The 131,075-nt window shown below is 51.5% G+C and overlaps 3 protein-coding genes and 2 long non-coding RNA genes across 8 annotated transcripts; 2 read left to right on the plus strand and 3 right to left on the minus strand.

Annotated features, from left to right (window-relative positions):
• Positions 1–18,874: 18,874 nt before the first annotated feature.
• LOC115505164 lies at positions 18,875–22,787 on the minus strand. The gene is made up of 3 exons (XR_003965932.1): positions 22,638–22,787; positions 19,721–19,893; positions 18,875–19,230 (listed from the first exon to the last, which is right to left on the minus strand). It is a non-coding gene; the product is annotated as an uncharacterized LOC115505164 (long non-coding RNA).
• MFSD4A (major facilitator superfamily domain containing 4A) lies at positions 22,555–51,363 on the plus strand. Its single transcript, XM_030302598.1, has 10 exons — positions 22,555–22,808; positions 33,567–33,765; positions 34,443–34,703; positions 37,755–37,923; positions 38,344–38,459; positions 39,514–39,687; positions 45,015–45,162; positions 48,692–48,762; positions 49,957–50,077; positions 51,232–51,363. The coding sequence occupies exons 1-10, from the start codon at positions 22,579–22,581 to the stop codon at positions 51,285–51,287; spliced, it is 1,545 nt and encodes a 514-aa protein (XP_030158458.1). The 5' UTR covers positions 22,555–22,578; the 3' UTR covers positions 51,288–51,363.
• Positions 51,364–57,036: 5,673 nt separating this feature from the next.
• Positions 57,037–77,363, minus strand: ELK4 (ETS transcription factor ELK4). Of its 2 annotated transcripts, XM_030301814.2 has the most exons (6): positions 77,256–77,323; positions 73,752–74,080; positions 70,436–70,651; positions 68,469–69,341; positions 67,591–67,707; positions 57,037–65,437 (listed from the first exon to the last, which is right to left on the minus strand). In XM_030301814.2, the coding sequence occupies exons 3-6, from the start codon at positions 70,640–70,642 to the stop codon at positions 65,339–65,341; spliced, it is 1,296 nt and encodes a 431-aa protein (XP_030157674.1). In that variant the 5' UTR covers positions 70,643–70,651; positions 73,752–74,080; positions 77,256–77,323; the 3' UTR covers positions 57,037–65,338. The 2 variants fall into 2 exon arrangements, with proteins under 2 accessions (XP_030157674.1, XP_030157673.1); XM_030301813.2 differs by lacking the exon at positions 73,752–74,080 and having other exon boundaries at positions 77,256–77,363.
• On the plus strand, positions 76,686–84,806 carry LOC115504725. 3 transcript variants are annotated; one of them, XR_003965772.1, is made up of 6 exons: positions 76,686–76,886; positions 81,180–81,357; positions 81,732–81,892; positions 82,966–83,052; positions 84,340–84,452; positions 84,579–84,806. It is a non-coding gene; the product is annotated as an uncharacterized LOC115504725 (long non-coding RNA). The 3 variants fall into 3 exon arrangements; XR_003965770.1 differs by lacking the exon at positions 81,180–81,357; XR_003965771.1 differs by lacking the exon at positions 76,686–76,886 and having other exon boundaries at positions 77,969–81,357.
• Positions 84,807–95,458: 10,652 nt separating this feature from the next.
• On the minus strand, positions 95,459–115,303 carry SLC45A3 (solute carrier family 45 member 3). The gene is made up of 5 exons (XM_030302849.1): positions 115,215–115,303; positions 101,999–102,396; positions 100,346–101,131; positions 99,376–99,641; positions 95,459–97,266 (listed from the first exon to the last, which is right to left on the minus strand). The coding sequence occupies exons 2-5, from the start codon at positions 102,168–102,170 to the stop codon at positions 96,829–96,831; spliced, it is 1,662 nt and encodes a 553-aa protein (XP_030158709.1). The 5' UTR covers positions 102,171–102,396; positions 115,215–115,303; the 3' UTR covers positions 95,459–96,828.
• Positions 115,304–131,075: the final 15,772 nt, after the last annotated feature.

A 131,075-nucleotide genomic window follows, 5' to 3' on the forward strand; every position in this document is an offset into this window, starting at 1 on the left:
GAGCTTCTGCCCTGTTCTATTTCCTGACCCCTCCCCCCTCCCCTCTGCCTCCTCCTTCCCCTCTCCCTCCTCCCTCCCTGCCTCCTTCCCTCATTCATTATTCATCTGAGGGCTCCTGACAATGTGCCAGGCTCTGTTTCCAGTACCACCCGGATACAAACTTGACCCTGACTTAGACCCTACTTGGGGGAGCTCAGAGTCGGAGTCAGTTAGGATGTGGTCTTGGCTTCCTCTCATGAGATCTCAGTTACTTGAGGGAAGGAGAGTTGTCTTTTAAAATTTACCAAGTTCTTTTCTTTTCTTTTCTTTTCTTTTCTTTTCTTTTCTTTTTTCCTTTCCTTTTCTTTTCTTTTTTCTTTCTTTTCTTTTCTTTCTTTTCTTCCTTTTCTTTTGTTTCTTTCTTTTCTGTTTTCTTTTCTTTCTTTTCGTTCTTTTCTGTCTTTTCTTTTCCTTTCTTTTCTTTTTGTTCTTTTCTTCTTTAACATTTCAAACACAACAAAACCTTTTTGTGCCATCCAGGTTTTCCCTGGAGGAGGGGTCAGCTGGGTCCTGGGTTCCTGAGACGGAGTCTTACACATCCAGGGCTCCAAAATACACAGGCCTGGATTCAAATCCCATCTCTGCTGCTTGCAAGCTGGGCCACCTTGGGCATGTTACACCCCTCTGTGCCTCAGTTTCCTTCTCTGCGGCATCACCCTTTTTCGCAGGATTGTGAGGGTTCATGAGAACCCTGGGGCTGGCACCCAGTGCTCGGTAAACGGTGGCATGGGTACGCTGCGCATGCCCACCCTGGTCCCCAGCAGCAGGGATTCCAGCCCCCTCCTTCCCCCCGGGATCCCAATCCTGGCATTAGAATTGGACGCTTTTTCGTTTCTTGCTTTCTTCACCCTTGATAAGATCTGTTATTTTCAACAATGTATTAGGCACCTTCCATCTCAAGGATTTTGCAAGCCTTTAAGATGACCTCAGCCCAGAGTATTGTCTCCACAGAGCTGGGGAAGGAAGCATGGAAAAGTTTACAATAAAAGCATTGGGTCAAGGTGTCACTCAAAGTGGGTCGGCTGCTTTCTGAGGTAGCCAGTGCTCTGTCCCTAGAAGCACTGTGGCAGGGGCTGGGGGAGCACCTGTTGGGAGCTCTGGGGGCGTGCACTGCCTCTCCTAAGTCCTGCTGGCTTGCAGAGGAAGGGGCCATCTGGGTCGGCCGGATCCGTACCTGGTCTGACACTACTCTTTGGGTCTCCACTTTGCCAAGCGGGGGAGCAAGGTCTGGCCCACAGGTGAGAAGCATTGCTCAGAGTGGCCGAGAAAAATGTAGTAAACCGTGGCTGTGGGTTGCAAACCTTCTTCCCCCTGGACTCCAGGAGGCTTGGGCCACCCTCCCAATCAGGTCACTCGCTTTAAGACCAGACTCCCTTGGCTTTTCAAGAGCTGGGACTGACTCTGGGGTGTGGGAATGAACAAACCTGGGGTTCCAGAAGCTGGAGCTGTTGAGGGTGGGAAGGCTGCCTTGGGGAAGAGGGGATGGGGCCAGGGGTTAGAGAGGTGATCCTCAGCCACCTGTGACTGTATGCCTCTGGCCGAGAGTTCCACCTGGTAATGGAAAGGACGGCCCAGCTTCACCATACAAGGTAGCGGGGAAGGTCAGGATTCACAAGCAGGGCAGAGGTCGAGAGCAGAGCTCTCTCTAGTGCCTGGCTGCCTCGACTTGAATCCTGTTCCACCACTTCCTGGTTGTGGGACCACATAACATGGCTTCTCCGTGCCTCAGTTTCCCCATCTGTAAAATAGGGTGAGCGTAGGATTAATGTGGAGATTAAACGAGTTAATACATAGGGGTGCCTGGGTGGCTCGGTTGGTTAAGCATCCGACTTCGGCCTAGGTCATTATCTCGCCGTTCCCAAGTTCGAGCCCCACGTCGGGCTCTGTGCGGACACCTCGGAGCCTGAACCTGCTTCGGATTCTGTGTCTCCCTCTCTCTCTCTCTCTGCCCCTCCTCCACTTGTGCTCTCTCTCTCTCTCTCTCTCTCTCTCGGGAATGAATAAACATCAAAAAAAATTTTAACGAGTTCATACACGGAAAGCACTCAGAATTTATTGGCCACATAGAAAGCACCACATTAAGTGTTAGCGTTGTTACCTGTCTCCCAGGATAGAAGCAGACATCACTCACCCTCTGTTTTCCCAGTGAGTGCCGTGAGGGAGCACTAGAGGGAGGAAGTACTGTGGGGGGGGGGGGTAGTCCAGGGATGAATAAAACCCCTTCTGTCCTAGGGGAGCCACTCTTCCTCCCGAACTGCCATCAGAGCTGGAGAATTCCGACGTCCCTTATCCTAACACATCTATGTTCCAGGCAGAGTGCTGTGAATTTAACAAATTGACTAAATTAAAAAAAATGTCCTTTGTTTACTTCAACAGACATTTATTAAACATCTCCTTGGCCCAAGCAACCCTGTGAAACACTAAAGATTTAGAAATAAGTAAACAGTGCTCTCTCCTCAAGGAACTCAACGTCTGGTCAGGGAGAGATAAGCCGATTGCAGGAATAATAATAATGGCTTCGAAGTGGGTTTCGTTTATCTGCTCCTCACAGATGCCCGGGTGATAATCCCAGAGGGTGGGAGCGCCCTGCCCGCCGTGAGCCTCCCTCCCCTCCCCTTCCTCAGCCCCCGCAGTACCTGTGAGTGTTACAAGCCTCATAAAGTGAGTTGCACCTTTACACTCTAGGTTCGGGTCAGGGTCGTGAAGAAACACGAATTAATATAAAAATGAAACGTCTGATCCATCAGGAATCTTCCCATTGATGGTCCTACCGGCATCTTTGCAAGGTTCCCAAGCCCTATGTTCCCCAGCCTCTGAGCCTCTTTCTCCACCTGTGTCTGACCATCCACTCTGTAGTGTGACCATCTACACTCGTGCCGATGGGCCAAGGACCCACCCTTCCCGGAAGGGGCTTCCTCTCTCAAGCCTCTGCACCTCCAGAGTCCATCTGTCCGTGTTCCCTCTGCCTGGACTTCTCCTTCCACCTCCCTCAGCAGCTCCGGCTCAGACTCATTGGGCCTTGGACAGGTGCTTCCCCTTGCTGGGAGTTCAGCGCCCCTGTCCCTAGAGTGAAGGGGGGCCCCAGATGCCCTAGAGTGTCCCCTCTGCTCCAGATTTTACACCAACCTGTTTCCACTTCAGTGTTTTGTATGAATCATTTCCCTCCCTCCTCCTTTCAAGCACGTCTCAAACTCCCCTCCTCCAGGAAGTCTTCCGTGATCCACCCCATGAATATTTTCTGTGTGCCCAGTTCTGCCGGCACCAAAGTGCTGACACTAGGGCTTCAGGGGGTCTCAGCCTCTCATAACCCCCATCACCCAAACGTCACCCAAATACACACAACCTGAGTAAAACCAGAGCTTGATAGGGTAATGTGACCTCGAGGTAAGTCATCCAACACCCTCCACCTCCAACCAGTCGTACCCCCAAGCCTCACTATCTAGAAATTCTAACAGCCTGCGTTCTGTACTCGGGTTTCAGTGTCTTCCTAGGGTTCAGATTGTAAACTGTCTGGGCGGTCTTCACTGCCACCCCAACCCTAACTGCTTTGTTAGGCGAACAACACCAGGTGGTGAGTTTGTTTGCAATGACTGAGGCACTCTCATGCACACTAGCCCATTTTGCTCTGAAAACATCCTGTGGGGTAGACAGGGGCAGGCACGATTGCCCCATTTCACGGATGTGGAAACTGAGGCCCTGGGAGTTTTAACACCTTGCACACGGTTAGTTAAGTGACAAAGCAAAGTCTCCCATCAGGTACACCTATTTGCCTCACTGAACTAGTTTTTTGCCAGCTCCGATTTTAATCCGTTCCAGTATGGAGCTGTTGAGCCCTTGGCCCCTAGAGCTGGCAGGGGAGCCAGAATTTTGGCTCCTAATTTGACTTCTAATCTGACTTGCCCAGCTGGTTCGAAAGACAGCCACTCTTCACCTTGCCTCTTCCACAGCTGCTCCGGGCCCCTCTCTGCACCCCTCCTTCTCCCCCCACCCTTTCCCACTAGCTCTGGGAGCCTTGGGATGGGCGTGGGGTGGGCTCCCAGGAGGATGTGAGCCTAAGGACAGGCGGGATGTTTTTCCAACTCCACATTGTTCTGCCCGTGCCCATTGTGTGGGCTGAGAGCTGGACGTCACCGAGTCGCCTGGCAGGCTTTCAGCAGAGCTGGGGAACATTTCCGGAGGGAACTGACCCGTTATGAATGATGGAAGCTTCTCACAAGTGTTGGCATTTCTTTGGATGGGCCAGACTCGGGGAGCCAAGGCAAGGAAGACTCCCAGACTCCCCGCTCCTGGCAGCCGGCTACCAGACTAAAGATCCCAGGGACCTTGGCTGACCTGTGGTTTGCAGAGAGGGCCTAGTCCCACAGCGAGAGGGGTTTGGGAATGTAAAGTGGAGGGGAAAGGGGTTGGGGGCGAGGGTGGGATGGAGGACTTGCCTAGGAGGGGCCAAATTGAACGGTTATTCTGTTTACATCACCTGACTCCAACTTGGGACGGCTCACACCTGAGGACGGGAACCGGATCTGGTCACCTTGGAAAGCTCATGGAGCTCATCCTACAGGAAACGCGGGTCAGAAATGTGTTAAAACAGATCGGCGTTTGCCATGGATGAGTAATGCTGGGTGTACGCCCAGCTCTTCCCTCCCAGGGAAGGCATTTAATTTGTGCACCCCCCCCCTTTACCACGTGGCTGGGTGTGCCCCCGGAGAGGTTCCCCGATGTCGGGTGTTGTGTATCGATTTTCCCACAGTTTGATTTAATCCTCAAGAGGCCGGCATAGTAACCCGCTTCTTATAGATGAGGAAACCGTCTCACAAAGGTTAAGGAATTAGTTCCAGACCACACACACACAGCTATCTCGTGGCAGAGCTGAGCTTTGAACCCAGGTCTGTGACGCTGCAAAATCCACGTTCTACAGCAGGATTTCTCAACCGTTCGCGTCCATAAGAATTGGTTGGGGTGTTAGCTAAGAATGCAGAGTTCTGGGCCCTGTCCCCCACCCCACCCCTCAACAGAACAAGGTTAGGTGACTGGAATCTGCATTTTTTGCCAGACAACACAGGTGACTCTGAAGTTGCTGGGGCACAATCAGAGAAACACTGCCTTGGGGTCTGGACTGCCTTCTGTGACTTTAGCCAAAGAGAGCACCAACCTGGTCTGAAAATGTGGGTGCAGCCCAATGCCCCTGCCACGACCTCATGGTGGCCTCACCTCACGCACATGTCCCTTGCCTGAGGAGTGAAACCCAGGAGAAGCAGCCTGGAGCCTACGAGGACGACCAATCTGCAGCCTAGAAAAGTCTCCCGTCGCCCTTTACAACATGTTAAGCCCACAAGAGAAACCTGAGTGACAAAATCAGGGATAAAGGGGTCCTCGTTCATCCCTTGGATGTTTATGGACCTCTGCCATGGGAAAGGGTTTGGGACAGACAGCTGAGATCCTGAGCTGGCAAATAGTACAGGTTTCTCAGAGCTGGGTGCCTCCAGGAACCTCCTGCTTTAGAATTATTTGCTGTGTGCTGCGAATTCAGAACCCTGGGCCCCCACCCAGACTCCACAGTCAGAATCTCGGGGCCGGGTGAACTCTGGAAATCTGCATCTTAAATACCCTCCCCGGGCAATTCTGAAGCAAACAGAGGTTTGGGAAGCAGTGCGCAAAGGGTCTGGAAGGCAAGGAACTCCTGAGGGGATCCCAGGAAGGCCCCACAGCTACAGCATTGGCTGGGAGCCCCGGGGGGCAGCTGTGGGTTAGTGGAAGGAGCGTCACGGTCGGTGTGTGCAATTCTGGGTTTGAATCCTGAGCGAGTGGCAACCTCCCTGAGCGCAGTGCTCACAGGCTAGATGAGGATAGTCTGGGCCACCTCCTCGCATCACCATGAAGACCAGGGGGCATGCTGTAGGCCCTGAATGGTCCACGGCACGGGTGTGGTGGCACAAGTTTATTCTAGGTTTTTAGGCAATTCCAACAGAAGGCTCCTGGCAGCATCTGGCCTCCAGCTGGCACAGACACACTTCATGCCCCTGGGGAGCCAAGAGCTGGGCTGGGTGTGGGGGGTTCAAATTCAGAATCATGACTCTGGACTCTGATGGAGTGGCCCGGGGCATCCTTGGAGGGTCAGGGCTCAGGCTATGGCCCGCAGGACACTGACACCCAGATCAGCCCTCGAGGGCTGTTGCCACCCCTCCACTGCCCTGTCTGTCTGTCCACTCCCCTGTCCATCTGCCTCCAAGCCCCTTTGCTCCTCTCCAGGAGGTCACATATTGGCTCTGAGGGGCCAGCTCAGGCCCTTCTTCACTCTACCCTCACTGTTCCTCCTCTTGTCTCCCTGCTGTTGTCCCTACCGAGCTGGGGGACCTAACCGTTCCCCCTCTCCGCCACCCTCAGCGGCTCTGAGGACCCTGCCCACTCTTCCTTGACCCGCATGCCCTCTTTTGAGGCTCCATTCCCCACCCACCCCGCGAGAAGCCCAGGGTTATCCTTAGGCCCGCAGCCAACTCCTTCCGGCGGGGAAGGACCTGCTAAACTAATTCACACTCAGGAGGTGGACGAGGCGTCCCTGGGCCCTCGCCGGGAACGTGTGCGCTTTACAAGAAGCTGCAGGAAGGAGGCAGAGCAGGGCTGGCAGACGGCCTCTCCCCTGGCAGCTTGGCCTTGCAGTTAAGGGCACAGGCTCTGGAGCCAAAGGGTTCAGATCCTGGCTAGACCATTCACCTTGGGTCACCTGCTTTACCTCTCTGTGCCTCAGTTTCCTTGTATGCAAAACAGAGATGTGGTCAACGAATCCATTTCCTTAACGCAGGAGAGCACTCAGAACATGTCTGGGACGTACCAGGTCCTCGGTAAATATCAGCCATTAGCACTTATTAATGGAAGGGTTTCAGACACGGGAGACCGTTAATGGCCTGGGCTCCATCAGTAACTGCCCATGTCCACCCAGGGCCATGTGCGCCCCGCCTCCAGCCTTCGTGGCGCTCTCATCCGAGGGCGATGCTGCAAAGGGAGCCAGTGTCCAGACTCTCAGGCCGAGACTCAGCCTCTTGGGAAATCTGGGGAAGAAGGGTGAGAACAACAGTGGCCAGATTAGGGGCAAGGTCTCAAATAGCATCCCTGAAGCCAGGGCAAAAATGGACGGGAGAGGAACTTGACATCTTCTCCGCTGTCATTTCCTTTAGGTTCAGCTCCCCTGTGAACTGGGGGCAGGGCTTGGTGAGAGATGGGGGGCACAGGGGCGGGGGTGCAGTTTATGAACCACTGGGTCTCTGGACTCTGGGAAACCGGGAAGGAGTGGGATTCTCTGGCAGCAACTTTCTTCTGCAAAACGGAAAGAAAATTCAGGTCCTCCAGGCAGGGAGACGGGCAGGAGGGCCCTGTCCCAGTCACCCCTCCGGCTCCCACCCCGTCCCTTCTGGCCAGCATCCCTCCAGATAGGGGCGGGCAGGAAGACTGGAAGGCTCCTGGAGGGCTGGGGGGGGGGGGGTCCGTGGACAAGTCTCTGCCACAAATGTCACCTCATCTCCCAGCCCCGTGTTCTCCAGGGACATGAAGAAGGGGACTCCTCTACTTCCTCAGACGAGCCACCCCGGGAGAGCCCTGTCTCCTCACACCGGACCACTGGGAGGGGGTCCAGCACCCCTTGTTGGTTTGGAAGATGCATCCCCGTTTGAAGAATACCACTTAGGTAGGGGGCCCCGCTAGGAGGGGAACAAGGACTGCGGCCAGGTCAGGCAGAACACCAAGTTCACACCCTAGAAACTCTGACACGCAGAAAGGAGACACCAAAGCAGAGACTGTGGCCAATAGTAATTCTCTCAGTGCCTCCATCTTGCAGAAGGTGGAAGAAGCCATGAGGGAACAGCCATTAGGCCCACACTTTCCTGGCACTCGGGGTGAGTCAGGGCCTGCGCTGCACCGGGAAGCACGGTGACTCATAAGACAAGGGCTACACACATGAGGAATCCGGTGCAGAGGGGGACGGTGGGTTACCCGGCCACAAAGGAGGGCGCCCCTGATTCTATCTGGGAGGGGGGATATTTGAGCTGGACAGACTGGGTCGCATTACTGCAGGACAGGGGAGAACAGCCAAGGGGCCGTGTTCACGGGTCATAAACCCTTCCAGGGGTGCAGGGTGGGGGGGAGGGACGGGGAACCACAGAGGAGGATGCAAACGCAACAGGGGCCTCGACGTGCACATTGAAGGGATTCCTGCAAACAGTGGGGAGGGGGAACATACATGGCTTTCTCCTGATCATTAGAAGCAATATATCTTTATCATTAAAAATTGGGGGAGGGGCCCCTGGGTGGCTCAGTTAAGTGCCCGATTCTTGGTTTCAGCGCAGGTCATGATCTCAAGGTTCTTGAGATTGAGCCCTGCGTCGGGCTCAGCACTGGCAGCACGGAGCCTGCTTGGGATTCTCTCTCTCTCTCTCTCTCTCTCTCTCTGCCCTTCCCCCACTCTTGCTGTCTCTGTCTCTCTCAAAAATAAATTAATTAAAAAAAAATTTTTATGTTTATTTTTGAGAGAGACAGAGACAGAATAGAAGTGGGTTAAGGGGAGAGAGAGAGGGAGACACAGAATCCGAAGCAGGATCCAGGCTCTGAGCCGTCAGCACAGATCCCGACGCGGGTCTCGAACCCACGAGCTGGGAGATCGTGACCTGAGCCGAAGTAGGATGCTCAACCGACTGAGCCACCCAGGCACCCCTCAAAATAAATAAATTTTTAAAAATTTTAAATAAGTGAGGGGAGAAACAGAAAAAGAAGAGAGAAAAAAATTAAAATCACTCATCTGCCAGCTACCCAGAAATAACCACTGTTAACATGTTGATGTTTTCCCTTCAGATTCTTTTTTCATAAAGAGAACTTTAAAAAGAGGATAAGTATGATAAATACAATATGTAATATACAGGCATATTATATAGCAAAATACATATTTCATATTAAAGGGTTATGTTATATTAGAACATAATCTGAATTCAGAGAATATAGATTAACAAACAATTATTTTATAATAATTTAGTATGCATGCTTTTTAAAAAACTAAATTGAGATGGTACAAAGGGGAGTTTTAAATTTAATTTATTTATATTTAATAGACAACACATCTGTGTGCTCCATAATTTAAAAGGTCCAAGAGCATTTATAGTGAAAGTGTCCCCTGGGCGGCTCAGTCGGCTGAGTGTCCGATTTCAGCTCAGGTCATGATCTCACGGTTCATGGGTTCGAGCCCTGTGTCAGATTCTGTGTTTGCCTCCCTCTCTGCCCCTCCCTCACTCATGCTCTGTCTCTGTCTCTGTCTCTCAAAAATAAATATGCATTAATAATAATAATAATAATTTTAAAAAGAAAGTGTCCCTTTCACCCCATCTCCCAGCAGCTAGTTCCCCTCCTTGGAGATGTGATTGTTGCTGTAAACCTCAAGGGACTTTATTCATAGACAACACAAACACATCTTATTTTTTCCCCTTTACACAAATGTCACAAGAGTGTTAACCACTTATTCTGCATCCCCCAGTTTTTACTAAATATATCTTAGATACCATTTCCTATCAATACATAAAGTGTTCTCATGTTTGTGACTACATGATATTCCATTATATGGCTGTCTCTAATTTATGTCTCTACTCAGTCATTTGGGCTTTCCACCATGTTTTGCCTAAGTAAACAGTGCTGCGATAAATAACTTTGCACATATGTCATTTTGCATAAGAACACCTCTCTAGGGGCACCTGGTGGCTCAATCGGTTAAGTATCTGACTTTGGCTCAGGTCACGATCTCGAGGTTCGTGAGTTCGAGCCCTGCGTCGGGCTCTGTGCTGACAGCTTGGAGACTGGAGTCTGCTTCAGATTCTGTGTCTTCCTCTCTCTCTCTCTCTGCCCCTCCACCACTCATTCTCTCTCTCTCTCTCTCTCTCTCTCAAGAATAAATAAACATTTTTAAAAAATTTTTTTAAAAAAGACAGAGTGACCCTCAGTCTGAAAACCATAAAACAGACACATTAAGAGAGAATTGAAGGGGCGCCTGGCTGGTTCAGTTGGTGGAGCATGTGACTCTTGATCTCAGGGTCATGAGTTCAAGCCCCACATTGCGGGTAGGAGTTTACTTTAAAAAAATAAATAAGCAAAAAGGGAAAAAGAGGGAATTGAAGATTTCTGTTTAAAGACAGACTACTGGCCACACATGTGTGTTGTCCCTCCTGTGACCCCCCCCCCACCACCAAAATGACAATAAAGCAGTGACGAAAAGCACATTCTCCTAATGAGGAAGAGAACAGGAGGAAGGCCAGCACAGGCGAACATTCTCAGGGGGTGTATGGGAGCGGACTGGGAGACGAGTGGTTGCTGATGAAGGCGAGGAAGGGAGCCCAGAGTGGGAGGCGGCTGAGAAGGCCCCACATCGTCCCAGCAGGACGACAGGGGAGTTCAGGCCTCAGAGAGGCCGTGGGGTTGGACGGCCCAGGGGAGTCAGGAGACCCAGCCATGGCTGAAAAGAGAAGGATTGGTCAACAGTCTAGGAAGACCCGATTCCTAAGCAACACATAGGGCAGCAGGGTTCCATCCCCAACTGGAAGGTTCAGTGACTGCAAAGGAGGGCCTTCCACTTCTGCTACTTGGAATCCCCCCGTGTGACCCAGGCTCCCTTCCCAAAGGAAAGGAAACCTGCCAACTGGCCAGCCGAGCCTCACTCTTAAATACAGAAGGACAAAGATCATCAGACATTCGACAAAAGGCTCAGATATGAAAAGGAAACAAAAGTAAATAATTAGGGGCAGGGAGGATGCTCCATAAGAAAGAGAAGTAACTTGGGAAACAGAAACCAAGAAAGCTTTCAATAACTGACAGGTATTTTCAAGTGGATTTGAGGACCTGTTGGGTCACTAAACAAGGACAAGATGCTATGAAAGAAGCAACCAGAAAATAAACGTGAGCTACTAGAAATTAAAGATAGGATTATGGAGGGGTGTCTGGGTGGCTCAGTCGGTTAAGCATCTGACTTCTGACTTCAGCTCAGGTCATGATCTTGAGGTTCGTGAGTTTGAGCCCCTCATTGGGCTTTGCTCTGACAGTGAAGAGCCTGCTTGGGATTCTCTCTCTCCCTCTCTCTCTGCCCCTCCCCTGCTCACGTTCTCCCCTCCCCCTCAAAATAAAGAAATAAACATTAAAAAAATAAAAATAGGATTATGGAAATAAATATTTCAGTAAAAGGTGTTGGAAGGTAGAAAATTAGAGAATTACTCTTATATCTGGATAAAAGTCTATTCAGAAAAAAAGTACAAAGAAGATGGAAAGGAAAAAAATTCTCAAATAAGAAAACAAAACAGGGTGCTTGGTTGGCTCAGTCGGTAGAGTATCCAACTTTTTATTTAATGTTTATTTATTTTTTGGGACAGAGAGAGACAGAGCATTAGTGGGGGAGGGGTAGAAACAGCGAGAGACACGGAATCTGAAGCAGGCTCCAGGCTCCGAGCTGTCAGCACAGAGCCCAACGTAGGGCTCAAACCCACGAACTGTGAGATCATGATCTGAGCCAAATCGGACACTTAACCAACTGAGCCACCCAGGCACCCCTAGAGTATCTAACTCTTGATCTCAGGGTCATGAGTTCAAGCCCCACATTGGGCAAGGAGCCTACTTAGAAAAAAAAGAAAAAAAAAACAAAGTAATTCCCCAAAACCAAAGAATTTTCAAATGTAAAGGGGACACCAAGAATCACAAATGAATAAGAGATCCACATATCTGTCATGGTGAAATTTTAAAATAGCAATGACAAACACAAGATCCTAAAAGTTCCCCTAGAGGGGGAAAAAGTTTGTCTCTAAAAATACAAGAATTAAGGGTGCCTGGCTGGCTCATAGGTAGAGCATGTGACTCTTGATCTCGGGGTTGTAAGTTCGAGTCTCACATTGGGTATAGAAAGTACTTAAAAATAAATCTATTTTTTTAAATATTTATTTATTTTTGAGAGAGAGAGAGAGAGAGAGACAGTGTGTGAGTAGGGGAGGACAGAGAGAGGGAGATACAGAATCCGAAGCAGGCTCCAGGCTCTGAGCTGTCAGAACAGAGGCAGACACGGGACTCGAACTCACGAGCCACGTCCTAAGCCAAAGTCAGATGTTTAACTGACTGAGCCACCCAAGCAGCCCTTAAAAATAAATGTTGAAAAAAAAGAATCAGACTAGCTTCAGGATTCCCATTAACTAAGGCTACAACAATGCCCTCAACATCGTGTGAAAAAACAATTCTTTTTTTTTAGTTTATTTATTTTGAGGGGAGGCAGAGAGAGGAAGTGAGAGACTCCCAAGCAGGTTCTTCACTGTCAGCACAGAGTCCCATCTAAGGGCTTGATCCCATGAACAGTGAGATCATGACCTGAGTCAAAACCAAGAGTCTGGCGCTCAACTGACTGAGCCACTCAGGTGCCTGAAAAAAGCAATTCTTAATGCAGAAGTCTATATCAATCCAAATTACCATTCAAGTGTGAGGGCGGAGCCAGGCTACTTGTAGAAATGAGGGACTCAGAAAATCACCCCTTCTTAAGAAATGACTTGAAGGTGGGGTACGGGAAAATGATAGTGTAAACAAGAAAAAAAGAGAAGGAGGGAAGGAGGAAGGGAGAGAGAGAGAAGAGGAGGCAAGAGAGGGAAGGTGGAAGGGAGGGGAAACCAGTAGGACCAGGCCAGGGCATCGGTGAAGGGAAGGAGTCCCAGGGAAGAGACAGACAGCTGTGTGACGGAGAAGCAATTCACCCAGGGGCGCTTGGCTGTCTCTTTAGAAGAGCAAATGACTCGTGATCTCAGAGTTGTAAAACAAACTCAAGAAAATGATATTGTTGAGTGAAGAGAAGAAGAGAAGGGCAATGAGAAGAAGAAGGAAGTCAATATGAGACTCTAGGATAAACTAAAACAAATAAAGGGAAATGCAATTACAAGGCATTGCTGGCCCTTGCCTCGGACAATATTTACATGGTCACAAATGCACACATCATTGACTGGATTCAAACCATTAAAACCAACCTATAGGCAAAGCAGGAAGACCTGATTATGGCTAGAAAGTTAGAATATCCTGTCAGCAACATTTGAGCATTTCAAGTAAATGCTCAGAAGACAGAAGGTGGGAAGGAGAGCCACAGGGGAAACATAGGAGAGACGTATCCGTATCCCACAAAATAGTGAGTCCAAACTGGCAATAGCCGACGGCATGAGAAATAAATGTGTTACTTGAAGCAGCAAAGGTAGTCGACAGATTTATTTTCATTTTATTTAGAGGAGCTGAATAAAAACAGCTGTCTAGCCATGTTGGGAGGAGGCAGGGAAGAGGGTTGTATGGGTGATATATGTGAACTACCTCCCTATCCTTCCTAGTTACAGATCAATAGAGGATATCTCAAATGGAGAAATCCAGAAACAGCAGCATAGGCGTATTATTTAGAGACATGGAAATCACTCCCAGAACAGCAGAGGTAGAAGTGGTCGCCTCTGGGGGGCGAAGTTAGGGGGGAGGAGGGATGAGGTAAGGCTGTGCACCGTAGGCTCCTCTGTTCAACTGTGTTTTCAACCCTACGCATGAAGTACTTGGATATAAAAATTTAATTGCATCACAGGATAAATGAGAAGGCAGGCACTGAGAGCTTGTGTGCCAGCACATGAGTGCCGGAGGCCAGATTCAAGGGAATTAGACACCTGCGTCATGAAGTACCTTGCAGGTAAGACTGAAAAATGACCAGGATAAACGTCGACGACGTTGGAGATGAGAAAGCGTTCTGCTTTTCACAAAGAGCCAGAAGGTATTTCTGGAAACCATAGACCAAACGGCTCAGTATAGAATCCTGGCAGAATTCTAGCACAGATTATTAAACAGATGGCTTGGGAGTGCTTTGGGATTTATTTATTTATTTGTACTCTGCCTCGTTCCAAAAGGGAGGATTTGTAGAGGCTTACAGAGACGTATACAGTACAACAAGATTAAAAAAAAAAATTATGTGAGAAAAGATTCTCAAGTAGTTAACCAGAGCGTTGTTACGTGAGCCCAGCAAATGCACTGGTAGGTAGACGCCCGAGAGAACCGAAGAAGGATCACATAGAAACTTCTACCTGAATGTTCGTAGCGGCATTATCCATGATACCCCAAAAGTGGAAACCCAAATGTCCATCAACTGATGAACGGAAAAGCAAAATGTGGTGTATCCGTACAATGGAATACTGCTCAGCCACAAAAAGGGCTGGGTACTGAGGCACGTCACAGCATGGAAGAGCCTGGAACACACGCTAAATGAACGAAGCTAGACATAAAGGCCACACATTATATGATTTCATTTATACGAATTGTCCAGAAGAAGTAAGTCTATAAGGAAAGAAGGTAGACAGTGGTTGCCAAAGGCTGAGAACAGGGGGAAGGGAGAGTGACTGCTAACGGGGATAGAGTTTCTTTCTGAGATAATGAAAACATTCTGGAATTAGGTAGTGGTGTAGGTCACACAGTCTTGTGAATATACTAAAAACCACGGACTCGTATGCTTTAAGAGTGAATTTTATGGTATGGGAATTTTATCTCAACTAAAAAAAAAAAACATGGAAAAAATGGGGAAAGGAGAATAAAAGGACGGACAATAAAAAGGAACCAGGTCAGTACGCAATACATATACTATAAAATTCTGTATAGGTGACCAGGGTGGACCATGCCCTTGGCCATGAGCTTTCCAGCAGCTACTACCAGCTTAGAACTAGTGTTAATTAAATGACTCCCAGCATCCGTACGATAAAAAAGAACTGAATGTTCGGGTGAATCACAGCTTTTCTTGGTGCTGACGCCCAGCAGAACTCTCTCCTGTGCATCTGCATCTAGGGCTCCGTCGGCAACAACATCCCTACCAAACATAACTCCGTTAACATATCCTGAGGGCCCTCAAGCGAGGCATAAAGCCCAAACACAATTCAATGAGGCCACTTTAATGAGGGGCCTAAAAGGTGTGCCAGGATATGCAGACAAACCTCTGGTGGTAAAATGTAGATTCTCTGGAGAGCAGTGGTTTCCGACCTTGGCTGCACCTTAGAAAGCCCTGGGGAGCTTTTGCAAAATACCAACCCGGGACTCCACCCGCAAGAGAATCCGACTTTCTTCAGCTTCCAGGTGATTCCAATATATAGACAAGTCTGAGAATTGTTAATTAAGTAGATGAATGGTACATCCCTCATGAAATCCCCCAGGAACGTGATCGCTTGCCTCAGAGTTTATTCATAAAGTCAAGCTTATCGTAAACTTTAAATTCGTGTACTGGCATTTTCTGAATGTCTACTGTGTACCAGGCAGGTGCTGTGCTGTGCCCCTGAGAACAGAAGGGTTCATGTGTGACCCAGCCTCCTCCTCGGGGAGCTGACAGTTGATCCGCGTTAAGGACATCCCAGCTGGTGATCACAGGAAGGGTGGTAAGTGGAGACGGAGAGAACACAGGCCCCCGGGGTAGCAGTGGGTGGGTGGGAAGCTCCCCGCGGGATAAGCAGCTCGCCTGAGCTCCGAAACGAAAGGTGAATTAGCGGGGCGGGGCGCGGTCAGCGTTCAGTATGTCTCTCAGTGATTTGGATGACAATTAGTAACCACACTTTATGAATGAATGCGAGGTGTCATCCTTACCCCGGAACAGCTGGAGGGATTGCCCTTCCGATGAATGACTGAGTTGGGATCCAAAGCGTGCCCGCAGGGAAGAGGAACCCACACTGAAAGTAAATGAGACTCAGGGTAGAGGAAGGCAACCGGGAGGTGTAGACAGCGCCGGCCTCGGTGATCTACCAGAGGCCCGGATGTGTTCTCATGTCGTTCCGCCACAACCCAGCAAGAACGTGATATGTTACAGTTGAAGAAAATCAGGCTTATAATGTCGAGCCCTGAGCCGACACCGTCAAGGGCAGGGCCAGAACCCAGTGCAGGTCTGTCCTGCTCCCACGTTCCCATTATTCCATGTGTCCTGTACTGTATAGGACTTCAGTAAACCAGCCACACATAGGGGTGCCTGGGGGGCTCAGTCAGTTAAGCGTCTGACTTCGGCTCAGGTCATGATCTCGTAGCCCGTGGACTGAGCCCCGCGTCAGGCTCTGTGCTGCCAGCTCAGGGCCTGGAGCCTGCTTTGGATTCTGTCTCCCTCTCTCTTTGTCTGCCCCCCTCCCCTGCTCACACTCTCTCTCAAAAATAAACATTAAAAAAAATTTTTTTTAAAGAAAGAACAATAATGAACTTAGGCTCTCACAGACACAATATTGAGCAAGCAAGCTATTGTTTCTGGGGTGAGTGCTGGAAATATTCTATATCTCGATCTGGGTAGTGGTCACCAAAGTATGTACACATATAAAAATTCACTCTGTTCACTTAAGGCTTGTGCATTTTAGGGGTGCCTGGGTGACTCAGTCAGTTAAGCCTGTGACTCTTGATTTTGGCTCTGGTCACGATGTCACAGTTGATCTCATGTCTGATCACACGATCTCACGTCTGAGCACACGATCTCACGTCTGAGCTGACAGCACGGAGACTGCTTGGGATTCTCTCTCTCTCTCCCTCTCTCTCTCGGCCCCTCTCCTCCCTCAAAATAAATAAACTTTAAAAAAAAGACTTGTGCATTTTAATGTACGTAAGTTTAACCTCAATAAAAAAAAAAAAAGTAAACAAGGGGTGCCTGGCTGGCTCAGTGGGTACAGCACGGGACTCTGATCTCAGAGCCATGAGTTTGAGCCCCACTTTGGGCCTAGAGCCTACTTTAAAAAGAGTAAACAACAAGTTATTATATGTCACGTGCTTGGCACAGAGTGGGCACTCAATATATTGCTGTCAAAGTTTCTAGAGAGGAGGAGGCGGCAAACCCGTCGTGCTGTGTGCAGCTGAGACCACGCGGGAGCCCTGAGTGTAGTGCAACGAGCCCCCATTTTTATGAGGGTCACTAACAATCAGAGCATGGCATGATGGGAGAGAAGCCTGGCGAGGGGTCTGGAATACATGGCCGATGACCGATGGCTGAAGGAAGTTGAGAGGATGTTGCTGGGGACACTGAAACTTAGGAAGAACGTGAAGGATGTCTTCAATACTGAATGGCTCGCCGTAGAATGGGAATTAGACTCTTCCTCTGTGACTCGAGAGCACTAATTCTCAGACTGTAGCCACATCTGAATACCCTGGGGGGGGGGGAGTTATTAAAACAGATGACTGAGCCGCACCCCCAGACTTTCTGATCCAGTCTGGAGCAGGAGTGAGAATCTGCCTTTCCGTTTCTTTAAGATTTTGCTCTTAAGTCATCTCGCACCCCAACGGGGAGCTCAAACAACCCCGAGATCAAGAGTCACATGCTCTGCCAACTGGGTCAGCCAGGCGCCCCTAGAGAATTTTCGCGTCTAGCAGCTTCCCAGGACATACTGATGCTGCTGGTCATATTTTGCTAGCCACTGTATTCGTGTAAAAAACCATAGAGCAGTTTGTGCTGTTGCAGTGAGGAAGGAGGAGGAGGAGAACTTATTGAGAATCTGGTATACCAGATTCTTAATATCTACACCTCCTGTGTTGCACTCCGTCTACATTTTCTCACAGTAAGGGAGACACGATTCTTCCTGCTTTATTTATTTATTTTTTTAAAGTAATCTCTACACCCAACACGGGGCTTGAACACACAGCTCTGAGGTCAAGAGTCCCATGCTCTACCGGCCGAGCCAGCCGGGTGCCCCTGTTCTCCCCATTTTAGAGAGGAGGAAACCAAGGCTCAGTTTTCACACACATCTCACACTCGACCCCAAGCCTGGACGTGCTAAAGCTTAGGCTGAGCAATGCCATGAATAGAATTCCATTTCTGAGTGGAAGGATAATTTCAGAGGTCTTTCCAACCCTCAAAGCGAGACTGGCTTAACGAGCCCTTTTAAGCACTAACATGCATTCAGCAGCAGCTAACTGCTATGCTATATTCTCTCCAGGATGCATGCGGCCACCGGTCTAACTCTTAAGATGCCTCTGGGCCATCTTACTGGCTCCCACCTCTTCTATCCTTCTTGGAACCTGCAGTCACCACCCCCCCCACTTCTCCACGCAGGCTGAGAACTCGGTTCACCCAGGTATTTGGCAAAGGAGGCTTTTTGTACACATACCCATCTCTGCTGTCAGCATTTATGTGGGGTAGGGGGGCTGGGGCATCTGGGTACAGTCCTTGGCACCAAGTTGTCTGCCACCCACCCCATGCCAACCCCAGACAGAGCTTGCCAATCCGCTCTCCACACTGTGACCGGCAAAGCAATGACGCCAGGGCTGTGAGGATAAAATCCGGACGTGGGGGAGGGGCGGCCTCATTCCCTAGAATGGCCAAAGGAACTGCAGATGTGCTTAATGACCTTGAACCAGAGACTTCACTCTACTGCACCCGCCTTGCCTCCTCAGGGTCTGGGAAGCAGAGACCAGAGGGTCCTGGGGACCGAGAGCAGGCCCACGGTCACTTAGCGGATTCCGCCCAACATGAAATCAGGCCCAAGTCTAAGTGACCTCCTCTAGGCTGTGATGATCAAAACTTTTCTCTTTGCACATGTTTTAATATTCAAGGTTTTCAATTCTTTTTAAAAAATGTTTACTTATTTATTTTGAGAGAGAGAGAGAGAGCACGTGAGTGGAGCAGAGAGAGGGAGGGAGAGAGAGAGAGAATCCCAAGCAGGCTGGCTGCACACTTCCAGAGCAGAGTCCAGTTCGGGGCTTGATCCCACAAACATGAGATCATGACCTGAGCCGAGATCAAGAGTCGCACGCTTAACCAACCGAGGCACCCAGGCGCCCCTAAGGTTTTCAATCCTAACGGAAACAGTAACAAAGACAAAATACAATCGCGATTCTGTGCACTAAGGAATTTGGGCAGCTCCCACGTACGTGAAAGGTTGGTAGTGAGAGTACGTGGCTTTTATTTCACTCTCTGTTATATCATCTTGTTTGCTTTCTCCCTGAATGTTTCCCGGATGTAGATCACTGTTGATGGTCCAAAATATACAATTGATTTATTGTTTATCAACTTCAAGGACTAAGTGGGAGTCACTGTAGGGCAAACATCTCTCACCACAGAGCCAGTCCTGGGAACTCAGTGACGAACAAACCCCGTGGCCCTTGCCTTGGAGGAGAGGCGGTAGACAGGTGATGAGCAATGATGTAGTTTGGGGCCCTAGGAAGGTCAGGGAAAGCTTTCCAGAGGAGGCGACCCTTGAGGCAAAGAAATAGGTTTCAGTCAGCAAGAGCCTGAGGACCCTTCACTCCTACAGATCTTTTCTGCCAATGCAGTCAGTGTTTCCGTTTTTTAGCGTCTCAAACTGCTTTCCAGAGCTAGTGAGGGACAGGGATAATTCCCTTCCAATTTACAAGGAGGGAAATCAGACAGTGGCTAAGGGACCATCCAAGGTTTTTCTGTAAAATTTAAGAGTGACCACAGGGTGCCCAGCTAGGGTTAGATACTTGAATACTCGACACGGGAAATACAGGACAGCCTCTGCCCTTGGGGAACTTGTTATCGCTGGGAGATAAGATATGTAAATGAAAAGCCAAAAATAATTGTTAAAGGCAACGTGCAAATAACTCAGTTCCCCAGCTGTTTATCCAGGACTCGCTATCTGAAAGGCATTCAGTGAGGCACCTGGGTGGAGGTGGGGAGAGTCAAAAATATAGGTAAATATGTCCCAGGCCCTTAAGAACTCACCGTTTCACTGGCTGCAAGGGAGGCTGGGTGACAGGAAGAGGCACCTAGCAATCCATGGATACAGCTGTGAAGATTGTAGGGGCAAGAAGTCAATCAGGGGCTGGCTAGAATTTTGGGGTTGGATAGAATTTGTCCAGAAAAGGTTCCTGAAGGAGGTGGACAGCGTGATGATACTGGAAAACAGGAGACAGAGAAGAAAAAGAAGAGAGAAGAAGAAAAATCTTTTCACACACCCATCCTTCCACATTTAGTTCAGTAATGAAGCCCTCCCTGGGCAAAATGGGATACTGCCCCAGGCTCTCGAAGCATCCCCGTTACAGAGCCGCGTTGCTTCACCTGTTTCCCTGCCTGCTAGTCCCAGCTCCAGGGCTCTGCCCGCAAGAAAGAAAGAGAGGGACGCCCGGGGGGCTCAGCCGGTGAAGTGTCAGATTCTTGGTTTCAGCTCAGGTCACGATCTCACAGTGCATTTTGTGGAATGATGCTGAGCCCCAAGTTGGCACAGAGCCTGCTTGGGATTCCCTCTCTTCCTCTCTATCTGCTTCTCCCCTGTGTGCTCTCTCTCTCTCTCTCTCCCTCAAAATAAATAATAAACTTTAAAAAATTAAAAAAAAGAAAGAAAGGGCGAAATAAAGGAAGGAAGGAAGGCTTGACTCTAAGGGGGTTGGGTATTCACAGTAAAGTGCCTCACTTTGCATTTGTTGACTTATTTTTACTTTCCACTATTTTGTCCAACTGTAACTTACAGTAAAAGACACAAATCATAAGCATGCGTATGTTTGTACAAGAATGAATATTTACATATGTTTATAGCTGTGTAACCACCACCCGGATCAAGCTATAGAATGCCTCTAGCACCCCAGACACTATGGGCTGCCTCACGGTGCACTCTACCAGGGTCACGGCTACTGTGGCTGGAGGAGCTGCCCCAGTAGGGTGATAGATCTGGGGAGTACCATCTATAGAAATCATGAAAGAATTTTAGGTGTTTGGGCTGGAGAAGCCAAGTGCTGGGGCCGGGTGGTGTGTGTGAAGGGCTAACATGCGCGGAGCAATTAGACTTGTCCTGTGGGTGGCGGTGGGGAGTCACCGGGAGGGACATTTCAGTGGGGCATGAAACCCTTCCTAACTGGAGCTGACCCATGTTGGAAGCAGACCCACAGGAGATGATAGGTAAGATCCTCAACAGTAAGAGGTATCAGCCAAGAACAGGACTGACGAGCAGTTATCAGCAACTATGGGGAGAGGATAGGGGACTCGATTTGGAGATTGTTCTTTCCAACTCGGAGCTTCTGTGGTTCTGGAATTCTGTGAAAATGGCAGAGAGGACCCAACCAAATGCTTGTGGTTATGATTCATTTCTTTTTTTTCCTAGAGGAGACCTTTTTACTGAACCACAAATACTGTGTAGACCCTCCATTATCACTACTGAATAAATAACTCTTACTACCTACCAACCCACTGAGCCAGAGAGGCCCTGGGGCTCTGCTCCCATGTGCTCAGAGGAGAGGAGGGATGGTGCCTCTGTGAGATGAAGCCAGCCCTGCAAGAAATGTGGATTGCCCCCTCCTCATGCCAGGTTGTCAGGAGAGCACTCCCTCCCCGCCCCCCAACCTCCTCAGCCCTTTCAGCTCTGGTCCCCCTGGAGGGCCAAGTGGGCATGATGTCGTGGTTCTTGCCACCACCAGCAGAAGTGACACTCTGGACCTTACTGCTCCGCCTCTGGGGGCCAATGCAGGAACCCTGGCTCCCTCAGAAGCAGGACCACACAGGACTCGCCAGTTCTATAGCCACCTGGGGGGAGGGACAGCCTGTGTCAGCCCAGCCGCAGGCTCCTCCAAGGACTGCTGGTCTGGAGAGTGACACCTCTCACCCCACTCCCCCATCCGTTTTTTTCCAGCAAAAAAGGAATTCTCCCCCAGGACCCTTTTTACCCCTGGAGGATTACTTCCCAACTCCTCTTGGGACTCCTCCAGATCGCTGCCCACCCCCGCCCCCCACTAGGAAGAAGGCGAGAAGTGGAGTTTGGAGAGAACACCTTCATCTTCCTCCTTCCTGCACCTGTCCAGCGCGCAGAGATGCGGCCGGGGAAGACCAGCTCTCAGGCGGAGCTTAGGGTGCAGATCGGATAGTTCTAAGGTTTTCTGTCTAAAATGCTTATCCTCTCGAGGGTCCAATGAAAGCTATGAATACTCTCCCAAAGGAAAAAAAAATGTATGTAGGAGATTTTATCTTCTATTCTGGGGGCCGATGGGGGCGCTGTCAGACCCTTGAAGTGCATCTGTGAAGCACCTAGGTGTAGGGGGGCGCTGTGCTCGGGGGGGGGGGGGGTTCCTCCACCGCAAAGCCCAGGCCGGGTTGGGGGGTGAGGGTGGGGATTGTAGCTCCCCAAGCCTAGGCGAAGCGCTGGAAGGTCCCGCTCTCCAGCCTCTCCGAGCGTCCGGGACGTCTCTCGGGCTCAGTTTGCCCAGCTCTGCAATGGGCGCGCGGGCCCCTCCGCCCCCGCGGGGCTGTGCACGGACGCGGGTGGGACGGACAGCTGGAGAGGGGGTGGGGGCGAAGCGCTGCAGGCGGTCGGTCTCCTGCAGCCGGGGAGGGTGAGCGTGCGTTCGGGAAGCAGGGGGAGGCCGGCGCCCGGCCGCGCGCGAGGAGGGCGCGGGCCCCGACGCGGTGCCAGGCGGCCGCAGAGGCGCCCCCGCTGCTCCCCGGGCCCGAGGGCGGGGCCCCTCGCCGGGCCGCCCCTCCCCGCCCCTCCCTCCCGGCCGCCGGCCTCCCCTGCCCGGCCGGCCCTCCCGCGGGCGGCGCGGCACTCGGGCACCGGCGCGCGGAGCCAGCAGCCGCCGAGCCCGCCAGCCGGGGCCATGGGCTGCGACGGCCGCGTGTCGGGGCTGCTCCGCCGCAACCTGCAGCCCACGCTCACCTACTGGAGCGTCTTCTTCAGCTTCGGCCTGTGCATCGCCTTCCTGGGGCCCACGCTGCTGGACCTGCGCTGCCAGACGCACAGCTCGCTGCCCCAGATCTCCTGGGTCTTCTTCTCGCAGCAGCTCTGCCTCCTGCTGGGCAGCGCCCTCGGGGGCGTCTTCAAGAGGACGTGAGTGCCGGGCCCGCGCGGGAGCCCCGCAGCCCCCAGACCCCAGCCCCCGCCGCTCCTCCGCACGGCCGCGCCGACCCTTCCCTTCCCTTCCTTTCCCTTCCTTCCTCTCCTTCCCTTGCACCCCTTCCCTTCCCGCCGCCCGCGTCCCTGCCCCCGCGGGGCTGGGGCCGCGGGGCGCCCTCGCCTTCTGGCGGGCGGCGACCACCTCTCCCAGCGCCGCCAGCCGCGCCCCGCCTTAGCTGGACTGCCTCCCTCCCCCACCCCGGCTCTCCCCGGAAAAGTCTCTCCAGAGACTGAAGGTGACTTCTGGATTATTTATTTGCCTTCTCTCACCCCCGCCAGGGGGTTAAACCCGGCCCTCACCCGCTCCCCCACCCACGCGCCACGGGCCCAGGGGTGATGGCACCGGGGGCGGTGGGACGGCGTCTCCCTCCCGCACCGCGGGTCTCAGGTTTGTCAGTAGCCCCTGCTGCCGGGGGCGGAATTGGAAGTGAGGTGGAAGGAGAGTGGGAGTGTCACCTCAGGGGCCGTGCCAGGTGCCGGGGCTGGCTGCGGCTTGACAGAGCGCCCTGGGGCGGGCTCCACTCAGACCATCAGCTCCGGTTCAGCTGACACACGCTGGCCCCCCCCCCCCCCCCCCCCCGGGGCTGCGGGGCTGCTGGGTCCTGTGTGTCCCTGCTTCAGAGGGAGTCAGGGTTCCTGCATCGGCCTCCGGAGGCCAAGCCCTTCTGCCTGGGAGACGCTCGGCACCAAATTACTAGGGCCACGTAGGGGAGGGGTGGGCTGTCCCACGCACAGCTTGGGTAAGTTGACCCTCCAACTCTGGGGCCAGGGTCCCCCTCCACTTCTCCCACGCCATGTTACTCTTCCTTGGCCTCTGCTCGGGACTCGGCCTGCCATGGCCGCGAAAGATGCCCCCTTTGGATACCATCGCAAAGCCTCCTTCTCCCCCGGGCTTACGTTGGACAGGGCCGCCCCCGCGGAGCCCTCCGGAAAGGCAGCAGGATTGCTCGCCTAGAGCAGCTGGGAAAACAGACCCAAAAGCAGGGGATAGATGGCTTGCAAACTGGAGGCTGCTGGAGATTTCCCTGGTTCTGGTTCCTGGCTGGGTGGTTTTCTGGGCTGCATGGACTCAAGCAAGCGGAAGGCCCAGGGACAAAACCCCGGTTGGGCTATCCCAGAGAAACGGGGGTGGGGGGCATGCCCAGCCAGGTGCTCTCACCCTGGGCTGCTCCTAGAGGTATCCCTGAGCTGATGGAGAGAACACAGGCGTCATACAGACAGATCCCACTTTAGGATGCCCAACTGACAAAACATTCCCAATTAGGAAGTGATTATCCCCATTATCAAATTCTTTTGTAAAGGGAAGAATTCTCTTGAGAGGCAAGTCTCGTGGACACTGGTTTTTCTTTGGGCTTTGTGCAAGGTTGGATGCATGGGGGATTCTGCAAATCTTAAGAGAAAGCTCAGGACGCTTCTTGATTCTGCCTAGAGGTTTAATTAGAAATCCATCAGGATGTTTTTCTGTTTTCTCTCCTTCCTTTAAAAGCGTGTTTTGCCTTACAAAAGCTCCCTTACCTGGCACTTTTTAGGAACATGTGTAGCGCAAAGAACAGGAAGGGGAATGGGAGTAATTTGAAAGGGCAGGTTGGCGGGCCAGGTTCGGTAAAAACAACAACAGAAACAGACACACACCCAAAGGGGCCATCTCTTCCTTGCTTGCTGTGCACCTCCCTCGGGGCTCCTTACTCAACAAGGAGCTCTGAGCAGGCAGTGGAAAGGGTCGTGGGGCAGGAAACCGGCTCACAGAGAAGAAAAATAATGCTAATAATAAAACTAACTTCGGAGAGCTCTTTCTCAATGCCAGGCACTGTTCTTAGCTCCTCATCGTTCGTAGCAACTCATTTAAACTTCACGACAACCCTACAGAGTAGTACTGTTGTTTCTATTTTGTGCCTAAGGAAGCTGAGGCACAGAGAGGTTAAGAAACTTGCCCCGAGGGCCCCTGGGTGGCTCAGTCGGTTGAGCGTCCCACTCCGGATTTCGGCTCACGTCATGATCGCTCCGGTTCATGGACTTGAGCCCCGCATCGGGCTCCGTGCTGACTGTGCGGAGCCTGCTTAGGATTCTGTCTCCCTCTCTCTCTGCCCCTCCTCTCCTCCTCTCTCTGTCAAAATAAGTAAATAAACATTTTAAAAAATTAAAAAAAAAAAAGAAACTTACCCCAGGTCACATCATACAGCTATTGAGTCAGGTTTTGAACCCAGGCATTTGTCTCTGGAACCAGATACCCGGGAAATGGCTCTTGCTTTCTGAGTAGTCCTCTCGAACTGCGTAGGGTACAAGTTATACCCTGTCCTCACCAGGCAAAGGCATGGGGCTGAGTATTCCTGAGCTGACGCCTCTGGGAAGGAGGGATCTGAGGGGTCAGGTGGAGGGCCTGAGTCCTATCAGTTCAGGCTCACATTTAAGTCCTGGACCTCAGTCCTCCCAGCCCCCAAACAAAATGTCATAAAGAACCCTTTCCTTTGGCTAGGAGCGAAGTGGACTTCGGGAGGAATGCAGGATTTGTCACAGGGGTGGCCTGTGTATAAAGGAAAGTGACAACCTAGCTAGGTCCGGACGACTCATCACAGTCCCCCATTTCTCAAAACAGACAGAACCGCCAGTAGCCCTAAAAGCGGCCACTAAAGCTTGATTGCTTGGGGCCTGACCACAAATTCAAATGCTAATACCCCCCCACCCCCACACCAAGTGCTTTTCAGCTTAAGTGATTACCCGCGAGAGCAGTGTGGCCAGGCTGGTACTTGTGAGGGGGATGGGGGTTGGTTTAACAAATGGCAGGAGCCAGCCGGTACAGACAGACACACGGGAGAGGTGAGGGGCTCGGGACAGCCCCAGTCCTGCCTGCTGCTGGGCCCAGACTGAGGACCAGGGCTGAAGAGGGTTTCTGGATGCCTCCGTGGGGGCATGCATTGGAGGGTCTGCGTGTGGACAGCCTCGGGTGTTAGAGCGGGACCGGACAGGACAGCACAGGAGCTCTCTGCTCAGGATCAGTTACCGACCCCCCCCTCCCGCCCCCGGCCCCACCCCCAGCTTCTAGCACAGACAGATCTTGAGGGAAGCTACCATGTGCAGGCCAAGAGGGAGACGGGTACAATTAGAGTCAGAAGAATCTGGACTAGACCTTCCTTAGAAATATCTTGCGTATCGAGAGCAGGGAACCATTCAGAGAAGAGAAAACTGCAAAGCCACCTGGTTGGCAGGGTGTGTAGGTATGTGCTTTGTCAGACAGGAAAGAGAAAGGCGTATTTAGATAAAAGGTTAGGGTTTTTGTTTTCTTGGTTTCTTGGGGACCTGTCTAACCACCCTGGGCAGTTTGGGAGACCCCTTTATCTCAAAGGCATCAGGGTAGATAAATGGCTTTCAGACCTTCCCCAGCCTTCTCCCAGCCTCACCTTGGCCTCTGCCCTGCATGCACCCTCCTAATTGAAGGCTTGGGTTCTTCCCCTCTACCCTATTCACTGCCTCCTTCTCTACCCATCATTTTCCCCAAATGCCTGCAAGTCCTGCCCTGCCCAAGACCCAGCTCTGACTCCCTCCTGCCCGTTGCATGAAACCTAGTCTTTCCTGCAAGGTTTCCCAGGCCACCATCAGCCCTGCTTCCCCAAGATGCTGGCCCCCTGAAGTTTCTGGAACACAGTACAAAAGCCAGTGTCTTCCCCTGAGCTGGGCCCCTGGTCGGTCTCCCGTCTAAAAAGCCTCTGCCTCTCCCTCCAGCAGTTTGTCTCCCTTTCAGCACGCAGAAAACCTGGGCTGAAAGCCTACTTGGGGTCTGGCCCCAGACACCGTTCTTGCTTTAAAAACTCATCTCAGTGTGGGAATTACCATAAGACCCAGCAACGCCACTCTTAGGTATATTAAGACCTGTCAACACAAAACCTTGTACAGGAATGTTTATAGCAGCATTATCCGGTTTTTAAAAAGATATTATTTATTTTTGAGACAAATAGAGTACGAGCTGGGAAGGGGCAGAGAGAGAACGAGACTCAGAATCTGAAGCAGGCTCCAGGCTCTGAGCTGTCAGCACAGAGCCCGTCGCGGGGCTTGAACCCACGAATTGCGAGATCATGACTTGAGCTGAAGGTAGAGGCTTACTTGACTGAGCCACGCAGGCGCCCCAAGCAGCATTATTCCTAATAGCCAAAAAGTGGAAGCAAACCAAATGTTCACCGATGGATGGATGGACAAATGAAATGTGGTTCACCCGTACGGTGGAGTAGTATTCAGCCGGAAAAAGGAATGAGGTCCTGATAGATGCTACAACATGGAGGAACTTCGAAAACGTCATGCTAAGTGCAAGGAGCCAGGTACGAAGGACCACAGGCTGTGTGGTTTCATTTGCATGAGAGTCCGGAATGGGAAAATATAGTAGAGCAGTAGGTTTCTAGGATGTGGAGAGGAATGGGGAGTGGCTGCCGATGGGTATAGGGTTTCTCTCTGGGTATAGGGGTGAGGGGGGGATGCCCTAAATTTAGGTTCTGGTGACGGGTTCACAGCTCTGAACATACTAAAAACCACTGAATTATACACTTTGAACAGATGAGTTTAATGGTGTGTAAATTATATCTCATTTTTTTTAAGATTTTTATTTTTTTAAGTAATCTCTATACCCAACGTGGGGCCCGAACCCACAACCCCGAGATCGAGAGTCGCACGCTCCACTGCCCCTATCTCAATTTTTTAAATGAAAACAAAATCTCAAAACTCATCCCACCCCTTCATTCACTTGTCCAACAAGCATCTTTCGAGCCAAACCCCGGTTTAGGGGAGAATGCGATAGACAAGGTCCCTGCTCTCAAGGAGCTTGTGCTCTGGAGGACCGTTGTAGCGAAATGAAGGAAACAAAGCAGGACGAGGATGGAGAGTAAATAGTGTTGGGGGGGGGGGTTACTTTCACCAGGTGGTCAGGGAAAGCTCCTCTGAGGAGGGGACAGTGAAGCTGACATGTCAATGACAGCAGAGAGCCATGCGTGCAAAGAGCTGCAGGGGAGGGGTTCCAGGCGGACAGAGCCGCTAGACCATCCTTGCAAGGCCAGCACCCCAGCACACCAGGCAGGTCGTCACACGCAGGGTGTGCCCCCCCACCTGAGTCTAATAGGGCCTGAGCCCTGCCTTGGGCTGGGATCTCCCCAAAGGCAGTCTTTCTTGTTCCTCCCTCTGGGTGTCCCCAGCCTTAACACAGGGCCCTGACCAAGCTGGGGTGTCAGTATGGGAGCGGCCAGTTAGAGGGGAGCCACGAGAAGGCAAAAGTTGCCCCTTCCCTCTTGGCCAGCTCAAACTATTCTCCAGCCTGCCCTAGCTCCCAGGGTGTGGCCTTGACTCCTGGTTTCTTGTCCCAGACCCCGACTCCTCTCTTGCAGGCTGCCGGCTCCTTTTGGGCTGGAGAGAGGCTCAGGCTGCCGCTGACGCTTCCTGGGTTCTGGGCACTTCTCCTCTTCCCTGGTCCCTCCAGGAAGATTATCAGGGTGGACAGGGGGACACCCTGAGGCAAGAGTGTGAGAATGTCAGTGCCCATGCTGGAGTCACTCCCATGGAGGTGGCATGGAGCGGTCAACAGCAGCATTTTTACCCACTCCTGGGACGTGGAGGGCAGGACGGGCTGGCTGGCATCTTACTGTTTACGCCCTTCCTCTGGTTTGGAGCCAGGCAGCCCCCCCTCCTCTTATCACAGAACCAGGAGGGCCAGAGCCGCCACTCCTGGCAACGCCAGGTCAAGGTGATCACGTGTGCCCTCTGGGTAAAGCAGAGCACCTGGGCTGACAGGGTCAGCAGCGTGTTCAAGGTCACACAGCAAACTGGCGGGGCGGGCACCTCCCGCAGAGCCACCGCCAGGCTGGGGGAGGACCTGCTCTCTCTCCCCCGTTTCACCTCCACTTGGAGCCGTCAATGAGTAACTTGGACATTTCTCAGGCTTCCTGACGAAGGGTTCCCTCGACGGTCTAAGCTGTTCCTACATCTCCCCAGGCCTTGGGGGATTGCCGCCCCCCCGCCCCCTGCTTTAACTGGTCTGAATTAACCTCTGAGTTCGAGATCAGGGGAGGGAAGATCAATAACACGATGCTGGCTTTAGCCTGGAATGGGAGTCCAAAAACTGGATCCTGACTCTCTTCCCCTGTCTGGGCCTGGCTTCTGATCTATACAGTGAGGGGTAGGATTCTTAGGTCCTTGCTGCCACTCCAGCAGTTCCCCCACCAGCCTCCCAGGGTCACCCCAGAGGGCGCTGCAGTGGGAACAGAGAATCCAGGAGCTGGCACCCATCTCTGCTGAGCGGACTTCCCTGGGCCTGGCTGCTGGCAGGGAGGGGGTGAGCACCGAGGAGGGGGACTGCCAGTGGCCAGGGCCAAATCCCAGCGAGTGAGCCAAGGACTGTAGCATCACACTGACTCCGCACGGCAGCCTCAGGAGACAGAGCTTACTGGCCCCATTTTATCATGGAGAAAACCTAGGCTCTAAGGAGCGATGTGTCAGTGCCTCGTCCGGAGCCGCCTGCTGGGAAGTGACAGAGGTAGGTCTAGGACCAGTCTTTTTTTCAATTTTCTTTTCCTTTTTTAAAAATCTTTTAAAAATGTTTAGTTTTGAAGGGGAGAGAGACAGAGTACAAACAGGGGAGGGGCAGAGAGAGAGAGAGGGGGACACAGAATCCGAGGCAGGCTCCAGGCTCTGAGCTGTCAGCACGGAGTCCGATGCGGGGCTCGAACTCAAGAGCCGTGAGATCACGATCTGATCCGGAGTCGGACGCTTGACTGACTGAGCCACCCAGGTGCCCCCTCTTCTAAAAATTTTCTATTGAAGTATAGTTGACATACATATTATGTCGTTCCAAGTGTACAACATAGAGATTTGACATTTGTCTACACGAGGACCAGTCTGACTACAAATCCCACTACATCCGTGCTGCCAAAGCTGTTTTGACATTATTATTCCATAATTTTGAAATTACCCGCATTCCTAGAAGGGGCCTTTGACTAAACCATTAAGTGACCAAGCCAATTAGTATATTTCAGTCTGGCTCTGGGGTGTATCTGGGACTTCTTTTCTCTTGGCAGCAATGTTCCGATCTAAAGAAATTTGTTCAGGCTGGGTTTTGGAATGCCCAGGCGCGGCCCTGCCGGAGAGACTGGGGAGGGCGGGCAGCCCGGGATTGAAACCCAGGCTTTCTTGTGCTACGGCTGCTCCCGCTTACTGGGGACACGTCTCCATTTCCCAGTGCCCCGGGAACCGCAGGCCCGGTATGGGCTTAGCCCTCTGCAGCCCCGGCTGGTAGGCGGCAGCTTCAGATCATGGCTCAGGGGCTGGTAGCAGATGCAGGAAGGGGCCTCCCCCGGCCAGTTTTCCTCCAGGCTCTCCTTTCTGTTTTCTCCTTATCCTTTCCTGCCTGTCGCTGGGCCTGGGAACAAAAATCCCTCCCCCCCCACCCCGGCCACGGGCATCAAGTGTCCTTCTCAGAAATGGCGAGGTGAGAGGGTACAGTGGGGGAGAGGAGAGGCCTAGATGGGCAGCCCACCGTGACCCCAGCCCTCCACATGCCCCTCCCTTCTCCCCAGCCTCCTGCTGCTCCACTGGCATCCGGGCCCTACTTGAGTCTTCGTGTCTTGCCTCTGTCTCCCGGTCTCTGTCTCTGACTCCGTCTCAGTGTCACCCCGTACAACTCCCACATCAGCCTCCCAAGTCTCCAGGCCGTCCTGGGTGGGGTCACAAGACGAGCTTCCTCGAGCACGTTTCTCGTTTGACCAGCAACATCCAGCAGCCCCGGAGGGCGCACCTTCTCAGGGCCGAGCAAGGTGCCAGGCATGGGGGCCTCTGCACTAACGGCTGCAGCGGATGCCTTGGGAGGCCTGCAGTGGGGCCAGCGGTTATAACACGAAGGGTTTGGAGCTGCCATGACACCAGCAGAGGGACCCCTGGGGGCTCATGTTCCGGTGAACAGCTGTTCCCCCATTGCCTCTCAGCCTGCCAAACGAGGCTCTGCTGACTCTGGCCCCTGCTCTCTTCTGGCCGCCCCTCTCCCCAGCCCTGCTGAGTCTGTGGCCCAGCAGCAGCCCTTTTACACACACGCGCAAGCTCTGCCTCTGTCTCTGCCGCTGTCTCTCTCTCTCTCTCTCCTCCATGGAAAAGCAGCATGGCATAGGGGTTATCAAGATGATCTGGGTTTGAGTCCAGGCTGTCAGCGGCTTTTGCAGTCTTTCTCTGCCTCAGTTTACTGGGGGGTCAAAGAGGCACAACTGCAAAGCCTACCCGCGGGCACTGTCGTGTGCACCAAATGTCTCGGGCACCGTAAGCACGTTAGTTGTCATTTTCTTGTCTCGCAGCCTTCCTTCCCTCTCAGTTTCCCGATCCTGGGACTTTGCTACAGGGCTGATCATTAACCACGTTCGTCTAGGTTTCTCAGGGCAATAATGATAACGTGTTAATTCTTTAAGAGAGTGTGTGCCCTTGGCGTGGGACCTCCATGCGTTACCGTAAAGTGGTGAGTGAGGTGGTGGAAAGGGCAAGCCATCCCGTGTGCCAGCTCAATGGGGAGAATATCTGAAGGGGAGACAGGGGACCCTCTTGCCATCCCTGAAGTGAGGCCAGCCAGGATGAGGCTGGTTCCATGCCCAACATGGGGCTTGAACTCCCAACCCTGAGATCCTTGTGCAGGCAGAGGAAAGGGAAAGAGAGAGAGAGAGAGAGAGAGAGAGAGCTATAATGAGAAGCTTGCTGTGTTCATCACCTGTGGAGAAATGGGCATCGCCTCTGTGCTGGGCACCGGGGAGGAAAGGGAGATTCGGAGGCCAGGTTGCAGGAGGCGGAAATGCATGAACCTCAGTGAGCAGTCCAGGCTGTCAGCACCGGGGACCTGCAGAGCAGGGTGGGGGAGGATGCCAGAGGGATCAGGCTGGTGGAGGGAACCCGGGAAAGACCTCAACAGGCCTCCCCACAACACAGCCCTCCCTGTCCTCCTCCTAGTGGCCGAGGTGAAGGGAGTCCCCTCTCCCTGCTCACGCAGGGTTGGGATCAGGCAGAGATCGTGATCAGTTATCTGCCCAGCAGATCAGCCCGGAAACAAGAAAAGAGAAAATAACTGATGCTATCAGCAGAGCCCTTCTGATAAAGGATTTAATCAAAGATGGGCCAGAAGGAGAAGCTGAGGGCCCCGGGGGTCAGAGGCAAGCACTTCTGGTGAAGGACGCAGCCCGAGGGCTCTCCTGGGGGCCCCCTTCTTTTCCTTAATGTGCTGGAAACTCACATATGTCTTCTGGCCACACACCCCTCCTCCCGCCCACCTCTCCAGGTCCAGCTGCCAGAACAGCTGTTCATAATCTGAGAAATTTCCCTTATAGCCTCTGTCTTCCAGAACCTTTTTTTTTTTTTTTTTTTTTTAAGTAGGTTTCATGCCCAACATGGGGCTTGAACTCCCAACCCTGAGATCAAGAGTAGTATCTTCTGCCAACTGAGCCGGCCGGGCGTCCCCAGAACCTTCTTGCTGCCCAACCTCCTTCACTCACATTAGCCTTTCAGCCTGGTTCCAGAAAATGCAAGGCATCCTTCCTCGCTCAGAGTCTGCTTATTAGGTAGGGGGTACCAAAAAGATCTTGAGAGAGCCCTAGACGTTCCATTTACTCACTCATGGGGGGACAGGCCCTCAGCCTGCCTGCTGTGGGCTCCTCTGGGGGAAGGTCACCTCCCAGACACCTCTCAGTGAGGACAGCCACCGGGCCTCCCTTCCAGACACTTGGAGAGTCAAGATCTCTGTCCAAGGTGGGGAGGCACCAAATTACCCAAAGACCTCGGCTGTGGGCTTTGGTTCAGGTGGCTTAGCTTGGCGCCTACAAAGGGCCTGGCCGTCTTGCCATTCCTGTGTGGGAAGAGCGCATTGCAGCCCCGCTGGGGGGTGGGAGGGGATGTTTTGGAAATCGGGTCCCACCCGGGGTCCCACCTCCAGTTTCATGCGTTCGGCACCGTACCCATGAGACGCTCGAAGCAGGCTCCTCCTGTACATCCATGAGAGGAGCAGAAATATCTTTGTATGTAATGTTTTCTAAGTAAGCCATTGATTTATTTATAAGCTTTTTAAAATATTTATCTTTAGACGTTTATTTCTGAGAGGCAGAGAGCGGGGCAGGGGTGGGGCGGGGCGGGGGCGGGGCAGGGGCGGGGTGGGGGCGGACAGAGGATCCGAAGCAGGCTCCGCGCTGATAGCAGCGAGCCAGATGTGGGGCTCAAACTCAGATCCTGAGCCGAGCTGAAGTCGGTTGCTCAACCGACTGAGCCACTCAAGCGCCCTAAAGGTTTTATTTTTAAGTAATCTCAATGTGGGGCTCAAATCCACAACCCCAAGATCAAGAGTCGTTCGCTCTACTGGCTGAGCCAGGCAGGCGCCCCTATCCGCAATTTGAAGTTGAAACTCGCTTGTAAGTAAAATCATAGCAGGTGCACTTTGCTAAGTGCCATCACGTGCCGCTTCACACCGTTTCTTGAGTTCTTACGGCCGCCCTATGAGGTAGGGCTTGTTACCCGAGAAGACTGGGGCACAAGAAACATCTCGCCTGTGAACCCCTAGCTAACAAGTGACAGAGCTTCTTCAGCAGCCCCCTCCCCCCTCTACCAGAAGCTTCCCCTGAGGCTGCCCAGCGAGCGGGGGACAAGGAGGGGGCTCTTTATTTGAAGGCCCCAGGCCCCTCCCCTGACCTCACCCCTCTGCTACCGTAGCCTGGCCCAGTCGTTATGGGCCCTCTTCACCTCATCCCTGGCCATCTCCCTGGTGTTTGCCATCATCCCCTTCTGTCGAGATGTGAAGGTGCTGGCCTCTGTCATGGCACTGGCGGGCCTAGCCATGGGCTGCATCGACACCGTGGCCAACATGCAGCTGGTGAGGGTCTACCAGAAGGACTCGGCCATCTTCCTCCAGGTGAGCCCGCACGCAGCCATGGGGGCTGGGTGGTCACGGGGAGCTCCCGGGAACCTGTCCACCTCTCCCAGCCCCCTCCCTGGGGTGAGGTGTCTTTTACTGGAGGCCAGGTGGTAATGCAAAAAGAGAAAAGAGCACCGGGGTCTTGGTTTTATGTGGCCACCTCCAGCTGGGCCACACTGGGCCACTATCTCTGGACTCGGGCCTCCTCAGCTCTAAAGTAGGGTCATGCTCCCTGCGTGCAGGGTGGTCCCAGGGACCCAGGTGCTCCAGAGAAGAGGTTCTTTGTGAATCGGAGTGTGCCGTGATGGGAGGGCTTGCTGTTTTCTCAGCTCCTTGCCCGTCTCTGTATTTCTCTTCCTATCCAGCCCTTCCCTCTATCAAGCTCCCTTCCCTTTGGGGTGTTAGCTGGTAGGTGTTATCATGGGAACGGCCCCCAGCTGGAGTTAAGATCTGGGAAAGAAGGAAGCGGGAGGGAGGGAATTGGCCACTGTCACCCAGTTATCCCCGGACAAGAAGGTGACTGAGAGGAACTTCTGTCCTCATCTCTCCTGTGTCCCCATCGCTTCCCACTCTGGGGCCAGGCAGGCACTCCCCAGATGGAACACAAAGTTGGGGGGGAGGGTATGAAGCCTGAGCCATTCCCTCACCCACACCACTTCTCCTCCCCCCTCCAGGTTCTCCATTTCTTTGTGGGCTTTGGTGCCCTGCTGAGCCCCCTCATTGCCGACCCCTTCCTGTCTGAGGCCAACTGCTTGCCTGCCAACGGCACGGCCAATGCCACCTCTGGAAGCCACCTGTTCCACGCCTCCAGGGTCCTAGGCCAGCACCACACCGAGGCGTGGCGTTGGTCCAACCACTCGCTCTCCGGGCTGCCTGCGCAGGACCGGGCAGGGACCCGCGTGTCGTATGCCTTCTGGATCATGGCCCTGATCAATGTGAGTGCCACCGGGGCAGGGCCGGGTGGGGACAAGTGGACCATCACACGTGTCCATAGCAGCTCCCAGTGTAGATTCTTATGATTCCGAGCAGTGTGCTGGGCTCAAGCATGCCCTCAGGAAGGCAAGGGGGCGGGAAGACTAACCCCCCCACCCAGGGATGCATCTGAATACAAACGGGGTCGCAGGAGATCATCTTGAAGGTCCTCAGTTGTCACAATCCATGATTGCGATTCTCCAGGGAGGTAAAGCCATGAGCAGGTTTAGCACAACGGGATCAGGGTCAACTTTCAAGCCATCCGAGGCTCCATGGGAAACCAGCTCTCTCCCTCCAAGGCCAGATGAAGGGGCTCTGGGACAGAGCACCCCAGGCTGTATGGGGTTCTTCCCTGGGCTCCCTCATCGCCGGTGGGATTCCCCTGTGTCCTGCTGTGAGGTGGGCTCCCGTGGGGGTCAAGGGATGAACAAAATGACCACACCATGGCTGCCATGGTGGGAGCAGGGTAGAGAGACCACCTGCCTGTACTGGGTCAGGTACTGAGGCCCCTCTGCACCCCGGCTCTCATCCTCCCTGTCAGCACCGACTCTGTCCCTGGCCGGAAACCTCTGGTGGTCTTTAACCCAAGACAGATTCCCTGCCAGTAGCCCAGGCTGGGGCCAGAGGGACAGGTGGGGAGACGCCCCTACCCTCTCTCCAGCTTGGGAAGTACCGCGAGGAACAGCGGGAGCATCCCTGGCCCCCTGGCTCGGCCCGGCCTGGGCTGCGGGTGTGGAATATTCCAGGCGGCCGTTGGCCCGGCTGCGGGATGGAGGCAACGTATGGCCCGTCGTGACGAAGGGCCTGGGTTTTCTCTGGGCCCACTTGTCACCGCTCTGCAGTGGCTGCCCAGCTGCGATGCCGTGCACGTAGCACTGAAAGGGGTCTTCGAGATCATCCAGTCCCCCTGAGCAGCACAGCAGGGGGCGTCATGCCGTCCCTGGCACAAGGGCCCGATGAGTGGCTAGCAAGACACTGGCCAGGCTCTCACCCCGACTGCCAGCACCAGCCTCCTTCCTGCTGCCCCATAGCAAGTGCTCGTTTTTCCTTTCTTCGTGACTTTCCTTTCCTTGTACCAGAATCTTCACCGGGGGCTCTGAAAAACACACGCCCCTCTCTCGCCCTTTCCGTTTTCTGCCCATGCCTGTCACTGCTTTGGAAACAACCCAGCTTCGGGCCTGTGCCCTCCAGGGGGGCACCTGTAAGGGGAAGCATCGCCATCAGTACCGGGTCAAAGCTGAGACGCCAGGACCAGGAAGCCGGAAGGTCCAGTGTCAGCCCGAGCCCTGTTTTCTCTCGCCCCACGAGGTGCAGCCTGGAGGCACTTTGTTTGTGGCAGGATGTCCGGACTTTTTTGTTGGTTTGTTTCTGAAGATAAACAGTCCACCACAGAAGAGAATGGGGCTGTGCATGCTTGTGGGCGCACGCGCGCACACACACACACACACACACACACACACACAGGCAGCCTCCCCAGAACTCTTGGACTCTCCAGGTGGAGCCTTTGCCTTCTCTGAATGGGCTTCTTATAAAGACAGGCTGTGTTCTTACCAGGCAACCCCAGCCAATCCTCTGTGAAGCCCTTCCCACCGCCCACCTCCCTGGAAAGCCCCGCTGGAGTGACCGGGCTCTTTCACAGCTGTTTCCCCTCGGCCTTCACCCAGGCATTCTGCCACCGCAGGCCTCTGTGTGTGGGTTTCCTGTTTCCCCCATCAGACTGGAGGGAGGGTTTGACTCCCCCCGTCAGACCTGGGACTCCCGAGGCAGGGGTCGTCTCCTCCCACTGAGGCCTGATTTGCGGGGCGTGTGACTTGTTATTTTTGAGTGTGGAGGGAGGCTCCCAAGGTGCCCTCGGGGGGGCGGGAGCCCTGGGAAAATGCCACCCCCCACCCCGGGGTGCCAGTGTGCCTCCAGGGAGGGAGAGACCACCTCAGAGCAGCACCAGCCCAGCTGCCTCCCATCTCTGTCAGCAGAGATGCCCGGTGGGCTCTGGGCAACTTGCACAGCTCCCTGGGCTTCCTCTCTGTCCTAAGCAAAAGGAACTTGATTTATATTGCAGCAGGGAGGGCAGAGGGCAGACTTGATGGGGAGCTTCCTGGCAGTGAGGGTGATGAGACGCAGGCAGGGCACCTGAGGGAGGCGGTGGAGGCTTCTCCAGGCAACCGCAGGGGCAGGAGCTATTTCTCATCGCCCTGAGGAGTTCGCTAAACCCAAGTGACTTGATGTAAAATAGCAACGCACACAACACCAGGCTCGTGGGCGCGGGTGTTGCCCGGACCGTGCATCTTTCCAGCAAAGGAGTCTGTGTCCCGGTTTTCCTGTTTAGACAGCGAGCCTCTGGGGACAGGCCCTCTACCTCCTCGGGTATAACATCACCCACACAAGCCCTGAGGTGGGGTCTGACCAGACAGAATCAGGGTGCCCCGGGCTCCAGTCCAGCTCTGCCCTTCCCTCCCCCGTCAGCCAGTGACCAGGCACTAACACTCTCTGGTCTCTCGCTTACCGATCTGCTCTCTTCCAGTTGTAACGGGTGATGACTAAGTGACAGTTTTGAGCCTCAGGTCGCCCCATCTGGAAAATGGGGATAACGAACCAAAGCAGACCTTCTTCGCGAGGTGTCATGTGATCTCCCAGCATGAAGGAGTGTGTGTGTGGGGGGGGGGGGGGGGTCCCGCTTCGGCACCGTTCAGAATGAGGACCTTAGAAACAACTTTATCTCTGACATCTCTCCTGTACCAGCGGGGAGGCCTGGTGTGAGTCCAAGATTTGCATGTGACAAGAAGCTGTCTTCAGAAAAACAGATGTGGTTAAGGTGGGGCAGTCAATACACCTGGTGGCATTTGCTGGGGATGGCCTTTAGGTGGACACCCGTAGAAAAGAACCGTCTTCTCTCAGGACTGTGCGGACCCGTGCCGGTCGACCCCGTGGTGGTGTGTGCAGGTGAGGCACGGGAAGGGGAGAGCCTGATGGGAACAGGGCTCTCCTGACCCTCTGCCCACCCCCCCTCCCCCCAGCTCCCGGTGCCCATGGCTGTGCTGTTTCTGCTATCCAAAGAGCGGCTGCTGGCCTGCTGCCCTCAGAGGAGGCCCCTGCTCCTGTCCGCAGATGAGCTGGCCCTGGAGACGCAGCCTCCCGAGAAGGAAGACGCCTCCTCACTGCCCCCAAAGTTTCAGCCACACCCAGGTGGGGGCTCTAATGAACTTTCACGCTCACGGCCCCACACCGAGGCTTCCCTAGTGACCCCATCCCCCGGAGGGTGAACGTAGATCACAGGCGATGATGGTTGGAAGCAAACCCCGGGCACCCATGGTCCCGTCTGGCAAGACACGGACCAGCCTGGCCGCAGGAGTGGGGCAGGCAGACTCTGCCTCAGCCTGCCTGTGTGACCTTGGGCAAATGACTTGATCTCCCTGAGCCTCGCTTCCACCAGGACTGAGGTGGACAGGAGCTGTCCCTGACAGCTGGCTGGAAGTTAGGGAAGGTGGGCGGCAGTAACTGGTCCCCAACCTGCCAGGCTCGCCCATCTGGCAGCCGCTTACCCCGGGCCTGCAGAGGGGAAGGAGCAGAAGCTGAGACTCAGCCCTGTTCTCATGTCTCGTCCAGGGCACGAGGACCTGTTCGGCTGCTGGCAGAGGAAGAACTTCAAAGGCGCCCCTTACTCCTTCTTCGCCATCCACGTCACAGCCGCCCTGGTCCTGTTCATGACCGACGGGATGACGGTGAGCCTGCCCGCCTCCCCGACGCTCAAGCTAGGGGCGGCAGGAGAAAGAGGGGAGCTTCAAGGTGTCCTAGAGGGCTCACCTGTTGTGCAGTCAACTCATACTTTTAAACTAAATAGAAGTCCTAGGGGGCGGGGACTGTCTGAAGAATTGTTCACAGCCCCTGGGTACTATGGTCTTCTGTCCCAGCCAGCTGTTTTTATTCTCCTTAACTCTGTGGGTAGGGGCCCCTCTAGTTTGTTACCAAGTGCAAGCTACCCACGTTTCTTGAGAGGCAGAGGTCTGTTCCTCCAGATAGAGGTCATGCCGTGTAAACGCGAGGGCACGCTGCTTCCCGGAACGCGTTCCAAACCTCAGCTTCTCAAGGCATGTTGTAAACAAGCTACAGTCAAGATTTGGGCCCAGCTATTTATTCTACTGGTGACCTCTGTTAATACTGTTTAGTGCCTTTTTCCAGAAATCTCTTAGGATTAGATCGGGATACTTTTGAATGGCCGATTGATTAACCGATTGCCATGCTGGGGCCTCTCCGAAGAGAAGGCCCTAAAACAGGTGACCCAGTGGGAAATACTCGTGACAGTACTGGTTGACTCCCAACTCTCAGTGTGACCTTGGGCGAGTCACTTCTCTCCGCCCCCTCCTCTGTAGAACGAGACGCGACACGTGTGCCCACCTTGTTTTCACCTTCCTTCAACAAGAAACCGTCCGTGGAATCCTCATAAATGAGACGTGTGGTTGTGCTCTGCTCTGGTGGGGAGGGGGGAGCGGCCCAGACCTCTCGAGACCCCCTGTGGAGACCCAGAGACACCCCTCTCCCTGTGTCCCCAGGCCTGCGCCTCTGGGCCGGTGGAATCTGTAAGCTCTACCTCCCCAGGGTCTGTCCTCTGCTCGGGCCGCGAGTGTTGTGTGATGTTGGCCCTAGGCCCACCTTTGAGCTTCCAGAAGCAGGACCAGTCCTCCCTCAGCCCTCAGCACACCTGCCCCGACCTGGTCTTCCTTCTCTGAGGGCTCAGCTGTGCCGCAGGTGTGCTCAGCAGGGCCCGTCTCTCCACAGGGGGAGTACTCAGCCTTTGTGTACAGCTATGCAGTGGAGAAGCCGCTGTCTGTGGGGCACAAGGTGGCTGGTTACCTCCCCAGCCTCTTCTGGGGCTTCATCACCCTGGGTCGGCTCATCTCCATTCCCATCTCCTCCAAAGTGAAGCCAGCCACCATGGTGTTCGTCAATGTGGTAAGTGGCCTCCTTTCACTTCTTGGAGACGCAGGAGGACCATCCACTCCTGGCCGTACCACCGCCCCAGGACATTTGCTCGGGACTGGGGATAGGGAGGGAATGCAGGAGTAGAGGGAGGAGAGCAGGGGGGAGAGAGATGCCGTGAGGAAGGGGGGAATCAAGAAGGTGGAGCCTATCTGTGTGACCTTGGAAAAATCCCTTTCCCTCTCTGGGCCTCTGATTTTGTACCCATCAGAGAAAGGGGCCGTAGGAGGTGGTTACTGCCATGCGTGGAGCAGATCTCAGCTGACAGTCTGCCCAGAGTACAAGTGAAGGGGGTGCTGGCCTTGGTCCTCCTGTGTGACCTTGACGCCCAGCTGGTCAGAGCCCCATGGCCAGCGGAGGCCAGGCATCCCCTGGCCTTCAGAAATCACCGTGTCTGGGCTAGAGCCTAGGAATCTGCATTTTGAAACTCTGCCAAATGATTCTCAAGTACCAGGCTGGAATGTAGGATGTTATTCAGGGAACTGGTCTGCCCAGAAGGCGGGGGTTCCAGGCCCAAGCGATGGGGTCAGACTTTCGACCTGACGTGGGTCCATGTCACTATCTATGACAAAGCGTCCAGATTACAGATTAGGGTCGTCTAGCCCAGCCTCCCTCCAGGGCTCAAATCACCTCTGTAACATCCCCTCCAGGGAGTCCACAGTCTGTTTAATAACCTCCAGTGACTGGGAACTCACTCCCTTTCCAGGCAGCCCGATCCACTGCCAGAAAGTACTTCCCTGAGTCAAGTTTCTAGCGGCAAGGGGGTTTGGAAATAATGTTGGGGCTACAGACACCAAAGATCGTGAGCGCCAAGAAAAGCCTTTGTATCTGACCTTGTGCTGGTTGATGACCTTTAAGAAAGAAATTACTTTTTTTTTTTCAGTTTTTCTTTTTCTCTTTCTTTCTTTCTTTCTTTCTTTTTAATTTTTTTTAACGTTTTATTTATTTTTGAGACAGGGAGAAACAGAGCATGAACGGGGGAGGGTCAGAGAGAGAGGGAGACACAGAATCTGAAACAGGCTCCAGGTTCTGAGCAGTCAGCACAGAGCCCGACGCGGGGCTCGAACTCACGGACAGTGAGATCGTGACCTGAGCCCAAGTCGGACGCTTAACCGACTGAGCCACCCAGGCGCCCCTCTTTATTTATTTTGAGAGAGAGAGAGAGAGTGAGCTTGTGACCTGAGCCAAAGTCGGATGCTCAACCAACAGAGCCACCCATTACCCCTGAAAGAAATTTCTGTTGGACATAGAGGGGAGGCGGTGTGAGCGGAAGCCAAACTCAAGAGGTTGAGGGCCGGACAGGAAGCGGAGGTGTGACCGTTGCAAATGGTCCTGAGCTGGAGGGAGTTTTGTCTGACAGGAGCCTGTTTGGAGGCCGAGGAGAAAAGGAGGGAGCCTGGAGGGAGGGGTCCCATTGTCAGAGAGCAGGGCCCCCCCCCCCCACCCGAAGGGAAGAGGGGATGAAGAGCAGTGGAGAAGGGAGTGTCATCTCAGTGAAGAAGAGGGCCAACATGATACTGCCGGGAAGGAGCAAGTCTGCACGAGTCCTGGGGTGCAGAAGGCTCCGGGTACGTGCACTACTGGGGGCCTCTGCAGGACCCAAGGGCAGCTGCTTAGACAGAGGAGGGTGGGGCGGGACTCTGAGTTTGGAGGAAGAAAAGCATCTGAAGCACCCACATGACAGGCGCGGATGAGAAAAACTCACCCGGACCGTTGGGTTTTGTTTTTTACTTTTTAAATTTTTTTAATGTTTCTTTATTTTTGAGAGAGACACGCACGAGAGAGACACAGAGTGCGGGCAGGGGAGGGACAGAGAGAGAGAGAGAGAGACACAGAATCCAAGCAGGCTCCAGGCTCCCAGCTGTCAGCACAGAGCCGGACGCAGGGCTCAAACCCCCGAACCGTGAGATCATGACCTGGGCCTAAATTGGCCGCTTACCCGCCTGAGCCACCCAGGCGCCCCTGGACTGCTGGGTTCTAAAAGGAAACCTAGATTCCTGGGCCCAACCCAGACCTCACGAACTGGAAGGTCCAGGGGAGGTACCTAGCGATCTGTATATTTAACCAACACCCCAGGGTGTTCATGTCACCAAGCAGATTTCGGAAAACAGTGTCCTGGAACAAGTGACTCCCAAATACATTAGTGGTGGTTTGGGAAGATACGGATTCCCGGGCCCCTCCCCCGGAGACTGTGACTGGGGTGTGGAGAGGGGCCTTGGCGCCTGGATTGTTTTCAGACCTTTTCAGGTGCTTTTGGCGGGCACCCTGGCAGGATTACAGGTAAACAGCCGCGAGCAAGTTCCCCTCGTACTGCCGATTCACTCCTCTCGGTTTTAAACTAACAGTCACCCTGCTCTCTGTTCTCCTGGGTCTCGACAACCACTTCCTGGTGAAGGAACAGGCACTTTGTGCGGGGCCTGTGGGCAAGTGCAGGGGTACCAAGTTGTACAAGGCGGGGCTCTGCCTCGGGGAGCTTATGGTTGGCTAGGGGGCTAGGGAAGAAGAGGGGCAGGGGAGGGGGAGCGGGGCGTGCCCTGCAGGGCCGGTCAGCAGGCGCGTGGTTAGCAGGTGAGAAGCAGATGGGGGGGGGGGGGGGGGGAGCCTCACGGAGTGGGAGGAGTGGGAGGAGTGGGAGGAGGGGCTAGTTCGCCCTGGGCATGCGCGCTCCGTCTTAGGTCACCCCGGCTAAAATAAGAGGTGTTTTTAAAGCTCGCCCAAGTCTGGAGATTTTCAGGGTGGCTCATCAAGGCCCGCCTGCAAACGTGTGGTGTGTAAAGGGGGTGCCAAGGCAGCAGGAGGGGAGCAAGAGCAGAATCTTCGCCGGCTCTGCCCCCGACGTCTAAGTTGAGAGCTGACAACTGAGAAGGTGCCAGCGGTGTGAACGGCAGAGGAGTCGGGGTTCCTGGCTGATGGCACTGCTGGTTGCAAGGCCCAAGGGGGGAGCTAACTGGGTGAGAGCGTGGTGGGGCAGGGTCTGTGGTGGGGAGCAGAGAGGGAACAGGTTGGGGAAGCAGACATGGGCTAGATCCTGGAAGGTCTTGTAAGCCAGGTTTGGGGTTTTATTCCAAGTGGGAGAAAAGCAGGCCTTTAGAAGGTGTTAGGCAGGGAATGGACATGATCTGCTCTGTATTTTATTTTAAAATTTTTTATGTTTATATTTGAGAGAGAGAGAGAGACAGTGTGTGAGCAGGGGAGGGGCAGAGAGAAACAAAGAATCTGAAGCAGGCTCCAGGCTCCCAGCTGTCAGCACAGAGCCCAACGTGGGTCTCGAACTCACAAGCAGTGAGATCATGACCTGAGCTGAAGTCGGTTGCTTAACCGACTGAGCCACGCAGGCGCCCCTGATCTGCTTTGTATTTTAGTATGTGTGCTGCCGAAGCGAGCACAGATCTGCTTTGAAGCACGCTGCCCTGTGCTGTATGAGCGTGGATAGATCTAGAAGGGAGACAATGAAGAGCCACTCCTGCAGTCCAGGCACAAGAGGGTGGTCCGGGATGGGTGTGGAGAGGTACAAGGGTGCACAGCGTTTTGGGGGCGGAGTTGACAGGACTTGCCGTTGGCCTGAAGGTGGAAAGAAGGAGGAAACAAGATCAAGGACGTACATACCTTCGTGACAGGGCCTGACCACGGGGCGGATGGGGATGCCCTTCACCGATGCGGGGAAGTGTGTTTGCTGGAGGCAAGGCCGGGCTCTGTCTGGACCAGGTTGTCAGTCGTCCAGTGGAGTTCTGGACACAGGTCATGGCCAGAGGGATGGATTTAAGCGGCTGGGCGTAGAGATATTTGAAACCATGGCGCCGGACCAACAGGGAACACAGACGAAGAGCCAGAAGGGTCTGGGGCCGTGCCAACATTTAAAGATTGAGCAGAGGAGGAAGAAAGAGCAGTGAAGCTGTGGGGCCATTTTCTGTGCCAAAGAAATACATTATACTTGGAACCTTGGATATGTCCGCCTCTGTCGCGTTTGTACTGCGTGAAAGAAGTCTTTCACGCCGCTTCTCCATTGTGAAGAGGGTGTCTTCCCCTCAGCCGCCATTTGTGGTACGCCCCCCTCCGGGGCAGCAAGTCTTTCGCTAGGTCTCAGGTCTCGGACCAAGAGATCTTGCAGCAGAGACGGAGGGGCTGGTAGAGAAGCGTAAAGGGAGGGGGCTCGCGGGTTGCGACCACTGGCTTGGTTCTTCCAGCTGGAGCCAGTCCCCGGGATCTGCCTGTGAGTGTGACCGTCCCTTCCCTCGGCACGCTCAGGTCATCTGTAAAGCGGCCGGGGTGGGGGTGGGGTGGATGTGGTTTCTTACACGCCTTCTAGCCCTCTGCTATGTAATTTTATCTTCCTTTTTTCTGGAAACAGAGGTACTCACCCAGGAGACGCTCACCTGAAAACCACGGTTGTCTATGCAAGATCCTTGTGTCTGGAGACATCAGGGAGGGCGCACACACAAACACTAAGACTGATACTTGTCGCAAGAGTCACACTTGAGGAGACCCTGCGTTGCCATCGTTTTCCTACCACTCTTCTGTGTAGCTTTTGTAACCCATTTCGTGGACTAGAAGGCTAGAGAGAACAAGGACTTCAAAGCCCCAGACTTGGTCTCTTGCCTCCAGACCCGGGCTGCCTAAGTTTCCTCCCAGAGGCATCTTGCCTAGAAATTTTTCAATATTGACATAAAAACCTCTTTAAGGAATTCAGAAAAAGCGACACTTAACAAAAATATGCCCGTGTGACAGAGACCCTTACTGAACCAGGAAGATCTCTGGTCCCCGAATCCATCACAAGAGTCTCTAACCACAGGCTGGAATTTGCTCATGGGAGTCTGAGGTGAAACCGAGGAACGGGGCCACAGTCACGGACCCTCCCGTCTGGGAGGTTTGCCTGGACTCCCAGAGCGTGGGGACCCAGCCACCCACACCCTCCCCAGCCAGCCCCTCCTGCTGCCTGCAAACGCATGGCTTTTAGGGCCAGAAAAGCAGCTCCTCTTCATGAGGAGTGGAGGGCAGAGAGCTGGTGGCGTGGCTGGAATTCCCCGTGCTCCAAGATAAGACCTGAGGGACAGGCAGTACTGCCTCACCAAGCGCTTTTCAAGTGTGTATGGCCCGCCCTCTGCCTAGCGGTCTTGGCGGCTCATCCCCCAGGGCATCCTTGGCCGAGACCCGGCTGGGGAAGGTGCAGTTCCCACACAGGCCACAGGGAGGCGCCCCGGTCACACAGCGCTGCTCTGGGGTCCGAGAGGAGCTTTCCAAGTCAGGAGCGGAACGCCCAGCTTTTCCCAGTTCCTAATAGCCTCCTTCTCTGCTGTTAAAAGGTGGGCGTGGTGGTGACGTTCCTCGTGCTTCTCGTTTTCTCCTACAACGTCGTCTTCCTGTTCGTGGGGACAGCCAGCCTGGGCCTGTTCCTCAGTAGCACCTTCCCCAGCATGCTGGCCTACACTGAGGACATTCTGCAGTACAAAGGTGGGTGTGCTGGGGCGCAGAGCAAAGAGCGCCCCCCCCCCTTGGCTGGGTCCGGCTTCCTCCCCCGACGCCCCATCTTTTCTGTGGTATTCCAGCCAGATCCCCGCCCTCCTGACTCTGGGGGGAACTTGTTCGCAAAGTTCTGACCCACGTGGAGTTCCCCGTTCAACAGTATGCCCGTGGCATGTGATTTCAGGCCACTGAGAAGCCGTAAGCTTCTCTTTCCCATTTTCTTTTCTCCCACGGCAGTGCCTCCTGAGGCACAGCTGGCATTTTGTGAAACACGGGTGTGCTGGAAATCCCAAGTTCAGAGACCAGCAAAGTTGCGCAGGAAAAGTTAGGGCATAGGAAGGGGGTTTATAACTTATCAGTAGTAGTACCTCCTTGCTCTGCTGTTCCTGCGGCTGTTTTTGGAAGCACAGAGAATTAGAACAGTGGCTCCACACTTGATTGGGGGTTGTCCTGATGGGGTTCTTGGATGCCGGAAACCTCAAATTCTCTGCAGTAATCTCCCTCCCCTGCTGCAGCCTCCCCACCGCGTGTAGCAATGAGCAGTGATCCTTTTTTTTTCTTTAAATGGGTTAATTAAAAATAATTATGTTTTGAACATGTAACATTACCCTTAGAAGTAGCTAGAGTGCCCTGGGGTGTCGGAAAACCAACATTGAGGAGGAGTGATTTCTTTAGGGAGGAGTGAGGAAATGGTGTATGGGGGGGGGGGGGCGGTCTGAAGCAGTTAGAGCCAAAACCAGCGCAGTTATCCCCAGTAACAAGAGATGGCAGGCCTGGATCCGCGAGATCTAAGGATGATCTCCAAACCCCAGTGAGTAGACGAAAGCAGCGAATTAACGTTGGTATCACACATCACGCGGTGGATCCCAGAGTTTTAAGTGGTCAACAAATGTTAGACGACACGGGCGCCTGGCCAGCTCAGTCCGCGGAGCATGTGACTCTTGACATCGGGGTCGTGAGTTCAAGCCCCACATTGGGTGTGGAGCCTACTTAAAAATAAGTTCATTAAGTAAGCCAAATGTTGGAGAATAATAATAATAATAGTAATAATAAGTGGTCACTCAGATCTGCCCTCTTCTCATTTCCCACCATCCCTACCGCAGTTCAGGCCTTTCCCATGACGTGCCTGCTTGGAATATTTCATGGTGCCCCGTTTTTTCCAGTCTCTGATCACCTCCATCGCTGCCTCCGCAGGTCTTGGCCTGTGCCCTTCAGATTTGCCTCCCTCGGTGGCGGTTCTCAGTGCTGGTCCCACATTAAAATCACCCAGAGCGCGTATAACACAACCAGAGGCCTGGGCTTTGTTTCCATGACACCTGGCGTAATTGGTCCGGAGCCACTGGGAGGCTCTGAAGTGCAGCCAAGGTGGGACCACTTAGCGGCGGGTCTCCAACCTGCTGCAGAGGGGTCCCCGTGAAACACACAGTCACGGCCTTTGTATATTCCAGTGGTGCTCTTCTCCTTTCACCAGCCTCCCCTGCCCACCTCTTGTACTCAGGGCCTGCGTCCTGGCCATGCTGAATTACTTGCTAGTCCCTGATGGCACAAAAGCTATGCTCTGCCTGGAGTGCCCACTCTACTCCGTCTGCCCCCTTTGCCTGCCTGCTCAAGTCCCTCCTTCTCTACCCCTTCCGGAAGTTTCTCTGATTCCCCCTGGAAAGATGTGTCCCTCTCCTTTGTACCTGCCTCTCTTGTTTGACCCTCATGGCTTTTGTACCTATGTTATCTGTACCCTCTCCTCAGCAGTGTGCTCCCTGTGGGCACCAGCAGGGAAGGAGGGCAAGAGCATAGGCTTTGAGGTCATTGGCAGACCTGGATGTGAGTCTTGCCTGCACGCTTTCTGGCCTTAAGACCATTTTCTCAATTTTCTTCCCCTTTCTGAGACTCAGCTTTCTCATCTGCAAAACGGGGGCACAAATACCTATCTTTAGGATTGTTTGTGCATTTGACGAAATGTAAAACACTTGACTTAGCAGCTTAACTGACTCACAGGTGCTCAAAACATACGTTAACTCTAATTATTCATCTGACTACTCGGTGTTTAGTTCGGTACCTGATGCCCAGAAAGTACTGGAGGGTTTTTGAATGAATGAGTGGAATAGACAGTGGGTGCTACTGGGATTCAGAGAAGGGAGTGACCAGTGTTGAATCCACACATAGCTTCCTGGAGGAGATGGGACGTGAGCTGACCCAGGATTTGGAAAGGCAGAAGGAAAAAGGGAAGACATTCCAAGGAAGAGTGGGGCAGGGGCAGCGAACAAAGTGACAGCAAAGGCATAGAGACCAATGTAAACGTGAGCCAGACCAAAAGAGGAACTTGAAGCCTAAAGCAGGGAATGATAATCTCTGTTTTAGTAATCAATCAATCAATCAACCTTAAGTATCTATCATATGTTGGTCACTGGGCTAATAATAAGCAGTAGTGGACGCCACTGAATACAATTCAGGGCACAGTCCTCTCTCGTGGGCTCGCAGTGCAGAGGGGAAGGCTACCCTGCAAACAGTGGGGTACCTGGGGGAAGGGTGGAGGGCCGCGGGACACAAAGAGCAGCTACCGCAGGGTTAGGGACGGGGGAGATTTCCTGGAGGAAGTCTAAAGGAGAAACTTCAAAGATGAACAGGGGCTCGGCCCACAAAGGGGAGGAGGAAGAGGACCGCTCAGGAGGGAGGGAGGCAACGCAAGCGTCAGAACCCGGCGGTGAGCACGAGTGTGCAGGGACCGTCCTCCTGGCGGGAGGGTGGATTGTGAGCGGGTGTGATGGGAGTCTGAGCTCTCAGCAGAGACCAGGCCCTGCAAACCACGTGAAAGCATTTGGGCTTTATCCTGAAGGCAGCGTTGAAGGGGTTAAGCAGAGAACTGGCAGGGGTTCGGGAGTTCACTGTGTCCAGCACTGTGCTAAGTACTTACCACTTAGTAAGTGGTGTATCAAATTCACCACACAGCAACCCTGCGGAGAAGGTGTTGCCATGCCCGTTTACAGAAGGAAACCAAGGCCTAGAGAAGGGGGAGAACTTGCCTAAGGTCACACGGCTGGTAGGTAACACAGTTGGGCTTGGGACCCGAGTCTGACTCTGAAGCTTGGGCTCAGGGGGTCTGTGCCCTGTTGCCAGAGTGAGCGGAGGTGTGGCTGCTCAGTACAATGCCAGGGCAGTGAGGACACTGGTCTGCCTGGAAGAGAGGGCTGGCCTGAGGAGATCAGGGAATCTTTGCGGAAACGTAGGGGGCAGTCAGATTTGGAAGGACCCCGAATGCCAGGCTAAGCAATTTGGAAGTTACCCTGAAGACAACCCTGAGTGATTGAAGGTTCTAGAACAGTGAAACTATACTGACAGCAGGATCTAAGCATTCCCAAAGCAAAGTTAAGGACTGAGGTCTGAGAAATCTTAGGAGTTCGAACTTGTCCTCTTAGGCAGTCACACCATTTTCCAGGGTCTCCCCAGAAATAGCCGGGATTGTATCAGCTGACTTGTCTCCTTAACTTGCTTTTACTAACCCAAATCCTTCTCTTTTGGTTAGGCTGTGCGACCACGGTGCTGGTGACAGGGGCAGGAATTGGCGAGATGGTTCTCCAGATGCTGGTTGGTTCGGTATGTGGGAGACCCTAGGGGCAGGGGACAGCGTTTGGGGAGCCCCCCTCCAAGCAGGTGGGAGGATGTAGCCAGCCACCTTCTGAACCCAAGCTGTCCCTCCCCTGGGGGTCCCACACAGCAGGCAGGGCCCCCCTCCGTTACCTGTTTCTGCTTCCGCATGTGAGACCTGGAGATGTGAAGGGAGGTGCGGTACGGTCCAAAGCAAACACAAGTCATGTCTGGGAGCGGGGCCAGCGGGGCCCTGTGGGAATGTCGGTCAGCTCCCAGAGCCTGGGATGGGATTGAGTGGCGGGCGGGAGCTCTTTTCCCACCCCTTCTCAACCTACCGTCCCCACCCCAGCTCCCCTAGCCTCTGGCCACCCTACACAGGGCCCAGCTTTCCTGCCCAAGTCCTGCCCTCATCGAGGGCAGCCCTCCCGCGTCTCTTCAGACGTACCCGTCCTCCCGGGTGCACCAGGAAAAAAATACATCTGCCTTCGTTTGAAGCTTCTAGCGCTGTTGTTACGCCCCCTTTTACAAAGGAGGATATTGAAACTCAGATAAATGAGCAACTTGCCCTCGGTCAGTCATACTTCTAATAAGTGACAGGATGTTCAAACCTAGGTCTTTGGGTCTCCCAGATGCCCCTAATCCCAACCCTCCTTTCCTGATCTTGTGCCCTGCCGGGAGGAGAGCTACACCTCCTGACAACACTCCGCATGGAAATGACGTGAGGTCTGGGGTTTGCTTCAGTGTGATCTAGTGCAGGGGACAGTGGAGGGGCACGGAGGTGCTAATTGCTAGTCGGGTGACGGGCCCAGGGGAACTCCGTAAGCTCCTTTGGCCTGTGTTTTAAATTTTCCATGATAGAGAGACATAGGTCTATACACATCCTCTGCAGAGTTCTGGTTCGGCCCTGTGGGTATAGACACGGTCTGACCGGAGTTTTAAGGAAGATGGAGAGATTTTCAGAAGCTTCCAGATACAGAGCGAAAAGGGACCGCAGGGGTCACGAGCAGGATTTCTGCCTCCTCCAGACACATAACCTCGAAACGAGGCCAAGACGTCCCTCCTGCTCACCACCCTGCCCGTCGGTGTGACGGGCCTCAACCTGACTGCGGAGCCCCCGGGGGTCGGGGAAAGCTGCTTCCTCCAGCGCGCCTTCCTGTGAGGCTCTGACGGCCTGCGTCTCTGTGTTTTCCCCTCTGGCAGATTTTCCAGGCCCAGGGCAGCTATAGCTTCCTGGTCTGTGGCGTGATCTTTGGTTGCTTGGCTTTTACCTTCTATGTCTTGCTCCTGTTTTTCCACAGGATGCACTCTGGACTCTCGTCAGGTAAGGAAAGAATCTGTTGCTACACAAGAGGAGGAAAACAAAGTGAGGCGAGGCTGTGGGAGATGCTGTAGATCGTAGCACGCCACAAATACTGTTCTGTTCCAAGTAAAATGCGAGGAAGTGTTTATTTTTCTACAGCTTCCTTTTCCCCTCTTCCTGCTTTGCCATGCGATTGTCCGCACTGGACTCTTAGGGCAGGAGGGAATGGGATAGGCTGACTCACGGTTTCTCCATCAGGAGAGGGGCACGGATCGTGAACCTGGCTTCCTGCATCCCACCATGCCGTGGGACCACGGGCCAGGATTCCCTTTCCAGCCCGTGTGGGGCCCTGAAAGGCGGCCTCTGCCTCCTTGGCTGGACCACGGCCCACAGGCCTAATTGGCCATCTCTTTGCAGTTTGGGATTTTGACTCTAGTCCCAATTTCTTTTTCAAAAACAGGTCCTCCAGGCCAAGTGGCAAAGAAAGGCTCCTTTGGGGCAGAGACACCTCCTAAGAATAGTCTCATTCCTGGAGACCCAAGGCAGGGGGTGTCCCGAGGCTACTTTCATGTCCCTGAGCCTCCCAGCCTTTCTGCCCAGAGATCTCAGAGTCCCAGGCACTGTATCAGCTGTGCACGTAGCCAGTTCTTAAGAGAAGGGGCCCTAGCGGAGCCCTCATCCTCTCCATGAAAGCAACATGATCACCAAACAATTGAAGGAATGGGTGTCTGCAATCCAATCTCTCAGACGACCACTCAGTTTAAAGCCCAGGAGAGCAATCCCACCACCCCCCCACACACCCCGGTCAGCACTAACTGTAGCCCCACTTCCAACGTGGCCGGTACCAGCTGGTGTCTAGCCTAGCACTCAGCATGGAGCCTTCATTTAGGCAACACATTCGAGAACTATTTGGTGAATATCCAATGAGTAACACCCAATGAGTTCCCTATTGGTGGGAGACCAAAAGAAACCTATATTCCCTGAGCCCCAGACGCGAGTCTCAACGAACTCCCTCCACCAACAGTTTGCCAGAACCAGTAAGTCTGACTTTCTGCTTGTTCTCCCTATGGAGCCATAGGATGGGAAAAGCAAAAGCCCGGGGAAACTCTCGGAATAAATAATTGCCGCAGCTAATCAGAGCTGCTGACGCATGCTACCTGTTTTTTCTGTTGTAGTTCCTACCCAGGACAAAGCACTGGGAATGGAAAGCCCAGAGTGCTACCAGAGGTAAAACTGGGGGAAGGGGGCAGGCGAAGACGGCCGGCCTCTCGAGCACCAGCACAGACCAAAGTGTTCAAGAAATTGGGGGTCGCCCTGGAGGCGATCTCTCCACGCCTTGGCTCGGATCTTTTCCACAAATACTTGGTTAGGTAGAAGAAATTGAACGGACTGGGAAAATCATTAGCAGTTTACTGGATGGATATTCAAGTTACCTTCCTGTCCCCCGGTTCGGACCTTTGGTAAGAGGTGTCCAGGATACCCCGATGGGAAGGAAGAAGACAGCCATATGCTTCACTCCATTGGCCACCAACCACCTCCTGCATGGACCATCCCCTGGGTTTGAATATCACTTTTCGTTGAAGTTTGAAAGAACAGGTTGAAATTGTAAAGTTCGATGATCACTGCTTGCTGTAGATATATTTGAAATCAGTCAAAACAAACCCCAAGTTAGTTCCCGGCATGCTCAAATGATTTATGTGCTTTTTACTTTTTGGTAAGCCACGGTCCCTCAAATTCCCGTTGCTGATATCCGTAGTTCGTTTAAAATCTAAAACATCGAAAGGAAAAGTCGAATCTTGCTATCTTTGGGACACTAATTCAGTGGTATGCTGGGCTGGCTCGTACTAGCTGATAAAAGCCGGTCGTTAACATTTCCTTTTGAGAGCTAGTTGTTAAAACTCGGCCAGTATTAAACATGAGATTTTATAGAAAGTTAACAATTCCGTTAAAGACAAGGGAAAGAACCACTCAAAACTCATCACTTCCTTGAAGGTATCTAAGCGTATTGTACCTGTACAGGGGAAATAGGATACGGAGGTGTGGCTCTGTCCATCTCTTCCCAGATGCGCTTTCAGTGGTAACGTGTCTGGTGGCCCGAGATCAGCCACGTGGGAGGATTCACCCCATAGAAACTGGCAGAGGCTACACATCCTCCCCTTTCTCTTCCCCCGGGAGAGCCAGTTGTTAAACATCTACCTGCAAGTACCCCACTGCTAACGATCAGTGCTAACGGGCTCAGAAGCCGTCTGGGAGAATGGGATGAAGGTTCCGGTTTTCTTTTACTTGACCGCGCTTACGCGAAGTGTAGGCACAGCACTAAGAAATTCTCAAAAATACCTGATTTAAACTTTACATCTTTCATCAAGGAAAACAGCTCTTTGTACCACGTCAAGTGGGTTTCCTTAACAAAAAGCTGGGACTGCCGAGCGATGCGGGGGGAGCAGCACACCGAAAGCAGTGTGGAGGAGGGGGCTCTCCCGACCGAGCAGATCCCCTAGTAACCGAGAGGGCACAGAGCCTGCCACTTGGAAAGGGTGAGACCACGGAGGCGTCTGTAAGTAGTAAAATGGCCGTGACGGTGACTGTACGTGCGCTTACCTGCAGCTTCTCTGCGTTATGTACAAACGTGCATGCGTGGCTATAAAAAGGGGATCGAGGTTCTCTGTAGCCTGAGCCGCAGGCCCCACACTGAGCAGCGTACCCCAGATCGGTGGCCTTGTCGTGTCAGCCGGCTGCGTCTGCCAGCATATCCTGTGTGGTGACGGGGCCCTGGCCGGAGAGCGGGCGCTGGCCTCGCTCTCTAGCTGTGCGGCCCTGGGCGGGTCCCTCACTGATGGTCTTCCAGCCTTGCTTGTTCTTGTTAAATCGAAGTGACATTTCTAAAAGAACTTACCCTACCTCAAAGGAATTCTGAAAGAATGAAGTGGCTTTATTTAAAGCAATTATTGTATGCCTGACCTAGAAACTGCTTCATAAATGCTAGCAATTTTTAAAACCTCTTCATAAGCAGATTCGAAATTGTTCGTATGTTTGGTACATAATTATTGTTAAGTCAAACAGATCTAAATTTTTTTGAAGGCTGATGGTCTAAGGGTGTAGTTTTAACTATGCCTGTAAATACTTAAAAATAGCTGATGGCTGCCGGACTTCAATGTGCAATCTAACTGGAGTGACTGACCTGGACAAAAAGAAAGTAGCTGTATTTTTCTTGTGGTTTTTCAAAACAAACAAACAAAAAAAAACCCGCATCCTTTTTATACAGATTTACAAAGAAGGATCAATGGCTTTATCTAAGATGATCATGATTAATTTGAGAATATAGAAAACGAGATTGAAGCAAATCTAAGTGTACCTTTCCTGAAATAAAATATTTTAAATTTAACAAGTGTGTTATCCATTATGGACGATCGAGCCTTTTATATGCAGCTCAGAAACAAATGACCAAATATTTTCCAAAGAGAGGTCTCTCTCAAACTGTAGGTTCACATGGCTGATATTTTAGAAGAAACAAAACTGTTAGACTGAGAATCACTATTTCCCTCGTTCGTATAATCAGAATAAGGGAAGGCAGAGGTTTTGAAACCCCACTTCAAAATCAGTTCCAGAGCAAGTGGGGCTTTTTACCTGATCTCCTTTGAAGAGTGTGACATTTCAGAGTGCAGCGGGATCACCCTGTTCCCAGATGTCCGTCTGCTGCTTGGAGGCAGGAATCTAATCCATCTGTACGCCAGATTCACTAAAGGAAGACAGACTGACCGAGCGGTCTTTTAGAGGATTGATTCATTTATTCGTTTTTAAAAGATTTAGGGGGTGCCCAGCTGGCTCAGTCGGGAAGCACATGTGACTCTTAATCTCCGGGTTGTAAGTTTGAGCCCCACGCTGGGTGCAGAGATTAAGAATAAAATCTTTAAAAAAAAAAAAAAAAAAAAAAAAAAAAAAAAAGATTTATTGAGCCACCTGTTATGTCCAAGGCACTGATTAGGTGCAGAGAATCGGCAGAGAATGAGATAGAAGCATCTGCCTCAGATTACACTGCAGTTGAAGACAGAAAGGAAAAGGACCACGCCGCGAGATGAAGGATACTTGAGTGCCACAGAGGAACATAAAGCAGGGGAGTGGGAAGAGGGATTGGCAACAGATGCTCCTGGAAGCCTTCGTAAGGAGGTGCCGTCTGTGCTGGCACTAGATGACGGGTGGGAGCAGTGACTCCAAGTCCCAGGGAAGGCTCGTAGGAGGCAGGGGAAGGGGTGAGTGCACAGGCATCGGCCAGCATTCGTGTGCCGTCCCTGAGAGGCAGCAAGCTGGCCAGTGAGGCTTAAATGCAGTGAGCAAGGTGGTGACAGGAGCAGGAAGCAGGCGGGAGTGGCAGCGAGGGGCCAGATCCTACTTGCCATGGCGGGAGCACGGATTCTGTTGTTTTTATGTGAAATCGTTGGGAGTTGCGAGCAGGCAGGGCACGTGGTCTCATTTACACTTCTAAAAGTAATACTCTGCTTGTTGTGAGGAGAAGAAACTGGGGGGCAGGAATGAAACCGGGACACTGGCGAGGGCACCACTGCCTAAACTACGCAAGAGACGTTGGTGGCTTGGACAATGTTGGTTGTATCCAAAGTAGTGAATGCGATTGGATTCAAGCTCTATTTCGAAAGTCGAATGGATAGAATTCGCTACTGGAGTGGGTACGGGTGTGAGAAAAACAGGAATCTAGGATGACCCCAAGGCATTGACTTGAGTTACTGGCTAGATGACGAGGCCAGTGAACACTGGAGGATGAAGGAGGTGCTCCACAATTGTCTTGCACATGTTCATTTTATGATGGTATCTCGGATGTGAAGAGGCTAGTAGGTATAAATGCAGAGCTTCAATGTCAAGCCCAAAGATATAAATTTCATGGTCACATACCTATAGAGCTTAAAGGTGTGGGACGGAAGAAGACCACCTAGAGAGAGAACATATGACTAGAAGGTTGAGCCCTGGGGTTCTTCAACACTTAGTGGTTTAAAAAATATATATATGGTCCAGCAGAGCAAATGAGAGAAGCCACGGAAGGAGGAGGAAGTTCAGGAGAGACTGTGGTTTCCTGGAAGGCACCATGAAAAGTATCTCAAGGAGGAGGAAGTAACCAATGCTGCCATGAATTCTGATGAGGACTGAACATCGACCACTGGACTGGGCAACATGGAAGGTGGCCTTGACAAGAGTGGGGTTTCTGTCAATGATGCTTTGAAAAGCACATGGGAATCATAACATCGACGGTGACGTTCCAACAACCTCCTCGACACCAACGCTTTCCGTCTGGCAGAAATGATCTTTCCTGTTTGATTTTTCATCACACACTGTCCTCTTAAAGTTATCCCGAAGGAAGTCACCTTCATGAACTCCAGTCACAGGGCATATTCCTCTTTTTTTCTTTTTAAGTTTTATTTAATCTCTGCACCCAAAGTGGGGCTTGAACTCACAATCCCAAGATCAAGGGTCACGCTCCTCTGACTGAGTCAGCCAGGCACCCACAGGGCATATTCCGGTAAGTGCAGTGCTTTATAATGACAAACCAGTGTGAGAGCTTTTTTTTTTTTTTTTTTTAATTTATTTTTGAGAGAGAGAGAGAATGAGAACGAGCAGGGGAGGGACAGAGAGAGAGGGAGACAGAGGATCCAAAACGGGCTCCACCCTGACAGCAGAGAGCCTGACGTGGGGCTCAAACTCACAAACTGAGATCATGTCCTGAGCCAAAGGCAGATGCTTAACGACTGAGCCACCCAGGTGCCCCAAAAGCTTACAACTGTTAATGATTATCTCCAACCTGGTAATGCAAGCTCTGGGAAATTACTCAATGTTAGGGCATTAGTTTGTCATCAGATGCATCTATAAAACACAGAAAGTGATTGCAAAATGGACATTATGCCTCTCAAGAGAATGTGTCAAGAGCCAGAAAGGTTAGAAAATGGTGGATCAAAAAGGCTTTTTTACTGAAGGATTTCTTAGAGATTTAATATTCTAATATGCATCTTGAATCTCCAAGAGGCGGTGACCCCATTTCCCAAACGTATTCGACCTCCCGGGACTACGGTTTTAGGTAATATTATTTTGACGACAGCAGTTTAGGAGGATCCGGCTGTCGTCCTAAATGGTTACTACCCAAACACGCTGAACATGGTTTACCCACCATCTGAAGTGAAGCTTCATTGCCCCCCCACGGAACTCTTACTCCATCTCATTATCTCCCCCTGGAGACAAGAGACAGCCCTCTGTGACGTAATTTGTGCCATCTAGTAACCCCACTTTCCCCCATGTGTATTATATCAACTCAGCTCGGAAAGCCCAATTTCATTAACTTAAAGAACTCAAGTCTCCAGTGTCTTCTGTCAAGAAACAATGCCTAGAGCAGAAACAAGCAAAATATGGTGCTCACAAGGGCTAGAATGAAAGAATCTAAGTTTCTTGAAGTTAAAAGAAAACAAACAGAAGTGAAATTTTCACACAGGGAGTAGTTTTTCTAGCCCGTCAGTTCTCAATTCCTTTTTATGGCAACAATCATTTTACAATCTCCCGTTTCCAGCACCTATATCCCAACTCAGGCTTTAAATATTTTATTTTTTTTATTTTTAAAAAATTTTTTAATGTTTACTTCTGAGACAGAGAGAGACAGAGCATGAGCAGGGGAGGGGCAGAGAGAGAGGGAGACACAGAATCAGAAGCAGGCTCCAGGCTCTGAGCTGTCAGCACAGAGGCCAATGTGGGGCTTGAACTCACAAACTGTGAGACCATGACCTGAGCTGAAGTCGGTCGCTCAACCGACTGAGCCACCCAGGCGCCCCAGGCTTTAAATATTTTAATGTAGCTACACATCAAATAGTTGATGGCCAGGTTTTAATAACCACTGGGAAACTGAACTTTTTTCTAACCCACATTTAGCACGGATGAAAACAGAATCCAGAGACTATCTCAATGGGTGTGACAGGAATAATCAATTCAGAGGATCATTTTGTTAAAAACATTTATTTAAAAAAATACAATTGTCGTCCGTATCTAGTTGCACATATATCTATTAACATATCTATGTAGTTTCAGACTTCAGTAAATTTGCTACGGTGCTTTCTTAAAGCTAGCTTGCCATTATACAAAGCAAATTCCTCTGTCAGTTCCTGCATAAAAATAGTTGTTTTTAACATATCATCTTTCTAAAAAGACACATATCACCATTACAGAATGTAACAAAACTTTTGCATAAAACTTGAAGTGAGAGAGAAAAAGCGATCACCTGATTGGTTATCAGAGCAACCCCTTGCTATGTCTGGAGATGCACTGAGTATCAACGGTCCTTTTCTCTTTTCAAAGCAGCATATCGTCAAGCCCTCAAAGTGCTAGCGCATCCTCTTCCTCACCTACCTACGCTCTGTGTGAAGGTTCTTTGCCACAAGAATTAGAATCCGAGACTCTGGCTCCCGTCATTCTAATCACCCTCAAAACAACACCCCTTTGTTTCCCAACAGGCTAAGTCCCACTGCTGAGCTAGAAGACAAGGCAGCTTCTCTCCAGCTGCCCCAACAACCAGTATAATTTCAATAAATGTTAGCAGTTACCATCATTTTCGTTGCTGTTGTAGGAAAAAGAAGAAAAAAGCAATGTTAATACTTTGAAGATCTCCCTAACGTAAATCATACTGAAATTATAACAAGTCACTAGTGCTGCTCTAACCGTCATTCATTCCTTTGGGTAGGTGTGCACCTGCATCACATAGAAACGGTCCATTTATACAGAAGCGGTGGAGATTAGGTATCGTGAGCGATAGATTTCAATAAACAAGGGGGAAACAAACAGTGACAGAACTGTCTTCTCAGCCAAGTGGATCTGGATTGGAGGGAAACACCCCAACAAGTTCTGATGACCACACAGCCCGAATTAAGACATTGATGTAAAAAACAAAACAAAACAAAAAACAAAAAACTTCTCTCCGGTGTTAACGCCACAGCAGACATGTTTTTCCTCTGCATTATACACTGGGTGGATGAAAATCAAACGTTCACTATCTAATAACATTCCATTGTCAAGTGACGTCCACACCTGAAGATCCAGTTAGGACTCATAGAAAATTCTTAGTTTGTTCTTCAAAATGCAAAGTTACACACTTTTTTAAAAAACCAACTTGATTATCTGGCCAAAAAACGGGTATAATTGTAAAAAACTAGTTTCGGGTCAAAAATTGTATTCACCTCAAACCAAAGCTATCAGTGGCAAAATGACTGGACTGAGTTTCATATTGAATCTTCCCTACCCACAGAGGTCAGTGAAACTGCAAGAAGGCAAAAGTGCAGAAACCGACAGGACTGTGATTAGGAAAATCAAATGGCCAAACCGAATAAATAGGCCATGAGTGACCAAAACTTAATTGTGTTAATTTCTATCTTTACATATATGCATATTAGTTAATTTCACTAGCAGTGAACAGGGAAGTTGGTAAGATATTGCTACTTCTTACATAAGCACTGACTGCAATGTAGGCGCTGGTAAAACTGCCCTCAAAAACAAAACCCATGAAGTGTCTTAGAAGGGACTGTGTCCCCTACCTAACAGACAATAAGCAACAACGATAAAACAGAAAAGAAACATGTAATTGGATAGTTTACAAAGCTGAGTGTACTCCATCAATTGCAAATCATTTAAAAAGTCATACGTTTCCACAAAGCAGAGTATTAAAAGCTTGTAAATGATTTTAAAACATCCTGGCTAAAAGAGCATACCTTACAGAGCCCTGAAGAATGGCTCATCAGGCAATCCATTTACCTCTTCTCCAAAGAGTCTTAATTCCAGAAAACATAAACGAGAAATAGACATTACTTCTCTGACCCTCCATATCCTTAAGATGAAATGAATCAAAATTACCATTGTGCTTCCAGTTATTAATAACAAAACAGTGCTAATAACGGTGCCCCCAAAAGTGCCAAGTGATTTCATACCAGTATGAACTCTATTCTGGGCATATTTGGACGATTCCGTTGGCTACGGCTCTGGCCTAGCCGCAGGGCATGCCCACCCTGTCCTGATCCCAGGCCTGTCCTAGCGCGGCTCATAATCCTTGGAGGGACAAGACTCAGAATGGGCCCTCAGGAGATGGGAAACAGAGCAAGCTGAGAAGAACATTCAGCCCGAGATACTCTGAGGTTTCTGCTAATGCTTATTATGTACAGTCTGAAAGGGTAAACTAGACTACAAAGCCACAACTCCTCCACTATTTTATCAATTCACGGTCAAATCTGTATTTTAGAAATACTACTCTTAGTATAAACCCCCTCTCTGAGAAACTCAGACCCTAACATAACAAGGATTTTACACAAAAGTGATAGTGTAGAAATGTTAGGAAAGGGCATCTGTATTTGAGCAGTGATACGTGCACAAGCGAGTGGGTTAACGTGGCTTTGTTCAGCGCATGTCACATGCAGCCTCCTATTTCTAAAAATGTTGGCAAGCAATTAGTCTTTAAGGCCTATGAGTCTAAGAATTTAAAAAAACTGAAATGTGCAAGGCATTAATTTTTTAAAAGTGGCAACTGCAAAGTGCAGCCAATTTTTTTTTTAAGTTTTCGTATAAAATAGCCTGGGAGCCATCCTAGAGGATGAAAAATATATGTTCCCTCTGAAAGACAGATTTGTTTACACACACACACACACACACACACACACACACACACACACGGTACTCAGCCGATAAACCAGAATGAATTTGAAAAGAAATGCTCCAGTCCCCCAATTACATATTTCAAAATAAAATTTTAAACCTCATAAAACTTTCTGATATGTATTACACTAAAAAAACTAGAGTTCAAGAGCCTTACCATGTTTAATCGTATCCCTCATGAGTTTTCTTGTTAAAGGTTTCATTTAAAATGATGTTAACGACAGCTTGAATTTCTTGGTTTCTGCAGAAAGCCTGAAAGCCAACATCTCCCCTCTCACACAAACCACTCTGGACTTCCATCTTTCACAAGCGCTCAGTGCGAATGGCGGCATCCTAGCAATTGCCATTTTCCGGCAGGCTGTCAATCTAGCACTTTTTTTTTTTTTTTTTTTTTTTTTTTTTTTTCCCAGAAAAGCCTGAAGAAACTGGCAGCTTCAAATGGAACATTTAAACCGCATCAACAACTCACCTTTCAGACTGTTCTGTTTACAGGTCAAAACATGACTTTTGTGCTAACAGGTTCTACCAAGTACGAGAAATGAAATCAAACCGCCTTTTTTTTCTTTCTTAATACACTACCACCCACAAGAATTCTAGACTCTGAGATTAAAACTTCAAACTTCAGTAAGCAGAATTCTGATGACCTAAGAGGAATAACAGGGCACCCTGCTTCAGGTAATGCTAGCAGCGTTAAAAATAACAACATCTATTTGTTGACCCCAAAGCAAGAAGATAATTAATGAAATATTTTCCATAGGACCCATTCTCTGATCAGCTTATCTGCTAAAGAAAGATAATTATGGTTGGCCTCCACTTCCCTACTATGGCTTAAACAATTAACTTCTCAGCTCCATTTTAGAAAGAACATGTTCTGTCATGCCCTCAGCTAACAGACTACATACATCATGAGTAGTCTTTTTAACTTTCCCATTGGTTTGGGAATTCATTTGGAGCTTTCTGCACAAAGACACCTGCACCCGTCTCCATCCTTGTCTACACACCTCGGCACAATTCTAGATTTCTGGCATGGGCAGCTAAAATATATACAAGTAAGTGATAAATAGCACAGACCCATTAAGGAAAGTATTTCTTCAAGAGATGCTGAAATGTTCCAACAAATTAAAAAAATCAAAGCTTACAGGGGCGCCTCGGTGGCTCAGTCGGTTAAGCGTCTGACTTTGGCTCAGGTCACGATCTCACGGTTCGTGGGTTCGAGTTCCACATCAGGCTCTGTGTTGACAGCTCAGAGCCTGGAGCCTGCTTCAGATTCTGTGTCTCCCTCTCTCTCTCTGCCCCTCCCCAGCTCACTCTCTGTCTCTCTCAAAAAATAAATAAAAACATTAAAAAAAATTTTTTTAAAGCAAAGCCTGTGAATGCAGCAAGAAAGGGGGGGCGGTGATTCTCTTATTTTAGCATAAAGCAACTTAACATAATTCCAAATCTGTTGGTAAAATACAGTATTAATAAGGCCAGAAGAAGTTTGTAAGCAGGCTGGTAACATAAAAGTAAATTAAAGAGTCCTATCTAGTATGAAGACACAAGAGCCAACAGGCTGTCAAAAATAATATGCGCAAAGCTCTGGAAAACATTTGGTAATGGGGTTATTTACAAAAAAGAATTAATATAAAATCTCAGGAAGCTGAAGACAACTTTTACTGAAAAATTCTAAATCAAACTTCTAGGGGTTTTACATGAAAATCAGATCAAATATGTAAAGGAGTTCTCCACATATCACAACAAAAGTATCCACGTTTTATTTTCAAGATTAAGCAGTGAAACAGTGTCCCGAGTCCGTGGTCTTTAAGGTAAAGCACGTGCTGCCAAAAGGTGCGTGAGACCATCTACTGGGGCGGGAAGAAAACAGTACAACTTGCAGTCAAGATTTACCGTTTAGACCATCCTTAATTCCTATTTTTGTGTACACCTCAGAACGTACATGTGCCTTTCCTACAGCGGCATACAACTCCACTTATACACGTATGATTTCGCAGTAGGAAATACGGTGTTTAAAACTTTTACTGATCAAGGTGTGCTCGAAAAGGCTGCAGACTGCTTTTCTGAAATGGCAATGAGTGCTTCTAGCGCTTAAATTCCCCAGAAACATACAAAACTGCCTTTAGAAATTCAGAATCCTATCACCTGTTCTGAGACCAGGATGAAACAAAGTTATGAGGCTACAACTCACACAACAGGTTTGAATGGGACTGGAGTGATGTTACCAATAGCCTGCAGTTACAGCCACAGAATCCCACACCTCTTTATTTATTTACTTTCCCCTCCACGTCTGAGTCGCACAGGATGGAGAAAACTAGAAATTGTGCCCGGTGATTAGATTCAACAGTCATGCCTGTTTTGATCTCTCATACAGTATGCAAATCATCGAAGAATTCTTCCAGTTTAAAAAAAAAAAAAAATCCAGGACCCTTTTTCATTATATACACATATACACATGCATACATGTATGTGTGTGTATACAGGTATATATATGTGTGTGTGTATACACACACACATGGGCTCATGGGCTTAGTTTCCCCATCAAAATCTGAAGAAAAAAAAAAACCTCTGCTTATATAGCTTACATTGACTTTTTTTTGAGGGTTTCTGGATTATTCCATCATGTACGTATTTTTAAAAATCAATGGAAGTTTCTACCTTTGTTAAAACACACAAAATATGCCATGAGGAATGTAACCTCACAAAGGCACTGACAAACCATTAAAAAAAAGATTACTGAAGCTAGCCATGTGATTTTAATTTTGTGTTTTAAGAAATCAGCATATGAACAAGGAAGAAAATTATTTTAGAAATTATGTGAAAATCCACCCTAGGATGGAATAAATGCGGTGCTTGGCTGGCTCAGTGTGTGGCTTTGAGCCAACTGTGTTCATCCCTTCTCAGCTCTAAGGTAGTAGCTTAAAATCAGCCACAGGGGAAATAATTTAATCATGGGAATCAGCAAATACTACAATTGAAGGATTGTTTTTTCCCCTTCAGAAAGCCTGGTTGTTAAACATTTCCCAGCATACAAATGAGTAGATACGGGCCAGAGCAGATGAAAAGCTAAGATAACCACAGATGTCTCAAAAGCTCATTCAACTTGCTCCCTTATCTTCACTTAGGCTACTTTTGCCCACCAGCGAACGTCCTGGCAAAGTGACTTGTGATGGATACCAGCTAGATACCGAACAGAAGTCTCCCCAGTGAATATGGATCTTAAGTGGTATGTCACCTTTGGATGCTAAGAACACCGGATGCTCAAAAAAACATGAAGCTGAGAGTTTTCCAGGAAGGAGGTAGTTTACTAACAGAATGGTCTGCCTCATACACTTGAGCTGAGGTTGTAAACTTTCATTTGAAAAAGGAAATACACACACACACACACACACACGCACACACTTCTCCACGTCAGTTGATCTCAAAGAGAAAGCAGATCATCAATCTCCTGAGGCCCGCACCTCTCGGAGGCTTCCGGGGTAGGTTTATAGACAAGAGGCCTCACAAACACTGGTTCCCAGGAAGCTGCTTTGACTGAGTTTTAATGGTGCCCTTGGTTCCCAGGCACCCCTGTGCTGACACAGTTAGTCATCAAAGATATTGTCTATGAAAACAACCAATGGCTTTTCTCCTTTAATTCAAAAAGATAAAATACTTTTGTGCTTTCAAAATTTAAAATATCTAGTTAAATCGAGCCATCAATACTTAGATTTAATGTACAAAATATTCATAAACCTAATAAAACTATCCCAAAGTGCTGCTGAAGTCTGATTCCAAAGAAGCATGCCCACGAAGCGACTCCGTGTGGGAGAGAAGTCCACCGTCCGCTCCCCATCACTACCAAACATTGCCTCCAGAACTGTCGCGCACCTCAGGAGCACACCTTTCAGCCCATAGCCACTGACGAACCAGTGAACGGGTCCCCAAGACGACAGATGTGAAGACGGCTCCCTGAATGTTGTCCCTCCCTGACTACTAACTAACATGCATGTCTCACACTGTAGCTTCTCCACACTGTATAGAAACATATTTAAAGTGAATATTCTACATGTGGAAGATGCTGGTTCCTATCAGTGTCATTTGGAGCCCTCAAAACCTTACTCCCTCATTCCATTTGGTTTGGGACTCCATTACAGAACTACTTCTAGGGTTAAAAGATGAGGTTCCTAACGGGCAGTGTTGTAGTGCTGGTCGTGGCATATAATCTAATCCTAGGCTTTAAAAGCCAAGTTTTCCCAAAGATTCCACTGTGATGTTGGTTATCAATTCAGCTTGGACTATCCACAAATCTGTCTACACCTGGGGCTGAGTACCATATGATAATATTTTATAAATGTGGTAATGTAGAGATGAAGGCCTACGTTTTTCACTACTACTGTGAACAATCCAATCCCTGTACATGAGCATTTCCAAACAAATTCTGCTGCTCTCTAATAAAAAAACTTTTTTTCAAAGACATAACATCTTTACCTCACTATAGATTTGGAGGCTTCGCTTTGCTTTTCATCTTCCTAATTACATCTTTAAAACAATCACAACCCCTAACAACCTGAAATTTAAAAGGTAAAATATGCAGTGAACAGAAAAGAAAAAGTATCTTCTAACTGGGAAAGAAAGCCCCACATGTGGTTTCAAGTTATTCAACTGAATGTTTTACTCAGAGATGCCTCGAGATTTCACAACCCAGGTTCATCCTAAAAGCCATCACTTACCATCCTGTACATATCACGGGTGTGTAATTATACCACCAGCGAGCAGACATTTCTGTGCTAGAGATGGGGTCCCCTATTCTCACCGGTTGTTGCAAAACGTGGTCGTAAACCCCACGTTTAAAAATCTTCCTATGCTGAAACAGACCAGGCTCCATGCTGTTCACAGGTTCAGACAAGATCACACACACGGCTAAGAGACCCACCCCGATACAGGTAATAAGATGCCTTGCCGTGGACTGCTTACACATGTTATAGTTCAGAGCAAAACAGAATCTCCCCAACAGTACTGCTCTAATCTTACTTGGTGTGAACAGGAAGGAATCCTTTTCCTTCACTGCTCATACATAGCTCACTTTTAGTTTTTCAACAGAACACACTTAGTCCTAAAGATATGGCCAACTGCATTTAACATTTCTTCAACTAATATACTCAAAGCATAAATGTTTTCCTGGCCAAAGGGTCCCGATAAGGCAGAAGGAATAACTTTGTTCTTAACTGCTCCTACAAAGCATAGCTAACTGCTAAACCCCACCAAAAATTTCTTTAAACACAAAGCTCAAAATATTCAGGAGGGAGGGAAGGAGGTAGGGAGGTAGGGAGGAAAGGAAGTAAGGAAGGAGGGAGGGAGGGAGGGAGGGAAGGAAGAGGAGGAGTTAGGGAGGGAGAGGGCAAGGGGGAGGGAGGTGGAGTTTGGACTCCAATTAAGGCATTTTTATATACAGTCCAACTTGAGTCATAGTCAAAGGGAATCTTAGAAAGGCATTTCAATGGGGAATGGCAAAAATCACAATAGTCTATTATCAGCATTGTAGAACTATTAATCGCTCACTTCAAATGTAATCACGTCGAATGTCTTTCTGTTTCTTTACTCCTTGGTTCTCTCATTCCACAAGTGCATAGGTTATGTTTTCTGTAGATCTGGGGAAAATGGGCCAGGGGTGGGTGGTCCATCCAGGCCAGACACAGTGAACGGTCCATGACTGTTCAGTACAGAAGGAAACTGAGAAAGAAAATAAAAACACATTATCATCCTATTACTCAACCCCAACTTTCATTTTCTGTCCCTGCTACATTCCCTGAAGCAGAAAATGAAAGCCACCTGCAGTGGCTCACAGGACAAAGGTAGTAACCGTTTATCATGGAAGAACATGATGTCACAGCAGAAACTTTAAAGAAAAAAAACTGTTCGTCCTACATGATACATATTACAGTCTCCAGCCTACCTTGAAGGAAGGAACAAACCTATGAGGCCTTCCCTTATAGCCAAAGGTATACAGGTTTACATTTAACTTCATATGAAAGTTTTAAAAAGTTCAGTAAATGACAACACGCACGACAGAGTACAAGTCAATCATAAAACAAATTACAGACTGTCAAAAAGAGGTCCGGAAAGAGATGCCCATCTATGAACTCTACAACTGCTGTAAATAGAGGTATTCATCCTAGAAGAGCCTTCCCCATCATGTATTCTAAGACCAGTTCTATAGGGAGAGTCCGGGCTGAAGCCACATGAGCACTGTAGCTTTGCCTGAGGTCTCTGGTCACTCTCTCAATTATCTGTGAGAGGCAAAGAAAAACATAAAAATAAAATATGAAAAATTCTCAACGCTTTCTAGTCAATAACTTAGAGTGTTTTACAAAATAAAAAAATGCAGAAGTAGGAAGATTTTTAATTCTTTTTTCCTTACCATTTCATTTCCAAAAGAACAAATGAAAAGTTAAATTACAAAATATAAGAAAATCTCCCAAGGAGTCTCCCCTAAATAAGTGAATGAACCAACCAAAATAAACTCTAGGAGTTAAAAAGTCTAGGTGTCTGAGGCAAAATGATGGTTAAAAGCTGTAAGACCCTTCCTATGATCTTGGCTAAGGGATAACACAATATCTATTTTTTTTAAAAGAGTTTTTTAATGTTTTATTTATTTTTGAGACAGAGAGAGACAAGAGCATGAGCAGGGGAAGGGCAGAGAGAGAGGGAGACACAGAATCCAAAGCCGGCTCTAGGCTCTGAGCTGTCAGCACAGGCCTGACACGGGGCTCGAACTCATGAACCGCGAGATCATGCCCTGAGCCGAAGTCAGACGCTGAACTGACTGAGCCACCCAGGCGCCCCACAACATCCATTTTTTAAAATATGTATTTAAAATGTTGATAAATATCAATTCTAAATGAATGAGAAATGGGCATATTTGATAAACTATACTCAAAATTTTTCTCTTTTAAAAAGCCTCAAGTAAAAAAAAAAAAAGCCTCAGGTAAAAGAGAAAAGCTACGTGCAGATCCTCCTGCAAATTCACACACACACACACACACACACACACACACACACACACACGTGTATATTTTCTTCTTTAAAAAAAAAAAAAAAAGAGAGAGAGATTTCTAGCATTTAAAATGACAAGGAGGGGCGCCTGGGTCGCTCAGTTGGTTAAGTACTGACTTCAGCTCAAGTCATGATCTCACGGTTTGTGGGTTCGAGCCCCACGTCAGGCTCTGTGAATGCTTGCTCAGAGCCTGGAGCCTGCTTCAGATTCTGTGTCTCCTTCTCTCTCTGCCCCTCCCCCTCTTGTGCTCCGTCTCACTCTGTCTCTCAAAAATAAATAAATGTAAAAAAATAAATTTTTTTTTATTTTATTTTATTTTTTTTTATTTTTTTCTTTTCAACGTTTATTTTATTTTTGGGACAGAGAGAGACAGAGCATGAACGGGGGAGGGGCAGAGAGAGAGGGAGACACAGAATCCGAAACAGGCTCCAGGCTCTGAGCCGTCAGCACAGAGCCCGACGCGGGGCTCGAACTCACGGACCGCGAGATCGTGACCTGGCTGAAGTCGGACGCTTAACCGACTGCGCCACCCAGGCGCCCCAATAAATTTTTTTTTAATGACAAGGAAAGGAAATCGGGCAGGTTCAAAATCTACAGTACCGAACAATCCCTGGTCTAACTCAAACGTACGTCACAGTGAACAATGGAAAGGAGACGTTGGCTCTATTTGTCGGAGCTGTTCGCTGGCTAGAAAATCAACACTTGGAAGGCATGTTTGTTAAACACAAGTTTTATAATGATGAAACCAAAGGGTGAAGACACTGCCTTTTGGCCCCACTCTTCATGGACCAGGCCCCAAGTGCAAGAGACAGACCTGTGGGTGTTTTACCTGGAAGAGTGTGTTAGCACCTTGCAGCCTGGCTGGACTCAGGGGAGCAACAGGGCTGAGAGTGCTCCAGAAGTGGATACTGGAGAGCAGGGGGCTCGGCGTCAGTAAGATGGGCGTCTGCAACACACAAAACAGCAACGGTCACTGAGGACTGTTTCAACCTTATAATAATACACCGGCAGCCCTGAACCCAAATATTGTCCTAGTCTCTGCCCCAAATCTCTCCAAAATTTTATCATGAGGGAAAGCTCAGAAATTATTTTTACTTGCTAAGAAAGGTCAAAATGTCTTCTCACCTGTCTTTTGTAGGGTCTTTCCCAAATACAGAAACCAATCTGGTCAAGTAGGGAGAAGTAACAGGTAACTAAGTCACAAACACGGTTCCCCTTAGTAACGGGCAGTCTGGGAGTCATGGATTTAAGGTTACGGGAGAGGTGACTGGAGACAAGCAAGTGAAGAAATGGCTAATGTAACTGTGCACACTTGCTACTCAACATCACACCAGTTGTTCTCACGTTTCTCAGAATTTATTGTTTTCCAGCTTTTGAGGTTATCACTGTTATTTTATAAGATACCAACCAGTTCTATAAGACCAAAAAAAGAGAGAGAGAGAGAGAGAGAGAGAGAGAGAGAGTAGTTGCTTTAGGAGGAAGTTGGAAAATATTCATCTACTTGCAGAGACCATGAATCCTTCACAACACGACTCCAAACCTTTCACTGCAGCGATCCTGACTGGGTGAGGAACGGGGTGACTTTCACAAGGTCACAGCTAACTTTTCTAAGACAAACCTAAATAGCAGCAGGAGAACCTGATGTTATAAATTCGGGATTTGTTTAAAAAGGTGAGTCGGTGGCGCTAAAAAGAAGGGGTCAGTTACCTGGGAGAACAGCGCTGGTGTGAGAGAAGCCGTGGGGAGAGACGGGCTCAATATTCCCAGCGGGCTCGGGTCGCTGCCCGTGATCACGAGGATGGGTGCCAGCTCTAACCCTTTGGGTTTCTTGGATCTCGAGGAATTCCTTGTTTTGTCCTTTTCCAGCAAAGCTGAATCCTGGTCTTTAGGCTCCAGCGACAAGTTCTCCGGAAGTTCCATGGGCTGAGAAGCCACCGAGTCGATGTCTGTGTCAAGGTCAGGGTTAGGGCTCAGCGGCGGCGAAGGCGTCCCAGGAGGCTCCTGCACAGGAGGCGGCGCGGACGCACCAGGTGGGGTGGCAAACGCGGTCGTTACGCTGCAGGCGGAGGTCGGGGCTTCCAGGGAAGGCAGTTTGGGGGAAGCCAAAGTCTCCAACGCTTGGAGAGTTTCTTCTGAGGATGGAGAAAGGCTTGGGCCGGCCGACAGCACGGCGGCCACGGGTTCAACTGGTAGCTTCTTGGAAGGCGTTGTTACGAATTTGATGACGGACGGTGTCGGCTCCTGAGGAGGTTTCTTCTCTGCCAACTTCTCGGCTGGGTTCTCGAGCTTGATCGGTTTGAAAAGCCTCTTGTTGGAGGAGTTCAAAGAGTTGAGGGTAAAGGAGGAGTACAAGCCGGAGTGTATGTAGTCGTTGCGGCTGGAGGTCCTGGCGCCAGGCTGAGGCGGCCTCTCCCTGCCCCCGCTCTCCGCATCTCTGCAGCTGCTGGTGACTTCGCCGCAGCCTCCGGCTTCCCCGTCCCCCTCAATCCTGCCCACCGTCATTGGGTCCATTTTCAAGATCTCTGGGTAAGAGACAAACTTGTACACAAACTTCTGACCATTCACTTTTTTAATGATATTCTGTAGATAAACAAAATAAGCATTCTTACACTTTCTCATAAACTTACCTCCCACAGCTCACGAAAAAGCTGACCTAATAACAGACTCTATTTGGCAAGTAGTTTACCGAAGAGCTTCAAAACCATCTATGTTTATCTAGCCACACCAAAGGCAGTTCCTACCACCGTGGAGCCCAAGTTGAGTGTTTAAGTGTCTCATTAACAACTGAACCAGTATGTTACGTAAAAGGGAGATTTCAATTGCTTAACACTCTCAACCAAATATCGGCATTAAGTCAAAAATCACTGAACTGCAACCTCAAATAGTTCCAAAGGTACAAGCCATACGCATCCTGAGGAAGCAAAAAGGAACAGAACGTTACTTCTGCTGAAGTTTCCACTTCGTTCTGAAGTTCCAGTTGTTTCTTAGACAGACAGAAAAACTGGTTAAGATCAAGCTCTTCAGAGCGAAACAAATTAAGATCTCAGCTTCTCATTCCAATTCTATCCATTTTGAGCCACTTATTGTACCTCAGTGCCCAAGAACGTATTCAAAATAAGAAATTAAACTAAAAATAAATGTTAACTAAGAAACCAAATCTGTGCACTAACAGCTCTTCTTTAAGGTATTTGTGTTCCCTGGGTTAAATTAAAAAGTAAAAAGTAAATAAAGCTAAAACACAAGCATATGTGTGACAATTTTTAAGTCATGATATACACAAGAATGTTTCTTTTAGCCTTGAAATCTCCTATTTTCTGCTCCTTATTCCAACCCTGTGCTCATTTTTCCTTTAAAGATGACTGCAATTAGGAACAAAATATGTATGAGGAGTGGAACTCTGCAGAAATAGAGCTGGCACACTTACACATTTCATCCCAATTCCACACTGCTGAAGTTATCAAATAAACTGGATCAAAATAATCCAAGGCAGTCTGTGATCGTTTTGCAACGTACACAAACATCGAATCGTTATGTTGCACACCTCAAGCGAATATAATGCTGTAGGTCAATTATGCCTCGATTTAAAAGAATTTGAAATTAACCAGGACATGAGTAGTTTCATAACCTCAACAGAAGAGAGGAACAGGTCTTATTCTGAGGTGGATGCGTATTACCTTTACATAATAGTATCGGAGGGCTCGGCTGAGTTTGTCGTAATTCATGTTAGGCTTGTTCTTACGAATCCCCCAGAGACGAGCCACCTCTTCTGCCTGCAAAAGCTTGAACTCCCCATCATTAGACGTCCAGCTGATCATGTGCTTGTTCTGAGGCTCCTGTAGGAGCTGAAGGAGGAACTGCCACAGGGTGATAGCACTGTCCATAGCAGTGAGCTGAAAAGAGGCAGACAGGGAAGACATGCGATGGTATTAACAGCCACCATTCCCATAACACCCTATGCCAGGCGCTGTGCTCTAAATGTATTACTTCATAGCATTCCCCCAATAATCCTACAAGACATACTACTGCGGCCTCGTTTTACATTTGAAACCACTGATTCAGAAAGAGTTAAGTCACTCCTTGTCCGAGGCTGCACAGGTAATTGGTGGAGCTGATGTTTAAACCCAGGCAATCTGGATCTAGAGACCAAACTCGGAAGCATGCCACACTGCTTAAGAAAAGTCTTGCTGAGGGGCGCCTGGGTGGCGCAGTCGGTTAAGCATCCGACTTCAGCCAGGTCACGATCTCGCGGTCCGGGAGTTCGAGCCCCGCATCGGGCTCTGGGCTGATGGCTCAGAGCCTGGAGCCTGTTTCCGATTCTGTGTCTCCCTCTCTCTCTGCCCCTCCCCCGTTCATGCTCTGTCTCTCTCTGTCCCAAAAATAAATAAACGTTAAAAAAAAAAAATTATAAAAAAAAAAAAAAAAAGAAAAGTCTTGCTGGGAGATAAAGTGAGTTCTTTAAGTCCCGGGAGTGGTCTTGGATGACGGCCAGTCACCAGAGGACCACTGCCACTACGTTTTAACTGAAAATCTCCTCCTATCCTCCGAGACCACCCTTTCAGCATCTATACAAATCAACCCAGTTGGTTTATCTGCCAGGATGTGTGTGTGGTGTGTGTGTGTGTGCCATAGTGGCCCAAAGATATAGGGAATAATCTACCTGTGCTCCATTGGCCTTTCTCCTCCAAACAGTTTCTGTTCTCATAAATTAATTTACATTTAAATTGGCAGCACTGAAAATTCAACAAAATGCTCCCTGATTTATTTGACAAGTTCTATCACCATTCTGCCCAGAGCTTCCAACTGCATAAATTACTTTTTTTTTTTTTTTAAAGTAGGCTCTACGCCCAACGTGGGGCTTGAACTCACAGCCCTGAGATCAAGAGTCGCATGCTGTACCAACTGAGTCTGCCAGGCACCACCACACATCCTCTTTCATTTGATTAGTAGCCTTTATGTGATTCTCAAGACATGAAATTAAAAATCTTTCAACATCTCAGGTTTCAGGATTTCCCTGTTTCGGCCAGAGTTTCTCAGCTTTGGCTCTACTGTTTGGGCCAGATAATTCTTTGTTCCTGGAGGCTGTCCTGTGCACTAGGACAGTGAGTTTAACTCACTAGATGCCAGTAGCACCTCCTGACCGGTTGTGACAATCAAACACGTCTCCGGCCATTGCCAGATGTTCTCCTGGGAGACAAAATCGTCCCAGTGGATACCACTGGTTTAGGCAACAGAGCCGCAAGGAAATGTCCTCACAGAGTTATTTTCTTCGCAGAACTTCAAGATTCCCATTAGGAAGAATTCTTTATGGCAGAAACTGCCATCCCAAGGAGCACCGTATATATATATAGCACATCCTAAGAAGGCTGTAACTGAACTATCCATGCACAAGAAAACAAAAACAAAAACCCTTCCTTTCTTTATCTAGGAATGACATCTCAATGGACCAAAATAAGACTTGAAAACGAATTAAATCAATTCCATTAAAATACTACAAAAATAGGTAATTTGGTTGACATCAAAATGTAAAACTTTTGAGCTGCAAACAATATTGTCAGGTGAAAAGACAATCCTCAGAATGGGAGAATATATTTTCAAATAAGAGACTTGTGTCAGAAATATATAAAGAATTCTTACAATGAAAAAAAAAAAAAAGAAGTAAAGGAAGGTGCAAAGACATTTCTTCAAAGAAGACACACAAACTAGGGCACCTGGGTGGCTCAGTCGATTAAAGCACCGACTTCGACTCAGGTCACGATGTCGCAGTTAAAGAGTTCCAGCGTGCGTCTGACTCTGTGCTGACAGCTCAGAGCCTGGAGTCTGCTTCAGATTCGGTGTCTCCCTTTCTCTCTGCCCCTCCCGCACTTGTGCTCTGTCTCTGTCACTCTCAAAACTGAGCATTTTTAAAAAAGCGTACAAAGAATAATTAATTTTTAAAAAAAGACAAATTGACAATAAGCTCATGAAAAGATCCTCAGCATTAGTTATTAGGGAACTGAAAATCAAAACCACATAAGATACCACGCCACACCTACTAGGATGGCTATAATCAATAAGACAGACAATAACAAGTATTGGCTAGGATGTGTCGAGAGTGAAACCCTCATGCATTGCTGGCAAGAATGTAAAACGGGATAGCCACTTTGGAAAACTGTGATACTTCCTCAAAATGCTAAACAGAAATACGATCCAGCTATTCGGCTCCTAGGTACATACCCAAGCGAACCGAAAATACATGTCCAACAGACACACTTGCACAGGAATGGTCACAGCAGCATCATTCTAGAATATCCAAAAAGTAGAAACAACTCAAATGTCCATCAACAATGATGAATGGACAAGCAAAATGTGGTGTGACTACTGGAATATTATTCAGCCGTAAAAAACAGACTTTAGGGGCGCCTGGGTGGCTCAGTCGGTTAAGCGGCTGACTTCAGCTCAGGTCACGATCTCGCGGTCCGTGAGTTCGAGCCCTGCGTCGGGCTCTGGGCTGATGGCTCAGAGCCTGGAGCCTGCTTCCAATTCTGTGTCTCCCTCTCTCTCTGCCCCTCCCCTGTTCATGCTCTGTCTCTCTCTGTCTCAAAAATAAACAAACGTTAAAAAAAAAACAAAAAAAAACCAGACTTTAGTACTGGTACATGCTACAACATGGACAAACCTTGAAAACATTGTTAAGTGAAAGACACCGGCCACAAAGGCCACATATTTTATTTCGATTTATATGAAATGTTCAGAATAGGCAAATGTATCAGACTCAATGTAGATCCCAGGTTGCCAGGAGCTGGGTGGAGAGAAGAATGGGGAGTGACTGCTTATGGGATGATATAAATAAAAGACTGCAATGGTGGTTACACAACTCCTTGAATACACTAAAACTACTGTCTTGTACAACTTAAGTAGATGAATTTTATCTCAAAGATGTTAAAAACACTACAAACATTACAAAAGCACAGGCCTCAGAAGCCTAATTCTAACAATGTGTATGTAACTCACAAAGGATAGGGTCCTTAAGGGTCAACTATTTCCGCTCCCAAAAAAGGCAGGAGAAACCGAAGTGGAAGATTTCTGGGTTTCCGTAACTTTTCTGAGACACTCAAAAATGTCTTCCAATAATCCTCACTCGTCCCTTTGAAGCCGGCTGTGCAGATATGGTCATCCAAAAGCAGAGATGGGAAAATAATAAAGAACAGAAAGCAGGAGATGTCCCCAGTCACACAGTCAATGGAGAAGCTGAGGCCATGAGTCCAAGTCTTCCATCAGAGTCACACTCTGTTCACCAGGGAAACCACTCCCTGGATGCATAACAGCATTCCTGCCAGCAGCTGGGTATAAAGAAGTATTACATATTAGATACTAAGTGACAATAGCCTAGAACTATGAAGTGCAACTTTAATATTAAGTAACCATGTCCACTAATCTCTGCCATGGCCTCACTTAAACTGAGTTGAAAAGGTAGTTTTAGGGGCACCTGGCTGCTTAGTCAGTTAAGTGTCCAATTCTTGATCTCAGCTCAGGTCATGATCTCACAGTTCATGGGTTTAGGCCCATGAATTGTCAGGCTCTACACTGACAGTGTGGAGCCTGCTTGGGATTCTCTCTCTCCCTCTCTCTCTCTCTCCCTCTCTCTCTCTCTCAAAATAAATAAACTTTAAAAAATAAAAATTAGGGGCGCCTGGGTGGCTCAGTCAGTTAAGCGTCCGACTTTGGCTCAGGTCATGATCTCACGGTTCATGAGTTCAAGCCCTGCATCAGACTCGACGCTGACAGCTCAGAGCCTGGAGCCTGCTTTGGATTCTGTGTCTCCCTCTCTCTGTCCCTCCTTCACTGATGCACGCTCTCTCTCTCTCTCTCTCAAAAATAAACATTAAAAATAAATAATAATAATAATAAAATTTTTAAAAAGTGGTTTTATATTATGATCCATCAAGTATGGGGGGGGTATCATTCCTCTCAATTTACCAGAGATAATGATGCCTGTTTACGGCTTTTAATTACATATGTTTAACACCTAAATGATTTTTTTTCAGTCTAAACCTGTTCAAAGTACTTTCTAATAAATGTTTAGCTTAACTAAAGAACTGTCTCCATATTTCCAGACATCATCTTCATATCAATAATGCTTATGGGGTTGGGATGTGGGCGTGTGTGTGTGTGTGTGAGAGAGAGAGAGAGAGAGAGAGAGAGGAAGAGAGAACACCAGTGGGAGGGGAAAGGGAAAGGGGAGTAGGGGAGAGAGGGAAGGGAAAAAGAGAACTGAATCTCAAAACAATCACAAATTTGGTACCTCTAATTCCGTTTGTTTTTGGAAAAATTCCCAAACGAAATCCGAGAATATTAATACCTATCACATAGACAATGCATGGATCCTACAGGTTAATAGCGGCTAAGATACGCACACAAAGACACACATAACCATCCACATCTCCACAAGCACACAGGTGCCGTCCTGAGCGGAGGGGAGGCTCCCGAAAGTACGGAGGCTCCCAAAGGGGTTCGGGGTACACCTTCCAACTCCCATCTTCCCAAGCTGGTTACTAGGGGGCCAGGGCACGGACAGAGTCAAGTGCTGGTGGGCGCTACTTCAGGCCGAATTTAGCTGCCCTGGGAAACGCTGAGGCTTCTTTAGGGCTCAGCAGCGCCTCCGGGAGAGGAGGTTGTTGAGAATCAAAGAAAAAGGGCCTTGTGGTTTTGGAATGAAGTACTGGAAAAGAATTGTCTTTTCCCCAAAACTAACAAAGATATAAAATGGACATCTCCAGTGGGTTCCTGAAAGGGATGTTTTCTTCATTCAATTTTAAAAACAGGTTATACTCTTTGAAAAGTTGGTGAACCTCTGGGTATACAGTCAGGTTGAGCCTCTTCATTTTAGTTCCTAAACGTGTGCTACTGATATGAAATTCAATGATTTCCTCAGCCATAAAAGAGAACGAAAAGGGAAAAAAAATCCAGAAGACAATTAAAAACGTGAAACGAAAAAACAAAAAATATAAATACTTTTATTCTAGCTACTTATCAATAAAAACCTTTACTTTCCTTCACAGGAAAACCCACGTTTTCTAAAATGGCAATTTTAAAAGAGTTCTTCAGAAGTCTGATGAGGGAAAGAAATACGTGTTGCAAATCAAAGAACTGATTTTTGAGGAGTTAATGTTGAAAACATAATTGATTCTACCTTGACACTTGAAAGGTAGCTCTATCCCTATGCTAAGCGGAAAGAAGGTATGTTGACATAACCTATTAGGGAAAGGAAGTCTCCAGTAAATGAAACTTTTTCCACCCTAAACATGTTTATAATACACATAGTCCAGTTGCTGCGGTGACCCACAGCCCGACTATTTTTCAGAAACAGCAGCCAAACCCCAAATAATAAATGTCTCCAAATTCAGCGTGCTGCTTAAATAAAGCAAAACCAAATTATGAAATGTATCAAGACTTGTTTTGAATCAAAATCATCATCGTTGAAAAATAATCAGGAGTCTCTTAACTGTACCCTATATTAAAACAATAGTAAAAGCATAGCTACATTGTGGTAAAACTCGAAGGGCAGTATTTCCCTAAGAACATAATGAATTTCACTCATGCAGGGAGAAAGGAATTCCTGACGGGGAAGGGGTGGTGAAGGGGTGGGAAACTGAATCACAGCTACATGTTAACGAAAACACCGCTGACAGTCCTAAATATTAAAGCACCGAGTCTTCCACGTAGCGGGGTGGTGGCTGGGAGACTGCAAAGAGATGAAATTGTCGAGATAAGGAGTAAGACTCCAGAGTCTTCAGGTGAATGCCCTAAACTTCAAACAGCAACATCCGGGGGAAAAGTCAACTGTGTATCCTTTGACTAGTTCAGTCAACAATACCCCTGATTTCCTGCCGAGGCCACTTAATAGCCCGCCCCCCCAAAGGCGTTTCCAATTGACCCTCCCAGGAACCTAGAAACGACCAGCCTCGCCGCAGCTGTACATTAAGCAGAAAGTAAAGGGGGCAGGGGGCTCGCGGGAGAGAAGTAGAAAAAGAAATGAAACTTGACACCGGATGAATAGCGAACTTGGGGAGAGGCAGAGACTCGGGTGACCGTGTGCCCCGGAGCAGATCAAAGTCCGGGGAAGAGCCGCAAACTCACGCGGCCTCGGTAAGCACTGAATTACTGTACTTTCATTTTCCAACTTCCTGTCACCACAAAGAGTCAGAATTCGCCCCCCCCCTCCCCGAGGCAAAAAGCCACTGCCACCCGGCGCCCCAGGGACCTCGCGGGACTAAATAAGGGGCGAAGCAGGGGACGGGACGCGCCGAAGTCCACCTGCGCGCCGCGGGGCAGCGGGCGGGGCAGGCCCCAGGGGAGCGCGTGCCCGCCCGCCCCCGCCGCCACGCTCACTTCCTGTTGTGCCGCCTGCCCCCCGGGCCCCGGCCTCCGCCCCCGCTCCCCGCGGCTGGGGGGCGGCGGCCGCGAGCACCCGACGGGGCGCGGGATGGACGGGGGCGCGCGGGGCCGGCCGCTCACCGAGGCCGCGCGCGGGGCTCCCTCCGGGTTTCCGCCTCGAGCGCGATGCTTCTCTCCGCCCGCCGCCTCCTCACGCTGGGAGTTCGAGGACGGCGCGGCGGCCGCGGCGACCCCCGCGGCGGAGCCGGAGAAGGCGGCGGCGGCCCAGCCGAGCCCGCCGGGTGCCCGCAGCCGCCCGCATCGCCCGCCGCCGCCGCGCCCGCCGGGGCTCCTCGCGCCCCGCCCTCCCCGCCCCCGCACGCGGCGGTGGCGGCGGCGGCAGCGGCGCGGGTCGTGGGGCCGCTACCCGCCGGGCGCGCGCTCGGGGCGTTCCTCGCCGGGGCCCGGCCTGCCAGTCTCTCCGCGGCCGCCGCCACTCTCAAACCCCCCGGCTGCGTCCGGGCCCCTCCCAGGCGCCGTAGCCGCCGCGCGTCACTTCCGGGGGCGGGAAGGGTGGGGCGGCTGTGGGAGTAGGACTGAGAACTGCGGCCGTCCAGATCCCCGCGTCCGGGGGTCCGGGAGTCCGGGGATCCCGGGAAGCGGGTGTGCGCGTGGGCACAGTGAGGGTGCCCCCTGGAGCTCCGCACTCGCCGCTCTCCGCCGGACTGAGTGGCTACTAACAGCTTGCTGAAGCGCCCGACAGAGTCCGCAGCACCAAAGCTGCCATTTGTGCGGGGGGGGGGGGGACACCTCGGACGGCCTGGGGCCTCACCGCATCTCCCGCGCCCGATAGTGGAGGTGGCGCTCGCCAGGACCACCTTTGTTGTTGCTAAGCTGAAGCGTGAGGGCTTCTCTCTCCCGGGCCACTTGTCCTGCCTTGCCCCTGGCTAGATGGACGGGGGAGTCGGTGCCGCTGCAGCTTGTTCATCCAAGTACATGCTCCCAGGACGCTAAGAACACCCCCGGTGAATATTATGTCAGCACTGTGGCTCGCTAGCTCGGGGACTGACAAATGGAGTCAGACCTGGAATCCAGTCGTGGCCTTGTCCCTCACTAACTCCCAGATCTTACTTAGTAACTTTAACCTCCCCAAAGCTTCATCATTTGTAAAATGGAGAGAACCCAGTCTCAGAGTTGTGATGATTAAAGCAGATAAGGTGCATAAGTCACCTAGCAGAGTTTCTACCACATAGGTTCAAGTAAATAGACTTCCTAAGGAATCAAGCCACACTTGGTATTAGCGACTAGTTGAGTAATTTAGCAGCAGCAGAAGAGATGTGCAGTCTGTAAACTGGACTGCTGAACCCTTGAAGAAATCGCATGCATATTCTTTTTAACAAGAAGCCAACTAGGCTGATGTCTGAGTTACTTGGTCATATAGTAGCTGTAAGACCTGCAGTGAGTTACTTAACCTCTCTGAACCTCAGTTCCTCATGTTAAATGAAGATGATAATGTGCAGCGTTGCTGAAAAGATCAAATGAGATAAAGACTATAATGTGCTTCATGCATTTCCTGGCACATGGTAGGCACCCAGTAAATGATATCATTTACTTTTGCCTCCACCTCACCCCCCCCCAATTGAATTCAATTGAATTCAATTGAATCAATAAAATTAATTGAACTCACAGAGTAAAATATGATCCTATAATCCCTGTGTAGGCTTTTGGAAGAGAATTGGCACTTCATTTTATTTCCAACCTCCTGCCCTAGTACAGAGTAATTGTAACACGGAGGCATTCCTGTAAGACCGGCGCTACCAAAAGATGTTAGCTTTCTAAAAATAATTTCACCAGAGGATGTAAACATATTTTCATTAAGAGGAAACCTGCAATAACTGAAAAACACCAGCACTCTTGGCCTCTGATATAAAAAATTTTCCTTACAGCAGTTTCCATTTTAGAAACCGAGAGGAAAAAATAAGAATTATTAAGGTAGGCTATTTAAGATACACTCTTGGAAACATTTGTTTATAGAAAGATTTCATTCTAAACCTTGTCTCAAGAACAGTTAAGGCTAGTGGAACTCTTCTACAGACTAGCCTGTTCTCCCCAAGCTACAGTAAACATCTGATTCAGCCCCAGGGTCTATTGTATCACAACCCCTTTAACACTGAGCTGATAGTATTGTCAATTGCAGTGTATTTTTGGAAGAGATCCTACTTTGGGAGTTCTTAAATTAGTCCTAGCAAGTCTGCTTTTAAATTGACTTTTTTTTTTTTTTTTTAAATAGTACATGTTGACAGCAGAGAAACTAGAAGATAAATCAGATTTCAGATTAGTGAACTTTGGGGGGGGAGGGTATTGTGCCTGCTTTTCCCACTCAAGATTCTATAAATACAGAATCTCTCTCCATGGTTCCTCACACAACAGATGGTTTTTTTTTGCAAACTCCATGGTGGTTATGTTGCTTTTTTGTTACTTTGGTCACTTTCTCACTCAATAGGTAGATTTCCAATTGTAGCCTTGGCTACTCAGGGCTATGCCAATTAAATTTGCAGATTTTCTTTAAACACTTAATATGTGTTTTTCTGCTTGAACTGCCCTAAAATTGTGTTTTTTAAGCAATCGAGTTATCCCAGCCCTGCCAGCCCTGCTCCCCTAATTTAATTACATTTCCTATCCCAAGAACACCTAGTTCTTACGATTATTTCTTCTGAAAGCAACTTCCCTTTCCCTCTCTTCGTTTTCACTGCTTCATCATTACCCCAAATTAGTGTCCCTTTTTCCTAGAGGAATATTTCATGGACTCTGACTGAGCAAGCATGGAACCATCCGATTGCCTGTTCTGTCTTCCCCAGCGATGTCTTGTAGCACATGAAATAAACAAGAGAGAACTTTAGGTCAGAGGAAGCGTCAACACCCCCAGATAGGGTCAGATGTGAAGTATGGCTGACACGAAAGAATAAAAATCTGGGATTTCTGGGTTCTAGCTTTTCAAACTCCCTAAACTCCAGACTTGATCTTCTTGAGAAAATCCTTATGACTGATCCCTTCTGCGCCTCACTTTCAACATCTTTAAAAAATAAAAGATATTCATACCTTTCAGCTTGTAGTCTGTGGTGGATGGAGGAAAAGAAGAAGACAGTCGATCGAACTATGCTTTCAGTACTTGTTGAATGACCCTATAGTTATGACATTTGTAGGACTTGAAATGGTAAGGTTATCACTGAAAACAGAATGCAGGCTAACTGGATACTGAATATGGCAGCATTTGCCAACCCCACTACCTGCCAAGGCCCTAAAATTCACCAAAGACAACCAGTAACATGCTGGTTAGAAGTATCTTTACACTAAGGCTATTTTTCTGGGCAAAGAAGTTCCATCCCCAGCAATAAGACTTATAATCAGAGGCTAATTCAAGTTCCAGAGAAAAACCCATGAAAAGGTCCTTGAATAAGGTATTTGTAGCCTCTGAACTATGAGGGAAGCTCATGGAAAAATCTTTCAGCCCTAGCTGTAATCTTCACCCAACTCCCTGTTTTCCCAGAGAGGACATGACAAGACATGACTTATTGCAGTTATGTGCCTGGGGCGTAGTACCTGCCTAACACATTTCATGACCTATCCCAAACACACCTCGAAAATAACTGCATATTCTTTTCTTCATTGGAATCTACACCCAGCCTACTTCTTTCCTCCTCCACTAAGGTTTTTTTTTAACTTAAAACAATTTTATTGGTCTTTGAAACAGGTACTTTCTCTTAGCTGTGAAAATTGATACAGAATATGTACTAGAGAAAAAGAACAGAACCAATCACCTCTCTCCTAATTGCCCTTTGCAAAAGATGCAACTTGATTGACAAAAGTTCATGAAATCCACCTTGTGGGTAACCATATGAGATTCTGTGTGGTTTGACTAACTCATTGTAGGATACGTACTTCTCTGAATTCTAAGCCAGAAGTTTTGCTTCCTCTCTTGTGTGTTTTATGGCAACTGCCTTGAAATTTTTTTTCACTTAAAATTAATTCAGATATGACCACCGAAAGGTTTTGTTCATTTTTTAGGAATTGCCGGTCGTGGACCAGCGACACTGGCACCCTCAGAGACCATTATTGCTATCCACGATTTCCATAGATTTTAGAGTCCCCCCGCCCCCTGCATTATCTCTTTTGATCCTATTGACATAGGCAAAGAATTCAGCTAAGGATCCAGAGATGCTGGGGAAGGAAAAGTCAGGCTGGGGTAAGTGCAGCTTTTACAGCGGTGTGCTTTGTGGTGAGGAGGGAGAGGGAGGGAAATTACCACCTCCCACCGCATTCAGGAACATTTCCTGAAAGAGGTGGAGTTTGAAAGACTTGGTGCTAATTCAAAAATGTGTAATGCCAGCTTTTTTCTGCCTTACTTTATTTATCCAGCTGCGAAACAAAATTAGTTTTGCCATGCTAAAGAACGCATAGCTGGTGAGTTGGATACCCACTTCAGAAGTGGGACACAGCCACCGGCTTCCCTCCTTCAGACTCTCAAGGAAGAAAATTTGAATTCTGTCTAGGCTCACCCCATAAAATTGGGAAATTGTTGGTCTACAGGGCTTAATCCCCCCTCCTTCTTTCTCTCAGATTCTCCCTGCTTCTCAGAAAATGCAGCTGTGATGCATGTAACCGATTATGTCTAGAAATCAGACTCCAATGACAGAGCCCGGAAGTGGAGGGAGAACAGGGGCTCTCCTATGATGGAAAAGAATCCGATGACAAGGTCTCATGGAGCAAAGAGAATTCTGGTTAGGTTTTGTTTGGAATTCTATCCCTGCCCTGTGTGTGTATACCTTATCTGTGTTCTTTTGCTTCCTCCCCACCCCCAACCCCAGCCCTCTCCCTCGGCCTTATTTTTCTTTCCCTGTCTACTTTTCCTTTCCCTTAATATTTTTAAAGCTTATTTATTCACTTATTTTGGTAATCTCTACACCCAATGTGGGGTCAAAGTAAGGAACCCAAGGTCAAGAGTCACATGCCCTTCCAACCTAGTCAGCCCGGCACCCCTTTCCTTTTTACCTCTCTGCCTTAACCCTGCCACTGGCAGCCTTGAGAATTTATGAGCCATGAAAAGTGGTCCTTAGGCCTGAGAAGATTTCGTATCCATAAATATATCTTTGGGAGCACAGGGCTGGCTCAGTTGGTAGGGCATGTGACTCTTGATCTCAGGGTTGTGAGTTCAAGCTTCACGTTGAGGGCAGAGTTTACATAGCAAAGAAAGAAAAAGAGAGAGAGGGAGGGAGGGAGGGAGAAAGAGAGAAAGAAAGAAAGAAAGAGAAAGGAAGAAAGGAAGAAAAGAGAGGGAGGAAGGAAGGAAGGAAGGAAGGAAGGAAGGAAGGAAGGAAGAATTAAGCAATGCTTTATAAAATATATATGTAATTTTTAAGCATTAACTGTGTGCCAAGCACTGCACTGGACACAGGAGATGCAAAGATGACCGAGACCAGTCTCTTTCTTTAGAAGTTTCTAAAAGAGGAGGGGCTACAACCCATTGTGACACAGGAGGGGGTGTTAGTTAAATAGGGGTGAAGACTGTGCTGGGGGAAGGGAGGAAGGTCAGAGGCTCCTGGCGTCCTGGAAGGGGGGTACTTGGAGGAAGCGGGAGAGGGTTTGGAGGGCAACGTTCTGTTTGGGATGCTCTGCCTATTCCCCTGCCCAGCTGGGCTCATGGGGCCGGCTCCTACGTTAGGTCTCAGCTCAGCTCCGATGTCACCTGCTCTAGGGTGTGTGACCTCCACTGTCTTCTGTGGCGGCCAGCGCTGACCCTGCTTGTGGCCTTCACCACGCTCACCTTAAGTTTCTCCTCTGTTCCACCCTTCAGACCGAGTCCTCCAGAGGAGAGCCTAGATCTCAGTCACCTTTCCAGTCCGGGACGCGGTGGCGCAGGCCCTCTGCCAGGTGCTGCTCAGTAAGTACTAATGGGGCGACTAGATCAGCGGGGCAAAGGGGGACCCAGGCACAGCCCAGCGTTGCTGACGGGAGGTGCAGGTGCGCCAGACCCAAAGCTTGAGCCCGCCCCCCTCGCCTCCTCTGCTCGGTGCGGCCTCTCCCGGGTCCTGAGTTCTCACCTCTCCATCCTGCCGGTCAGCACGGTGGCTCTCGCCTGTCCTAAGAAAACTTCCCCTTCAACCATCAGCCTATCTTTTCCTCCCTTTCAGTATTAAACTTCAAAAAATAATGGTTTCTATTTGCGGCCCACACTTTCTCAGCTTCCACTCACTCTCCAATCTCCCGGATATGTCTGCTGTCCCCACCACTGACTCTTTGAGGCACCACCCCACCCACCGTCTCCCAGTCCTCCTCAGGCCCAGCTTAAGACATCCCCTCTTTAGGTAAACACTCTCTGACCTCCAAAGCAGGCTTAGGTGTCCCGTCTTGGTGCCTTCCAGGAGACGCTGGGCTCTCTTGGCCTCCATGATTCTCCCTCTAGCTCTCTAACCAGTTTTTGTCTCCTCTGTCTTTGGACTGTGGTCCCTCGACTCACGCCCCACGCGGGACCTCATTCTCTCCAAGGCTTTCTTCACCACCCAAAATGCTGAGGACCCCCAACCTTTATTTCTGACCCCAAATTCTCCCCTGACCTCTGGATCCCTGTCTCCCATTTCCTACAGGGTTTCTCCTTCTGAATATCCTCATAACCTTTCCATCTCAGAATATATGACTTGAGGGGTGCCTGGGTGGCTCAGTCAGTTAATCGTCCAACTTCGGCTCAGGTCATGATCTCGTGGTTCGTGGGTTGGAGCCCCGCATGGGGCTCTGTGCTGACAGCTCGGAGCCTGGAGCCTGCTTCGGATTCTGTGTCTCCCTCTCTCTCTGCCCCTCCCCTGCTCTCTCTCCCTCTCTCTCTCTCTCTTTCAAATACAACTAAGCATTAAAGTATACACATGTACATGTATATATATATATGTACATATATATGCATATGTACATATATATGCACATATATATATATACCTTGAACTCACTGCCTATACCTGCCACCTGAACCAAATCCTCCTTCCTTTTCCAACTGAAAGCGCCACCCGGACCGCTCAGGCACCCTAACCGTTCCTTCTTCCTCACCCTCCATACGCATTCCATGCATGGTCTGTTGTACCTCCTCTCTAGAATATCTCACATCCATCCCCTCCCCAGGGCTCTCAGTGTCTCTTGCCAGGACTACGGCAAGCCTTCCGCTTTCTCTCCCGGCTTCCAGGCATGTCAGCCCACGTCCACACTGCCACGAGGGAACCTTCTGGAACACACACTTGACTGCGACACTCATCTGTTTCAGAGTGTCCAACAATTGATTTCCCTGCTGCTTCCAAGGTAAAGTCCAAACTCGAACCTGACAGACCTGTGATGGGCAAGGTTTAAAGGCCACGTCACCCTTCCGGTGATCATCACTAATCACCGTTTTGATCAGTGACCCTTTCCATTCCGATCCCTTTTCAGCCTAATCCAGCCTCACGAACTACAGGCCCTCGAACACGTCCAACACCACCAGGACTCCAGTCTTTTGTCAATACTGCTCTCTCAGCCTGGACCGTCCCCTCCACTCCACACAGTTCCCTGAAAGCGAACAGTGTGGCTGTCATCTTCGCACAACCCGTGTGTCCCAGCCTTGTGCCTGGCACATAATAGGGACTTAGTAACTTTTGAATAAAGAGCTCCCAGGTTTTTAAAAAAAAATTTTTTTTTTAATATTTACTTATTTTGAAAACGAGAGAGTGAGATGATCCCAAGCAGGCTCCTCACTGTCAGCGCAGAGCCCAACGCAGGGCTCGAACTCACGAACCGGGAGGTCATAACCTGAGTCAAGATCAAGAGATTAACCAGCTGAGCCGCCCAGGCGCCCCAGAACTCCCAGTTCTTAGTGTCACTTCTTCACTGCTTCTCCCGGCTCCAGTGAGATGTGATTGTTGCTTCCGGGCTTCATTCATTTAACAGATTTCGTGAGTTCCTGCTATGTTTCAGGCACTGTGCTAATGGGGGGGGGGGGGAGATACGAGAAAGTTCAGTCTAGGTTAATAGACTGTCAAGTAAATAATTATAACACCGAGGGTAGGTACCGTGATGAGTCCTCTGTCACACACCTTTGCCGTAGAGAAACTAATACGAAAAGCCAAACCATGGACATGCTCGTTGGGGAGCATGGTGTCTGGGCAGCGGGAAGGCGTTGGATGAATCAAACGTTCTGTGACATCTTGGTCCATTCAGGCTATTCTAACAAGGTACCACAACCTGCGTAGCTTCCAAACCACAGAAATGTATTTCTCACAGTTTTGAAGGCTGGGAAGCCCAAGAGGAAGGCATCAATGTGGTGGAATTCTGGTGACAACCTGCTTCTTGGTTCACAGCTGTCAGCCTCTCTCTCTGTGCCCTCACGTGGTGGAAGGGCTGAGGAAACTCTGTGGGGTCTCTTATACAAGGGCACTAATCTCATTCAGGAAGGTGCCACACTCATGACCTAAGCACCTTCCAAAAGCTCTACTTCCCAACACCGTCATCTTGGGGCGCCCGTGTGGCTCAGTCAGTTAAGCATCCGACTTCTGCTTAGGTCATGATCTTGCCGTTCATGAGTTCGAGCCCTGCGCCGAGCTCTGTGCTGACAGTTCAGAGCCTGGAGCGGGCCTCAGATTCTGTGTCTCCCTCTGTCTCTTCCCCTCCCCTGCTCATGCTTGGTCTCTCTCTCTCAAAAATGAATAAAGATTTAAAGAAAAAACCCCCTAATGCCATGGTCTTTAGGGATTAAGATTTCAGCATATGAGTTGGGGAGGGGAGGGGCCGAGATTTGGACCATAGCACCTGATAACTAGATGTTGCAGCTGCACCAAGGGCTGTGCCTGCCACAGACAAGAGAGCCCCTTTTCTGAACAGCGTGGGGCCAGTCACTCCCAACACTGTCTTCACCTAGTCCCCTCTTTGTATTTCCTACCGACCACCTCCCTTCTACGGAGACATTCTCCTTAGGTGTCCTAAAACAGTCGCCTGGGTTCTAGCCAAAGTCTGCCACCTTCCCCTAGTTCTGTATCAAACAGGAGAGGAGGAAAAGTGTACCCCTGTTTCTAGCCTATATAAGCTTCTTTCTCTTAGAGCCATTTGTGTCCTTGGGAGGGGGGCCTTAGTTTCTCTAGCCGAGCGGAGCGCTTCATACAGCACGGACCAACCTGTTGGGCGGGGTGAATGGTCACGTTCCTCCTCTTCGGACCCCACTATTTGTGGCAATCGGTCATTCTCCACAGCCCCGTATCAAAGAATCCCAGGGTTAGAGGTACTTAAGAAGAGCGCAGACCAACCATTCCTTGTGCATGAATCTCCTCCCTGACACGCACCAAGCACTTGTCCGGCCCGTGTTCCGGGACTTCCAGTGCAGAGAACGCCCGAGCCCCCGCAGCAGCCCAGTTACCCCTTGACTCTCGCAGTCTGTGTTCCCGGATCCTTCCCCAGCCCTGCGCTCCGGAGAACACGGTACAACCCCATTCCTTCGCCTCCGGGTCAGCCCTTCCGACAGCTGCTGAAGACTGCTCCCCAGCCCCCTGAGGCTCTCTCCCGCGCTGAACACATCCTCCTTTCCTTCACCTTCCTCACACGATGGGGTTTCAAGTATCCTCACCGTCTTGCCCATTGCCCTTGCTCTAAATAGGATGGGCAGTTACTGTCGTGGCCAGATGGGCTTTCTCTTTGACCCAAAGAGAAAAATCCATCATAAGCTTCATACAAGCCAAAAAGCAAAAACAAAAAACAAGCCCCATTACACCTAAGGTTTGAAAATAGGCTGCTGGCTGCCTCACCGCTCCAGATACCCCGCCTCCCACTGCACCCACGGCACCCCCCAGCGTAACTAGGAAGGCAGAAGGCATGCACTAAAAATGTTCTTTTTTAAAAGATGTAAGCGCTACCGCTAGAGATCTGTATTTTCAGAAGTTTTCTGTGAGCTCACTGAAATGAAGGCGTGGGCCACCTCCACCATTCGTCCCCCCGCAGGGACAGTCTCAGCTTCCCAGCCTAGCAAAGCCGGCACTGCTCTGAGCCAGCTCTCGACAGAGTAATGAGGAGGTGAGGCCTGTGGCCCCCACCGTCCTCCCCGTCCCCTGTCTCCCATTGTCCTGAGTGCCCCCTTGCCTCCAAACCATGCCGTCTCCACAGGTCACTTCTGCACTTCTCTGAAATTCTCACTGGCCAAGGACCTCCAAGAGGGTAGGAACTATGTCTGTCTTTCCACCCTCTACCTCTGCTATCCCCCTTCGAAAATTTCTCCTCCGAAAACATACCGAGTCACTTGTATTCTCTTATGGATGCGTGTCAGTACCTTATCTTCCCAGGGATATTTGTCTCTCTTTTTTTTTTTTAATTTTTATTTATTTTGAGAGCATGAGCAGGGGAGGGGCAGAGAGAGAAGGGGAGAGAGAGAGAGAGGGAGAGAGAGAGAGAGAATCCCAAGCAGGCTCTGCACTGTCAGCATGGAGCCAGATGTGGGGCTCGAACTCATGAACTGTGAGATCATGACCTGAGCCGAAACCAAGAGTTGGATGCTTAGCCAGCTGAGCCACCCAGGCGCCCCAAGTCTTATTTCTAATTATGGTCTCCAGTTAAGGAGACTCCAAGCATCAGCTAAGTGAGCGTGGTTGGTAGAATGTGCAGCGGGAAGAACCTTCCTTCTTGGGCTCGCACGTAACATCTGTAAACTGAGGCAAGTGTTTGATTTCTAGCTCCGACATCGATGAGCCGCTGACTTGTCTGGTGTTAGTAAAACCTCCTTGTATTAGTCATGCTTCTCCCACGAAACACAACCTATAGGATGCCCGTAGAGAGAACGATTTGTTACAAAGAACAGGCTCCCACGGCCGTGGAGGTTGACGTGTCCCAAACTGTGCAGGTGGAGTTGGTGAGCTGCAGGTCCGAGAGAGCCAGTGGGTGGTTCCAGTCCAAGTCTGAAGGCCACCAGGACAACCGTGGTGTAGCTCCGGTCTTAAGACCAGCAGGCTCAAAATAAAAATGTTGAAAAAAAAAAAAATTAAAGAAAAGGGGCGCCTGGGTTGCGCAGTCGGTTAAGCGTCCGACTTCAGCCAGGTCACGATCTCGCGGTCCGTGAGTTCGAGCCCCGCGTCGGGCTCTGGGATGATGGCTCAGAGCCTGGAGCCTGTTTCCGGTTCTGTGTCTCCCTCTCTCTCTGCCCCTCCCCCGTTCATGCTCTGTCTCTCTCTGTCCCAAAAATAAAAAAAAAAATAAAAATGTTGAAAAAAAGACCAGCAGGCTCAAGGCCCAGAAAAAGCCGAAGTTTTAGTTTGAGTCCAAAGGCAGGGAAATGTTGATGTCCCAATTCGAAGGCAGGCAGGAAGGAGGAAGGTTTTGCTCAGAGGCAAGTCAGCTTTTTTGTTCTGTTCAGGCCTTCAACTGATTGGACAGGGCCCACCCACATTGGCTTCACTCAGTCTTCAAATGTAAATGCTAATCTTATCCAAAAACACCCTTACAAACACCCGCAGAATGTTTGACCAAACATCTGGACACCCCAGCCCCCTATCAAATTGACACATAAAATTAATCATGGATATAGATGATTTGGGCAAGCGAAAAGACCTAACCCTGGTGGTGAACAAGAGACATCAGATGGGAAAGTTCTTTGACCTCTTGGACATGCAGGCAAGGCCATCCTTGGTATTTCACTCCACCTTTTCCCTGGCCCCCATCCACCAACCCCACAACTTCTTTCCACTCCCACTTTACACTTTATATTTTTTTAACACAAAGGGATTTTTCTTTATATATATATATATATATATATATATATGTATATATATTCTTTATATATATTTATATATATGTAAATATAAATATATAGTTATTTAGTTTGAGAAAGAGAGTGAGCAGAGGAGGGGCAGAGAGAAAGGGAGAAAGAGACAATCCCAGGCAGACTCCCCACTGTCAGCACAAAGCCAGACACGGGGCTGGATCTCAAGAACCATGAGATCATAACCTGAGCTGAAATCAAGAGTCAGCCTGAACCTCCCAGGCGCCCCTCTTTTATTTTATTTTTTAAGTAAACTCTAGAAACTCAAGCATGGGGTTTGAACTCATGACCCAAGATCAAGAGTCACACGCTCTACTGACTGAGCCAGCCAGGTGCTCCTCCCTCTTTTTTTAAAGTTTATTCATTTTGAGAGAGAGAGAGCACACACTCTAGGAGGGATAGAGCAGAGAGAGAGAGAGAGAGAGAGAGAGAGAGAGAGACCATCCCAAGCAGGCTCTGCACTGTCCTTGCAGAACCCGACAAGGGGCTCAATCTCATGAACCCAACTGTGAGATCATGACGTGAGCCGAAATCAAGAGCCGGATGTCTGACTAAGCCACCCGGGCGCCCCACACTCAGACATTTTTTAACGCAGTTTAAGAAAATATGATTCATAAAATTCATAGACACGAATAAGTGAAATGAAATACCTCTTTCCGCAGCATACTGAAACAAAACCCACAGGCTCATTCAAATTAATGTGAAACCGCTCATCATTCACGCAGTGTTACTAAACTAATCTAAAGGTGAAAAGGTACTACAACAAACCACATGATCCACAGAGAGAACACAGCCTCTGTCTTCAGCCCAGCCTCTTGATAACGGGAGCAACATTTAGACGAGGTGGTCTACTTGCTTAACGGTAAGGTGGCTTCCACCTGCCCGTTCATTTTGTTTGTTCAACACTTCATTTCATCAAGCAAGCGAATTTAATGAGCTCCTACCACGCGTAGCTACAGATCTAGACTTGGGGCAACAGGACAAGGGTTGAGATGTGGCCTTCGCCCTGGGAGAACCTGGTTGGGGAACACGTGGCAGGGCCCTGCTGGGGCTTCCGCTCTCAGCACCGGTCTCCTGGGAAGCCTCTCCGGTCCCCGGCACCGGGCCACCGCCCAGACTGGGCTGGGGCCCCACCGTGACTCCCCTCGTCCTGCGCCCCTCAACACAGCACTGGCACACGCTCCGTGATTGCCCCTGCGTGTCCCCGAACCCCTCACTGGTCGGGGGCCTCCGAGGGTAGGGACCGCTCCTGTGTCTCACCCGGCCACAGCCCTGGCACGTGCTAGTTGCTTCATAGATGTTTGCGGAAGGAGCGAGCGGAGGAATAAGGCCAACAAACTTTGGTCCAGTGTACCCGAGGGCCATATGGGAGCAGCGTGCGATGGGAAGCCTGAGGAGGAAGTGATTAACTTCGAGGCCCCAGGAAAGGAGATGTCTGTGCTGAGGCTTGGAGAATCAGTACCATCTCAGCAGCAGAGAAGAGGCAGAGGGCTTTCCGTGAAGAGAGGGCCGCAAGTGCAGAGGCACGGAGGCCGGAAGGAGCCAGGCTTGGCCGACCAGCAGGAGGAAGCGCACTGCGGCTTGAGGAGGCTTGAGAGGCTGGGGGGACGGGGCTGGGGTGGCCACGGAGGGGATACAGAGGTGGACAGAGCCACCCGTGAAGGAGCCTGCTTGCCGCGGGCGGGTGAGTCCCCTCAGGCTGCTGTCCCTCACGTGTGAGGCCAGCGCACGGGGACAACGCAGGCTGCGGGCGAGCAGGGCCCTCACAGCAGTCGAGAGGGTGGAAAAAGGGAGATAGAGGCACAGTGAATACAGGAGTCCAGGGCGCCTGGTGGCTCAGACAGGTAAGCGTCTGACTCTTGCTTTCGGCTCGGGTCATGATCTCACAGTTTGTGGGATCGAGCCCTGCGTTGGGCTCTGTGCCGAGCGTGGAGCCCGCTTGGGATTCTCTCTCTCCCTTCCTCTCTATCCCTCTCCCTCTCCCTCTCGTTCTCTCTCTCTCAAAAATAAACATTTTAAAAAAGGAATAGAGGTGCCTGGGTAGCTCAGTCGGTTAAGCGTCCAACGTCAGCTCAGGTCATGATCTCACGGTTCGTGGGTTCGAGCCCCGTGTTGGGCTCTGTGCTGACAGCTCAGGGCCTGGAGCCTTGCTTTAGATTCTGTGCCCCCTCTCTCTCTGCCCCTGCCCCGTTCACTCTCTCTCTCTCTCTCTTTCAAAAATAAACATTTTTAAAATTTTTATAAAAATAAATAAAAGAATAATACTCGCTTTTCAGAAAAGCTTCAGAGATAATGCAGAGGCTTCTTGTAGTCTCCTCACCTCCACCTTTTGCAATTGTTGATAAGTGGAACAGAAATAGCCCTGAATCAGTGCACCCTGGGACAAGTCACATCGTCTCAGTCGGCCTCAGTTTTGTCACTGGTGAAAGAGGGGGATCTGTCGGTCCTCACCCCCCATGCTGTCCCCACGTCACTGTAATAAAGTCACTGGGATGAGGCCAGGTGGTCTCTGGGTCCGGCCCGCTGCTCCCGGAACCCGCTTCCTCTCCGGGACCTAGGTCTCCTAGCAGCCGGGGAGTGGGGGCAGCACCCGGTGCCCACCCTCCCCCCGCCCCGACAGCCCCATCTGAGCTGCAGTGATAATGTCTTTCGTCAGCACGGACCCCAGGGCGAACATAGGGTCCAGCATATGGGGAGGTAGACAAATATTATTTGACGAAAAGGTGGAGAGAACGTTACCTGGGGATTATAAGTACTCAACAGTTCATGGGGGAGTGGGAGGCACAGGGCACAGAATGATGGAGAGAGGTCGAATGTCAGTAAGGGGCAGACTGATGTCAAGTCACCAGGGCACGCTAAGCTGCCTCCCAATGTGTGCAGAGGTCCAGTGACAGTGTTGGGTGTCAGAAAGCCCCTACCTTGAACAGGCCTCCAGCCAGTGGTGACAAGACCGCCAGGCTGCTGTAATCACATCGGACCCTGGAAACCAAGGGCTTTTTCCCCAACGGCAAAGAAGTAACCTGAGATCCAGGCTGTGCGCCAGATGTTCCCCACGCTAACCTTCTTGCGCCGCCATCCCTCTAGAACTGGCTGTGCAAGGACGGGCACCCCAGGCCAGAAAGAAGACCCGTGAGGGTACAAAGGACGGGGCACCACCCACCCAACCCCACCCCCGCCCTGTTTCTCCAGTTCCTAGGCTCACACCCCGAGCTGGGGCCCAGGGCTCCAGCCCTCTCTGGGGGATGGGCAGGGCCCAGCATGATGGGGACAGAGCGAGCTGTGGAATAGTCCGACCCTCTCTCTCCACCACAAAAAAATCTTATTTTTCCCTCCTCTAAACTCTCTGGCTTATGCCATTTCCACTCACATCCTGCCTCATACGTGTGGGCACGTTTGATTCAAAGGTGCTTGTTCAAGGGCGCCTGGGTGGCTCAGTCGGTTGAGCGTCCGACTTCGGTTCAGTTCACGACCTCGCGGTCTGTGAGTTCGAGCCCCGCGTCGGGCTCTGTGCTGACAGCTCAGAGCCTGGAGCCTGCTTCGGATTCTGTGTCTCCCTCTTTCTCTGCCCTTCCCCCGCTCATGCTCTGTCTCTCTCTGTTAAAAAATAAACATTAAAAAAAATTCAAAGGTGCTTGTTCCTCTCCACCTAAATTCAGCAAATGGTCCTTACGGGCATGAGCCAGACTGCCCTTGTCTGAGAGCCTCACTCATGTTAGTTGTGAGATCTTTGAGGCTATTTGCAGTCCCCTCCTCCTTTCCAGAGTCCCCTTTCCTCCTGCTTCTCTCCTCTCCTCTGTCCTTAGCAAGGAGGACTAAGGAACTACCAACACAAGGTCCCAATGCTTGCGAGTTAGTTTAGCTGGTCCCAGATATTGAAAGCTTGTGCTAGAAAATCCCCTGTGAGCCCCAGCTTCCTGTTCCTGTGTATTCTGAGCCTCCTTTTGTGTACTCTGAGACAGTTTGTACACGTGAGAGGGAGGGCTACCAGTCCAGTGGCCCAGGTTCAATGTTCCAGTGACAGACAGGCTGACATCGATGACTGACTGGTGGTTCTTTTTCTTCTTCCCACATCTCACACACACGCACACTAAAAAGCCCTGGGCCAGGTCTGTTTCCATATGGGAGAAATTAGAGAAGTGTGTGTGTGTGTGTGTGTGTGTGTGTGTGTGTAGTCTTGAACTTGAATTGGAAGTATTAATATAAACTCACAATGTGTTTACATTTTAAAAATGTCCTAGCTTTGTCCACTAGAAAGGCCTAAAAACAATGATGTGCCCAGTAATGGGCACTCCTGGTGCAGATTTTATGGTCTCTAAAAACCCTATCCCACAAAAAGCAATCAGAGACCCTTCCAAGAAGTAGCTCATTCCAAATCTGTGGCAGGAAATATACAAGATGAGCCTGGACATCTAGTCATGCCAGAAAGCAGAGAAGCTTTAAAGGACCAAAAAAAAAAAAAAATAATGGCATCAAAAGGACTCAAATCAACTTGAGGGACGCTTGGGTGGCTCAGCTGGTTGAGCGTCTGACTCTTGATTTTTGGCTCAGGTCATGATCCCAGGGTCAATGGGATCAAACTGTGTGAGATTCTCCCTCTCTCTCCCCGCCCCCCACCTCTCTCTCTCCCCGCCTCCTAGGTCCCTCCCCCACTTGCATGCACTCACTCTCTAAGATAAAAAATAAATAAAAAATAAATCAACTTGAAGAGGCTTCCACTGGCCAGTCACAGGAGCAATATGAACATGAATAACAGCTGCGAAGGACTGAAACCCATCAAGTGTGTTTAAATCCACGAACTCATAACAACACTAAGGGATAAAAACCTCTCTGGCATCATTAGGGATGTTAGGAAATCAATTCAATATTTTGAAAACTGGTAAATACAAGGAAGGAGTCAAGCATTTTTGAAGAAATATCATTTTCCAAGGTCTATGCAACAGTGGGTTGTAAGTACGGATAGCAGTGACTACTAATATCAAAAAAGAAAGACAATACCTGCTCCCTTCTATGGAAGTACACAAATCTACTAGGTATTCTTACAAAAATTTATCTATCTATATCTATAGATATATATATCTCTCTATGTATAAAATCTGAACCGGTCTCGGATTTTAATTACCAATTTACAGAAAATACAGGGGCAATAACATATGAAACGTCACCATGGGAATGATATCAGCAAAATCCAGATCTGTAGGAAAATAACGCAGTTTAACAAATAAATTACAAGGAAAAACATTAAAACTGAGAAGGTACCTGTGGATTACAAGAGATCTGAGAGACGTATCAATCCATTGCAACATCTGGAACTTAATTAGGTTCCAATTTGAGCAAAAACCGTAGGAGACAGGGAAATGCGAACACTGGTTAGTTAATTGCACTACTGAATTAGATTTAGGTCTGATCATAATGATGTGGCTGTGTGTTTTTCATCTTAAAGTCCTTACCTTGTAGAAAAAACATTCTGAGATACTCAGGAATGAAGTATAATATCTGAAACTTGCTGTTGGAGAGGGGCGCCTGGGCGGCTCAGTCAGTTAAGTGTCTGACTTCAGCTCAGGTCATGATCTCATGGTCTGTGGATTCAAGCCCCGAATTGGGCTCTGTGCTTACAGCTCAGAGCCTGGAGCCTGTATCTCCACATTCTGTATCTCCCTCTCTCTGCCTCTCCCCAGCCTGTGCTCTCTCTCTCTCTCTCTCTCTCAATAATAAATAAATAAACTTAAAAATTAAAAAAAAAAAAAAAAAACCTCTCCCTCAATGGGTGGAGGAGGGAGAGTAGATAAAATTAAAATGGCAAACTGTTAATAATTGTTAAAATTGGGTTTGTTACACCAAGCTCATTTTTCATGTATGTTTAAAATTTTCCATAGTAAAAGGTTAGGTAAAATATAGAACATTTAAAAATAAAGTCAATCCTTTTTTAAAATTTTTATTTAAGTAATCTCTGCACCCAATGTGGGGCTCAAACTCTCAACCCCAAGATCAAGAGTCGCATGCTCTAATGACTGAGCCAGCCGGGCACCTCAAATAAAGCTGGTCCTTGCGTATAGTGTTAACCATTCTGACCGCTAGAATTAGGAACAAGAAGGCCAGTCAAGTTTGGAAGGATGAGGGAGGTGGCATTGCAGGGAAGACTCTGAATTTGACCTAAGCCTGGCAGGAAGGGTGAAGGAAGCAAGGCTCAGTGATGTTGAAATCCTAGCCTACACGTACCAGGTTCGTTCCTACTTCCTATTGCTGTGGTTTAGATAGAAGGTGCTTGTTCCATCTCTTTGGCCACATTATGAGCCCCTTGCGAAGGAAAATGCCCCGCTCCCTTGCACTCCGTGCTTTTCCCGCCCCGGCCCTTTCCCCAAATTCCCCAACTCTCCAGTCCAAGAGGTAGCGCCTCCTAGCCCATTGGCCAAGCATTGGAAGAATACTGGTCTGTGGCTCCATCTGCTGGCGATGCTGGGAACTGAACGTGTCAAAACAGCTGACGCTGAGGATTTGAAAGAGAGCTGGTCCTTCCCCCTCAGAAAAGATAAACACAGGCCAATTAAACATATAAGAAGCCTTTAATTTCATCACCATAAACATTATACTCTGATTTCTCACATACAGTATAAAATATTTACTCCACTAAATAAATAAGACATAACATTATTGCAAACGGCACTTAACCCCCCCCCCCCCCCAGAGATAAGACCTCCTTAGCCCAGGCAGGGGGTACTCCTGAGTTTCTGTGCGAGATTCCCCAAGCACAGATATGCCCTGGGGGCTGACACGGATACAGGCTCGAGGAGCCACACTCTGTGCTTCTGGTCCTGCAACAGCCCCAAGGAGAGGACCGTGGAGCCAGTGGGGAAGGGTAGGGGGTGGGCGGCTCCTTCATCAGCCCAGCCCTAGAGAGAGCAGAGAGGAGTCAGGAGTGGGGCGCAGGCTGGGCCAAGAGAGAGGCTAAGGAGGCTGCTGAGACCCGGAGCCCCGCCCTCCACGTACCCCCAGCTCCCCCAGCCTTGGGTAACATGATTTGGGATATCAGCTGGGTGAGTAGAGCTTCCAATCTCCTGGGTTAGGCAGTATGGGGCCAGACCAATCACCCAGGAGAACATTCTGGCAACGCTCAGCCCGATAAACCAACCATCTCATAGGCCCACTGGAGATCTCACCCCTTAGACACCAAGATGGCAGAGCTGGGAACTGATTCCCCTCTACTTAGTTAAATAAATAAGTTAAATATTTAAAGGCCTGTGTCCCTATGATGTCAACACAGGGGCCAACAAGCCATGTCCCGATAAAATGTAGTTGTGGGGGAATAGTAGAAAGGCAGTGCTTTGGGGCCAGGCAGCTTCCTCCCTGTCCGATTCTTCCCCACAAATAACTTCCATATTTTCAAATCCTGTGGAGGAGAGTTTCACACTAGAAACTCCCATGCAAGAGCAACATCGAGGGAATCTATGGGATAAGGGGGCTTGGAGGTGAGAGACCAGGTGGTTGAGTTTACTCAGCTCCCCAGATCCCTTCTCTGGGCATGTCTTGACCAGGACACTGCCTGTTACCCCTACCTTGGTAATCCCCCCGCAGAGTCCTGCAGTCCAGTGCATGGAGCTAATGAAATGCCCTGCTCTTCTGGCCTCCCTTTAGAAGTCCAGACTGAAGCCTGTTAGGACCAATAGTCAGCCAGGCCCGAAGACCGGGGAGGGAGGGAGAGAGAGAAGCCCCAGGTCCCCTACCTGTGCGGCTACGCACCTCACTGCCACAGGGCGGCAGCAGAGAGCCACACCCCTTTGGCGGCAACAGAAACCAGAGGGCCCGCCCCACCCTGGCCCCAGAAGGCTAACAGGATGTAGAGCTGGGGGGGTTGGGCGGGGCAGGCAGGGCTGGGACCCAGTGAGGCAGGCCCCCCTTCAGTGGGTCAGAAGTACTCTACACCGAGTATTTGGCCAAGTCGCTCTTATCAAATACTACCTGTGTAGCAAAATAAATGGCCACCAAACCAAGGCCTGCAGCCGACACCATGTAGGCAGTGACAGACTGGCTGAGCTGAACAATGGAGCCCATGAACAGGGACGGGGCCACCTGGGACAGCAGGAAGGCACTGTCCAGGATGGCAAGGTCCAGGCAGATGCCCCGGCCCGGAAGGACCCTGGTCTCAGGCTGCTCGCCGACCACCACCCGCATGGAGACATCGCAGGCAGAGGCCCCACAGAGCACGGGTGGAGACGGGAGGAGGCCGCCGCCTCCGGCACCCATGTGTCCGTTGGGGAAGGGAGATCCGGCCTTGGGGCCCGGTGGGAAGCTGGTCTTCAGGCTGTCCTCACTGGCACTGCTTCCAGCATCTCCTCGGTACTTGGGCAGGAAAACCTGGGGGACGGAGGGGAGGAAAAAGGGGACGTGGACATTTAGGTACCCAAGCATAGGATCCCGGCTAGGAGAACAGACCCCAGCATTCAGACCAGGGGCCGGAAGACACCAGGCAACTGGCCTTCATGACAGTTATGCAGCAGGTGAGAAAGCCAGGCAGACCCTCCTTGGTTTGGGTCTAGTTAGGAGTCTCCTTAGGGGCAGGGGATCCCCCGGGGAGGGGACACATCTGAAACCACAAGTCTAGGTCTCCACTAGCCTGGAACCAGTAAGTGGCAGACGAACTCACAGTGCAGGCAAGGAAGAGAGCAGAACCCCAAGGTAAAGGGAAAAGAATGAAGACAGGTGAGAAGAGAGATGTGTAAGAACAGAGGAACAAAATCCAAAGCTGGGGCCCCTGATGGCCCAAGCCCCCACACAGGCTCTCTTAACCCTCCTACTTCCTGCCCCCCACCACTTCGCCTTGGGAAATCTTTCTCAACCTGGAAGAGAGAAACTCTGCTCCCACTGGGGTCCCAGGCCTGTGAGGTCCATGGCCCCAGCCTGGGTCAGGGAAGGTCCAGCAGACTCAGGCTGGAGGAAGAGAGGAACCAGAGGAATCTTCCAGGCTCCTATGGCCTAGCTGTGCTGATACTGAAGCCCTTCTTGCTTCCTATTCACTGTCCGCCTTAGATCAAGGTAGCCTGGCCCTGCCCAGAGCGCCCTGTTTTAGGATAGGGCCGGAATGTATCCGACACTGTCCCCGCGCCTGCTAGCACTGGACAGGAGAGGGCTCTTGAGCTGGCTGTGCTAGAGCCGGCACTCATGGCAGAGATGAAGCCAGGGAAGCCCACGGCTCTTGGCGTGGCCGGAAGTAGGCCAGGCAAGTACAGACGGCGCCCAGGGCCAAGTGTGCCATCGATTGCTGCTTGGAACCGGCCTCCCGGGACCTCCCCTGCCTGCCTGCCTGCCACCCCCGAAAAGACCAGTGAGGCCGGAGCCTGAAGAGGGCCCTAGGGATAGACCCGCTCTTCAGTGTGAGGGGAGGACTGGCTCTAGCAGGTTCCCTGGCACGAGTGCATATGCCCACCCTGGCCTCTGGACACCTGCCCTCAAGCCCCCAGCCAGGGCAGTGAAACAATGGAGGCTGATGAAGGTTATCAGTGCACTGACAGGAGTCTCAGGCACCAGGCTACCCCAACCGAAACACCAGCCCCTTCCTCCACACACCCCACCCCTGCAGCTACCTATTCAATCAACCAGCCTCCTAGCTACGTATTTCTCTGCTACTTCACTCATGTCCTACAGGGGGCGGACATCCATCTTCCCTATGGTCTGGAAGCTCTATGAGGGCAGGCCTACATCTCCTCCCTCAGGACACCCCAACTTCTTGCCCTCTGTGCGGAGCTCTGCACCCAGGGCTGCAGCTCACTGAAGCCAGTGAAGGGGACAAAGGTGACCACACGGCTTCGGTCAGGAGGCTTCCCCTCAGAAGGGGGCCCCTGGAGGGGCTGGTTCGCGTGGGGCCAAGCAGGAAGGAGGCCCCCAACTTACAGTGCCCAGGCGAGCGGTGTCAGATGCGTCGGGCTCAGAGATCCGCCGTGGGGGCGGGGGAAGGGGACGGAGGCAAAGGTGTGAGGCAGGAAAAGAAAAGAGAGAATTAGGCAGAAAAAGAAGATAAACCAGAAAGAGAAGGGGCAGTAAGGAGCCTTCCCCACATTGGAGAGTAGAGCAGGGTATTGGTCAGTCACACTGCCCCTCCCCGAATAAAGAGAGCTGTCGCCAACACCAGACCGTCCCCCCTCCCCATCTGCTGAGGCTACGTGCCCCAGAGGTCACCTGCTCCTGCCCCCAGACTGAGGGCCTCCGTTAGGCCTAGGCCGATTCCTCAGGATTCCCAAAGAAGGACTTAGCATTTCCTGCAATCATCCGCTCAAGTGCTTTATAGTTCTGACACCAGGAAGTCATTCCCAGAATCTAATCTACACCCTCCTTCCGCAGCCCACGTCTCTGGCCCTGGGCTACACGGGCTTCCTCTCCAATCAAAGAATGACTTCGGCGTCTCTGGCCAGACTTGGGCTACTGCGTCTCCCCTCCACCCCGGCTCCACCCAGCGGCCAGTGTGAGTACCTGCTTCTCGCGGTGGTAGAGGGAGGCTAGTGTGTAGGGCAGGATCTGCAGGGCGGAGAAGGTGAACCCGGTGAGGGCAGCCGAGGCGGTCACCACGGCCACACTGCGGGACAGGCACATGGTGCCGGCAGCAACAGGGAAGGCCACCACGCTGGCCAAATAGACTGCCCGGGTGCCGAATCGCTGCACCAGCCGGTCCATGACCAGAGAGAAGAGCAGGGAAATGGCACACTGCAGGAACAGCCCCAGGCTGCCCATCCGGACCCCTGCAGGTGCGGAAGAAGAGGAAGTCAGACCCAGACCCACCCGTACAATCTGGGGAAGGCTCAGAATTGCGGGCACCCGCCATCCCAGCCTTGCTGTGGACCAGACCCGCTCCCTGCATCATCCCCACCCAGATGCAACAACGGGAGTCTAGGTTCTTCCACTGCCCTTAGAAAAGGCGAAGCCGCGGGCTAGGGGCAGAGGAAGACGCTGATTGCGAGGCTCAGCTAGTGCTCAGCTATCTAGGAGGCTGACAGGGAACACAAAGACAGTTGTGCCATTGGCTCCGGGACAAAGTTCCAGGAGGCCTGAGCCGAAGGTCTGGCCAGGCAATGTGGAAAGTCAGCAGGGGGAGCAGAGGGCACACTGAACTTGGGGCTCGGCAGACCTGCGACCCGGCCTTGACTCCTCCACTCTCTTTGGACCTTAAATAAGCTTGGCCTTTTCTGCTGTCAACTTGGGGCAACGACTCTGAGCAAAGTCTCCGCAGCCGGAGGCTCTCCTGAGACTGCCAGCAAAGCTGACCTGCACGCTGGGGGCCGCATGCACAGGCTGGGCCCATTTATCTGATCGGGAAATCGGAGCCCAGGTACACAGCTCCCAGCCCGGCGCAGACTGGGGGCATCTTCCTATGCTGGACCGTCCCCCAGAGGGAACTCCCTCCCACAGCAGCCCCCTCGCCGAACGCCCGCTGCGGAGGCCTTACCTTCATCGTAGTGTCTCCGTGCCTCAGTGCCTGGCTCAGCCCGGGGCACACCCTGGTACAGCCCCTCGCCCACGAAGTCCGTGTAAAACAGCGTGAAGGTCATGAATGCCATCCAGCTGCACAGTTCGGCCACAAAGAGTCTGCGCAGGGTGCGAGGCACACGGCAGCAGAGCTGGTGCAGCCGGGGAAACAGGGCGCCCAGGTTCCGGAAGGCCAGGCGGGTGTGGCATGGGCAGCAGCGCGGCGGCACGGAGGGGACCAAGAGCCCTTCCGCTGGCTCAGCCGGACCCAGCGCCGCCTCCTCGGCCACAAACAGCGTGGCCGCCACGCAAGTGAGGAAGATGAGAGCGAGCAAGCCAAAGAGGCACTCCTCCTGGGTGCCCAGGTAGGGGGCCAGGGCACTGGCGTCCCAGTCGATTGCAGGCAGGAGGTAGCCCAGGCAGCCCCCAAGGCTGATCATGAAGGCGTAGACGGAGAAGGCCTGGCGACAGTGGTCTGGGTCCCGGAAGAGGTCGGACAGCAGGGCCTCCAGTGGAGTGAAGCACACCTGGCCGCAGAAGTCCAGCAGCCCCACACCCAGGATCAGCAGTGCCAGCTCCAGGGGCCTGGTATCCGGGCACAGCAGCCCCGCCAGCCAGCTGGCCCTCGGGATGAGGAAGAGGCTCAGGAGGACGCCTAGGGACAGGGCCCAGATGAAGGGCCTCCGGCGACCATAGCGCCCGCGCCAGTGGTCACTGGCTGAGCCTAGGAGTGGGACCGAGATGAGGCCCAGCACTGGCCCGATGCCTGCAGGAAGGACAAGTGGTATGAGCCAGAGGCTGGGACCCTAAGGGGTGGTGGGGAAGGGGGCCTAACCTCCTGGGAGAAGGATGGAGAGGACCACGGTCCTCTCGCATGGAGGGCCACCCCCACCTCCGTGCTGGACACAGTGCTGAGTATGGCACACAGGCTCTAATTTAGTCCCCGCAACTAGGATCCCTAATGCCCAGTCTCAGGATGGGCAAACTGATGCACGGGGCTACTGGTGAGACTTGTGCACTGGCACCCGGCAAGGGGGGCAAGAGGCCGAGTTCCATCGGGCAGTCTGACTCCAGAGCCTATGATCTGGACAGCCCCCTCTTCCGGGAGCCACCCCACGGTGACCTCTTTCTTGCCTCCGGTGGCTTTTGCAGGAAGCATCTGCAGTCAGGAGCCCAGCCCATGCCCTAGGGGTAAGAAAGCCCAGGCTGGGAGACTCTGATCCTGCTAATCAGCAGCTAGCCTTCGGGCCCAGCTCAGTCACCCAACTTCTTATCAGCCTCCATTACCTTCTCCGTGAAATGGATGGCCTCAAAGGGCTGTTGCAAGAACCAAATGAGATAACAGATAAGGTAGAAAGAGTAGACAAAGGTGCAGAGCAATTTCTCCAGTGTCTCCTGTGCGCCAGCCAGGCAACGTGTAGGTGCCAGGTGAGATGACCGGGGAATGTCCCTGTGTTCTTTTCCTACTGGGCCCCCTCCAGCCCACGGTCACCCCTGTGTCCAGCAATGTCCACCCACCAGCACCACAGCCTGAGGGACAGCAGGCAGCCACCTCCTCCTCTTTGGGCAAAGGCACCTACTTCCTGGGTATCATGTATCTGGAGCAGGAGGGAAGGAGGATGTGGTGACTCACCCAGCACCATGGTCATGAACTTCTCCTCTACCCCCACTTCCAGCAGCAAGGGCGGCACGTAGGTGATACCTGCGGCCAGGCACACCTCCAGGCCGAAGGTCAGCAGGTTGACCAGCAGGAGCTGGGCTTTCCGATGCCGCAGCAGACGGCTCACCCACAGCCTCTGGGCCATGGTGGACCAGGCAGGTTGGGCTCCGCCCGTTCACACACTCCAGAACTGCTCCGTCTCAGCCCTGCTCCAGATGCCCGGGCCTCTCCTCCTTGCTGCCACCAACTGCCTAGGACTCAGCCGGGAGCCCATTTCTGCCAGCCTTCCGTGCAGGTGCGGCTTCTCAGCCCATGCTAGACGCCCGCTGCCGTGGGGTGCCTCGGTGCAGACATGGCTCATCACTCAGGTCCTAAAAGGGCAGGGACAATCAAACCCAGAGTGTTAAGTCCTGGGCACCAGGTCTCCGGGATTTGCTCTGAGTTCTCTGAATCCTGAGTTCACTCCCAGGCTGGCAGTGTGGCCGTGCTACCCCCTGCAGCCAATAAGGAAGCGCTTGTTAATGTTAGCCTAAGGCTGACATAACTAATAAGGTAAATATGATTTTTAAACCTCAGCACACTTCAGAACCAAACAGATGTCAAGTTTTTCTCTGTTTTGGAATATCTTTGCAATTGCCCTTGCCTGTTAGTATGGAAAAAAGAAAAAAAAAAAAAATCACACCAATTGAATTCCCAGTTCCCCAGGCTCTGTTATCAAGGTGCCCCTGGAGACCCTCTGCCAGGCCTGGATTGTTTGCTTTTCTCTCTCCACTTCCCAAAGCTGGGCTGTTCAACTGCCCTTTGTTAAGAGTAGTACTTCCCAATCTGCGCAGCCTGGCCACACACCGTGCTGCGCTATAACCTGAGCCCCCAAGGACGAGGACAAGGGGGAAGGGAGGAGAGGCTGTGGTCTGTTGGGTTGGGGGTTAACCTGTCATTGAAACCACTTAAAGAAGGCTCCCGTGGAGGAACCTAGGCCTGAAAACCTCTCCCTGGAGTTTTCTCCCTGTGCTCAACGTTCCTGGGGAAGAAACATTCCCACAGGTACTGCCCAACTGTCATGGGACAATGGGGACTGTTCCCAGGTGCCAGCCTCACCGAGGCGTGAAACTGTAACACCTGGTGGTCACTATAATGACACCAGTAACCGGGGGCTGGCAGGATACCCCACCGCTTTCCAGGGCAGCCCTTCTCTGCTCCCCAAATGGCTCTATTCTCAGCAGAGAGGTCCCCACAGCCCTTCCTGCTAGGCCCGCCTCCTGTGCATAGAGATCCCACGGGGGGGGGGGGGGGAACCACCCATCCTGTGCCCCCACCCCCCCAGGCAACTGGCAGCCAGGTCTTACTTCCTGAACACGATGGTACCCAATGCAGTCTGCTGTTTAGGGGTGACCACTAAAAAGGCTAAATCAAGTCAGCCACAAAGAGGAGGTGTAGAAGGTGGGGCCTTCGTGAGAAAAGGCAAGCAAGCGTCCCCTAACTTTGTCATCTCTCTCAAAGAGGTGGGACAGAACTTCATGCCGCTCGTGGCTGGAGTCTGGAGTGCCTTCCCTTGCCTCACTGATTCCCTACCATAAATGCTGCTGAACAGCACTGCTCCTGTGCAAGGTCCACAGCTCTGAGGGCTCCACTCCCGGCCCCACCCCCACCCAGCGCCTGGGGCACCCTCAGTCCTCTTTATTCCCGGCCAATCTCAGCATCTCATAATCCGCCACTATACCTTCTTTTCTCTTTTCAAAGAACACTCAACCTCGCAGGGCCTTATATGTTATAAAGCATGTCGTGGGTGCTCTCTGAAATACACCACAAAGAAATCAGATGGCCATCAATCCTGGGTAAGATGTGTTCATGTCTGCATTCCAGGACTCTGCCGCCGGCAGACCAGGAAGGAAGGGACTTTAGATATGGCTAGGCAACCAGCAGCCCCCTCCCCAAAGTTCTGCTCAGACACAGACCATCCACTTTGGGAAGGGGCGTGGCTCCCAAGGGGGTGGCATGGGGAGAGGGTAAAATACTGATCGAAGGGTCCCTAAGGGTGCTGGGAGGGGGCCACACGTAGGTCCTAGCTGGGCAGTTTTGAACCAAGCCCCTCCCCTGCCCTAGAATCCCCCACAAGGCAGGCAAGAGACTGCACATAGACCAAGACTCCAGCCTGGAGGGAACGGTTCTGGGTCAAAAGGCTTCCAGCCCATTCTACTCCCCACCCTCAGTCTGGGAAGGCCCTGGACACTCACCTACTCTGGGTTAAGGGAGCAGGTCCTCCCTTAGCAAACAGAGACTCTGTCAGACCCAGCCTCACCCACAACCTGCCCCCATTCCCAAGCCCTCGTTTTCTCCCTGCTGTTTAAAATAAGTAGCAGCTCTTGGGCCAAAACACTAATCACCCCACCTGCCTCCTTCCCTCCCCTAATCCAGCTCCTCGCTCCGGGGAACAGGCAGGACGTCTGTAGCCCACAAGAGAGAGACTAAAAGACCAAAGGGGGGTGAAGACAGGAATTTCCCTCCATCCTCCTTCAGCCCAGATAGCTCATTAGCTGCCTCCCTCTCCCTCCTTTCTAGTGCCCCCTCCCCCCTTCTTCTTTACCAGGTAACTGGGGGCTGGGCCAGGTGAGGAATTCATTGAAAGAGCGGGGTAGGAAGTGGGCAGGCTCCAAGCCCAGCTCTGCACCCCGCTGTTCTTAGGTTGCTAAGCCCGTCCTCCCTCTTTTGACTTGTACTGTGCCCTGGGGTCCAGAGCACTCTTGCCACCCGTAGAGTTTATTCTTCCAGGCCCAGAACCGCCTAAGGAATTCCAAGCCCGTAAGAATATTCTCCCTTCCAAAGCTCCCTGTTCCGGGTCGGCTCTTGACACCTTCCCCCATGGTCCCAGGCCGGCCCACTCACTCCAGAGTCCTCAGGGAGGAGGGAACTACAGAGGACCCCCACAGCACTAACCAGCCACCTGCCATCCCTCCAGTGCACGAACAGAGAAGCCCAGGCCCTGCCCAGTGCCCAGGCTCAGACAGGTGGGGGACAAGAAGTCTTCCGCATCAACTCCCGTCTGCAGCCTGCTGCAGCCCCAGGGCGCGCTTCCCACCAAAGCTTGTAAGTGACAACTGACTGCTGGGCACCCATTTTGGGGTGCTCCCCTGACTTCCTCAGGAACACAGGCAGGGAGACGGAATCCAATTCTCCCCAGTGCCCTCCTGTGTCAGAGGTGCTTCTGACTCCAATCTTCCTGTCCCGCTGCTCCTGGAGCACTCTGTCTGTCTAGCAACCAGAAGATCAACCAGAAGAGCCAGCCTCCAAGGGCTCACCTGGTAGGGAGGGGGCGGGAAGAGGAGGCAAGTGGAGGTACAGAAAGGGGGAGTGTGGCCTGACCGCCCCCCCCACACACACACACAAAAAAGAACAGCAGCCTTCAGGGAGGACAAGTCCCTCTCAAGTTCCAAGTATCTCCTCCTCTCCGGCCCCCCAATGACAGGACAACAAGAAGGCTGCAAGAAACCCAAGACCTCCAGAAACCTCCACAGAGCTCTGCCCCAGGCCATCTTTCCTCACCCCTGGGGGAGCAGAACTCTAGCACCCTGGGGACAGTCAGTGAGCCCAGCCCCAGACCGCGGGAGACCTTCGCTCAACCCTCTGGCTCCCACCCTAGCATGAGGGGCCTGGGAAATATTTACCCGAAGAAGACACAGCTGAAAGCAGAGTGGGGGTGGGTGGGGTAAGAGATGGGAAAGACCTGAGGGCCCCCCCCCATCCCCTCGCACACCAAGGAAATCCCAGCCAGACCCCCAGAGGGGGCAATTCCTCAAGGTTCACAGGTGGTGAGTGGACTGGACAGACCCTTGGGCTGGAGCGCCCCCCTCGTCAGGTTAGGCCTCAGCGAGCACGGGGAAGTGAAACTGAGCAGCAAGAACAAACTTGGCCTGAACTTTCTCCAAAATTCAAAAGACAGAGCGAAGGAGGTGGGAGGAAAGGCGAGAGCCCACTCCGGTAGCTCCCTATGGGAAGGGAGGGTCAGAGGGACGCATAAAGAGGCCTTTGAGGGCTTTCAAAGGGGCTCCTGCCACCCTCACGACTGAGGTGGAGCTGGGGGGAGCAGATCCCCTCTGCTGACAGACAGAGGCCAGGGCAGCCCAGGCTGGGGGCAGCCCCGCCGCGGGCCAGTGTCAGGCAGCAATTCTATGGGCTCTTTATGCGCCCGCGTCCCCGCACCCCGCCCAGGCACATCAAACGCTGCGGCCCCCACCCTGACCCCAGCAGCTCGGAGACCCCGCGTCCTCCTTCCGCGCTCACAAAGACGGCCCGGCTTTCTCACACGCTCCTCTACCCCTCTCAGCCCCCAGGCAGCCCCTCCCGCAGAGAAGGAAATGGGGTGGGGTGGGCTCCCTCGAGGAATAATGACTCAGCGGCAGAAAGGGGGTGGGGTCACTCCTGGCCAATCTGCCTGACACCAGCCCAGCACCCGAGGCTCTCCGAGGCTCTCCTGCCCCGGGACCAGGACAGAGGGCAGGTGACGAGCAACCCCCGGGTGGAGGCTGCAAGACTGCGGGAATGGGGACCCCAGAATGTCATTCCAAGTTGAGCTCTCCCAGGCCCTCTAAGTTGGGTGGCAGGGAAGAGGGCTGGGGGTTCACCAGCCCAGCATCCCTGTGACCCAACCCTGTGCCTCAGTCCCAGGGGCGCAACGTCCTAGGCTTTACCTGGTAAAACCTAGCACACAGCACTCCCGAAATGAGTTCTGCCCCCATGGGGCCTTGGGGCGCCCCAGAAAGAGGCCGTGCTGGCCAGCCAGGAGTCCTGAAAATGAGCATCCTTGTGAGGCAGTGGCTCTCATTACAGACCCCGGTTCAGGGATGCTGGGCTGTGGGAACTGCTACCTGGGCAGCTGTGGGGGGCGGGGAGGGGGGGGCGCACAGGATTAGACTGTGCGCGGTTTCAGTGTCTTCCAACCCACATTCAGTCTTTGACTCTCCAGGCTCCAATTTCCAAAGAAGTGAGGGTCTGCCTTCCCCAATCCCACCCTATCAAAAAGGCCATGATCTGAGCAAATACCGGAGGCCTGCACTTTGCAGGGCTTCCCCAGACACCTGCAAACTCTGCTCGGAAAGCAGCCTCCACACCTCAAGGGAACTGTCAGAAAGAATAAGGGCTGGACAGAGCGGGGAAGAGCCCACCCCCGCCCCAGACTTGCTCCCTAGCTTTGCCTCCCCCCGGGCCCAGAGGCCAGGGATTTGGAGTTCGCCCTGCTGCGCTGCCTTTTCTTCACTCGGACTGGAAGCCTTCTGCTTAGCAGCTTGTCAGAGAGAGTGAGGGGGCTGCAGGCTGGGACACAAAGGGGGATTAGGGAGAAACCTCTCGGCCTGCAGAGTAATCCATCAAACTCTCTCCCGGCTGCCAGCACCGGCCCCTTCCCACTCAATTCCCCTTCCAGCTGCTGCCCCCCCCCCCCCCACCCCCTCCGGCTCCTGAGCCCTGTCACTTCGGGCAGCAAAGAGAATCCCAGGCCCTGGGGGGGCAGAGGGGGCACACCACAGACACTGGGAAAAGGGCAACGGCTCCCTCCCCCCACTCACCCCCAATGTGTGAAAACCCAACAGGTGGCAGTGGCTTGGAGGAAAGTTGCTTTTGTTGCCCTGTCTGAGAGCCCCAGCCCAGCTTCTGAAAGGAAACAAATGCCGAGGAGGTTGGGGGAAGGGGAGGGGAGAGGAGAGGATGGGCGGGAAGTCCCTGGGGCCCCACTCTTATCTCCTCTCCCCTCTGCAGTCCAGTGACAGGAGTTCTGGGGCTGGCCTGACCCTCACCTTGGCCAGTCAGTCCTGGCCAGCCTAAGCCAAGGTGAAGCACCTTCCCAGGGGGTTGTCAGGCAATCCCATGGTGACCGTCTACACGGACACACATCTGACTCCAGGCAAAGACCTCCCAATCAGACTTCCCTTCTGAGAACAGCTGTGACCCAAGGTCACACTGGGTCACCTTGACCAAGTGCCCTCCAAACCTAGACAATCAACCTGCAGCTCCCTTCTGCCCGAGGGGCCGCAGGCCTCTGAACCCCGGCAGATTCTGCAGGGTGACCTGGGTTTGCACGCCAACTCCACCACTTACAACTCTGTGACCTGGTTAGTCGCCCTCCCCGAGCCTCAGTTTCCTCGTCTGCAATTAACAATAACAGCTAACCCTGAGGCTTACTACGTGCCAGGTCTTCCTCCAAGCATTCTAATCTTCCAACCGCCCGATGAGGTGGGTACAATGTTGAATATGCCCATGTGACAGGCGAGGAGCCTCAGATGAACACCACCAACTTCACAGCGGTGGGGTCTGTTGGAGAGACAGCCTGTGGGAAGTTCGAGGCAGCCCTTCCTTCAGTTGTCTGGGCTTCCCCAGCAGAGAAACCCGGGAGCCGGCTTTCCCATTCCGGACCAGGAGCAGCAGAGGTCAGAGGGGGACCGGCGAGCCGCCCTTCTCGCCCGCACTCCCCCCTCACCCACGTGCCCCGCACGGCCTCCAACGCCTCTTTCAGCCCCCAGAGGCAGGAGGAATGCCAAGAATGTAAATGCCTCCCCAGGTGCTGGCCCCAACAGGTGAGGAGAGGTCACTGCAGCGGACCTGCCTGGTGGCTGAGGAGCTGGAGGCTGGACTAAACATCCACAGTCATGAGACAAGGGTGGATCCCATCCCCAGGGAAAATAATCACGGTGGCTGACAGCTACTCACTGTCCAGAAGGTGTCTGGCATGGGCTGGATACCTGACATACCTTTCTCTCTAATTCAAACCATTTGAAAATCCTGCAGGGTGCTCTGAACTGGGAACCAGGACCATATACTCTGGTTTCAATGACTTTTGTAGCTGTATAGCCATTTTACGCGTCCCTCCACCCCGGGACTCACACGTGCAAAATGAGAGCTAGTCTAGATGCTGTCTAAAGTTCTTTACAACCGTACAGCTAAATGATCTCACACCCACCCACCCCCTGCCCTTGGCCTCAGGTATGGTGCTCTCCCTCGACAGGTGCCTACTGAGTGCGCACTGACAAGGCCACATGGCATTGGGGAGGAGGGTTTCATAGCCTTCCACCAAAGAGAGACACGGGGAACCAGGCGGAGAGGGGCTCCCCAGCCGCACTTAAGCCATCCTTTACCTGCTCAAGTACACTGCTCAAGTACAACAGGGTGCCAAAGATTAGCGGACACCTGAAACTGAGCCAAGTGACTGAGACATCTGGGGGCAGAACCGGCCTCCTCCCTACTCCCTCCCGGAGCTGGACTGTGTTCCTGGCAGATGTCGGTAAATTCTTTCTCTACCTGGGCCACAATAAATGCTTCCCTACAAAGTGGGGTAACGGTACCAAGAAATCCCTTGGTCCAGGGTTGGGGGTGGGGGGTGGAGAATGAGGAGCTTGGCAGAGCATGCAGGCCACTGGGAAGTTCTCTCTCCCTGCTGCCTTCTCAGTTCCTACAGCCCTGTGAAGTGAAACCTAAACAGCCTCTCTCCTAGCGAATTTGAACTCGGCCAGTCAGCCAGACCAGGCAGTTCTCTCCATCCTGCAGAGCCAACCCTTGCCCCCTTCCTGCAGACTGGCCTCCCTCAGGAGGTGCAGCCCACAGGAAGGAGGCCTGGGGGTGGAGGCTGCGCAGACCTACCCATCCCAGGCTGGGAGGGGGGCCAGGGCGCTGGTCCTAGCTCTGTTGTGTCCCACCTCTAGGATCTCAAATTCAGTGCTCTCTCGGGCTCTTTCAGCCCTGATATCCTACGGTCTGTAACTAGTCGTATTTATCATCAGAGGGCTCGGGGTCAGATCCAGCCCCACGGAAAGGTGTTCTCAAAAACAATTGCTCAGTGATGAGCAGTGTGCGAGGGGCTCCAAAAAGGACTCTTTTATTAAAGGGTCCCAGTTTGCCCACCCCCGGAGGAAGTATGCCTCAGTGCATGCAACCTAACCTCCCCCCAAAGGAATGTCAAAGAGCACTAAAACTCACTCACCCACCCACCTATCCATCCATCCAACACTCACTGAAATCCAATTCTGTGCCAGCCCACTATGAAGGGGCCCTGGGTACAGAAATGACTGCCTGCAGCCCCCTTTAGCAGTGCTGAGACACAGGTCCCTGGAGTCGGGGCCCAAGACATAGGGCGTGACCAGTCCTCCCAGGGCTTCCTGGAGGAAGAAGCCATGTTGCTGAGCCTTGCAAGATGGGTAGGTAGGAACTATGCAGAAAAGGGCAGATATTTGCAAAACATAGTCACTGGAGCCTGGGACCTCCACACACACCTACCTCTCCTTTTGGCCCCGACCCAGTGAGGTACGATGGCAAGAATACCAGACCCCAAATTGTGGCAATGGGTTTCGATCTCAGACCTGGACCCAAGAGAGAGGAATTTATCAGCACCGGGCCTGATTTTGCTTCCAAAGTAGTCACCATGCTCCCGTTACTTCCCCGGGATGCCCTCTCGTTCACCTGACCCTTGTCCAGCTCAAGTCCCATACCTCCTTCAGGGCTCCTGGGAACCCAAGTTATCAAGGATCCCCTCTTTCCTCCGAACCTTGCTGTGCTCAACAGGCAGCCCTCAGGATTGGATACTGCTAGTGGTCCTCTGGTCTCCTGCCCCACTAGCTCTTCAGCTCCTAGAAAGCAAGGACCACAGTCCCTGTCCACGACCTGGATGGAGGTGTGGAGTGCTCAAGAGAAGGCCTTCCAAGTGAGGCTGAATCAGGCTTCCTGTCTGATGAATCTGACCAACCTGCCAGGGATTCAGGCAGGGCCACAGTCGAGGTATTTGGGTGCACAGCTCTTTCTAGCGACAGGAGCCAGGAGTGGGAAGCTAGACTGCCACAATCCCTAGGGATGGGCCATGCACTCCCAGCTTGGACCCTATTTGTCACCTCAAAGGACATCCGAGATTAGAGGCTGGGGTGGGACATAACAAAGAGCCTTGAGGAAGAAGGGACTTGTCTCTGGCTAGCTGCTCCTGAGGGCATCTATCTGGCTGGGCATTAGGTCTGGCCTGAAACTGGTGACTGAGGGACTATGGGCCATGGGACCAGGGGCTGGTCTCATCCCAGTTTCCCAGAGAGAGTGATCTCCAGAATTAACAAAAGAAGGGGAAGGGAACAAACAGGTACTAAGCACCTGGTCTGTGTAGGCACTTTGCTAAACATGCTCATCTCATTTAATCCTCACTGTAACCTTGCACGGTTTTACAGACACAGACGCCAAGGCCAACAGGTGAGGCAGGCCCGTCTCTAGTATCAGAAGCAAGAAGCCCTACAAGTCATTCAAGGTCAGTGGCAAAACTGTGGACTTCTTCCCACAAGGGAGGAAACACAGACTTTATAGTAGGAAAAGGGATTAAACAGGAAGTTCTGGCCAGATATCAGGACCATCCCGTGACGGCTCGGTCAGCTCCCGCCCCCAAGCAGGGACACTTAATACACTAGACAAAGCTCCACGCTCCAGCTCTATTGCCGGGAGTCAAGTGGCATCAGCATTCGAGACCCCGGGCCTGGCACCAACTGGTCCAGCCTCTGTCCTTGCTATCCAGCAAACGGGGCCACTGACTATTCAAAGAAAGCCAGGCTGCATTTTTCTTCTGGACATCAGAAAGCAAGGCATCCTAAGCGCTGAAGGGGGTAGGACAGAACAGAACCCCAACTTCAGTGTGCCCCCCTCCTCCTCATACAGTGTCCCTAAAAATCACAGCAGGTAATCTGTCTGCATAGAAGGCTCTTGACCTTTCAAGCTAGATATATATTCGCCTCCGTTACTTCATAGCACTCTCTTCCAACTTGCGGAGACAGGGAGGGCAGGGTTTCTGGACAGATTAAAAAACAAGTCGCTCATCGTATTGACGCAGGAGAAACCAGGATGTCCAGTCCTGGTGTGTTCTCTGCACCAGACCACAAGTTCAACTGCAAATAGGTCATTCGCAGCTTGCATATGGTTATACGTGGTCTAATTCCCTTGCTCCGAAACTCTGGTTTCTAAGTGTAAACAGCAATAATTGCTCCCATTGTTACAAATAACAGCAGCTGACATGTGTCAGGCTCTTTTTACACAAGCTGCTATGCTTGGAGCTTTACCTATATCAGCCTGTTTAATCCTCATGATATTGTGAGGTGGGTACTATTATTCTCATTTCACAGAGGAGGAAGTTGGAGCACAGAGGGGTGAAATAACTTGCACAAGAGGAGATGGGATTGAAATCCAGGCAACTGGGTGCTGGAGGCCAGTCTCTTAACCAGTCATATGGACTCCCCAAGGTCCAGAAGACCTTGCTCCCAAAGAAACAAGAGCAGATCCCAAGAATAGAGTTCCGGGCTAGGTGCTGCTGTGCATTCGGTCACAGGTGAGAGATACAGTAAGTGCTAGCTAACATTTATTGAGCACTTACTACCTAAGGCACAAAGTCCAGTGCTCCGTACTCACGATTTAATAATATACATTTTTCATATTTTACACATTACAATCAGATATTTATATTTAATTTAATAAGCAAAAAAAAGCTATGGGGTGCCTGGCTGACTCAGTCTGAAGAGCATGCAACTCTTTTCTTTTTCTCTTTTTTTTTTTTTTACATTTATTTATTTTTGAGAGACAGAACACTAGTGGGGGAGGGGCAGAGAGAGAGGGAGACACAGAATCCGAAGCAGGCTCCAGGCTCCGAGCCTGGAGCACAGGCTGTCAGCACAGAGCTGTCAGCACAGAGCCCGACGTGGGGCTGAACTCACAAACCGTGAGATCATGACCTGAGCCGCAGTCGGATGCTTAACCTACTGAGCCACTCAGGTGCCCCAAGCATGCAGCTCTTGATCTCAGGATCCTCAGGTCCTGAGTTCAAGCCCCATGTTGGGTATAGACATTACATAAACAAACAAACTTAAAAAAAAAAAAAAAAAAAAAAAGCTGTAAGGGCACCTGGGTGGCTCAGTTCGTTAAGCATCCATCCAAGTCTTGATCTCAGCTCAGGTCATGATCTCACAGTTTGGGAGTTCAAGCCCCGCACTGGAGTCTGCACTGACAGTGCAGAGCCTGCTTGGGATTCTCTCTCTCCCTTCTCTCTGCCCCTCTCCCACTCTCTCCCTCTCTCTCTCCCTCTCAAAAAAAAAAAAAAATCTGTAAAGCATTATTATTATCATCATCCCCATTTTGCATCCAGGGATACTGAGACTTTGAAGAAGTAACTTGCCCCCACCTCCCATGGCCAGTGGAGTAGCCAAGATATAAACCTTGTCTGACAGTCTAGGTTTTTACCCACAATGTTGTGTTGTCAGGCTCTGATGGTCCAGATGATGGTACGTAATTTCCCCTTCGGAGTCCTCAGACCATCCCCACCTTTCTGCCTTTTTCCTCCAGCGCCCTGCCCAGGCTGGGGAGGCGGGGGTGGGGGGCTCCACCACCTGGTGGCCTGGAAGGACCTCAGGGGGCCACCAAGAATCACTGTCCAGTCCCTCCTGCTCCTTCAGGATAACCCAGAGAGCCAGGCGGGGCGGGAGAGTTCACCACACCCTCCATGAGGACACAGGAAAACTGCCCCTCGCACACCCCACACACATACTCTAATTGGGGCCTGGATGTCCACAGCTGTACATTCATCCACAGCTGTATTTTCCTCCTCAGACTCATCCTGCTGACTCAAGCTCCATTTTTCTGAGCACTTTTAGAAAAACAGAGTCCTGGCTCCATGACAGGCCTGGGGGGAGGAGATAAGGAAGGAATGAGGGGATGGGACCCATCCAACAGAAGGGCCTGTGACCTCAAATACCGTAGCACTCACTCCCTAGGAGGAGTTGCTCCATGGGTTTCCTCAGGCTTCCCTTCCAGCCTGCCCCTCCTGGGCCTTCCCCTCCCTAGCCCCCTGTGCCAGCCTGCCCCCCAGGCCTTGGGCAGGTGAGCCCACACCAAGGCTGTCTCCTTCTGAAAGGAGAGCTGCCAAGTGCATCAGGAAAGGCAGCCAGAAGCCCCCAGGGCCTCGCCCCACCCCTGAGCAATGCTTCCAGGAGCCCAGTAAGGGTCACTCTGGGCCTGGGTGCACTGGCTATGGGCAGCAAAACAGCAGCTGGGCTATTCTTAGTGTCCGCTCCACTGGGATCAGGTCTGTGTAACAGCTGAAGGGCAAGTCCTCACCAGGTACCCACCATGCCAAACCCCTCCCTAGCCCCAACTCTGGCCCCTGGGGAAAAGAGGAAGCAGGGTGGCAGGAGGAGCCCGGGGGGAGGGGTAAAAGCTGAGCAAGTCAAGAGTGTGTGAGGAAGATGGAAGCTGATCCAGAGGTCAAGGGCAAAGGCAAGTCAGGGGGGGTTCCAGCGCTTGAGGGGAACGGGAGACTCCGGCAAGCACTGGCTCTCACTCAGGAGAAACGCCGCAGGTCCCTCCCTGGGAGCTTTTCCAGCAGGCCATGCTCCTGCCTAAGCCCAGAGCCCTGAGAAGCTACAGCAGATGCCCAGGTACCATCTCATCACACCTGTTTGCCGATCTCGGCACTCTCACCGTCCCTTCCACCGGCCCTACCCGAGAGTCCCGGGAGGCGAGGAGAAAAGGGCCTCTCCTCTTCCTCCTCCCCTGAAGGATAACCGAGGCGGAGAAGGGGGCAGAGGAGCTCACACACGCACACACTCCCGCTTCAACTCTGCCTGCAGCCCGGCCCCAAGACTAACGTCCGGGAGCGCTGGGCCACCTACCCCTCCCTTCGTGACCCCTCACTCTCGTCCCGGCACGCCGGCCCCCGAGCCTGAGGACCCCGCGGCATCCCGGCCGCCGGCCCCTCTCCCGGCTCCCCGGTCCCGGACTGTGCGCGCCGCGGTGACTCATCCCGTCCCTTTCCGGTGAAGCCGAGACAAGGGAAGAAAATAAATGCAACTTTCCAAAGAAAACTCTGACGCTGGAGCTGCAACAGGAGCGAGTGGCCGGTCCACCCCGCGGTCTGCCCGGCCCGGGGCCCCCCGGGAGGGCCCGCTCCCCGCCCACCCGCCGCCCGGCCCGGGACAGCGGGGGACCCGGCGCTCCAGCCCAGCCCGCCCTCCGCGGAAGAAAGCCCGGCTCTCCCCCGGGACCGAGCGGCAGGACGGGGGGCGCGCCCGGGGCCCGCCACCTCCCCCGGGAGTCGCGCGCGGCGCACAACACGCCACCCCGCGGAGCTCGGCCGCGCGGCGCCGCTCCCTCCGCCGCGCCGGGACCCCCTCCCCCGGGAGAGCGGGGGGCGCGCGCCTACCTGGCCGAGGCGTGCGGCTGTCACCCGGGGCCGGCGCGTGCGAGCTCGTCCCCCCCGCCTCCTCCCGACGCGCGCCAGCCGGCGGCTTTTAAATCTCCAGGTTGCTCGGCGGGGGGAGAGAGCATGCGCGCTGGGGCTGCAGGAGGGGGCGGGGCGAGGCGGGCCGGGGGGGTGCGGGAGGGGTGTGGAGGGGTGGGGCTGGTCCCCTGGGGAAGAAAGCGGGAGGTCTCGACGCCGTCTTTGTAGCCACCACCGAGACGGGCAGCCCCCGCGTGGCTCCCCGACTGCCCTGTCATTACCTAGGGGAGTGCACCGCCCCCTCGCCGCTCGCCACCAAAACATTTAGGTAAAAGCTGCCCGGCTCCGCGGGGCACCTCCCCTCCCCGGGGCCAGTCTGCGACCATTATCCGCACGTGCTTTTCTGGCCGTCAGCCTGTCCCAGGGCTGAGCTGCACCCCACCCACCCAGGACCAGCCCTTGAAAGGAGATGTCACAGCCTCCCCCAGTTACTCTTCCTCCTGTTGGCTCTCCTCTGAAACAGAAAGAGCTCCCTTAGAGCTAACGCAGCCCCTCTCTCTGAAGTTAAAACCAAATTTCAATTTTTTTGTCTCCTTAAGGATGTGTATGGGGAAGAGGGAGCGATACGCTGCCAGTCAAACGTTCCCTTTGTCAGGTAGCTGTTGAGCAAGGTCCCAACAGCTGTGTGTTTCCAGGATGCCGTGGACGAGAGTGGAACAATGCAGGTGGGAGACGGAGACCTGGAGGCCCGGGCTGGCCTTGAGGTGGGGGAGGCCCACATGCGTCTTTTTTCCTTCAGGGAGTTTAACTAGGGTGGAGAGAAATCCAGTTTATGTGGCTACTTGACTTGAATGCCACAAAAACCACAGAAAGATACCTTTGAAGGGGAGGAGCCAGTTGGCTGCAGCCCTGGGCTGGGCACTGGGGCACTGGAACCCAGTGCTGGCCCTGTCACCAACCAGGTGTGATGTGAAGCAAGTCCCTTCCATATCCTGGGTCTCTGTAAGGAGCTGGCCAGATCATCTCTCAGGGCACCCGAGCTAACAGGCCAAGAACAAGAAGAAAGGGAAACGGAGAAGGGGGAGAGAAGCTATGGAGCCCTGGTGGCCGTGGGGAAGAGGGTGCAGGAGAGAGCAGAGCAAAATCAAGAACTTTCCGAGTCACTAGCCAACTTTAACTTGGAAACTGTCTCAGCACTCACTCCTCCAACAGGTGACCCTCCAGAGCCCCAGTGGCTTTCCCAAGCCTTTGGAAAACCTGTGTGTGGCGGGCAGAGAGACTAGGGTAGAGTCCTGGGTCCCTGAGCTGGTGTCCCCTCTGCCCCAGAAAAGAGGGCAGGGGTCAGAGGGAATTCCAGGGAAGCTGGAAAATTACAGAACAGGAGAGAGTGGATGACGGTATTTTGGAGGCCTGGGGAAAGAACACTGGGAGCAGGAGGGACTTGTCCTGCCTCAGAGGAGCAGCACCCCCTCTCTGCCCCCTTGACTCGTTGCCAGGGGCCTACATGCCTTCTGCCTTGTGGCCTGGGGAAGTGCAAGGAGGGTGCAGGGCAGTGAGCAGACAGGTGTGAGGTCCTGGACCCCATGGTGTGAAGTCCTGGACCCCATCCAGCAATCTGGCTGGATTGACCCTTCTTCCCCCAGCCAGGTGAAGGCCCTCCCACCCAGCACAGGGCGCTGTAGGGCTCTCTGCTGTGAAGATGCTCCCTCCTCCTTTTTCTGCTGGTGTAGCCACGTGGTGTGATAATAATCATTAACTATTACTGATTGTGCCAGGCGTTGCCCTAAATGCTTTCCATGTCTTAGCTCATTCCTTCCTTATGGCAACTCAACACATGGCTACTGTTTTCGGAAAAAAGAAACTGAGGCAATCCCTCAGTCCAATTACTGCTACCCACCCACACATACCCATAGTCTCTGGGCTCCAGAAATAAGGCAGAGGCTCACAGTGACTTCAGAATGTTAGAGAAAGTCCTAACACCCATGCTATGACTCACAATGCCGGGTCCCTCTGCACAGCGGCTTCCCTGGGCCTCAGTTCCCCGTTAAATCTGTAGGAAAACCACCATGTCCCTTTTCCTTCCTCCTCCCTGCCCCCATATGTGTGCGCTCACAGTCTCACACACACACACACACACACAGCTACTCCCTAGCCGCTTCCCATTTATAGGAAATGGGGGATGACGCGAGGAGCAGGGCCATCCTTGGGGAACTGCTAATAGTCTGACTGGATATTGGAGAAACCAAAGATGTTGGCAAAAGTGCATTAGCAGCTTCTGCTCCAGCCCCCACCCACAGCCCCTTCCCATTATCCTTAGGCTCAGAACAAGCATCATCCTCTTTCTATAGAGATAAGATACCCAACTGGGGCTGGTTAGCCTGGAAGAAGGCTGAGAAGCCTTGAAGGACTTGATGTTCCCATCTCCTCCTGCCGCGTCCACCATCCAATGGCTGTGGTGCCTTTGCGGCCTCTTTGCTTCTTCCCCTGCCTGCCTCAAGTTGAGGGGTGAGTGGTCTGTTTGAGTGTAAGGGCCACCAGCAGGGCCAAATCCTGGCTGTACTCTAGGAAGGGGGAGGGATGGGTCCCCTGGACACATCAGTTCCACTTCTGCAATTTCTTTTGCGGCAAAATAATCAAAGAGAGGTGTATCAGGAGTATGTGCAAGGTGTTCATCTCATCATTCTTCATATGGTGAAAAACTAAAAACAGTTTAAATGTAGCATAATAAACCATTGGCTTTGCAAATTTGGCGAAATCTGTATAGCAGAACGTTATGTCACCATTAAAAATGGTGATAACATAAAAGCATTTTATTTGTTTATTTATTTAATTTTAAATGTTTATTTATTTTGAGAGGGAGAGACAGAGAGCAAGCGCCAGGAAGGGGCAGACAGAGAGAGAGAGAGAGAGAGAGAGAGAGAATCCCATGCAGGCTCCTTGCTGTCAACGCAGAGCCCGATGTGGGGCTCCATCCCACAAACTATGAGATCATGACCTGAGCCAAAAACCAAGAGTTGGACGCTTAACCGACTGAGCCACGCAGGCACACCTAGAATAATTTTAATTGATAGAGGAAACACAGATGATATGTTACCAATGAGAATAGCTGACTACGAAAGAGTATGCACAGTGGGATATACATTTTTTTAAAAATTAGGTATATACTAATGCAATGTGGTATCTTGGATTGGATCTTGGGAGAGAAAGGGGCATTAGTGGACTTAGCAGAATCCGAATAAAGTCTGCAGTTTAGTAAATAGTACTTTGCCTGTGTTAATTTCTCAGTTTTGATCATTATACTGTGGTTGCGGCGACAGCACGGGAAACTAGCTGAAGGGTATATGGGAACTCTGTATTATCTTTGCAGTTTTTCTGTAAAGACAAAATTGTTCCAAAGTAAAAGTTTAAAACATTAGGCATATATTGGGGTGCCTGGCTAGCTTAGTCAGTCGGTAGATTAGAGACTCTTGATCTCAGGATAGTTGAATCCAAGCCCCACATTAGGTGTGGAGCCTACTTAAAAAAAAACAAAAACAAAAACAAAAAAACTTAAGTGTAAGTCTATACAGAAGAAATGATTTAAAAACCAAAACAAAACACAGGGATGCCTGGCTGGCTCAGAGTGTAGAGCATGCGACTCTTGGTCTCCAGGTCATGAGTTCAAGCCCCAGGATGATTACTAATGTGATTACACATTAGGTGTGGAGCTTACTTAAAAAAACAAACAAACAAACAAACAAACAAATAAATAACCGAAAGGTGAATACTGGCTTTCTATAAGTGGGAAGGATGATTTTGATCTCAGGGGGCCGGGGTGGGGGGTGCACTAGGGAAACGTCTGTATCTCCAGGTTTCTTGTATGGATCATAGATTGGTTTTGTAAATAGAAAGGATCCATAAACATCATTTTTTAAAAAGGGAAAGGATAAAATAAGATGAAGGAAGGAGGAAGAAAGAGGGATGAGAAATCACCAGGGACCTGAGCCGGAAAACCAGCCCCAGGGCCTCCTTAACTAAGAGGTTGGGGTGAAGAAATGAGACGGAGCAGAGTCTGAGGAAAATCAAGAAGGAGCTGGAGGGATTATACCCACACACCTGGGCCATATTTCCACCAGGACCAAAAACTTCGTGGGCACAGAAAAGGAGGAAATTGAACCCAGTGAAAGAACTGCTTGCCACCCCCCCCCCCACCTCAAACCTCAAGCTTGGGGATGGCAGTGGCTTCTAGTTCCTGAGGTCACCAATGCTCCCCTTCCTCTGTCATTGCTAGAAGGTAGAGTCTTGAAACTGCTCACGAGCGGCACCTGGGCGGCTCAGTCAGTTAAGCGTCCAACTCTTGGTTTAGGCTCAGGTCATGATCTCACGGTTCTTGAGATCGAGCCCCGCGTGGGGCTCTTACTGATGGGGCAATGCCTGCTCAAGATTGTGTCTCCCTCTCTCTCTCTGCTCCTTCCCTCTCTCTCTCTCTCTCACTCTCTCAAAATAAATAAACTTAAAAAAAAAAAAACTGCTGGCGAGTGCAGCTCCTCATTACACAGCAGGGGACAGTCCAATTTAAGTGTCCCCACCCCCCAATGCAGAGCAGGTTTTAAAATAACAACAAACACCTTCAAAGATACTTCAGGAAACTTCCCTCAGACCAGAAATCCTTTTACAAAGAGAACTTTCCTCTGGATTTAAACTTCCTTCTGAGTTCTCCCTCCAGCCCACCTGGGCCCCTTGGGGAATCACTGCGAGAGACGGAAACTACCTCCAAAGCAGAAAGTTCCAGCTGAGCAGAGAGCAGAGGTGGGGAAATGTGGCCCAATGTTCCTTGCAAAGGTGTTGGCTTTTCTATAGACGGCAGCAAAATCCATGTCAAAAAGGAATGGCTTCAGAGGGCCAACCTGGAGCAGAGGAGAGAGTCACAGGAGGCAGATCATAGATGAGTGAAGCGAAGGGAGCAGGTCCCAATCAGCTGTAAGCCTCTTAAGTATGACAGGGGGCTTTCAGGTACCAGATAAAGGGTGAGCCCTGGGTGAGTACAAGACTCCTTCCCAGCGATGAGAGCCAGTGAAACCCATCCCGCTCTTCTCTCAAAGGCCAGATCTGAGTCCTTTAGCCTCCCATATTTTAGGGGCATCAGCAGAATGTTCCATCAAGGAGCTTAGAATGGGAGCGGAGAAAAGTAATGCCATCTCCTTCCCCTGAAGAGTTGCAGGAGTGAACCAGACAACTTCCCTGTAAGTGCCTAACTGGGAAAGACACTTGTTAACTGGGCTGGGTTCTGAAATGCCTGGAGCAAGGAGGTGATTATGTCACTATGAATGCCGGGGACTCTACTCTGGGAGCTCAGACCGCCTGAGGGGCTAACTCACCAGGGTGGGGTTGGAGAATGGGGAGGGACAGCCCGAGGCGACCCAGCTCCCCGGCTCCCCGGCTCCACGCCTGCCCTGAGCTCTCACCAGCCGGTCTCGGTCTCGGAGAGGCTGTGAGCTCCAGTGGAAAAAAGTGTGGGCTCTCCAAGGCCACTTACCAGGCATCCACTCATTCATTTTTCATTCAACAAACGTTTATTAAATAACCATTACAAATCAGGCTCTGTGCTACGATGTAGTAACCTGATGCCTGCCAGGAAGCCACTTAACCTGGGAGGCTCCATTTTTATGCAGAAAGCTTGTTGGTAAGGATGCAGGCTGCTGCCTGAATATCGCCCTTAGAGGAGAATCTCAATGTGTGTTTGTCCATCCTGTCTTATACGCAGATCCTAAGGACGCTGTGCGGAGACGGAAAAGAACATGCAAGGTACGCTCTCTGCCCTCGTGGAAGTTACAGTCTTCTCAGGGAAATAGAAAGTGCTGCAAAGATATGATTCAGCAACAGATCAGCAAGCACAGAAACCTCAAGGCTACACACCAACTCCTGAGGTCAAAATGATCACAGAGTTCAGTGGGAGACGTCCAGGGAAGCCAGGCAGAGCCGCGAAGTCCTGAGCTGGGGCTTTGAGGCCAGTAAGCTGGTGACAGCGAACGTAATTACTTGTTTCTGTGCTATACTTACCGGCTTACAAAACACTTTCACAGACATCAGGTTTGATTTTCACTAGTGATGAGGAAGCATCAGGCAAGCTGAGGGCAAAGGACAGGCTAAGAGTACCCCCCACCCAGGTGGAATATGTGTGCTATTCCCCCAGCCACTCCTGGCTACCCAAGAACAAAGGAGAGGGGTTTAAGTGCTTGCCACGGTGATGTGGGAAACAAAGGCAAATGAAAAATTAAATTCCCTTACTGCCTACAGCCCACTGACGAGTCCTTGACACAGGCAGACTGACCTCCCTCTGGGAGCTCAGCTGATGAGGACGCTTTGCTAGGGGCAAAAGAGAATCTTGGCTCAACATTATTCTGGCCCTCCCCCCAGCCAACCTGGGTCCTGTAAGTCTACTTTAACATATAAAAAATCCTTTGAAACCTTCCTTTATCTCAACTGCCCCAAGATATATGCTGGCAATCGTCCTCCAAGCTTATGGCCCTCTGATAGACATCTGAACGGTCTCATGACTGAGGTCTTCTAACCGGTAATACATGGCGTTTTTCTAACAGCAGTTGGCCCCTCAAGGTCCCAGAAACCTTGCTTCCAAAATACCTTAGAGACTTAACTCTATTCCTAACCCCCTCCCAACCTGAGGGGATATAACTGGCCACTCCTCGTGACCCCAGGGCAGATCTTCCTGCCCACGGGTCCTGTCCCCATGTTTTAATAAAATCACCTTTTTGCACCAAATGCGTCTTCAACAATTCTTTCTCGGCCATCGGCTCTGGACCACCCCCACCATGACCCCAGAGATAGGCGGGTGCCTACCTCCTTTTACAGATGGGGAAACTGAGGCCAAGTTACTTGCCCAAGGTGGCCTCAGTGGAGGCAAGTGAGAGAGCCTGAGGTCCGTCTTTTGGGTGTGGTCAGAGCCCTGAGTTCCCTGCCTGGCGGCTTCTGCCAGGGCTCAGCTCTCGCTAGATCAGTGCTGCACCTCGGTGGTGTGTGAGTGCAGAAGCCGCAGCAGGCCCAGACAGAGCCCAGACCAGGAGGCCACAGAGCTCAAAGGGGATTTGGTTGCTGGCTGTGACTCCCCAGTCTCCAGAGTGGGGAAATTAGAGGGGTCAAGAAAGGGGCAGGACGGTGCAAGGGAAGAGGCCCCAAGGAAGGTCTCCTTCCATTCTTCCTGTGGCGCTCTCTGGACTGCAAGGCAGAAATAAAAGGAGGAGGAGGAGTCTGCCATACCCACCATTAAGTGCTCTAACACAGAGGCAAGGCGGGGCGAACGAGGGGGAAAACACTAGAACTGCAGCAAGAAGGGTGGGAGTCAGACTAGAGGAGGGACTTCCCAGGCGATCCAAAGTAAGGTGTAATATTACTAACCTCCCTTCTCTAAGTATCCCATGAAGCTGAGTCCAGAGCAGAACAGCCAAGGAATAAGGGATGGGCGAGATGGCCTGTGGCAGACGCCATCTTGGGAATCCGACGTGGGGAATCCTCTGGGCTGGGCAGCTTTTCCCATTCCGGAAGGGATGACCTGAATGTGCCAGGAGCTGTAGGGAAACTGGGTTGGAGTGACTTTTGGCAGGAGTTACTACTGTACCTGGGCCTGGTGTGTGTCTGCAGGGTGAGGGGAGCTGATACTAATTTAAGTGGCTATAAAGCCATTCTCACGGTCCTGATGCAATGCTCAAGATAATAAGCAAGTGAGTAATTAATAAGTAGATTGTGAACTAACCTTTTGCCTCGGGGTATGGTACCACTTTTGCACAATCCATCCCCAGGCCTGCAGGAAAGAGAGGCACAGGCCTGAGTCTTGGTCTGGGCAGGGCCACCAGCCTCCAGACTCTGGGGCCCCAGAGACACAGAAGGAATTGGTGGGAGGAGCCTTTCTGCTGGGCTCCAAGGCCAGGAAAGGGAGGAGGAAGGAGACACAAAATCTGTTTTGTAGATTTTGTTTGGTTTTCTTTTCTCTTCTCTTCTCTTCTTTTCTTTTTTTCAAGTAGGCTCCATGCCCAACATAGGGCTTGAACTCATGACCCCAAGATCAAGAGTCACATACTCTACCGACTGAGCCAGTCAGGCACCCCTAGTGGTTTTTTTTTTTTTCTTTGATTAATTAATTTCAGAGCCCCTCCCAGGGCTGCCATATACAGTTGTACATGTTATTTATTCACTCCCCAAGCACAACTAGGCAAGGCTCGTGGCTGCATCGGCCTTTCTCTGCATTGCATAAAAACACTGTATGGGCTGGCATTAGCACTGGCATCTTCAGTGGACCAGGCTCTGTGCCCTGCTCTGAGGAATACTTCCTGTCTCTCCCCTCCTCCGCTTCAGTTCGCTCCTGTCCTCCTACCCCCGTTTTTAGTCTTACACCCACACCCAGAATAGGCTCTCCAGAGACTTGGTGGGTGCAAAGATCATAGACTCTGGCATTACACACACTTGGGCTTGCTGGCCAACCATGCCCTTACTGGTGGTAAACTTAGGGCAAATGACTGAAATTGCTGAGCCAAGGCTGCCCCGTGCAAAGTGGGATTGTAGGACCCATCCCACAGGGTTGTGTGAGAACCATGGAGCCTTTAATTTAATGCCTGACACAGAGCAGTAAACAATCACTGCCCTGGTCCCCTGTCCCCTCCGTCTCCTGCCTTCCACCCCCATCTCTGCCAGGTTCTGTCCTCCTTGCCCTGCCAGTCTGTGTCTTTGTCCCCATTCCCCATTCCATGAAAACAGCAGTCCCTTGCATGTAAATGTCAGTGGTTTCAAAACCCTTGCACAGACGCCTCCCATTTGCTCCTGATCACTCAGAGCAGCGGACAGGAAAGGTATCAGCTCTGTGTTTATAGGATGAGGACACAGCACTGGAGAGGTGACTTATCAAGGCTTACGTGGCTACAGAGTGGCAGAGAGCTGGACCAGAACCCAAGGCCCACTCCCTTTGTGCTGAGCTCCCCGGGGGGGGGGGGTCCCATGGGGGATTCTAGAACTTCAGCAACACCTTCCAAGAATCAAAGAGGGGAGTGGCAATTGCCATGTGAAATCCATGTATTTAAAACCTCTCTCTCTTGGGGCGCCTGGGTGGCGCAGTCGGTTAAGCGTCCGACTTCAGCCAGGTCACGATCTCGCGGTCCGTGAGTTCGAGCCCCGCGTCGGGCTCTGGGCTGATGGCTCAGAGCCTGGAGCCTGTTTCCGATTCTGTGTCTCCCTCTCTCTCTGCCCCTCGCCCGTTCATGCTCTGTCTCTCTCTGTCCCAAAAATAAATAAACGTTGAAAAAAAAAATTTAAAACCTCTCTCTCTTCCACCTTCCTGGCCCAGAGCAGGTGAGCAGAGGAGGAAAGCCAGAGACCAGAGGGGCGGGTAGGGGCTGTTGTTCTAGTCTGGGCAGGAAGCAGACTGCTATCTTGGGCTAGCTGCCGGAAGGCTGGGCCCCATCAGAGATGCTGAGATCAGACCACACGCAGGGGGCTGCCTGGATGTGAGTGGTGATAGCCTCCCTAGGCCTCGCAGCTCTGGGACAGGCCTCCCTCCCATCACATTTCCTAGATTGTATAGTACGTCTCAGGCTCCGGGCCTGCGCCTCTGCTTGGGACATGCTATGCCTTGGTTATTTCAAGGTCACTCAGCCACTTGGGCTTGGAGGCTCGCTCTGCCCATTGCAAGGGGTGGGCCCAAAGATCATAGCTCATCCCCAAGCTGTCTCTCCCCTCCTCCACTTCAGTTCGCTCCTGTCCTCCTACCCCCTGGGCTTTATGGTTTTCATGCACAATGTGGCACTCGGTCCTCACAATGACCTTGGGAGACAGGTGTTAGTAAAAAAGGGTATCGTAAACTTGGAGAGGTAGCAAGTGACTTGCTGGGTCTACACACCTGCTAAGTGTTGGAGCCTGGCCCTGACCGCTAGCCTTCTGACCGTGTCTCCTTCTACGGAAGGAGACGTAAGGGGGTGGAGGCCGCCGGCTGCTGGGACCTGAGCAAGGTGGAGCAAGACCACGTTCTGTCTCTGTTCCCCGAGGTCTTTGGTAGGATGGGCCTTTCCTTCCTTAGAGTGTGCAGGCCAGTGGCCGGGGCTCGGCCCAGCCCTCCGGACTTCCCAGAGCTGGCAGACGGCGGGGCCAGCAGAAGGACGAGGCCCTGGAATAACACGCTTCTGCCTCTGCACTGTGCCCTGGGCCTCGGCTTCCCGACCGCCCCCAGCACCCTGGCTTGTTCAGGACAGAGGCCTTTGCATTTTCATTCCTGTCTCTTCCCTGCACACACATCCCCACCCCCACGGCCACAGCGTTCCTGCATCGTCTCTGCCACACGGAGGGGGAGCCTCCCAAGGTGATTATAAGCTCCCCAGAGAGAGAGGCCTGTCATTAGGAGCTCACTGGCCACTTCCTAGAAGCAGCTAGCTCTCCTGGTGGTTTTTTGTTTTTTTTTTTTTTTTTCTAAGAAGAACCTACCAGGGCTCTCACAGGCTGCCTCCTAGACAGCGGTGCGGGCGGTGCAGACGTGGAGGAAAAGGGTACCCAGGGCTCCTCCCTTGGGTGGCCCGCCTCTGGCTTTGAGAGTTGATGTGCCTGAGGTTAAGCCACTTCACCCACCCCACCTTCCACCTTCTAGGAAAATGCTAAGGGCAAGGGGAGATTAGCTGAGCCGCAACAGGGCAAGGGGCTCCCGTGGGGCACTGCTCTGGGGGCTCCTTCCCCCGAAGGCTTCGCAGGTGCGTGGCCCCCCCTCCGTTTGTCTGGCGGGGGGGTGAAGCGGGGCCTTGCAGAGCATGTGGCAGAGGGCCCTGAAAGCGGAAAGTTCCCCAGAGGCCATGCCGTCCTCCCCACTGCCAAGCAGCCTCTTGGACAAGCCCTTTCACTTCCTACGATCAGCCGAGGCTCCACACGCTTTTTCTGGAAAGGGCCCAAGAGAAAATATTTTAGGGGCCACGCTGCTCAACTCTGCTTTGGCACCACAAAAGCAGCCTCAGACGGCACACGAATGAGTGGGCGTCTAATATAATTTTATTTATGGACACTGAACTTTGAATTTCATACAATTTTCATGTGTCACGGAATGGTCCCTTTATTCTTTTTTTCCTCAACCACGTAAAAATGTAAAAACCTTTCATCACTCGTGGGCCGTACAAAAACCTGCGGTGGCCTGGATTTGGCTCCCCGGTGGTGGTTTTCTGTTTATTCGTCCACTGGCGTTACCTCAAGCGTCACCCTCCTTAAATAAAAAGCATGATAAAGTTGACGAAGGTTGTAGAGACGAGATCAGTATGTGCCAGCACCTAGGTGCTGTTTTGCTGCCTCCCGATGAACCGTGTGGATTTATTTTTAAGCCAGTACTCATTCCACATCTATTTTGCGCGGTCACACAATTCTCCCAGCCTCACGGCGGTCCTGGGAAGCCAACTGGTGGCACTTCTGTTTTACATCCGAGGAAAATTAAACGCAAAGAGGCAGAGTGATTTCTGTGAGGTTGTGCAGTTAACGTATGCCAGAGCGGATGGGTAAACCAACGCTTGGTTGCCGGGTCTCTGAGGCCAGTGTTCTGCCCAGATTATGGGCCGTTCCCAGCCCCACTGCAGCCCCAGGGGGGATTTATTAAGTCATCCAACAGAATATCGGTGAAACCCCTTCTAGCTGCTGGGGACACACAGGTGAAGAGGACAGCCAAGGTCCCTGTGTCTTAGAATATACATTCTAGCAGGGAAACCGTACAGACTCATAGCTAAATAATTACAGGTGGCTATGAAGGAAGGAAAACAGAATGATGAGTTACAGGGCCTGTGGGGAGGGGCTGGGGAGGAGGGGTCAAGAGAGAAAGGACCCTCCGAGGCGGTGCCATTTGGCTAGATCCTGAAAATTAAGGAGGAGCCCACCCCAGGAAGATCTGACAGGAAAGCGCTAGGAAAAGGCAACAGCAAGTGCAAAGGCCCTGAGGCAGGACCTGCCTGTAAGGCAGGGAAGTGCCAGGAATAGGAAGAAAGCCAGAGCAAGACGAGGAGGCAGACGCGGGGTGGGATAAGTGAGCAGAAACCAGATGGCATGAAATTCGTTCTTGTGCAACAGGAAGACACCAGAAGGAGTCAAGCAGAGGGGGGACATGATCTAATTGATGTTTCTGAGATCACTCTGGAGGTGTGTGTTTGCCAAGGAGAAGAATCAATCAATCCAGGGGGAAAAAAGAAGTTTGACATGAAACGGGATGTCTGCTGTGACCACTGGAGTGGCATGGAGGGCCCTGAACGGGGTGGGGGATACCCCCAAGGAGAACTCTGTCTCCACCTTCCCTGTCCTACCCACACTTGAGGAGGCCGGGCCTCCGAGACCCAAAGGGAGATGGGAGAGAGAACTGGCAGAGAGAATGAGGCATTTGGGAAAACAGTGTCCTATTGTCCTCTGCCACCCCAGAGGCTGGCTTCAAAGGCCGGGGTCTCTTTCCAGCCACATCACTGGCTCCAGCCTGCACCTAGGAGGCACCAGAGGCCGGATGAGTAGATGAGAACAAGGAACCGAGTGTCGAGCGTCTGCGATCTCCTTCTCTTCCAGAGGAGAATCCCAAAGGGAGCTCATCCTTGTTCAAAAGAAACAGGAATGGGAACAAGTAAGGAGGGTTCCGTTTCTCCCCTTCCAGGGGCCAAGGGCTGGGGACAGTCCCGTGATGGGATCAAAAGGTTAAGCATCTTTGTCAGATCAAAGGGTCGGCTGGGAGGAGGGCTGTGCTGGGGCAGGCAGTCTCTGGGAGGCTTTGGAGGCATCAGGGACTTGGGCTGCTGGGGGTTTGGAATTTGAAGGGAGGAGAGGATTGGTGGATGGTCCGCATGCACTTGGCGGGGAAGGGACCTTACCCACACCACCTACAGCTGCTCCAGTGAGGGACAACCACTGTCCATCTCGGGCCCCTAACACAGCAAGGAGAAGCACACCGTATAAGTAGAAAAAACAGCGCGGCATATCCAGCCAAGTGGCAGCGGGACTGGCGACCCCGTGGGACGGAACCGCATTTGCCAGATCCTGCCGTGATTTTAGGCAATGCCAGCGCCACAGCCGAGCGAGATGCCACAGCCATGGAATCCGGTCCACTGCTGAGTCCAAACTCCCCAGCTGTGCTGAAATTCTCTGTTACTCTTGTGCCTCTATGAGCTTCCTTTAAAAAAAAAAAAAAAAAAAAAACACAAAATAATAATTTTAGGGGCACCTGGATGGCTCAGTAGGTTTAAGTGTTTGACTTTGGCTCAGGTCATGATCTCGCGGTTCGTGAGTTGGAGCCCCACGTCAGGCTCTGTGCTGACAGCTCAGAGCCTGGAGCCTGCTTCGGATTCTGTGTCTCCTTCTCTCTCTGCCCCTCCCCCGCTCACACTCACTCCCTCTCTCTCTCTGTCTCAAAAATAAACGTTAAAAAATTTTTTTAATAAACATTAAAAAAGAAGAAAAGAAGTGGAGCACAGAATAGTGGTTGCCAAGGATTAGGGATGGGCAATGGGGGGTGAGGTTGCAAAGGGGCCACGTGAGGGATCCTGTTCCGGGGAGCAGGGTGGTTGCTCAGAATCTGGATTGCGAAGGCTCAAGTGTACATAGGCAACAAAAGCTATAAAACTCAACACGCCTGCGTGCCCACGAGTGGGTAGGATGGGCTAGCTGAGTAGGACGGGGGAACTGTATCAGCGTCAGTATCCCGGTTGTAATATTATACTAAGCTTTGCTAAAAGCTACCACTTAGCAAAGTGTATAAGTAATCTCTTTGTATTATTTCTTTTACCTGCATGTGAATTTACAATGATCTCAATTAAAAAAAAAAAAGATCTGAGTGACATTCTGCCCTCAAGGGCCCTACAGTCTCTGCCACGTCCCGTCCCGTTCCTTTTCTCCACCTCCGTGCAGCGCCGGGCTGTTGAGACTCAGTAAGTGGTCTGATTTTTCTCGGGGATGAAATTGCTGGGTGGTTAGTGAAGGGCCATCAATTCCGGTCAATCTTCACCCCTCTTCCCGAGTTCCCCCAACCCTAACCCCTCGACTTTGCATTTTGTTAAGGGCACCTCGGGAAGGCACCTGGAACCATGAGGTCACGGGTGAGAGGAAGGCAACAGAGAAGAGGCCCCGAGAGTCTCTCTAGTTTCCTGCCCCCAGGCTCCCTCGCAGGGGACCAGCTCGTACCTCACTGCAGGTATTGAAGGGACAGACCGCCTAGTCTGAGCCTCGACAGGACGCCCCCTCTCTCCTCCCTCTCTCAGGAGGTGGGAAGAGGAGGAAAGCTGCCCGTAACCCTCACATCCTGGAACAGGCTTCATGAGTAACCTTTCTAGGGAATCAGCAGCCCAGCTGTTTCCTGCTCCCCGAGCCGCTCCCTCCACGTCCCCTTCACCTATGGTCCCACGTGGCACAGAGCTCCACAACCCCAGGGACCGTGCCAATCCAGGGAGGCCGCGGGGGGAGGAAGATCCGGGACCTCAGCCAGGAACCACCCCCCCCACTCCACCCCTGCCCCTGCCCAGCAGCCCAGCTGGAAGCAGCCGCCGGCCCAGCAGCTGTACACAGCAGGGGTGGGCCAGCCACACTCCGTGTCACTCCCCAGCAGCAGCAGTTAAGGGCTGTGGCTAAACAACCCCTCTTCCTCGGGGACTCTCCGACACATAGCCAGCCCCTAATCTCATCCTCTGCTTGGGTTTCCTGAGAGCATCAGAGTCACAGCCGTGCCCAGCAGCAGGGTTGGGACAGAGGCTCCCGTGTGCATCCGGCTGGGACCGCTGGGGAGGGCAGGGAAGGCGCGGGGAGGGGGTGGGGAGGAACAGCTGCTTCCTTCTCGTTCCTCCTGTGACACCCACTGATGAAGTTTTGGGGAGATGGTGGGGTGGTTCGGAGCTGAGGGCCAAGAAAGAATTCTTGAAGACGCATTTGGTGCAAAAAAGTGATTTTCTTAAAGCAGGGGGGCAGGACCCGTGGGCAGGAAGAGCTGATTGTATACCCTCCGGTGGGGAGGGGGTCAGACACAGTGTAAGTCTCTAAGGAATTTTGGAAGCAAGGTTTCCGGGACCTTGAGGGGCCAGCTGCTGTTAGAAAAATGCCATGTATTACCGGTTAGAAGACCTCAGTCGTGAGACCCTTCAGGTGTCTATCAGGGGGCCATAAGCTTGGAGGATGATTGCCAGCACCTATCTTGGGGGAGTTGAAGTAAAGGAAGTTTCCAAAGGAATTTTTATATGTTAAAGTAGACTTACAGGACCCCGGGGTGCAGGAGTCAGGATAATGTTGAACCAAGATTCTCTTTTGCCCCTAGCAAAGCGTCCTCATCAGCTGAGCTCCCAGAGGGAGGTCAGTCTGCCTGTGTCAAGGACTCGTCAGTGGGCTGTAGGCAGTAAGGGAATTTAATTTTTCATTTGCCTTAGTTTCCCACGTCACTGTGGCAAGCACTTAAACCCCTCTCCTTTGTTCTTGGGTAGCCAGGAGTGGCTGGGGGAATAGCACACATATTCCACCTGGGTGGGGGGGGGGTTGGGGGGTGCAGTTAGCCTGTCCTTTGCCCTCAGCTTGCTCCACACTCCATCACCCACCACGACCAGGAGGATGAGGAGGGGGCGCCAGGGCCTGGGGTTTCCCAGCTCCGCCCAGAAACTATTTCCTTTCACCAAGAGGCATGTAATTAGCCAGGGGGAGGGGGGAGGGAACCTGGGGAGCAAGCGTCCCTTGGCTACTCCCGACAAGAGAGGGGCTGCAGACAGATGAGAAGCCCCCCTCCAGCCTCCCAGCCTCCAGAACACACGAACACTGGCTCCTCTGCCTGTTTCTGTCTCGTACATGCACCCGGGCTACACTCGAAAAAGGAGCACTGGCTGCCCATCTTGTGAATCA

The sequence above is a fragment of the Lynx canadensis genome, chromosome F1, assembly GCF_007474595.2.
Source record: "Lynx canadensis isolate LIC74 chromosome F1, mLynCan4.pri.v2, whole genome shotgun sequence".
NCBI classification, from domain to species: domain Eukaryota; kingdom Metazoa; phylum Chordata; class Mammalia; order Carnivora; family Felidae; genus Lynx; species Lynx canadensis.

What these genes read in the sequence shown, in the direction of transcription:
- MFSD4A (XM_030302598.1), top strand. Translation starts at nt 22,579, where the DNA reads ATGGGCTGCGACGGCCGCGTGTCGGGGCTGCTCCGCCGCAACCTGCAG. An exon ending in GGGGGCGTCTTCAAGAGGAC is followed by an intron (nt 22,809 to 33,566) that starts GTGAGTGCCGGG and finishes CTGCTACCGTAG; the next exon opens with CCTGGCCCAGTCGTTATGGG. An exon ending in GGACATTCTGCAGTACAAAG is followed by an intron (nt 45,163 to 48,691) that starts GTGGGTGTGCTG and finishes TCTTTTGGTTAG; the next exon opens with GCTGTGCGACCACGGTGCTG.
- ELK4 (XM_030301813.2), bottom strand. Translation starts at nt 70,642, where the DNA reads ATGGACAGTGCTATCACCCTGTGGCAGTTCCTCCTTCAGCTCCTACAG. An exon ending in TCCGATACTATTATGTAAAG is followed by an intron (nt 69,342 to 70,435) that starts GTAATACGCATC and finishes GTTTATCTACAG; the next exon opens with AATATCATTAAAAAAGTGAA. An exon ending in GTGCTAACACACTCTTCCAG is followed by an intron (nt 65,438 to 67,590) that starts GTAAAACACCCA and finishes TTTCTTTCTCAG; the next exon opens with TTTCCTTCTGTACTGAACAG.
- SLC45A3 (XM_030302849.1), bottom strand. Translation starts at nt 102,170, where the DNA reads ATGGCCCAGAGGCTGTGGGTGAGCCGTCTGCTGCGGCATCGGAAAGCC. An exon ending in GTTCATGACCATGGTGCTGG is followed by an intron (nt 101,132 to 101,998) that starts GTGAGTCACCAC and finishes TCCTTCCTGCAG; the next exon opens with GCATCGGGCCAGTGCTGGGC. An exon ending in TCTACCACCGCGAGAAGCAG is followed by an intron (nt 97,267 to 99,375) that starts GTACTCACACTG and finishes TCCGTCCCCCAG; the next exon opens with GTTTTCCTGCCCAAGTACCG.